The 144,179-nt window shown below is 42.9% G+C and overlaps 5 protein-coding genes across 11 annotated transcripts; 1 reads left to right on the top strand and 4 right to left on the bottom strand.

Moving 5' to 3' along the window:
* Window positions 1-34,591: 34,591 nt before the first annotated feature.
* LOC135511434 (transmembrane protein 275-like) lies at window positions 34,592-35,290 on the bottom strand. The gene has a single exon (XM_064932941.1). The coding sequence runs from the start codon at window positions 35,288-35,290 to the stop codon at window positions 34,592-34,594; it is 699 nt and encodes a 232-aa protein (XP_064789013.1).
* Window positions 35,291-51,335: 16,045 nt separating this feature from the next.
* Window positions 51,336-58,620, bottom strand: LOC135512578 (MOB kinase activator 3C-like). Of its 2 annotated transcripts, XM_064934745.1 has the most exons (4): window positions 58,196-58,611; window positions 54,735-55,311; window positions 53,276-53,478; window positions 51,336-52,256 (listed from the first exon to the last, which is right to left on the bottom strand). In XM_064934745.1, the coding sequence occupies exons 2-4, from the start codon at window positions 55,150-55,152 to the stop codon at window positions 52,227-52,229; spliced, it is 651 nt and encodes a 216-aa protein (XP_064790817.1). In that variant the 5' UTR covers window positions 55,153-55,311; window positions 58,196-58,611; the 3' UTR covers window positions 51,336-52,226. The 2 variants fall into 2 exon arrangements, with proteins under 2 accessions (XP_064790817.1, XP_064790818.1); XM_064934746.1 differs by lacking the exon at window positions 51,336-52,256 and having other exon boundaries at window positions 53,334-53,478; window positions 54,739-55,311; window positions 58,196-58,620.
* A 1,553-nt stretch (window positions 58,621-60,173) lies between these two features.
* Window positions 60,174-87,664, top strand: LOC135512577 (very long chain fatty acid elongase 1-like). Of its 3 annotated transcripts, none has more exons than XM_064934742.1 (10): window positions 60,196-60,268; window positions 68,549-68,606; window positions 71,778-71,888; window positions 84,590-84,686; window positions 84,822-85,012; window positions 85,400-85,480; window positions 85,675-85,731; window positions 85,831-85,936; window positions 86,384-86,520; window positions 86,803-87,664. In XM_064934742.1, the coding sequence occupies exons 4-10, from the start codon at window positions 84,626-84,628 to the stop codon at window positions 87,127-87,129; spliced, it is 960 nt and encodes a 319-aa protein (XP_064790814.1). In that variant the 5' UTR covers window positions 60,196-60,268; window positions 68,549-68,606; window positions 71,778-71,888; window positions 84,590-84,625; the 3' UTR covers window positions 87,130-87,664. The 3 variants fall into 3 exon arrangements, with proteins under 3 accessions (XP_064790813.1, XP_064790814.1, XP_064790815.1); XM_064934743.1 differs by lacking the exon at window positions 60,196-60,268 and adding an exon at window positions 68,250-68,320; XM_064934741.1 differs by lacking the exon at window positions 68,549-68,606 and having other exon boundaries at window positions 60,174-60,268.
* Window positions 87,665-97,008: 9,344 nt separating this feature from the next.
* On the bottom strand, window positions 97,009-108,963 carry LOC135512576 (zinc finger FYVE domain-containing protein 9-like). 2 transcript variants are annotated; one of them, XM_064934739.1, is made up of 16 exons: window positions 108,825-108,963; window positions 106,590-107,455; window positions 106,360-106,459; window positions 104,091-104,302; window positions 103,503-103,635; window positions 103,077-103,199; window positions 102,739-102,894; window positions 102,339-102,563; window positions 101,996-102,078; window positions 101,713-101,817; window positions 101,104-101,254; window positions 100,560-100,640; window positions 100,033-100,195; window positions 98,470-98,575; window positions 98,158-98,337; window positions 97,009-97,878 (listed from the first exon to the last, which is right to left on the bottom strand). In XM_064934739.1, the coding sequence occupies exons 1-16, from the start codon at window positions 108,886-108,888 to the stop codon at window positions 97,717-97,719; spliced, it is 2,910 nt and encodes a 969-aa protein (XP_064790811.1). In that variant the 5' UTR covers window positions 108,889-108,963; the 3' UTR covers window positions 97,009-97,716. The 2 variants fall into 2 exon arrangements, with proteins under 2 accessions (XP_064790811.1, XP_064790812.1); XM_064934740.1 differs by lacking the exons at window positions 97,009-97,878; window positions 98,158-98,337; window positions 98,470-98,575 and having other exon boundaries at window positions 100,184-100,382.
* A 502-nt stretch (window positions 108,964-109,465) lies between these two features.
* Window positions 109,466-115,191, bottom strand: LOC135512575 (transcription factor BTF3 homolog 4-like). 3 transcript variants are annotated; one of them, XM_064934736.1, is made up of 6 exons: window positions 115,034-115,191; window positions 114,054-114,115; window positions 112,928-113,041; window positions 111,177-111,378; window positions 109,946-110,005; window positions 109,466-109,841 (listed from the first exon to the last, which is right to left on the bottom strand). In XM_064934736.1, exons 1-6 carry the CDS (start codon window positions 115,065-115,067, stop codon window positions 109,795-109,797), a joined length of 519 nt encoding a protein of 172 aa, XP_064790808.1. In that variant the 5' UTR covers window positions 115,068-115,191; the 3' UTR covers window positions 109,466-109,794. The 3 variants fall into 3 exon arrangements, with proteins under 3 accessions (XP_064790808.1, XP_064790809.1, XP_064790810.1); XM_064934737.1 differs by lacking the exon at window positions 115,034-115,191 and adding an exon at window positions 114,799-114,974; XM_064934738.1 differs by lacking the exon at window positions 115,034-115,191 and adding an exon at window positions 114,756-114,774.
* Between the last annotated feature and the right edge of the window lie 28,988 nt (window positions 115,192-144,179).

Raw genomic sequence — 144,179 nt, 5'->3', positions numbered from 1 at the left:
GCCCTCCCACTCCTATGTGAGGGCAGCTCCCGCACAGCCCAGTTCAAGCTCTTCTCTGTTCTGGCACCACAATGGTGGAACCAGCTTCCCCCTGAAGCTAGGACAGCAGAGTCCCTGCCCATCTTCCGAAAACATCTGAAACTCTACCTCTTCATAGAGTATCTTACATAATCCTCCTCCTCACCTCGACCCCCCCCCACATTTAAAAAAAATAGATCGATTTTTTTTTAAAGACACTTAACTAGCTCTGACTCTACTGATACCTAAATTATTGAGGAAAAATGTATTTTCTATGTCTGTGATATGTGGTTGTCCCATCTATCTTAAGATGAATGCACTAGCTGTATGTCACTCTGGATAAGAGCATCTGCTAAATGACTAAACGTCCCTGTGGAGCGTTCCAAATCTTTTTAATCTCTTATTCATTATACACTGAGTGTACAAAACATTAGGAACACCTTCATTATATTGAGTTGCACCCCCTTTTGCCCTCAGAACAGCCTCAATTCTTTGGGGCATGGACTCTACAAGGTGTTGAAAGTGTTCCACAGGGATGCTGACCCATGTTGACTCCAATGTTTCCCACTGTTGTGTCAAGTTGGCTGGCTGTCCTTTGGGTGTTGGACATTCTTGATACTCACAGGAAACTGTTGAGTGTGAAAAACCCAGCAGCGCTGCAGTTCTTGACACAAACCGGTGCAATCTGGCACCTACTACCGTACCCCATTCAAAGGCACTTCATTCTCTTGTCTTGCCCATTCACCCTCGAATGGCACACATACATTTACATTTTACATTTACATTTAAGTCATTTATCTATGTCTCAATTGTCTCAAGGCTTAAATCCTTCTTTGACCTGTTTCCTCCCCTCCATCTATACTGATTGAATTGGATTTAATAACAAGTGCTTTCACCCGGATTCACCTGGTCAGTTTATGTTGATACAATGACGTTGATTCAAACATACCATTTTACTATCAACATAACAAGGCCAAATAAAATCGAATCAAATAAAAAATACAATTTAAACCAGGATGAAAAATATTTTTTACATTTCTGTGGAGTTTAACCTCTTGAACCTCTGGGGGCAGTATTTCATTTTTGGATGAAAAACGTTCCCGTTTTAAACAAGATATTTTGTCACGAAAAGATGCTCGACTATGCATATAATTGCTACTGTTTGAAAGAAAACACTCTGACATGTCCAGAAATACAAAGATCTTCTCTGTGCGTGCCCTTTAACGTGAGCTTCAGGCAAAACCAAGATGAGATGGCATCCAGGAAATGACAAGGATTTTTGAGGCTCTGTTTGTCATGATCTCCTTATATGGCTGTGAACGCAAGAGGAATGAGTCTGCCCTTTCTGTCGTTTCCCCAAGGTGTCTGCAGCATTGTGACGTATTTGTAGGCAGATCATTGGAAGATTGACCATAAGAGACCACATTTACCACGTGTCCGCCCGGTGTCCTGCGCCGAAATTGGTGCGCAAAAGTCACCTGCCAGTATTTTTCCAAACAATACAGAGTAAAGCAAGCTTCCACGAACTGCATGTCAATGAAGAGATATGTGAAAAAACACCTTGAGGACTGATTCCAAACAACGTTTGCCATGTTTCGGTCGATATTATGTAGTTAATCCGGAAAAAGTTTTACATTGTAGGTGACTGCATTTTCGGTTCGTTTCAGTAGCCAGGCGCAATGTAGAAAACGGAACGATTTCTCCTACACACAGACGCTTTCAGGAAACACTGCGCATTTGGCATGTGACTGAGAGTCTCCTCATTGAAAACATCAGAAGCTCTTCAAAGGTAAATGATTTTATTTATTTGGTTATCTGGCTTTTGTGAAAATGTTGCGTGCTACATGCTACACAAAATGCTATGCTAGCTTTGCATACTCTTACACAAATTAGTCAATTTCTATGGTTCAAAAGCATATTTTGAAAATCTGAGATGACAGTGTTGTTAAGAAAAGGCTAAGCTTGAGAGCAAACGCATTATTTTAATTTTATTTGCGATTTTCAGAAATCGTTAACGTTGCGTTATGCTAATGAGCCCGAGGCTTTAGTCACGATCCCGGATCCGGGATGGGGAGTTTCAAGAGCAATTTCAATGTGTACATTGTTCTGATGATTATATTAAGTACATGTTTTACCCTAATTTCTATTTTACGCTGGTTGAAATAAGATGAGAACAGTACTGGTTGTTTAAAAAAAATATACACTGCTCAAAAAAATAAAGGGAACACTTAAACAACACAATGTAACTCCAAGTCAATCACACTTCTGTGAAATCAAACTGTCCACTTAGGAAGCAACACTGACAATACATTTCACATGCTTTTGTGCAAATGGAATAGACAACAGGTGGAAATTCTAGGCAATTAGCAAGACACCCCCAATAAAGGAGTGGTTCTGCAGGTGGTGACCACAGACCACTTCTCAGTTCCTATGCTTCCTGGCTGATGTTTTGGTCACTTTTGAATGCTGGCGGTGCTTTCACTCTAGAGGTAGCATGAGATGGAGTCTACAACCCACACAAGTGGCTCAGGTAGTGCAGCTCATCCAGGATGGCACATCAATGCGAGCTGTGGCAAGAAGGTTTGCTGTGTCTGTCAGCATAGTGTCCAGAGCATGGAGGCGCTACCAGGAGACAGGCCAGTACATCAGGAGACGTGGAGGAGGCCGTAGGAATGCAACAACCCAGCAGCAGGACCGCTACCTCCGCCTTTGTGCAAGGAGGAGCAGGAGGAGCACTGCCAGAGCCTTGCAAAATGACCTCCAGCAGGCCACAAATGTGCATTTGTCTGCTCAAACGGTCAGAAACAGACTCCATGAGGGTGGTATGAGGGCCCGACGTCCACAGGTGGGGGTTGTACTTACAGCCCAACACCGTGCAGGACGTTTGGCATTTGCCAGAGAACACCAAGATTGGCAAATTCGCCACTGGCGCCCTGTGCTCTTCACAGATGAAAGCAGGTTCACACTGAACACATGTGACAGACATGACAGAGTCTGGAGACGCAGTGGAGAACGTTCTGCTGCCTGCAACATCCTCCAGCATGACCGGTTTGGCGGTGGGTCAGTCATGGTGTGGGGTGGCATTTCTTTAGGGGGCCGCACAGCCCTCCATGTGCTCGCCAGAGGTAGCCTAACTGCCATTAGGTAACGAGATAAGTTCCTCAGACCCCTTGTGAGACCATATGCTGGTGCGGTTGGCCCTGGGTTCCTCCTAATGCAAAACAATGCTAGACCTCATGTGGCTGGAGTGTGTCAGCAGTTCCTACAAGAGGAAGGCATTGATGCTATGGACTGGCCCGCCCATTCCCCAGACCTGAATCCAATTGAGCACATCTGGGACATCATGTCTCGCTCCATCCACCAACGCCACGTTGCACCACAGACTATCCAGGAGTTGGCAGATGCTTTAGTCCAGGTCTGGGACGAGATCCCTCAGGAGACCATCCGCCACCTCATCAGGAGCATGCCCAGGCGTTGTAGGGAGGTCATACAGGCACGTGGAGGCCACACACACTACTAAGCCTCATTTTGACTTGTTTTAAGTCCATTACATCAAAGTTGGATCAGCCTGTAGTGTGGTTTTCCACTTTAATTTTGAGTGTGACTCCAAATCCAGACCTCCATAGGTTGATAAATTTGATTTCCATTGATCATTTTTGTGAGCTTTTGTTGTCAGCACATTCAACTATGTAAAGAAAAAAGTATTTAATAAGAATATTTCATTCATTCAGATCTAGGATGTTATTTTAGTGTTCCCTTTATTTTTTTGAGCAGTGTATATTCCACGTCACAATACATTGAAAATGACATTAAAACAACATTGACTCAACCAGTGTGTGTCCAGTCGGTATTTTGCCACTTAGAGCCATCTTACTGTTCCATAAATGAAACAATAGTCATTCTAATATACGTTAGTGCTTCAACGTAATCACCCAGATGAACAGAATGTGGCACCCCATTTGAAAGATTATACTTATTAAAAAGAAGAAAAAACTCCAGAAAAAAATAAAAAAATCTTGATGAAAATGAAGAATGTGGTACTCAAACAAAGGTCATGCCTCCATATATTCCACCTGGTCTCTATACAACTCCCCCGAAACTGTTCGCAGCACAAGCAGACAAAACAGCCAGAGAATCCGCTGCATGCGCAGAGCCACTTTACTGCGTTCAGCTGCACTTTACTGCAGCTTGTTTCACCGACTCTGCAGCCTCTCAACAGATTGTCACCCAAAAAAGCCTTTTCTTTTACCATCTTTTTCTCTCTCTCTCTCTGACTCTCCCTTGTTCTTTTTCCTCCTTTCTGGATCAAGCCTCTGGGAGAAGAATAAGACACAATTGGAACCCAGAGAAAGAAGAGAGGGGAAAGAAGGATGAGTTGAGCGTGCTAAAGAGGCAGCCTAAACCCATTACCTAAGTGTCTTTTATCTTCCCATGTGCTTTTGTTGTTTAATCAGCTTTGTATCTCTTCAAATCCTGGATTGAGATAACAAACAAACGGATGAGCCCAGCAACGTGCCGAGGGAAAAAGCCTATTCCCTGGCACACAGAGGGAGAGAGAGAACGAGAGAGGCACAGCGCTGCATAGTGGTCAGAGTGGAAAATACTACTGGACTGGTTCTTCGGCCTGGTTGACCCTCTCTGGACCGGTCCAAACCACTACTTCCGCCTACCTCACTTCCTATTTCCTTTATTTTACTTCCTTTTGATTACAACAGGAAAGTGAGGGACTGGTGTATCTAGTGGGGGGGGGGTGTAAAGCCACAGCTCACAGATTTGCACTCTCTCTTCATCCATGATTCCCTTGGCTTTTTCTCCGTGCAAAAAGGAGGATTGTAGATTACGACTGGCATTCCAAGCCCAGTGAGAGCTGAGGACTGGGAATCACTGACAATAGAATGTTCTAACAATAGTGGTCAGCCTTATCTGATTCATTATTGAGACTCTGGATGAGGTTTGTGTCTTTGATGCTAAGGGCCCAAAAATAGAAATCTTAGACCAGGATTCAAGGCCCCTATTCAAATGACCTTCAGTATAGGCATTTAATGACTCGCATGGAAAAGTTGTATATTCAAGATTTTATATGGGATGTCACATGCTGTGTTCTTTGACCCGGGATGGGACTTTGTTTTAAGGCCTTACTATGAATGGCTTATGAGTGACCTCTCATGAGTCACACACACACACACCTCTTCCCCACACACCGTCTGGGAATGTTTTTGGGGGGTAATAGCCCTCATTTGTTATTGCCCCACTCCCCCTCGTCTCGTTCCCGTCTCGGTTCAGCAGGTGCACAGCCAAAGCGCCCCCCCCCCCTCCTTCCCCGACAATGTCACACAATTACCTCTTAACTGCTCAAACAAATAGAGCGACCCACAGAGTGACATCAAATCAAAACTGTCACAGGTGATTGAGTCTAGTCATCAAGGCGACCCCGCACCCGGCGCTGTCCGCTATACCTGTCAGGCGAATGAAGAGGGGAGGAGGAGGGGAGACGACATCGTTTCATAATAGACTCCTAATAATGTAGAAAACACCCTCCTTTTTTTCTTCACTCGACTCATTTTAAAGTTGGGCACGGTAAGAGATGCAACGCCCTTCTTTCTAGTCTCTCTCTCTCTCTCTCGCTCTCTCACTCGCTCTCTGGGCTTGGGATGGAGAGAGGAGGAAATGGTCTTGTTTAGAGTAATGATAGGGAAAATGATAGAGGGCAGATTGAAATTTCCGTCCCCTCTGAACCATGCCGGCTCTGCTCCTGAAAAGACATTGGATACTAATGGGGTTAGATCAGATAGGGTGGAGGTTCCAGGCCCGCATCCCAAATGGCACCCTATTCCCTATTTAGTGCACTTTTGTTTTTACCCGGGACCGTAGAGCTCTGATCAAAAGTACTGCACTATATAGGGAATAGGGTGCTATTTGGGACGCAGATCTAGTAAAATCGGCCAATGCTCTGCCATATACACACAGCTAATGGACAGTACAGACAACTTTTATGGGGGAAAAGCAATGATACAATCCGAGGGTGACTCCCTTATGATTAGGTGAGGTTGCGTTTGGTGTAATGTGAATGTGAAAGGAATACATAGACAATAAGGTGGTGTTCACCCATGGTTCATTTGAATGCAATGACTGCCATTGTTTGCATTAACCTAAGAAAAGGAACCTGAACCAGATCTCCACATGTTCTCTCTCTCACAGAACTACAGCAGTTAGCCTTACACTGGGAGAGCACATCACAGAACACAGGTACTGAGAGAGATAGAGGGAAGGAGAGAGTGAGATGGCAGGAGAGGGAGAGGACAGGAGCGAGAGAGGGAGGGAGGGAGGTGGAGAGAGGCAGAGAGAGAGCGCAGGAGAGAGAGAGAGAGAGGGAGAGAGAGGGAGAAGGCAGGAGAGAGAGGGAGGGAGGTGGAGAGAGGCAGAGGGAGAGCGCAGGAGAGAGAGAGGGTGGGAGAGAGAGAGAGTGAGCACGAGAGAGAGAGATATGGAACAGGAGTAAATGAAAGAGAGACAGAGTATGTGATAGAGAAAAGAGAGAGAAAAGCAAAGAGACATTAGCGACAAGATGATGTCAGCGTCTGATGTAAATTGGAGAGTGACATAGTCAACAGACACGGCTGACTGGTCACCATGGCAGCGCAATGCGGTGACACTGACAAATGGAATATTTTCAGAGGACTTAATCAGAGGAAATGGGCTTTGGTCTGCAGGTGACACCGGTCCCGCTCCAACGCTCACACAAAGAAAACTGATTGCCTGCCTCCAAAACCCCCACCATCCCTCCATTTCCCCATCTCTCTTTCATTCTTTCCCTCTCTCTTTCCCTTTCTCTCTTTCTTACTCTTTCCCCCTCTCTCCCCACCTTTCTCTCTCTTTTTCTCTCTCTCTAATCTCTTTCTCTAATCTCTCTCTCTAATCTCTCTCTCTCCATCACCACTTTCTCTCCTACTCCCCGTACATCCCACTCTGGGGTGGAGAAGTTCACTAGGGGGAAGTACCCCGATTCAAGAAGAGGACGTCAGTGAAAGTCTAATGCAACAAAAGCGATAAAGACAGGTATAGTGAATGCTGAATATCTCTGAATAAAAATAGACATATTCACTCAGAAGCAAAAGACACTAAACTCTGCTACAGAGCAGACATGAAGTAGAGACCCATGTTCCTTGTCTAATAGTCGTGAGTGAGGCTTTAGGCCTTTCAAGGTCCACTTGTCCCAATTATCACAAAGCAGAGAAAGGCTAGTCTGATCTCCTCTCCAGGCCTCCTCTCCACCTCCTCACCCACAGTGGCCTGTCTGTACCTCCATCAAGGACTCCCCATCTCTCTCTCTCTCTCTCTCTCTCTCTCTCTCTCTCTCTCTCTCTCTCTCCCCAACGATTGTCTGCCTGCCCCTCCACCTATTCCGACCCAGGACTCCACATCTCTCTCTCTATCTAGCTCTCCAACTCGCATGTGACATCACACACTGTGTGGTCACCTGCAGCTGAGTGAGTAAAAAGTGACCTGGCCCTCGCATGTGACATCACACACTGTGTGGTCACCTGCAGCTGAGTGAGTGGAGAGTGACCTGGGCCTCGCATGTGACATCTGGTGGGGATTAATCAGAATAGTTGGGTAACATAGATAAGATGTTTTATTTTTATTGCATGCTTATGTGAGATATGTCATTAGAATATCTATTTTTGGATAATACTGTTGGCCGGTTGCAGTTATCTGTTCTCTGTCAGGGTTCAGTTACTTGGGCCACAGAGAGGGGAGAGGTCAAGCTTATCTTCATATGTAAACATATCTTTTAAACCATGTTAAGGGATGATTGAGGGGGAAGCAATTATCTCTTGGCTCCACAATGTATGTGTGCTAGTCACTGTGTCTCTGTGATCTTGTCCAGGAGGGGTGTATTTGATATATGCCTGTTGATGAGGTTTTGTTTTATGGTCCTGAGAGCGAGATAAGAACATAGTTTAGGAGACAAAGCTGAACGATAATTTATAGCCAATGCTGTCTGGCTATGTGTGTCTTTGCTATAAAGGATCTCAGTTGCAATGTGTAAGGACTCTCAGAGAATTCATTTATAGACACTGAATTGATCTGAGAGTCACAGGGTTGTGATGGAGCTCATATAATTAAAGATGGACTTTATGATAACTCTGACTTGTGTGTGGTTTGCTCTCATGATTTGGTAAATACAGGACATTTCCACGACATTTGGCGACGAGGATGGGATGTGAATCTTCACTCGGTGACCGTACCTGACGATCTAGGTAAATAAATTGTGCACGAGGGATCTCCCAAACTTCTTAGGGAAACCACACTTCGGGAACGAAGCAGATGGACCAACCTTTGATCTGAGAGGAGGCGAGCCGAGTGGATACCACATCTCGAACTGAGTTTTTTTTAAAGAAAAAGGTGAGCGAACCAAACACAGATTTGAAGTCGAGTTTTTTTTAAATATGCCTGTCACGTATACTCTGAGCGTGAATTCCTTTGTAAGGAAGGCACATTGGCGGCGTAAGCAGGGCCGAGTCAGGGGAGAGTAATCTGAAAGTTTGTGGACTCAAAAGATACTCTGCCACTGTCCGGTTGCGAGTGGCCAAGAGCTGTCCTGACACTGAATTGATCACAGTGTGGATTGGTGTGGTCTGTAGGGGTGAGGGGCCAGGGGACTGTGTATTCTAGGTGAAACATGGAACTTGGTGAAGCCCCTATTGGAAGAAGGACCTCATTCTGTGCATCTGTGTGATTGTCTAAGTGACCCTCAGAGGTGGTGAATTCCAATTATTTTAAATGTGCTAGCCAGGTATGCCCTGGGTTACTCTGTGTGAGTATTTTGTTATGGGATCACTAGGTGATAGTTGTCGGACCGTTCTGTGTGAGCGGGATAGGTTGACTCTGTGTGGGTAACCTTTTTATGTTCTGATGTTCTGTGTGGATGTCTGACCAGTTCTGTGTGAACATCTGACCAATCCTGTGTGGGTGATCCTTAAAGTTCTGTGTGAGTACCTAAGATTTCTTAAATTTTATATGGATTTTATGAATTATTTGAAATTATGATAAATTGTATGTGTGTATAATCAATTACTAGAGATTTGATAAAGTAATGCTGAGAATAATTAGATACAATTTAAACCACCCATTCATAGACGTACGTAGGTTTTGAGTTGGTATCTCTTTAATGGATAATTTGATAAAGATGAGGTTTTAATCACTATTAAACTAGTCTACAAAATCTGGGAAATTGAGCTCTAGAAATGGATTAGTGTGTCCACTTTTGGTTATCTTACCCTAACGATGTAACTATAAAACGCATATTGGATTATCTCCGTCTGGGTGAAACATTTTAAATTAAATTAAGGTCTGAACATGTTATAAATAGTTTTTCCAGTATGAGAGAAGTTGCAGGATTTATTGAATAAAATGTTTTCCATAAAGTTAGAGAGAATTAAGAGGGAATCTCAATGTAATTTATAAGGTCGTACAAAGTTCAAGGTTTTCCATCAAACTAATTATCATTGCATGATTAATGTGATGTAGTAAAGTAATTGAAATACGTTGCATAAGTAACCATAATCTACTTTTATTAAAAGGCGCAATATCTGTTTCCTAGTCATTAAATGTCGATTTTATTCTTTGATTGCTAATCTATTCATTTGGCATTTGAGAATCATAGCTGGAGTAACGTTTGTACTATTAAACTTGGGCTATTATTCTTCTGGGAATTTCCGATAGTGACGTGTCTTGATTTTACTTGTAAAGTGGGTTTATTTGCGGAGAATCTTAGTTGTTTACATAGCATTGGTGGTTCCATGGTAGAATTCTCACCTGCCATGCGGGAGGCCCGGGTTCCGTTCCCAGTCAATGCGCTAACTGAATTCTGAGTTTTTGATTGTAAATAATCTATTTGTATGTTTTGCCTGGAAAGTTATGGTCGCTAGTGTTTGTATAAAATATAAACTGAACGTTTTAATAGCTTGTTTGGTTCAAATTGATAGAAGGGATAAATTGAACGTTTTCAATAGATTGTTTAGGTTAAATTGATAGACTAATTCAACTTAAAATAATAACAAAGCGAATTTTGATGCAAGACGATGTCTGTTCACTTAATTATCTGCTTGAATAATGTATTGAGAATTGAGTCGTATTCAAATTACTGTATCAATAGAGAAGACAGTTACCTAGTTAAAGAAATCCTGAATAATAGCGGAGAGATGATGGCGATAGAAAGTGATTACCGAAATGATTTTCATTCTTATAGATTGACTGAAGCATGTTATAATTTTGGAGCTGTGTGTGTTATTTTTAAAGAAATAGGATACATTTCATAAGTGTGAAGAGCAAAGAGAAGAGGAAGTTATAAAGTTTGGTTTTAAAGCTTACAATAGAGGTAAGGAAAAACGTTCAAATGGGAGGGGTTATATTTTTGCCCACTGGGAGAAAAGATATAGGATGTTAAGTTGTGAGTGAGTAAAACATTGTGAGATTGAATTCTGATGGTTATTGATTACATTACATTTTACATTTAAGTCATTTGGCAGACGCTCTTATCCAGAGCGACTTACAAATTGGTGAATTCACCTTATGACATCCAGTGGAACAGCCACTTTACAATAGTGCATCTAAATCATTTAAGGGGGGGGTGAGAAGGATTACTTTATCCTATCCTAGGTATTCCTTAAAGAGGTGGGGTTTCAGGTGTCTCCGGAAGGTGGTGATTGACTCCGCTGTCCTGGCGTCGTGAGGGAGTTTGTTCCACCATTGGGGGGCCAGAGCAGCGAACAGTTTTGACTGGGCTGAGCGGGAACTGTACTTCCTCAGTGGTAGGGAGGCGAGCAGGCCAGAGGTGGATGAACGCAGTGCCCTTGTTTGGGTGTAGGGCCTGATCAGAGCCTGGAGGTACTGCGGTGCCGTTCCCCTCACAGCTCCGTAGGCAAGCACCATGGTCTTGTAGCGGATGCGAGCTTCAACTGGAAGCCAGTGGAGAGAGCGGAGGAGCGGGGTGACGTGAGAGAACTTGGGAAGGTTGAACACCAGACGGGCTGCGGCGTTCTGGATGAGTTGTAGGGGTTTAATGGCACAGGCAGGGAGCCCAGCCAACAGCGAGTTGCAGTAATCCAGACGGGAGATGACAAGTGCCTGGATTAGGACCTGCGCCGCCTCCTGTGTGAGGCAGGGTCGTACTCTGCGGATGTTGTAGAGCATGAACCTACAGGAACGGGCCACCGCCTTGATGTTAGTTGAGAACGACAGGGTGTTGTCCAGGATCACGCCAAGGTTCTTAGCGCTCTGGGAGGAGGACACAATGGAGTTGTCAACCATGATGGCGAGATCATGGAATGGGCAGTCCTTCCCCGGGAGGAAGAGCAGCTCCGTCTTGCCGAGGTTCAGCTTGAGGTGGTGATCCGTCATCCACACTGATATGTCTGCCAGACATGCAGAGATGCGATTCGCCACCTGGTCATCAGAAGGGGAAAGGAGAAGATTAATTGTGTGTCGTCTGCATAGCAATGATAGGAGAGACCATGTGAGGTTATGACAGAGCCAAGTGACTTGGTGTATAGCGAGAATAGGAGAGGGCCTAGAACAGAGCCCTGGGGGACACCAGTGGTGAGAGCGCGTGGCGAGGAGACAGATTCTCGCCACGCCACCTGGTAGGAGCGACCTGTCAGGTAGGACGCAATCCAAGCGTGGGCCGCGCCGGAGATGCCCAACTCGGAGAGGGTGGAGAGGAGGATCTGATGGTTCACAGTATCGAAGGCAGCCGATAGGTCTAGAAGGATGAGAGCAGAGGAGAGAGAGTTAGCTTTAGCAGTGCGGAGCGCCTCCGTGATACAGAGAAGAGCAGTCTCAGTTGAATGACTAGTCTTGAAACCTGACTGATTTGGATCAAGAAGGTCATTCTGAGAGAGATAGCGGGAGAGCTGGCCAAGGACGGCACGTTCAAGAGTTTTGGAGAGAAAAGAAAGAAGGGATACTGGTCTGTAGTTGTTGACATCGGAGGGATCGAGTGTAGGTTTTTTCAGAAGGGGTGCAACTGTCGCTCTCTTGAAGACGGAAGGGACGTAGCCAGCGGTCAGGGATGAGTTGATGAGCGAGGTGAGGTAAGGGAGAAGGTCTCCGGAAATGGTCTGGAGAAGAGAGGAGGGGATAGGGTCAAGCGGGCAGGTTGTTGGGCGGCCGGCCGTCACAAGAAGCGAGATTTCATCTGGAGAGAGAGGGGAGAAAGAGGTCAGAGCACAGGGTAGGGCAGTGTGAACAGAACCAGCGGTGTCGTTTGACTTAGCAAACGAGGATCGGATGTCGTCGACCTTCTTTTCAAAATGGTTGACGAAGTCATCTGCAGAGAGGGAGGAGGGGGGGGAGGAGGATTCAGGAGGGAGGAGAAGGTGACAAAGAGCTTCCTAGGGTTAGAGGCAGATGCTTGGAATTTAGAGTGGTAGAAAGTGGCTTTAGCAGCAGAGACAGAGGAGGAAAATGTAGAGAGGAGGGAGTGAAAGGATGCCCGGTCCGCAGGGAGGCGAGTTTTCCTCCATTTCCGCTCGGCTGCCCGGAGCCCTGATTCTTGGTTTGATTGTTTAGGTAACACCAGTTAACTTGAGCAGGAAAGTTCATGTAGTCTAACATTATAGTATGTTTCCATTATTTGGAACAATGTCAGGTCATTAAAGTTGATTGCTGGTGGAGTAGTTTTAGAGCCTGTTGGCAGAAGACTGAATGGGTATTGAATGTTGAAAATCAAGCTTGGGCCAAACTAGCATGTTAAGTGGGGGAGTATCATAGATTTTAATTATAGTGTTGTTACCGCAATAGTCAAAACAATTTCATATGTTTTGGGAAATTAGCTAGGTTGAATTTGGTTATTTGAGTTCCTTTTTTATTTGCTTTTTAAAAGAGAGGTTGGAATCAAGTATGATGCCTTGGTACTTAAAATCAGATACCACCGTGAGCTTTTCCCCCTGATACATAGACATCTGTCTCAGGGGCATCAGTAGTTGTTTTTTGAGGAACATGCAGACTGTGCTTTATTTTATTGAGTGGTAAACATGAGTCTCTGAGCAATTTTGTCATCTGAACCATTATAGTAGTGAGTTCTTGTGTAGTTTGTTATTTGCATGAATCTTTCACTGTATCATCTGCATACATTGGAATTTCAGACCCTGTACAGACTAAAGGAAGATCATTAATGGATGTACTGAACAGTATTGACCTTTGGGGAATGAAAACTTTGTGGATATGAGTGGGAAAAAGTTTGTTTAGATTTTTACGCTGATGAGACAGCGCCAACTTTTGAAAGATTTTAGATTTGTTTAAAAAATCAGGATCGTTTTTACTAAATTTATATCAACAGGTTGAAATTATTAGATTGCTGATTAAAGGGGTTTGTTTATTTGTTTATGGTTTGTTTTAGGAGTTTATTTAACCTAATTAAACTTTGTATTCTGATGTGTTTGAGTAGAATTCTTTCTTCCGGGATGGATGGAAATGATCTACATATGTAAGTTGAAGGAGCCATGGGAGAACATGTCTACATTTTTATTAAATGCCTGGGATTAAATTACTGATTTCTTACGCTGAGAAATGTACTACGTTTGCGACAGAGGAAAAAGTATTTAGATAGTAAGGATCATTGTATCTAAGGGTAACATGTTCAATTAAGCATACATATACATTGATGTTGATTAAAATGTATGATTAATGATTTGAGGTACAGTGGAATTATCATTAGGTTTGGTTTATAGTTCACGTTTGAGTTTCTGAATCGATGTAGTGTAATGAATACTAACTAAGTGTTTTGTGTTTTCTCTGGGAAAATGGGTATTTCATTGTCTCTCTTTGGAATGTTTCCAGGGACTATACTCTTGGGGAGAGTGAGTGAGATTGAGGCCATAAACTACCACATTGAAAAGGGCCTGGAAGTTTTTGTTTTAGTGCAAAGGTATCTTAAAGGGGCACTCACCACATGGGATTTTAATTAGCTTTTATTTTCTGAGTTTTAATTACACACGTTAATTATTTTGATAAAGGAATGTTCTGGGAACCAGGGATACAACATGTAGGACCTATTTGACTGTTGTTTGCAATTAGTTTAATATAGTGAAAAACACTGCTTTGAAGGGTTTTGTATGTCCTATGACCTTCTGATGACCTTCCGTTGTGGCTTGATCACCCGCATTGGAAAGCCATTTGGATAATGAATTTATGGTCATTTGTAATACTGCTTTCAAGATAATTTGTGTAATTGGTAAATATGTTTGAGTTTATAGTTCAGCCATATTCTTTGGGTATTTCGTGGGTGATTGTTTCCTGTCTCTGTGTTTTGCACCAGTTCGGTTTTTCACGCTTCTTGTTTTGTATATTGTTCTATTTTCATCTTTCATCAAGGATGTATGAAGATAACCACACTGCATTTTGGTCCTCTTCTCTTTCACCAGAAGAAAACCGTAACAATAGGGGTTAAATCCTTTTTCTTTGGAGTTTTTTTTTCAGTTTAGTGATTTTAATTTGATTAGGTTAGTTGAAATTTTGTTTTATATATTTTTTTAAGTTGTTTTACATTACTCTCATACGGAGAGATATGTGTAAAACATGGGGGAGGATTCTGTTTTTTGAGGGTTTGAATTGATATGTGAAGGAGTGTATTGTTGTGTTGTTCTATTCCCGAGGGGTATAGGTCTAACTTCTTGATCCTTGGCTCTACGATGGAGTTGACAGTGAGATGGGGAGTATAATCCAATTTGAAAGAATAGTTTCAATAGAATGTGTTGATATTCTCTGTGAAATATGTGTATTAAGAATAATTGGTAAAAGTAATAGTTTATCATGTAGTTAATGAACTGAACTAAACTGTTCTGATCTGTTCTTTCGAGGTTATCATGAAAAGTGACATCAGACGGTATCTTAATGCATGGAAGAGATAATTGGACAGAATAGTGTGTGTACCTCAAAACCCCCTCTAACTGGCTGAAGAAGGTTGATAAAGGCGTTGAAGAAGGCCTTCCGAACCACTTCTACCGAGAGGAAAGAACCAAGCCAGAAATTGGTGTACAGTATCAGATCTAAGCTGTCGACTGCTTTTGTTTCATGTTTATGGACAAGTCATGAGTGGTAAAGATGAGGAATGCCATTCTACATTTTGGTTGGATAAATAGTTGGGTTGTTAATAATGATTTGGAATATGAATGATTTCCCTGACCTATTCTCTATTCCTGAGTATATTTCGGAGCATGAGGATTTAGAGAGATGTCTGTCCTATATGTTGTTGTTTTTCTTGTAGAATAAAGGTTGTAAACTTAGTTTCAAAAGGGAGAAAGCTTAGGTATATTACATTGAGGGGATTTGTTTTTTTAAATTGTATTTTAAATATTGAGTAAGGTGCCATGTTACTATTCTGATTCTTCAGAAGGGACTGAGTCCCTTGAGAGGGGCATGTTGGGGATTAATCAGAATAGTTGGGTAACATATAAGATGTTTTATTTTTATTGCATGCTTATGTGAGATATGTCATTAGAATGTCTATTTTTGGATAATACTGTTGGCCGGTTGCAGTTCTCTGTCAGGGTTCAGTTACTTGGGCCGCAGAGAGGTCAAGCTTGTCTTCATATGTAAACATATATTTTAAACCATGTTAAGGGATGATTGAGGTGTGCTAGTCACTGTGTCTCTGTGATCTTGTCCAGGAGGGGTGTATTTGATATATGACTGTTGATGAGGTTTTGTTTTATGGTCCTGAGAGCGAGATAAGAACATAGTTTAGGAGACAAAGCTGAATGATAATTTATAGCCAATGCTGTCTGGCTATGTGTGCTATGTGGATCTCAGTTGCAATGTGTAAGGACTCTCAGAGAATTCATTTATAGACACTGAATTGATCTGAGAGTCACAGGGTTGTGATGGAGCTCATATTTATTTATTTTATTTATTTCACCTTTATTTAACCAGGTAGGCAAGTTTTTTTTTTTTTTTTTTTTTTTAACCTTTATTTAACCAGGCAAGTCAGTTAAGAACATATTCTTATTTTCAATGACGGCCTAGGCACAGTGGGTTAACTGCCTGTTCAGGGGCAAAACGACAGATTTGTACCTTGTCAGCTCGGGGGCTTGAACTCACAACCTTCCGGTTAATAGTCCAACGCTCTAACCACTAGGCTACCCTGCCGCCCCAGTTGAGAACAAGTTCTCATTTACAATTGCGACCTGGCCAAGATAAAGCAAAGCAGTTTGACACATACAACGACACAGAGTTACACATGGAGCAAAACAAACATACAGTCAATAATACAGTATAAACAAGTCTATATACGATGTGAGCAAATGAGGTGAGATAAGGGAGGTAAAGGCAAAAAAAGGCCATGGTGGCAAAGTAAATACAATATAGCAAGTAAAACACTGGAATGGTAGATTTGCAATGGAAGAATGTGCAAAGTAGAAATAAAAATAATGGGGTGCAAAGGAGCAAAATAAATAAATTAAATACAGTAGGGAAAGAGGTAGTTAGTTGTTTGGGCTAAAATATAGGTGGGCTATGTACAGGTGCAGTAATCTGTGAGCTGCTCTGACATATAATTAAAGATGGACTTTATGATAACTCTGACTTGTGTGTGTGGTTTGCTCTCATGATCTGGTAAATACAGGAAATTTCCACTACACATCACACACTGTGTGGTCACCTGCTGCTGAGTGAGAGGAGAGTGACCTGGGCCTCGCATGTGACATCACACACTGTGTGGTCACCTGCAGCTGAGTTAGAGGAGAGTGACCTGGGCCTCGCATGTGACATCACACACTGTGTGGTCACCTGCAGCTGAGTAAGAGGAGAGTGACCTGGGCCTCGCATGTGACATCACACACTGTGTGAGCACTACATGTAGTTTTATTAAAATAAATGATTTGATGTCTGTTCTTGTTCACGTGCATAGAATACCATAAAAGTCCAATATGTGAGTGAGATATTGAGTAATACCAAACATTTGTATCATAATGATATACTCTTGTCTTGCAGAGTTCATTTGTTACATGCAGTAGAGCTTGTGATCAGATCTAGCACGGAAATGGTAAGTACACTCCCTACACCCACCTTCCCGTTCCCTCCCTTTAGTATCCACAGGGCTAATCCATGCCATAGCAGGGCCCACAAAGGCTGATAGACTATGGGAGAATGGTGGCTTGGGTGTCTGGGCAGTGGCTGTCCCCATGTACAGCAGTAGCTCCATGCTGAGTATGAATCACACAGCAAGGCCCCTACCCTGGCCCCTGTCACAGCAGCTCCAGATCAATGATAATTACCGCCTTGACATGAGTACGCTTATTACAGTACAGGTTCAGGGACAGGGAACCGCAGGGGCCCCGAGACGCCTGTGGCCCAGGGGCCCGATCGATCCTCCTCTGAATAATGGCTATCCGGGGCCCCAGATTGGGCTTCAGCCACTAAACAAGCCATTAAGGCCAGGGCGCGTGACAGCTTAGGTCTGGATATGTGGGGTATGAACTCTCCTTCTCTTGGAGCCTCCTCTCTCAGAGCTCTGTATGGTGGTTCCCCCATACCTCAGCACTCAATCTTCCCCCAGCCAGGGTGGACGGTGGTGGGGGTGGTGAGTGGACACGCCCCTGGCTCTGAGATGCTGTAACCGTAAGAGTGATGAGGGAGAGAGAGCTGAAGCACATTGTGCGCTTGGATACACTGAGAAAGGGGGTCCTTCGTAACATGACCTATAGATTGCTAGTGAGCATGCAGATCAAATGCAGGTGCACATGTAAGCAGACAGACAGACAGACAGACAAGCTCACTCTCACTCTTGCCCCCTTCTACACACATACACACACACACACACACATGACAGACAGACAGACAAACATTCCCACTGATCCGTATGGTGGCAGCCCTCATCATCTCTTCTCTTTGATTTCTCAACACTCCTCCTCCAGATCCCTTGTTTTTTTCCCCTCCTTTTTTTAATCCGGTCACACCTGTAATCGGGCTCTGCGACAGGAAACTTCAGAGAATCAATTAGTCCTCCCCTCATCCGGAAGCCAAGACGATTCCCGGAGACTTGAGCCGCAAACTCCTTCTATCAGGAGTCATTCTGCCTTCCTAACACCCAGCCTCCTCTCTCCTGAGCCTGGATAGGTTTGACTGTAAGCCTCTAAAACGTTGACAACCCAAAGCGCCTTTCTCTCTCTCCTCTCTTTCCTCGAGCCCCTACCACCCGCCTGCCTCACCCCGGCCCTTTTCTCTTCTCCTCTCTTCTTCTCCTCTTTCCATCCGTCACTGCTAAATAAAGCTAGGATTTGTTTTCCCTTTCGCAGCTTGTGATAATGGCTGCCACGTTATACAGCATTTCATCCGCAATTAAATAAACAGTCCTTTTGAAGATCTCTGAATTCCACCTCTCTCTCGCTCTCTCTCTCTCTCGCTCTCTCTCTCTCTTCCAACGTAGCCTGCTCAGGCTCCTGCCTCCATTCCTCCCTTTCCCAAGGCCTGGTGACTAAGAACTCTGGGGGCAAAGCCAAGGACTCAAGCCTTTCTTTTGTCCTCCCGGGTGAAATTAGCGACTGAAGAGGCTTTATTGTGGGCGCCGTTGTTTTTAAATGCCGCCGCGTCGCACAAAGGGAAACGTAAACCTAGGGGGCCTCGCCCTCCTCTCCGTGCTCTCCAAACCGAGCCCTCCACTCGGAAACAAACAGCACATTGAGGGGTCAACTTTAATCCCCCTCCGCCCCTGCCTTTTGTATTCAGATTAGAGTCTAAGGAGGATTTGCAGGAGCCCGAAGCCTCTTGTTAAAAGGCTGTGTTCCCCACTTAACCTGCAATTTACCTGTCACTTAAAAGCCCGCTGCAGCAATCATACACACATTGTTGTGTTACTCCCTCTCACTCCTCAGCCACGGGTCTGAATGGACGCTTTGTGATGACTGGATGCGTCCCAAATGGCACCTGGGTCCCAACATAGTGCACTACTTGTGACCAGAGCCCTATGTGCCCTGGCCAAACGTAGTGCACTGTATAGGGAGTATGGTTTCATTTGGGACGGACCCTATGTGTAGTAGTGGGCAGATGGATAAGTTAACTAGTAAGATCTGTGTTTCTATAAACTCAGTTGAACATCTGACATGGAGGTAGTACTGTCAGGAAATGCAATTCTGATGAAAAGATACTGAGCAAGGAACACAAAGGAAGGGTTTAAGAAACCATGTCAACCTGGACTCAGGGGTATACATGAAATAGTAACCTTTACTATGTTACGTCTAGTTTATGAGACCAGGCTGACCATGTACACCCGACACAAGGAGTATGGGTTAAACACTCACAATCAGGCAGGTACACATACACATATGAAATGTTTGCGAACTAGGTTCAGTACGTACTGTAGTGGTGTGTATTCTCTGAAGTGACGGGTGGTCGGGGCCTGGCGGGTGAGAGAGCCACGGCACAGACTGCAGCTCAATGACTTGCATTGTTATCAGCCGTTCTCATCTCCAACTAGTAGGATCCCTGCAGAGGAAATTGCCCACTGGGCACAAATGAGTTGAATCAACGTTGTGTCAATGTAATTGATCATATTGGGATGTGGAATCTGGGCGGGAAATACATTGGATTTGAAAAAAGTAATAAACTGCTGTTTTGAGGGTGACATTTCTTTCTTTTTTTAACCCCTTTTTTCTCCCCAATTTCGTGGTGTCCAATTGTTGTAGTAGCTACTATCTTGTGTCATCGCTACAACTCCCGTACTGGCTCGGCAGAGACGAAGGTTGAAAGTTATGCGTCCTCCGATACACAACCCAACCTAGCCACACTGCTTCTTAACACAGCACGCATTCAACCCGGAAGCCAGTCGCACCAATGTGTCGGAGGAAACACCTTGCACCTGGCAACCTTGGTTAGCGCACACTGTGCCTGGCCCGCCACAGAAGTCGCTGGTGCACAATGTGACAAGGACATCCCTACCAAACAAGCCCTCCCTAACCCGGACGATGCTCCTACTGGAAAATGTATCTCCAGCTACCCCTTGGTCTCCCAGCTATGATATTTACTGTATCATTGACTATTACCAATGTGCTTTTTTAAAAATTTTACCTTTATTTTACTAGGCAAGTCAGTTAAGAACAAATTCTTATTTTCAATGACTGCCTAGGAACAGTGGGTTAACTGCCTGTTCAGGGGCAGAACGACAGATTTGTACCTTGTCAGCTCGGGGATTTGAACTTGCAACCTTTCAGTTACTAGTCCAACACTCTAACCACTAGGCTACCCTGAGAATGATTATTGAGATATCACCACTTTAAAAATGAAATACACTAAACAAAACATACACGCAACAAGCAACAAGGGCGTGGATCAGAAAACCAGTCGGTATCTGGTGTGAACACCATTTGCGTCTCGCGGTGGGACAAATCTCCTTCGCATTGAGTTGATCATGCTGTTGATTGTGGTTTGTGGAATGTTGTCCCACTCCTCTTCAATGGTTGTGCGAAGTTGCTGGATATTGGCAGTCTGACATCTGCCTAGTACAGTTGAAACCTGTACTCATCCGTGAAAATCACACTCCTCCAGCATGCTAGTGGCCATCAAAGGTAAGCATTTGTCCACTGAAGTTGGTTACAACACTGAACTGCTGTCAGATCAAAACCCTGGTGAGAACGACGAGCACGCAGATGAGCTTCCCTGAGACGGTTTCTGACAGTTTGTGCAGAAAATCTTTGGATTGCCGGGTGGCTGTTCCCAGACACCCCCGCAGGTGAAGAAGCCAGATGTGAAGGTCCCGGGCTGGCGTGGTTACACGTGGTCCGCGGTTGTGAGGCCGGTTGGCCGTACTGACAAAATGGCTTATGGTAGAGAAATGAACATTCAATTCTCTGGCAACAGCTCTGGTGGGCATTCCTGCAGTCAGCATGCCAGTTGCATGCTCCCTCAAATCTTGAGACATCTGTGGCATTATGCACATTTTAGAGTGGTCTTTTCTTGTCCCCGGCACAAGGTACACCTGTGTAATGATCCTGCTATCTAATCCGTTTCTTGATATGCCACGCCAGGTGGATGGAGGAATCTTCACTAACAAATTTGTACACAAAATGAGAGAAATAAGCTTTTTGTGCATATGGAACATTTCAGGGATCTTTTATATCAGCTCATGAAACATGGGACCAACACTTTACATGTTGCGTTTATATTTTTTGTTCAGTGTAGATTCACTATTACTATCTGATTCAGTCCAAAAAGTAGGTTTAACAGAGCTTCTGAAATGTGATCCTACTTTATTAATGATGTTATTAGCCCTAGCATTTGGCAAAGTCATCAACAGACAATAGACAATACAATTGTCAGGCCGAGGGTTTCAAGCTCTTTAAAATGTAATGATATTTCGTGATATTAAGTTGCCTTGGGTTGTCAGCGCAACCAAGTATCAACATTAGACGGAGATGTATCTTCTGCTTGGATAGTTTCATCTGTGCCACTGACTGACAGTAGTCCAGTTTGTCTACAAATTGGATTCAAATCTCCATCTCAACCAACCGTCTAAGTTAAATAACATGACTAAATCAAATCCATGTTATTTAAAGTGCATTGAAAGTTTTATTTGATTTCGTCCTACTCTATAACTTCCATTTTTTGGTTGACATGGAGACGTTAATCCAACATGTCAATTACTTTTTGACAAACTGGAATTAAAGCTAGAATAAGTCAGTGTCACGGGTGGAACTATCCAAGCAATAAATACATCTCCTTTAAATGCTGATAATTGGTTGTGTTGTCCACCAAACACAATGAAATATTAATTTTGCAATACAGTAAATAGCCTAAATGTAAGGCTCTCTTACAAACTAATGTAACGTTCAACCTTAAAATGAATAGCACACCCATGGCCACAGTTTGAGGCTACTGCAAGTCTACATGTCTTCCTATGTGATCATATAAAGCGTGAAGGTCTGTGGAGATCTTCATAATAATTGCCGTTATCATCTTTGCAGAATCTCGAACGGCATTGACCACTCGCACCGTGTACTTTTACTATAATCTCAACTGCCATCCAGGTCATTTGGTTCTGCTGTTCGATGAAGCACAGTGACACGGTATGATTCATGTGGCCAAATCAGAAACAGCCTGAGAAAGCAACCACCATTATTCACCTTTGAAACAGCATCCATCTCCTCCCTCTTGTGAGTTCTTCTACCCAACACCACCACTAGGGGCTCTCCAGGTCCACGATGGCTGTGAAGAGGCCCATTCATTCTCAATGGCAGAGCCAAAGGGAGAAAGAAGCGCGGGTTTGGTAGTAGACAGAGTGGGTGTGTGTCCCCAATTTGCACCCTATTCCCTATATAGTGCACTACTTTTGACCAGAGCCCATCCATAGGCCTCTGGTCAAAAGCAGTGCTTTATATAGGGAATAGGGTGCCATTTGGGATGCACACTCAGTCAGTCACTCAATGCTGGCTGGCAAAGCTCTCCTCCAAGCCCCTCCTTTTAAAAGCATAAAGCATCAGGCATGAGTCGATGCCAAGCACCAAACAACCGCTCCGTTTCTGACGGAGTTTTACTTGAGGCTTTGATTCGCTCTCCCTAATCTCTCCTTAAACTATCCCTCTGTAACACCCCGTACACATTAGCCTATGTCTTATAACTTAAAAGTTTATCGTTTATATGGGAAGATTTTTTTTTGTAACTCTTGATTTTAAAACTCTGGGCAGCTTAGATTCAATGTGCACTGTGCCGGATGATAAATCTTTACAATACAACAACACAAAAGGACGGGGATATTGTCCATTGTTTTAAAATTAGTTCCCTACTGCCATTGAGCCATCTCAGATTAAAACGATTTAAAACACCACTTCACCTCTTAGGAAATACAATCATCTGGAAGGTGGAGACAATTTTCCATCCCTTGTGATTTCCTTAAGACCCCTACTACAATTTACAAATGATTCCAAAGCAAAAGAAGGCAAAAAATGTTTTTATAAACGGGCCTTCTCTACCAGATGAAAGTGAAGAGCAGAAGTACGGTGTCCATATTAGTGCAGCTTGACCTTGAAACAAGTCCTGTTATGGACACCACACAGGAGTATGGAGGATCTAAAACCAGGTCAGTCATCCAGTAAAAAACACTTTATTTTCTCCTTGTGTTGAACAGGATCAGTCGCTGGGCTGTTTTATTTTTAGAGCCTCTCTCCTCCTCTTTCCTCCCCTCTTCCCCTCCTCCCTTCACCCTTCCCTCAGAACCCAAGAGAGTTTCTCCCTTTCTTGTGGAGGAACCCACCTGTCTGGTTGCACATAATGCCTGCTGTCCCCGGTGGCGCTCCGCTTAGATTCCAGCATTAAAAACCCATTACGGAGCTATCAGCCATCTATCAGCCCACTCATAGGGTTGCGTCCCAAATGGCACCCTATTCCCTACATATAGCCACTGGTCAAAAGTAGTGCGCTGCAAAGTGAACAGGGTGCCATTTGGGACGTACAATAATGCTGTCTAACGACCTAATTGTCAGCCCTGTCAGTCACGGGAGGCTCCGCCGGCCCAGGCTGCCACCACGTGCCGCCGCCGTCTGAGGCATCGGCATCCGCCACCCGCCGGCGCCGAGTGGCTCGTCCTCATCAAAAACAGGATCGAAACGCTCAATCTGTGGACATGTGAGAGAGTGAGGGAGAGAAGGAGAGAGGGAGAAAGATAGAGGGGGAAAAACTGTTATTCCATTTGCCGTATCCACTCTATTAGTCAGAGCAGTACAGTCAATCAGGGCCACATTTTGATTTGAGGAAAGGCAGAGGGGAAAGGAGGAAAACTGGGACATGATGGCAAAATGGCTGCCGGTCACGGCGTGGCTATTCCAGCTCAGCCGAATCAGTCAGAAGGAGTAAGTGTGTATAAAAATGGATTATTACTGAAGTGATCAGAACTCCTCTCCAGTTCCTGTCGTGTGTGTGTGTGCATGCATAGAAGGGGGCAAAGAGTGAGAGTAAGCTTGAGGAAATGAAAGAGTGTGTGAGCGGGTTTGTTCATGAGCACTGGTGCTCCATCTTCTCTCCCTCCTACACTACTCCCTAGGTCCCTCTGCACACTTTCCTGTGAAATGATTGGGTGAATACGGTAAGGGCCCCTTAGGCCACACAGGCCTGGACTCTCTCTAGGAGGGGATCATTGACTCCTTTTCCCTTTCCTCCTCCTTGATAATTCATTGCTTGCATATGCCAGCTAATACATCAGATGGGCTGCCCCTCCCCTGACACACACACACACACACACACCACCCAGAGGAAATGGTGGAAAGCGTCAGTCGGCAGAAAAACGGGGATGACAAACGAGAGCACTTCTATATCTATGAATGAATTATGTCTCCTAAATACCTTGAGCAGAGGCAACTGTCAGCCTGCCTCTATGCTAATCTGGGGACAAAATATGACCAGTTTGGCATTAAAAGGAGGGGGCAGGGCTGCTAGAGAATGAGGCAAGAAATTAATATATATGAATAGAGCAATCAGGCCATTAGAATACGATGTCGGATTCAGCTTTGGTGGACATTTATGCATTTATCATGAGATGAATAATAATAGTAATATCCTCCATTCGGCTTTAATGCCGTTCCTCCTCCCTGTTGAAATAGATGTGGATTATTGTGACAAGAAGACAGACATATCATTTGTTTTACAATAGCCGAGTCAGCACTCAGCAGCACCTATACTACAGCAGTCATCAGGAATAGAAGAGCCCACTGCAGCGAGAAGACAAGTGCACCACGCAGCTCATTTTGTAATCGGGCTGGTGATTTACATAGGAAATCAAAGACACCACAAGGCTCGAGACAATAGCTACATGAATTAGTTAATAGCCTTACGCTTTTTCTAAAGAGAAGGCCCTCCTTCTTTAATGTAAAATTGATCTTTTTTTTGTAATGAAAAATGTCAATTAAACATTGTTTGTATGTTTTATTTTATATTGTTATGACAGGAAGGAAGGACACGTGCAATATAACTGGAAACTGGATGCTTCGGAAAAGGTGGAGTATTTTAAGAGAATCAAAATCATGTTTGACATTTTGACTTTGACTGAAAGTGGTCCATTTTGAAGTCATAATGTTTATCCTTATAAATGCGCTATTATAATATATAGTGAGGTCATTACAAACGCTCATGTTCCTGGTCATTCACCTGCAGCTGATCGTTTTGTGCAAAGAGCGTCAGAAGACAGTTCACCTTGCTATTGTTCTACCAGAATCATCTCACACCTGGGTTTATTTCCCATGGGAGAAGTGTGTTTAGCATCTCAAGTCAGTAGGCGAGAGCGGTTCAGGGCCACTGGAGGATTCTTTCTCTCTGAACAAAAAGTTGTTGAAGAAATTGGTGCCCAAGGACAGTGACAAAATCTGGCATTAATATTCCTATCCAGGGTTGCCAAATTCAAACCAGGATTTCTGGAAAACCTGGGAATTTTTGGAAAATGTACAATCATTTCTCCACCATATTATTACATGACTATATGTCAATAAATTATATTCTGACTCCAGAGTCCTTGGATGTACAACATTGAAGAAAGCAATATGTTACATTACATTTACATTTAAGTCATTTAGCAGACGCTCTTATCCAGAGCGACTTACAAACATGTTATGTCCAATGTAATGAATCCTAAGATACCATTACAGACATGATCGTTTTGATTAGATTGATCTGATTGTTAGACCTTACAAAGACACTATGATCAAAGCAACTCTCACAAGTATTGAAGATTATGAATAAATTATCTAGTGATTCATTTGGTCAGAAAATTGAATACAATACAGAGCATATATTTTATTACCTGTTCTTTACCAGGTAAGTTGACTGAGAAAAAAATATAATTCACAGTAACGGCCTGGGGAATTAGTTACAAGGGAGATGAATTAGCCAATTGGAAGCTGGGGATGATTAGGTAGCCATGTTGTTGTTAGGGCCAGATTGGGACAATTTTCCCAATCACTGCCCTGGGGGATTTATGTTTTACCAGAGGATAGTGTACCTCCTACTGGACATCCAACATCACTTCAAGCAGCATCTGGTCTCCCATCCAGGGACCAAACCTGCTTAGCTTCATTGGTAAGCCAGCAGTGGGATGCAGGTGGTATGCTGATGGCTATTAACATCATTTAGCAGGTGTAAAAATAACATCTAGATATAACTAACGTCTTTTGTGCCAAGCCTTGCACAGTCTCACACTTTCTCTTCCTTCTATTGTGAATGGTTAGATCTCCCTCTAGTGACAGAATTGTACAGTATCCTACGTACAAATTGACCGTTGGTGTCTTTTCCACCTTTATTCACTAGATGGAGACAGGGGTTCAAATAACTTTATCTGACTGTCAAATAGAATGCTTGTCTGAGTAATAATTGCATGTCTTCAACAAATCATTCCATTTTTTTTATGACAATAATTCAAATGTAATTTGAACCAGAATTCACCATTTATCAAATCTTCATATGAGGTTATTTGTATTTCCTATACCCCACTTTATTTGTCAGAGTTTTGAACGCATTCTTCATTCAAAGCATCACATTTGCATGACAAGGCTTGCATGGTAAGTGTGTAATGGCCCTGAGCACAGGCTAATGAGAAATGCAATGCTTTACTGAATCATATAGGCAATAACCTTGTGCTCTGGCCCTGACATGACCAAGCAATTAGGCCTTTAGTCCCAATGCCAGCGTTATTAAATACACAAAGCACTGCCCCACAATGAGAGAAGAGTAAGGGACATGAGCTCCCAAATCACATTAGAATTTTGCCTCCGTAAGCAATTATTGTCGCCAGTGATTGCAATTCAGATCCTATCTAATGAATATTCCCATGAAGATATACAAATGAATCTACGGCCCCTGTGACTGGTTCATCGTAACACATCCAGGCGGTGTCCCAAATGGCACCCTATTCCTTATAAAGTGCACCACTTTTGACCAGGACCAAGGGATCAAAAGTAGTGCACTACACAGGGAATAGGGTGCCATTTGGGATGAATCCCCATCTTCTCTGGATGCATCCAGCCAAATTAGATCACTGCAAACATAAATCAACCGAACTTCGTGTGCGCTGTCCCTACTCCATCTCAAGTGGCACCAATGCCAGTCGCCAGATTGACAGGGCCTTCGGAACGTATTCACACCCCTTGACTTTTTCCACATTTTGTTGTGTTACAGGCTGAATTTAAAATGTACTAAAATTCATTGTTTTTTTGTTGTTGTCATTGGCCTCCACACAACACCCCATCATTTCAAACTCGAATGATGATTTTCTAATCTTTTACAAATCCATAACAAATGAGAAGCTGAAATGTCTTGAGTAAAAATGTGACTAAACAAGTCACATAATGAGTTGCATGGACGAGCTCTGTGTGCAATAATAGTGTTTACACCACTCACACACATACCAACCAAAAAGACCAGGGAGGTTTTCCAATGCCTCGCACCTATCGGTAGACGGGTCAAAATACTAAATAAAGCAGTCACTGAATATCCCTTTGAGCATGGTGAAGTTATCAACTACACTTTGGATGGTGATGTTACTGTACAAGGGGTACCTGTACCGAGTCAATGTGCAGGGGTACGGATTAGTCAAGGCAATTTAGGTAATATGTACACTACAAATTCAAAAGTTTGGGGTCACTAAGAAATGTCCTTGTTTTTGAAAGGAAAGTGCATTTTTTGTCCATTAAAACAACATCAAATTGATCAGAAATACAGGTGTAGACATTGTTTATGCTGTAAATGACAATTTGTAGCTGGAAACGGCAGATGTTCAATGGAATATCTACATAGGCGTACAGAGGCCCATTATCAGCAACCATCACTCCTGTGTTCCGATGGCACGTTGTGTTAGCTAATCCAAGTTTAGCATTTTAAAATACTAATTGATCAATAGACAACCCTTTTACAATTATGCTAGTACAGCTGAAAACTGTGGTGCGGATTTAAAGAAGCAACAAAATTGACCTTCTTTAGACTAGTTGAGTATCTAAAGCATCAGCATTTCTGGGTTCAATTAATGGCCAGAAGCAAAGACCTTCCTTCTGAAACTTGTCAGTCTATTCTTGTTCTGAGAAATTAAGGCTAATACATGCGAGAAATTTCCAAGAAACTGAAGATCTTGTACAACGCTGTGTACTACCCCTTTCACAGAACAGCGCAAACTTGCTCTAACCAAGAGGAGTGGGAGGGCCCGGAGCAAAAGGACAAGCACAATTAGAGTGTCTAGTTTGAGAAACAGATGCCTCACAAGTCCTCAACTGGCAGCTTCCATAAAAAATCTGCCATTTCCAGCTACAATAGTCATTTACAACATTAACAATGTCTACACTGTATTTCTGATCAATTTTATGTTTGTTCAATGGATAAAAAAATGTGGTTTTCTTTCAAAAACAAGGACATTACTTAGTGACCCCAAACTTTTGAACGGTAGTATACATGTGGGTAGGGGTAAAGTGACTATGCATGTATAATAAACAGAGAGTAGCAGAGTGTGAAGGTGTGTGTGTGTGTGTGTGTGTGTGTGTGTGTGTGTGTGTGTGTGTGTGTGTGTGTGTGTGTGTGTGTGTGTGTGTGTGTGTGCGTGCGTGCGTGCGTGCGTGCGTGCGTGTGCGTGCGCGTTGGACTATAAGTGTAGTGTGTGGTTAGAGTCCAGTGAGTGTACATCGAGCCTGTGCAAGTGAGTCAGTGCAAAAAAAGCATAATGAATAAACAGTACTAAAATAAGGTTGTCAATAGTCCTGGTAGACATTTGATTAACTGTTCAGCAGTCTAATGGCTTGGGGGTAGAAGCTGTTAAGGAGCCTTTTGGCCCGTGACTTGGCACTTTAGTACCGCATGCCATGCAGTAGCAGAAAGAAAAGTCTATGATTTGGGTGGCTGGAGACTAACAATTTTTAGGGCGTTCCTCTGACACGTCGTGGTATAGAGGTTCTGAATTGCAGGAAGCTCAGCCCCAGTGATGTGCTGGGCCATATGCACTGCCTTCTGTAGAGCCTTGTGGTCGGATGGCGAGCAGTTGCCATACCAAGCAGTGATGCAACCAGTCAGGATGCTCTCGATGGTGCAGCTGTAGAACTTTCTGAGGATCTGAGGACCCATGCCAAATATTTCCAGCCTACTGAGGGGGAGTAGGCATTGCCGTGCCCTCTTATCGACTGTCTCGGTGTGTTTGGACCATGATAGGTCCTTAGTGATGTGGAAAGCTCTCTACCAGCTCCACTACAACCCTGTCGATGTGAATGTTGATAGTGGTGGCTGCATCATGTTATGGGTTCGGGTATGCTTGTAATTGTTAAGGAGTTTTTCAGGATACAAAATAAACAGAATGGAGCTAAGCACAGGCAAAATCGTTGAGGAAAACTTCAGTCTGCTTTCCACCAGACACTGGGAGATGAATTCACCTTTCAGCAGGATAATAACCTACAACACAAGGCCAAATCAAAACTGCAGTTGCTTACCAAGAAGATGTGATTGTTCCTGAGTGGCCAAGTTACAGTTTTGATATATTTGAAAATCTATGACAAGACCTGAAAATGGTTGTCTAGCAATGATCAACAACCAATTTAACAGAGCTTGAAGGATTTAGAAAATAATAATGGGCAAATGTTGCACAGCCAGGTGTGGAAAGATGTATCCAGAAAGACTCACATCTGTAATCGCTGCCAAAGGTGATTCTACAAGGTATTGACTCAGGGGTGTGAGCACTTATGTAAATGAGATATTTCTGTATTTTATTTTCAAATTGCTAAAATTTTAAAAAACATGCTTTCACTTTCTCATTCTGTGGTGTTATGTGTTTTTGTATTTGGTATTTTATTAGGATCCCCATTTGTTGTTGCAAAAGCAGCAGCTACTCTTCCTGGGGTCCACACAAAACATGATACATAATGCAGAATGACAGAATACAGAACATCAATAGACATGAACAGCTCAAGGACAGAACTGCATACATTTTATTTGAAGGCATACGTTGCCTACATATCAATGCATACACACAAACTGTCTAGGTCAAATTGTGGAGAGGCGTTGTGCCGTGAGTTGTTGCTTTATCTGTTTTTTATTAGAACCAGGTTTGCTGTTTATTTGAGCAATATGAGATGGAAGGAAGTTCCATGCAATAAGGGCTCTATATAATACTGTACTCTTTCTTGAATTTGTTCTGGATTTGGGGACTGTGAAAAGACCCCTGGTCAATGTGTCGATGGGTGAGAAAACACATCTATTTAATCCATTTTGAATTCAGGCTTTAACACAGGAGTGTCAAACTCATTCCATGAAGGTCCTGCTGGGTTTTCCTTTCAGTTAAGACCTCGACAACCAGGTGAGGAGAGTTCCTTACTAATCAGTGACCTTAATTCGTCAGCCATGTACAAGGGAGGAGCAAAAACCCACAGACACTCGGTCCTCCGTGGAAGGAGTTTGACACGTGCTGTAACACAACAAAATGTGCAGTAAGTCAAGGGGTATGAATACTTTCTGAAGACATTGTATTAATGTGTTATTGAAATACCAGACGGCCATTTTGTGTCAACTCGGAGCATCTGCTTCCTCTGCACTGGTCTTGTCTGCTGTGAACTCTGCTCGTTGTAATGTATGGCTGTGTGGCTAGCTGTGTTTGCGGACAGCAGATGTGTAACGATGAGTAAACAGACAGTCTCGCCTTGCCACGGCCTGTTGGGTGAAATGCCAAGTGATGGTGGTGGGCAAAACGCTGTGGAAAGAGCTGAAGGAGCTGTTCTGTATTCACTGCACAGGATCCTTGCTGATAAGACAGAATTATCCCCACATCCTGCCTGGTCTAGTTTACACTGAGTGTACAAAACATCAGCAACATCTGCTCTTTCCATGACAGACTGACCAGGTGACTCCAGGTCCTTTATTGATGTTACTTGTTAAATCCACTTCAATCAGTGCAGATGAAGCGGAGAAGACAGGTTAAAGAAGGTTCTTTAAGCCTTGAGACAATTGAGACATTGATGGTGTTATGTGTTTGTTCGGTGTGCAATTCAGAGGGTTAACGGGCAAGACAAAAGATTTATGTGCCTTTGAACGAGGTATAGTAGTAGGTGTCAGGCACACCGTTTTGAGTGTGTCAAGAACTGCAATGCTGCTGAGTTTTTCACGCTCAACAGTTTCCTGTGTATATAAAGAATGGTCCACCAACCAAAAGACATCCAGCCAACTTGACAAAACTGTGGGAAGCATTGGAGTCAACGTGGGCCAGCATCCCTGTGGAACGCTTTGACACCTTGTAGAGTCCATTCCACAATGAATTGAGGCTGTTCGGAGCAGGGGGGGGGGAGAGTTGTGCCCCTGGTTCTGAGGGCAAAAAGGGGTGCAACTTAATGTTAGGAACGTGTTCCTATTGTTTTGTACACTCGGTGTATACTGTCTTGTCTGAAACTTGTCTACTGTCTGGTGTCAGCTACATGTTAATCTCATCTCCAGGCTACAAGGAGGAGATCTGGTTGAGGAGGCTTGCTACATTTAGACTCCCAGAATGTTTGTCCTGCAGTACATCTGAAATGTAAGCATACTGTATATCGGAGTCAGTTTTAGGTTGCAAACAGTATTTTCTTTATGTTTTCCAAACAAACCCATCACATTTATCGTACAACAGTTACATCGAATAACATCTCCCTCATCCTAGCATACAGTATAAGAAAAAAATGCAAAAGACATATGTATTTTAATGCTCTACTTTAGTACTACAAGGCAATACCTGCAGGTGACACAGAGAGAAAATGACAGGAATCACAGTTTCTGCTAGCCAATGATTCACCAGCTTTCATGACTCAGGGAGCCTTACTTTGCTGTAAATACTAAGTTGTCCCTTTGTACTGTACATACGGTGTCCAAGGTAACAGGATTTACCAATAGGCCAAGAAAAGAAAGAAGAAGATCTCAAAATAGTAGGACAGGGTCTGTGCAGGGTCTATGCTGGTACTGGCCATGATGTTTTTACAGTCTTAAAGGCATAGTTCACCCAAATTACTACATTACATATTGGCTTCCTTACCGGATATGCAGTCAGGTGGCCAGGTACACAAAACCAAAGCACAGATTGCTGTTTTACGTTGTCCTAAGATTGCTTACTGGATTTGTCTAATTTGGGTGAACTGTCCCTTTAAATTCTTTAACTGTACTTCATATAAGCTCCTCGCCAAAGGGGGTTTGGCTGTAAATGTAGCCATCATCCTCCCCACAGTCCCCAGATCTTAGTACAACATCCAACAAGATTAACATTATTTTTTTCTCATACTGAGGACTAGATTTAGCCAGACAGGGAGACCGACACAATCTACAACGAATCAGAGGCTTAGTTCTCCACTTCTTCATTTTTTCCCCTCCTCATATTTTACGTTTCCCAAATGGCACCTATTTCCATTATAGTGCACTCCTTTAAACCAGAGGCCTAAAGGAAAATATGGTGCCATTTGGGACGCAGACATTAACTGACGCTGAGACTGACTGGCAGAGCTTGCTCTTATAACATCTGAGATAATCTAGTCAACACCTCTTTCCACGTCTGAATTAACCTCATCCTTCAGCCGGCTTTCTGTCATAGCAATTGAGTCTGGGGACAAGGTTAAGTTTAAATACATAATGTAACAGTCCTTTACAAAATATGCACAGTAGAACATATTGATTTGTTTTTCGTTTTTCGAACATGCACTTCATCCCATTTTACAATTGGGTTCATGACCACAGCCCACCGTAGATCATGGCCATTAATGAGTTCAAATGATCCCCAAAAAATATCCAGGATGAAACTTCTTGACCAGAGACTCCAGGACCCACAGTTTACAGTGCATTCGGGAAGTGTTCCGACCCTTTCCCCTTTTCCCCATTTTGTTACGTTATAGCCTTATTCTAAAAAATCCTCATCAATCTACACACAATGCCCCATAATGGCAAAGCAAATACAGGTTTTAGAAATGTGTTAGAAATGTTAGAAATGAAAAAATCTATATATAAAAAAACAGAAATACCTTATTTACATAAGTATTCAGACCCTTTGCTATGAGACTCAAAATTGAGCTCAGGTGCATTCTGTTTCCATTGATCATCCTTGAGATGTTTCTACAACTTGATTGGAGTCCACTTGTGGTAAATTCAATTGATTAGACGTGACTTGGAAAGGCACACACCTGTCTATATAAAGTACCACAGTTGACAGTGCATGTCAGAGCAAAAACCAAGCCATGAGGTCGAAGGAATTCTCCGTAGAGCTCCGATTGTGTCGAGGCACAGATCTGGGGAAGGGTACAAAAACATTTCTGCAGCATTGAAGGTCCCCAAGAACACAGTGGCCTCCATCATTCTTAATGGAAGAAGTTCAGAACCACCAAGACTCTTCCTAGAGCTCGCCGCCCGGCCAAACTGAGCAATCAGGGAGGTGACCAAGAACCCGATGGTCACTATGACAGAGCTCCAGTGTTCCTCTGTGGAGATGGGAGAACCTCCCAGAAGGACAACCATCTCTGCAGCACTCTACTAATCAGGCCTTTATGGTAGAGTGGCCAGATGGAAGCCACTCCTCAGTAAAAGGCACATGACAGCCTGCTTGGAGTTTGCCAAAAGGCACCTAAAGAACTCTCACCATGAGAAACAAGATTCTCTGGTCTGATGAAACCAAGATTAAACTCTTTGGCCTGAATGTCAAGTGTCACATCTGGAGGAAACATCGCACCATCCCTACGGTGAAGCATGGAGGTGGCAGCATCATGCTGTGGGGATGTTTTTCAGTGGCAGGGACTGGGAGACTAGTCAGGATCGAGGGAAAGATGAAAGGAGCAAAGAACAGAGAGATCCTTGATGAAAACCTGCTCCAGAGTGCTCAGGACCTCAGACTGGGGTGAAGGTTCACCTTCCAACAGGACAGCGACCCTAAGCACACAGCCAAGACAACCCAGCAGTGACTTCGGGACAAGTCTCTGAGTATCCTTGAGTGGCCAAGCCAGAGCCCGGACTTGAACCCAATCAAACATCTCTGGAGAGACCTGAATATAGCTGTGCTGTGACACTCCCCATCCAACCTGACAGAGCTTGAGAGGATCTGCAGAGAAGAATGGGAGAAACTCCCCAAATACAGGTGTGTCAAGCTTGTAGCGTCATACCCAAGAAGACTCGAAGGCTGTAATTGCTGCCAAAGGTGCTTCAACAAAGTACTGAGTAAAGGGTCTGAATACTTAAGTAAATGTTACATTGCCATTTAAATAAATAAATAAAAATATTTATATATATTAAAAAAATGTTTTTGCTTTGTCGTTATGGGGTATTGTGTGTAGATTGAAAAATGATTTAATACATTTTAGAATAAGGCTGTAACGTAACAAATTGAGGAAAAAGTGAAAGGGTCTGAATACTTTCCAAATGCACTGTATATAGCACCAGAGGAGTATACAGCACCAGTTTATGTAATAGCCAGGAGCCAGCCTTGCTACGTTAGGTAAGGCTTGTGTATAGCCTTCAACTGGATGCTCTCCTTATAATCAACATCAGAGGTCAATGCCTGGTCCTCAGAGGACAATGCCTGGTCCTCAGAGGACAATGCCTGGTCCTCAGAGGTCAATGCCTGGTACTCAGAGGTCAATGTCTAGTCCTCAGAGGTCATTGCCTGGTCCTCAGAGGTCAATGCCTGGTCCTCAGAGGTCAATGCCTGGTCCTCAGAGGTCAACGCCTGGTCCTCAGAGGTCAACGCCTGGTTGTCAGTGGTCAATGCCTGGTCCTCAGTGGTCAATGCCTGGTCATCAGGTGTTACATCTATATTATAGGTCTCTGAGGTGGTGAGCTCACAGGCCCTGGAGGCAGGGTCATCCTCACAGGCCCGCAGTGCAGGGGTGTCCCTATGGGTGGAGTTACTAGACTTGTGGGAGGAGGTCAGGGAGTTGGTGGGACTGAGCTGCACGGCGGTGGTGTCCTGCAGTGTGTGTTCGCTCGTCTCCATCTCAAACGTTGCGCCGGCCCCCATCCGCATCAGCCCCCAGCTCTCGCCCCCTTTGGCCTTGCGGGTATCGCGGGCCGGGGCCCGTCGGCTACACATGCAGCATGCCCCAAAAAAGGACAGAGCCACTATTAGGAGCAGTGGCCCAATGACGATGGATGGGTTGCTGGCGGGGATGAAGGACTTGAAAGTGAAAGCCCCCACCAAGGTGATGTTGATGCCCGCCAGCATGATCCCCAGGCCACAGGCGCAGCACAGGGCCGGGGAGGGGAAACTCTGGGGCCATAGGCCCCATTTTCTGCATTCTTTCTTAGGCCTCGAGGCCCTGGAGCTCTTCTCGGAAAGGACCATCTCTCTAGGCTTGATGATGGGTACTGTGTTACTCAGATCTTTTTATGATTGCATATTACTTAATTGTCTTATGGATTCAGATACAATGTAATAGGCTTGATTAATGACAAGATAGTCCAGCCCAGAAACAGGTCAGGTCATGGTTTTCTCTGCCCTACAAGAGATAGACAGAAGAGTCAGATTATGTGTTCCTTCCATAGAAATAGGTTTTCTGGAAATAGGTCATTGTCACACAGGTCTAAAGGTAATTGAACTGACATTGAGGGAGAAAATCTGATGCATTATGCATCCATGTGTAAGAAATTCTACAAAGACTAGATAAATCAAGGGTATTATTATCCTTAGCTCTGCAACACACTGGTGCCCCGCTTTTCCACAGAGAATCACACATTCAGGACTCATTGTTATTGTTCATAGGTAAAGAAAGAACAATTACAATCACACTTTGTTCTGCAAGTCAAATAAATAATTGCTTCTATAGTCCTATTTGCAAAGCTACACGCAGACATTCATAGACAACATTGTGGTAGTGATCTTATCTTATTAAAAGTGTATTCTAGACTACATAAATGTGCAATATCAGTTTAAGACTGACAAAGCCAATAAACTAAACTGTCTAAACTGTTTACACATTTGGCTACCCTAAAAATGAAAAATGTTAGTACCATTATAGTTCTCTCATTTAACTCGTTCTTTAATGAGCAACATACAGTATCTTCTAAAATCACTGATTGTCATTTAACAATTCCTTTGGAATAGAATAGATAAATAACTCCTCTCTTGGCAATCAAAACATCAAAGAGTCTACAACGCCTTTGAGAGCCCTTGATCTTACTTACATTTGATCAGTTCCATCATTTAGGCAATGTTGTTTGAAATTCCCCGTCGTTTGCCTCACATTTCGATACGAATCGTCGACTTTAGGTGACACTCCTCTGGTGCGCTCACACAGCCAACAAGGTGAAGTACCATAGAGGGAAAGAGAAGAGCGCTCGTCAGTTTCATGCATGGTTAACGCTAAACCACTGGGGGCACCATTTCAACGCCATTCACCGATGAACACTCGCTGTTCAATTACAGTACCACGAAACTGTTAAACCACATAGACTAACGGTTAAACAAACCAACAGACAGGATAGTTTTTCAAATAACTCTTTCATTCTATTCCATATATCTGTGGCATATGCAGGAAAATTATATTTTTTGGCAGAAATTGAAAAAGCTCAATATGTAGCCTACGAGGGGGGTAATTCTTGTTAATTAAATTATTGCGATAGCAATGTGAAAAGCTTGTTTTGGAAAGCTGCTTTGTAGACCTATAGCCCAGACAAATGTATCGACACCTGATTCAGAACTATCCACCAACACAGTGCAACCAATAAAGCATTATTTGTGAAACACCTTCCTCTCCAGCACGGCCGGCGATATGGGCCAAAATCTGTCCAGTGTAAGCCCAATGCGTTTCTATGGGAATAAGATGCAGACCTAAACTTGCCCTAAAGTGAATTGATGTTTCGTCAAAATTATATAATTACTCCTGTCTAAATAAAATAATTTCAAAATACTTCACCCTTCACCAGGGAGCATGACTTAGCCACAGATGATCAATCGCTTCTTAAATGTTTTTGTTGTGGATTTTTTCTAATCACAAGTGTGTTTGGAAATATGGCAATTTGTATAGTGCGCGTGGCAATAGGTTGAGCTGAGTAAATTGCGGCAGTCAGTGAACAGCGTCTAAAATATGTGTGAAGATAATGTGTTTTGAGTATACTTTTAAATGTTGGATCAAGTACAAGGGGGGGGGGGGGGGGGCGAAGATATGGTGCGTCTCTCTCCAGAATGCATGCAAATGTAGGAAGGTGCCCATTTTGTCAACGTCTTATTACTTAACCGAGGTAAAGACAGTTAAATTGGATATTCGATGGATATTCACGCTATCAAACCTCAATAGCTTTCAAACCACTTGAGCTACAGGCTACAAATGAGTGTCATGATGTTGGGAAAAATGCGCACAACATTGCACAGGTCTTATTTTCATGATTTGGACATTAATTCGCTTTCCAGAGCTAATAAACATGTGGAAATGTGAGCAGCATTCCCTATTCCAAGTTGAATTAGTTAGGGAGCTTAAACAAAGTGCAAACTTTTTTTACATTTGAATTTCAATTGCTCCTTGGTCATGTGACCTACGGGACTCAAACAAGGTTCAGAATGTCCACTTTACTACCCTTCTTATTGCACACCCTTTAGTTTGTTCATTTTTATCTGACACGTTTTTACATGCATTTTTCAAAATGTACAATTTCAATAGCTCCTTGGTCATGTGACCTACTCACGTCAAACAAGGTTCAGAATGTACAGTCAGTGGGCCTACACATTGCACACTCTTTAGTTTGTCCATTTTCATCTCACACAATTTTACATACATTTTTGAACAGCCTCTGGCATGTTAGGACAATGTAGGTAAGGGAAGTTGGCAAAAAAAGATCTGTAACTTTGTGATATGTATTGGCTCTAAGGCCTGGGTCGGTCGGGCTGGGATGCGAAGCGAGGCTGGGCTCTAGCTGCGGCTGGGGGAGCAGTCTCTCCATCGCCCTCCATTCGCCACCATTGGAAGTTTGTTGTGCGGCCCATCTCGCTGTCCCTCGTCCGTGCTCTCGCAAGGGGCTGTGTGCGGGGTTCATCGGGGTGGTGTCCGTCAGCGGGCCGAAGGGGGGTTGGGTCTGACGGTTGGCGGCGGAAACTCTGGAAGTGCGCCGGGCCCTTTTCACGGACGTCCCCAGCTACGGCGCTCGCCAGCCCCACACATTGGAGGTGGGGAGGTCTCCTCTATGCTCACTAGACTTAAGGCAGAAACTAAACCCATTGGCCCCACAGTGATAGGGCGTTGCATGGATCTGGCTCATGGCCTACGAAGTGGGGTGTATCACCAGCTTCTCTGGGGAGGGAGGTCTACATCTGATGTGGGTATTACCATCCACGGCCATTGATTTGCTGCGGAACCATAAAATGGGACGGAAGAAGCCTAGGTTCCCACTGGGCACGGATCACTGAATGTCAACTTGATGAAATTCAAAGGAGTGTACCCACCTGTCGCGGTCGCACTCAAATTCCCTGTGGGGTGACTGTGACCCCCTCATGTCAAAGTGAGGAATATTGATGAAGCGCTGGTAAAGGTGGTTCCTATGGCTCTGTCCCAGAGAGCTGACTGGGCAAGCAAATGATTGAAAGGGGATGATTATTTTCTGTTGCTTCTTCCGACACCCGGTCGATGGTGCCGGTAGATACTGCGAGGGGTATTTGGTTCTCAAGCCTATAAGTATTGCGCTGGCACTTGATGTCGATTGGGTGTAAAAACCCCGTTAAAGTCCGCTGAAGGTTAGTAGCGGCAACTGATGTCCAGTTTGTAAGACAGAAAAGCCTCTGATGATACCGTCGGGCATGACTAGAATGGATGTCAATTTGATGATATCTGACTGTAGCATGCTTTCCTTCGTGGTTGCACTCAAACCACCTTCGGGGTTGCTTTGACCCCCTCATGTCAAAGTGAGGAAATTCGATGAAGCAGGGGTAAACCTCGGGACATAATTAAGAGTTTCTTGAGGTAGCCAAATGCCTCATCATCTAATAATTGATGGTGAATGAGATGGTGAACGAGATTCCCACTGTCGCTACCTACTATCTAGCAAAAACACGGCCAAGGGAATGGACTTGACGGAATCAACCTCGGCCGCCGGGATAGTCTCTTTTGGCAGGTGAGGCGGGGGCGAGGGGCACTCAGAGTCCGAGCAGGGGCGGCCGGACTCATGGACAGGGGGCAGCACTCAGGCTTTGGAGGTTGGGTTGGAGACTTCGTCTCTGAGCGAATAAAAGCGGGCGGGTCACCAGGTGCACAGAGCTTGTTTCAGGTTACCAGGTGCACACGCCTCTCTCACGGCGGGGGGTACACCAAGTCCAAGCAGGGGCGTCCGGGGGCAGCACAAAGGCCATGGAGGTTTTTACATTTTTAATTTAGAAAAATTAATGTAAAATCGTGTGAGATGAAAACGGGCAAACTAAAAGGTGTGCAATGTGTAGGCCCACTGATTGCACATTCTGAACACAGTTTGAGTCCGGTAGGTAACATGACCAAGGCGCTATTGAAATTAGAAAGTTTGAAAAATGTATGTAAAACATGTGAGATGAAAAGGGACAAACTAAAGGGTGTGCAATATAGAAGGATCGTTAGTGGACATTCTGCACCTTGTTTCAGGTCAGCAGGTCACATGACCAAAGAGCTATTGAATTTAGAAACATTGAAAAACATAGAAAATGAATGTAAAATTGTGTGAGATGAAAATGGACAAACTAAAGGGTGTGCAATGTGTAGGCTGTACATTCTGAACCTTGTTTGAAGTCAGTAGGTCACATGACCAAGGAGCTATTGAAAAATGGAAAAATTAAAAGTTATATTTTTTTTGTGTGATATGAAAATGGACAAACTAAAGGGTGTGCAATATAGAAGGGTAGTCGGTGGACATTCTGAACCTTGTTTGAGTCCAGTAGGTCACATGACCAAGGAGCTATTGAAATTAGAAAGTAAAAAAAATATATTAAAACGTGTGAGATGTATTTTGACAAACTAAAGGGTGTGCAATGTCTATGCCTGCTGAGTGTACATTCTGAACCTTGTTTGAAGTCAGTCGGTCACATGACCAAGGCACAATTGAAATTTGATCATTTGAAAAATTCATGTAAAAACATGTTAGATGAAAATGGACAAACTAAAGGGTGTGCAATGTGTAGGGCCACTGAGTGTACATTCTGAATGCTGTTTGAAGTCAGTAGGTCACATGACCAAAGAGCTATTGAAATTCAAATATTTTATTAAATAATTTAAAATAGTGTGAGATGTAAATCGACAAAAAAAAGTGTGTGCAATATGTGTCTATGCCATTGGGTTACCTAGAACCAGTTTTGAACGTTTTAGGAACAATGGTTAAAGAGCTATTACAATTTTAAAACGTGATTTGTCACTATGTTGACGGTCCCTAACTGCTGTTGGTGGACGTAAGGAAAACTACAGGCGAATATGCGTCGAATATCCAACCTGAATCTGGCTTTACTTCGGTTATCGCTGATTGACCAACTCACCACGTACACCACTCATTTTTTATTCGCCTCACAGCAGTCAACAAAGTATTTTTTAACATAGTTCCTCGATAATCACCAAGCCTCATAATGATCACCAAGCAAAACATAATGATCTGATGATTCCATATATCCAGTGGAAACGTAAAAAAAGAAGCTTTTTATCAGGAGCTCACTGTCGTAAAACAGGCTAGTTGGTACAATGTTGCAAGTTCGTTAGGACAGTTCTGGCTGTACGGTGTGATGATTTCATAGAATGTTGAACTTCACTAGCAATAGCTCAAGTCAAGACATAGAAAGCGAGGCAGACCGGCGGAGAAGAGAAATGAATATTATTTAATTTTCATCAGGGTACTTTCTACTGTTTTTATCTGTCGGCTTTAGGCCTATGCATTTTACTTAGTTGACGATCGAAGTTATAGGGCTAATGCTGCATTGGCCTATAGACTATAGTATATTTGAGTTACATGCTCTCATTTACGCCCCCCCCGTATCAATGTTAGCATATGGCAGAGGCTAGTGATCTCGCCAATAGTAAATGTTTTATAATTGTACTTCAGATTTTTAAGATTAACCACGTGGCAATGATTTTGAAAAAAATAACGCGTAAACGCTATTAGGCTATTGCAACGAAAATGTTGCACCAAATTGTGCATAATTGGCACGCAGGTCAGTAGTAATTGTAGGATACGTACTATAAACTTCCCCAAACTTGAAACTCACGAGCTGCCTGGTCATTACTATTACACGCATTGTGCACCGTTTAGGAAGTCCCGTGAAAACAATGCGCCCTCATATTGAAATCAAATGCCCGTCCAACTAATTCGTCATGAGTGTCTGCTTGCTCATGCATCTTCGCCGCTACCTTCTCCGTTAAGGAGCTCTTTTAGGAGTGTGGACAGGTGAATCGCGATCACTCCATCCATGTCCTCTATCCAATGTCCTTGCTCCATTCGCAACTCACTCACCATTCACACTCTATGAGCAATTGGTGAGTGATGGCCCCGAAATAACCAATTCACTCCGTTTTTCTAACTGTAGACCACTATCTCTCGCTCTCTCCATCTGTCTATCTACTCATGCTGGACGTTGATCAAATTGTTATGTCACGTCTGAGTTCTGCCAATGATGGTGAGACAAAACGACAACAACATTGAATAATTTAAAAATAAATAAACGGGTTTTATTGGGAAAACAGCATACCGCATGGGGCTATTGATGTGCAACATAATAACATGCATATTTAGGAACTCATACACGTGGGTTTAAACAACAAACAGTGGACATCGTATTTCGCTGATAGTTTATGCCAATTAGTGTGTCTCATCCCATCTAATTTGAGGTTAGGCTGATTCGTCCTAAATGGCTCTCTATTGCGTGTATTGTAGATTACTTGACCAGGGCCAATAGAGATTAGGGGCAGAGTGAGCGGGCTTTACGATAGCCACTGACTGATCCCTAATGTGTTGCACTTTCTCTGACAGCAACCCTTTGTTGAGTCATGCCCGTGTATGAATGCCCTTTAGTTGCTATAGCGATGGAGTATCCATGGCAACCGGGTGAGATCCGGGTAGTGGGTACATGCCATTTGACATTAGCCGGGTAATACATTAAGTTAATAGGGTGAGGGGAATAAGTGCTAGACTTCCATCAGTGTCACCGGTTAATAACAGGACAAGCTCTTACAGGGGTGAAAAAGTCAACTGGTAGAGATCAATCAATTCGGTAAAAATAAGTAATCTTAAAATAAAAGCCTGAGTATTTCAGTAACCAAAGAGCATTTCAGTAACTTGGTGGATTTGAACAAATATATTGTACAGGCTGAAATGGCCATCTGACCAATTTCATTCTTAAAAACACGAAACTAATTTACTGTGACAGGGTAGCCTTCAGTCTTCACATGGTAAGTTATTTATATCTCCATGATTTCTTTGGCACATTCATTCAGATCCATTTACAGACAAGCCATCTAAATGTTTGTGCAAACAACAAAACATTTAATAAAAATACTGAAATATATCAAATAAAACTCTCTTTCCTCCAGAGAAAGGTATCTCTACACCATCCCGTCTAGAATATAAACTACACACATATTAAACACTTCCCTTGTAGTTTATTCCCTGCTGGTTCCAGAAATCATCCAACTAGATTTTCGGAGAAGAACAACCCCCCCCCCGGACATTTTAGGAACGTTTTGATATTTGTGCAGCCCTACTCATAGTTTATATTGGCTAATAAAACCAATGCAAAAAGCAGCATTCCCAAGTGTCTGAAAAGTAATGCTCTACTTTTGCAGTATTAAGTAACTCTATAAATGATACCATATTCCTCTCAGTACAGAAATCTTTTCACAGCTTGACCAACACAACATAAATTACAACTGTTTTATATTACAGGATCTTAACAGTAAGCCTGCCGAGCTACATATACTGTATGAATTAAAGGCCCCATACTGAGATGATCAAGGATCCATTCCTTAATTGAAATAGCCGTGCAATTAAGTATAGCTGGCATAAACCCACCAGCACTAGCAGTCTTAATCATACAAATAGAATCCCTTCATCGGACATTCTAGTGATTCGGTTTCTGTGGTCTTAACATGGGATTGCGGTCCGTGTAGTTTGAGGTTATTATCAAATGCAAGAAACGAACCTTAACCCAAACCAGTCACTGAAATCAGACCCGGCAACTGATACAAAGCTGTGACTAAGCATGTGTTAGTTTAGTAGAAGATAAAAGTTCTTCCCTTTGTGCTCCTGTGTCTCTGTTTCTAGCTGATAAGAAGACGACTGGCCATGACGAGGGCTTGCACAATGGGGCTACCAACCAGTGAAGCTACACAGGATTCTGCTGACAATGGCAGTTATCGTCCATTCTCAGATAGTGTGCGTTGACTCCGTCCTGGAGGGGACCCATGGCAAACACCACATAGAGAGGAAGAGACGGGGAAGGGAGACTAGCACCAGGATGGAGGGGAATTGAGGAGGAAAAAGAGGGGAACTGGGTAGAGAAAAAGGGTGAATTTGACCTGTAAGGATCTTAGAACCACACCACGATATTAGAAGGATAAACCAGGTGGGAATGGAGCTAAGAAGAAAACTCCACCTAATAGCCTGCAGTAGCAGCCATAGAAATAGAATGAATAGAACAGGAATCCCCATTCTAGTCAATGATGGCATAATCGGTGGACCTATGGACAGACACTTCAATCTCTGCTGTGGAGCTTTGCAGCTCCTTCAGGGTCATCTTTGGTCTCTTTGTTGCCTCTCTGATTAATGCCCTCCTTGTCTGGTCCATGAGTTTTTGTGGGCGATCCTCTCATGGCAAGTTTGTTGTGGTGCCGTATTCTTTCCATTTTTTGATAATGGATTTAATGGTGCTCTGTGCGATGTTCAAAGTATTTATATAACCCAACCCTGATCTGTACTTCTCCACAACTTTTTGAGATTTGTTTTTGCCGTTATGTACTATACATTCTGTCCAATGAGAGCTGAGTGGATTACCTTTGGAGGAAGTGTGGAGTTGGGAGACCTCTCTCTGGTGCATTCTTGGGGGAAATAAATAACAAGTTTAAATACAACAGTGTCAATTTCTTTTAAATGTATCCTTTCCTTCATCAATGATGTACAGTTTGGAGGAAATGGACTGGTGAAAACAAGCCCTCTGGTTTCTTATAGGTGGTTTTCACCCATTCATTCTTCTCAGATCAGTGTAGAATAGATGATGCAGAGGGGACTAGGCAAGGAAGCCAGTTAACACGATTGAGACCTACCCAATCAATATATCCAGTATGTTATGGCCATACACCCATACAATACTCAGAGGACCAGTTAAGTTTTGGCCTTGGCACTCACCCCCTGAGCCCAGGGGTGCTGCAGGACCTGGGCAGCACTGAGGCGTGTGGCGTCCCGTACCAGTAGCCTGGAGATTAGGTCCTTGGCAGAGATATGGGCCCAGTCTCTCTCTGGGAACTCATACTGCCCCTCCTGGATGTTCTCAAACAGGTTATTCTGCAGGGGTCGGACACAACATCGACAACATAGACATAGACTTCACCATAATAACATGACTCATTCATTATAAATGAGAAAAAAATGCTTAATACAAATAGTGCTGTAGTAGTACTGTGTAAGGTGAACTGGGGATGTTGTGTGTGGGGGTATGTACACTATGTGTGTGTACCTGGCAGATGTGGCAGGTCTCTCCTCGGTCCCAGCCACAGTCAGTCACCCAGTGGTCGGGGGAAGGTGGAGCTTCCGCTCAACAGAATATAAAGTATGACCCCAGGATCCAGAGGTCACAGGGCTTGACGTGGAACGAAGCCTCTTCTGTGAAGATCTCCACCACCTCTGGGGCCATGTACTCTGCCGAGCCACACTGACGTGGAGAACACAAATTCCTCACACAGTTAGGGCATGAGTCAAATCAACATTTTATTTATAGTGCATTTAAAATAACACTCTTTACAGTAAAAGTGAAACATTTGCATACCCGCAGACCTGTGGGCCCCAACAGAGATTATTGTGGCGCGGTTGGCATTTTTCATGCTAGACAACTTTGGGAAGAAAATACATTTTTCTCCCGCAGATCAGGCTATTTGGAAACAGATATTTGACACAGCCGTCTGATTAATCCTTATCACTGTCGAAGTTTCCAGTAAAACTGTCTGTTGCTCTTGACCTCCTGTTCTTCGTTCGTTTGGCTGAGTCTGAAATGCTCACTGGCTGGCTTGCCTCCACCTCTGTATAAACAAGTCAACTGTTAATTCAGGTCAACCGCTGGGGTTAGCTGCTCAACGGAAAGACGGATTCCTTATGTTTCGAATGATTGCTTGAATCGTAGCTCATTGATAGATCCTTTAATGGACTAAGTGAGGGCGACGTACTGACTAACTATGTACTATTAGCCAATTAGATAATACATTATTGCTTCAATCTCAGAATGTGCGTTGTGTATACTGACTAACATGTTAGACTACTATGTACCAATTTGACAATAAAGCAATTATTGCTTAAATTGCACAGTGTGGGCAATGTGCATGCTGACTAATTATGCACTATGTGCCAATGTGATAACCCAGCAGACAGTGAGTTGGTTGTGAAGCTGGGCCCCGTATTCATAATGATATGGTAGGGAGAGCAAGAAAGTGCAAGCAGAGCCAGAGAGATCAGGTGGTGGAGAGGGAGAGAAAGAACAAGAAGGAGCACAGTTGAACGCTGACAAACAGTTGAGAAAAACCTTATGGATATTCCCAAACATACTTTTACATCCAGTGATAGTGTAGGCCTGTTTGTATTACTCATGGAAAATGATGCTACATTTCTGCTTTAACATCAAGATAAGTGAAATAACTGGCGGTCTGGTACTACTCGACTCTGCTGTTATTATCTCTGAGGCAACAGGAACGTTTAAAGAAAATAATATTTAACTGGGCATGTCAGTTGAGAACAAATTCTTATTTACAATGACGGTCTACCCCGACCAAACCCTAATGACGCTGAGCCAATTGTGCGATGCCCTATGGGTCTCCCAATCACGTCCGGTCGTGATACAGCCTGGAATTGAACCAGGGTTTGTAGTGACACCTCTAGCACTGAGATGCAGTGCCTTAATCCACTTGGGATTTTGGCCTATTTGGACACAGATTCCAGGTTAGAATTGTGTTTATATCATAAGTAATTCATAACTTCATTAGCTAGCTAACGTTGGCTAGCATGACGTCTTAGCTGACTCAACTAGCGCAAATGTCTGGTTAAGGTTGCTTTGGCTTGCCATGAAATTAATTTCATATAGCTGATAACTTTATATGGTTAGCTAGATTGTTAGCTAATAAGGTTGAAAATCTGTAATAGCTAGTTCACACTATGTTTATTGCCTCCAGTCTGGCACAAACAAGTCGTGACTGCTTTCACCAGCAAGAAGTCGAGCTGAGTTTGCTTGAATTACATGGTAACTTACCCAATGAATGACCCAGATATGTCTGACACATAGCCTACCGCAGGTAAACTGTACAAACAGCTCTGAATATTTGCAAAAACAGTAAGAAAAAGTCCAACCAGTTCTGTAGAATGTGTGTTCAAGTCAGAGCATGCCATATCATTATTTTGGGAAAGCCAGCTCTATGCTATCGGATCTTCTCTTGTTACATTTTCTGTCTTGTTTTCCCCCCACTCATATACTGATGTACTACTCCAGTAGATAGCTAACCTGACATGTTTCATTATTTTTTCAGTTGGTAAATAGGGTGAGGCAGAGCACGATGGCAGAGCTGCAAGCCTTCCAGAACTCTCTCCAGGTAACTTCAATTGCTGTCAGAAATAGCTAATATCCAGCTTACTAACTTGTCAAAACACACTTGTGACTTCCCTTAACCTCCACGCCGCCATTGTAAATAATAATTTGTTCTTAACTGGCTTGCCAGATTAAATAAAGGTTAAATAAAAAAAACATTTGTTTTAAATGCTCTATCAGATCCTCTGACATCCTCTGGATGTTGTGATGGGTGGACAACATGGGCTTGTTAGTTTTTAATGGCCCGGTGCCCCGTTTGAGCATGGTTTGCACATTAAACCATTCCATTGGTCCTTAGGAAATCTCCACTCAACCTGGGCATGGGGCCATGCAAAATGACTTCCACATTTAAATACAGTTATTGACATAGCTCCTGCCTTTTCCCGCCCCCTCCCATGTCTATAGTTCAGTCATTAGACAAAAAGAAGAAGCCACTGCTAGTGGGGCAGCTTAGCAAAACAATCGTGCATACGGTGATGAAAGTAGATTGATGTGAATTTTGGTTCCCCCGTTTTTTTCATGAAACATTGAATTTTGCCATACTTCTATTAGCCCATTGAAATGCATTGAATAACAGATTCATACATGGAAAACAGAGTCTCAACCTTTCCATAGAGTGGTCATATTAGTGTGTAGGCCAAACTGTTCCTGGCGCTTCAGACGAGTCCATTGACGCTTGTCATAGAGGGTCATAGAGCAAAACGGAGAACACCATCTTGTTCACGAGAGTCTCATCTTTCCATGCCATTCGGACGCTGCAGACATTTTTGTGAGAAGACAGATATTCGGGATGTCTCATGGTCTGACAAACACCGCTCCAGCTCGGCCACCTCCACCACAGCTACGGAAGGCCGCCACTGGCAGATACAGTGGATGCAGCCCATGCAAAAAAACAGACATCTCTATCTTAATCAGACAGATTTTGATGAAAAGTATTTTATTATACTAATTTGATTTCCATAGGGGCACGGACATCGACTCTAGGGGTTTAGCCGGCGATAGCCGACAACCACATAGTGACGGTGTAACTGTGTCGGAGCTGTCAAATCATTGAATAGCCACTCTTCTGATCATTGTCATTAAGCCACTTGCATCAGAGGTTCAGGATGAGAAAGTGTAGGCTACATAAAAATGAAGACGCTCAAATTGAAAACCACTAAACAAAAGAATGAGGTTTTCGATCAGCCTAATCGAGGTGTAGATTAGGGCTGTGGCGGTCCCAAATGTTCGTCAGCCGGTGATTGTCAAGCAAATAACTGTTGGTCTCAGAGTAATTGACGTTAATTAACATAAACACATTTAGCATCTCCTGGCTTCCACACATAGCCTACAAGCCACTGATGCAGACCTTTGGAATGTCTACATTTAAACAAAAGTCTAATAAATCCATATAATATAGCCTACACTTTTACAATAAATCCATTATCTATGTTAAACAGGTCTAAAGAAGCATGACATGAAGAAGATCTAGTCTATTTCAGAAGAATAGAATAGCATATCTGAGATGTCCTTATGTTAGGTTCTGATCTGGTTATGCCAAAATGGCTGTGGACTACACTAGCTCGTTTAGCCGACACGATTTGCTTAAAGTTCCATGGCATTATTTTATAGTATGAAGAACATAATTGAACAAAGCTGAATAGAACATTAAGGATATTTTCTCCAAACGATTTCAGGGAGTGCGTACATGCAGCTATTTTGTGTTGACCGGTTAACTTTAGTGACTTTAGTTGTTCTACAAATGTTGGGCTATATGTTTTGATTTGTAATATAATGTAAGGCGGCATGAAGCGACTCTAATGATGGCATGCACTCTGCTTAGATTTTTTTTGTGCAGGCTGTACACACTTTATCAGTCTCTCATTCACAATTTGACAAGCACTTCACAATGCCTCAAATTTCATCGCGACATTCCCTTTGTGTGGCCGTAATGCACCCTAAAAAAATCCATGCCTTTTGCAGCCAGTGGCCATTATGCCCTTGGCCTTGGAGTGCTGCTTTGTGCCTTTCTCAATGACTTCTGCACGCTCCGAAGCACCTCTCACTCACATGGCTATCCATCACCTGGTCAGGTCTTTCTCACAGGCTACAAGTGAAGATCGACACATTGGGGATGCAACTGCTCGTCCTTATCCAATTCCGAGGTGCATATTGAAGATATTGGAAGAACTGTCCACATTTACTTTTCGTCAGCCAACAAGATGAGTAGGCCTAACACACAGCAAAAGCACTAGCCTATGCCAATCCACTATCGCCCATAATTCAAAAGGTGTGGGATGCGATAGATCCCAAATTAATGCAATCATTGCCTTTTTGATGCAATGTGGCTGACGCAACAGATCAGAACATTTAGCTTTAAATGTTGATAAACTATTAGGCTATTTATTCACATTATAAGTGCTGCAATGCGCACATGGTAGTAGGCTATAAGCACGAATGTTCCATTAGCGGGAAAACACCATTATCAAAAGTGAAAACACCATTATCAAAAGTGAATGCAAAATGCATTTAACACTTTTATTATAAAGCTGCATTTTATGGTAAATTTTATCTTCCCCAAATTTGAAACTAACGCTCTGTTTATGTATGCCAATTAGGCTATACACCACTTGTAAAGCGGATTAATGTTTTTCATTTTAAGGAGTTATTTGGCCACTTTAGTTGTGATACAAACCTTATATAGATATTCAACACATATAGATCTATGGGCTAGGCTACATGAGGTGTGTGACTATGATAAGATAAAGGTATTGTTTCTTGTTTTATGCTGGGCGTCATTTACAAGTGATAATATATAATTTCAAAAGTGATAGGTTAATATTGTCACCCATCAGGCTATTCTTGATTTTATCCTGTCTTTACATATACTAAATCATATATGTGTGAAATTTGTTTTGATTTAGAATGGACCATTATCATGCACCTGTCTCGAAACAGGGGCAGTGGGAAAACAATACATGTCATCTATGCACTTAAGTCTGGAGTCGCTCCATATCGAAATCTTTTCAGGGTACATAAATATACCTCTGTGCCAAATTTGGGTTGTTAATCTTAAGACAGGCTTTCTGAACTGTAAATTGTATTACCGTCTGTGGCCATTTCATAAGATGACTTCCAAGGCCCCCAGGGGCCAAATCTGTAGTGGTTCCATACTCAAATCTTGTCAGGGTACATGAATCAACTTCTGTGCCAAATTTGGTGCGTCTATGTCAAAAAAGGCCTTCAGAACTCTAACAGTGTATTACTGACAGTGGCCATTTTGTAAGATGGCCACCACATATATGTGATGACTCCATATCTAAATCTTTTTTGGTTAAATAAAGCTACCTCTGTGCCAAATTTGATGTGTTTATCTCAAAAAAGGCCTTCAGAACTCTAACATTTTATTACTGACAGGGGCCACACACACACACACACACACACACACACACACACACACACACACACACACACACACACACACACACACACACACACACACACACACACACACACACACACACACACACACACAGAGAGAGAGAATCGTAAAGTTGTTTAAAGTAACTGTCCCCAGGGGTCAAATCTGTGGTGGCTCCAGAAATAAATATTTTCAGGCTACATAAATCTATCTTGTAATTGCTGCATATCTGGGCTGTAAATATCTTAATATGTTAAGGGTCCAGAAATCTACCTCTGTGCCAAATTTGGAGCATTTATCTTAAAACAGATTTCCAAAATATTGTTACAATCTGCATGCATTTTGAAAAATGGTTGCCATGCCCCCCAGGGGCCAAATATGGGGTATATCCATATTATTATAGGGCCCCATGCCCTATAATACTCTTGCCCTATAAATAGGACATCCTATTAGTTCTATCCATGAGTCATATTAGTATTTTAATATCAAATAGCTTTCCTCAAAACACACACACACACACACACACATACCTTCACACTATAAATAAAATAAAATAAAATATTCTCCTGGCCAATGAGTGGTCTACTTGCATTAAGATTTTTTTGAACGGTATACGCCCACACCATTCTGTTGTTGGGGTAAGCCCACACCATTCTGTTGTTGGGGTAAGCCCACACCATTCTGTTGTTGGGGTAAGCCCACACCATTCTGTTGTTGGGGTAAGCCCACACCATTCTGTTGTTGGGGTGAGCCCACACCATTCCGTTGTTGAGGTAAGCCCACACCATTCTGTTGTTGGGGTAAGCCCACACCATTCTATTGTTGGGGTAAGCCCACACCATTCTGTTGTTGAGGTAAGCCCACACCATTCTGTTGTTGAGGTAAGCCCACACCATTCTGTTGTTGAGGTAAGCCCACACCATTCTGTTGTTGAGGTAAGCCCACACCATTCTGTTGTTGAGGTAAGCCCACACCATTCTGTTGTTGAGGTAAGCCCACACCATTCTGTTGTTGAGGTAAGCCCACACCATTCTGTTGTTGAGGTAAGCCCACACCATTCTGTTGTTGAGGTAAGCCCACACCATTCTGTTGTTGAGGTAAGCCCACACCATTCTGTTGTTGGGGTAAGCCAACACCATTCTGTTGTTGGGGTAAGCCCACACCACTGCAACACAGAAAAGCTGCTTTATAAACATACTGAATTACCATTTTTTTGGAAGGAAAAATATTTCACTCATATTGTAATTCATTTCATAGGAATCTGGAAACACTGGACAGTTACTTTAAGGTTTTACAAAAGCAATGAGGCAGGTTTGAATTGGTCACCGTCTGAATGAAAATATCCTATGTCTGATATTTAGTTTGATCACAGCTAAAACATTTCCTTAATAATAAAATGCAAATTAACAGGGCATGCAACAAAAACACTAATTGTAGTGGGTGAACTTACTTGTCCTAACACTTGGCAAATGAATCAGTCACACATTTCAATCAGATTAGTCTCCCAGAGTAATCCCAGTTGAACTAGTTTTGGTAAATGAAAATGAAGTCAATATTTCACAAGTATTGCTTCCGGTTGTCACCCTGTACTTACCCAGACACCTCACAAAATGTCTGTTTTTCAAAGTCCTTAACTCTGTTGCCTCTGGCTGGGACACATTGGACACGTACTTGTCACAAAATGCTAAATACTGGAGAGGGGTCTTGTGATGTCGCCTTCAGTCCATCACAAAATGGCTGAAACACCTCGAAACCGCAAGCACATTTTGGAAGTTAATGATGTCAAGAACATGCACAAGAAAAACATATTCATGCTTAGTAAAACAGAGCTAGAACAGTTACTCAAATAAAACACAAAATACTGAAATGCTGCATGTCACAGCACAAAATCTAGGAAGCAGAACAGTCCTTTTTCCTAAAACATATAGCCTATTGGCTGAAAATGTGAATAAATGTTCTAATGCTTGATGGATAACACTTAAGTTCTTCAAATCCACTCAAAATCCATTCGACTGTCCTTTGGTTTGAGTGTTTGGAACGGTATTTAAGCAGTGGGTCTCTTGAAGGGCTCCGTGGAATTTTTTGAAATAATGTACACTCCATTGTCCAAGTGGTTTAGTTACAGATCTTCTCTGTCATTGCTCTCTGGGGGTAAAGAGAAGAGAGGAGAGACAAGCAATTCATATGATGTTGACAAATGACCAGTAAATGGCCCCAGGCTTAATTTATCGTAACCGACAATGCTACACACCTATCATCACGCTGTATGAGGCCACGAATATATTCAAACAGATAGGCTACAATACAGTCATCATCTGATGAGAAGTCTCTCGGCTGTTCCCATCTTACCTCTAGTCATCCAAAAGCTTATTTCCCCCCAGATTATGTTGTTGATATAGTCTCATTACTTTTTCACCAGGAGGGGAAGTAAAAGTCTGTCCTTTATAATGATGATAACAGAGGCATTTTATTGTACCTCGGAGCGCCTACCTCCATCTGTTCAGATGTAACGAAGCTCTCTGCACTAGAGAAAACAACTTGAACGTGACATGATTCTCAGTTATGGCTGGCTAGACTGCAATTTCACTTATGATGGTTATATAAAGCAAACCAGATTTCTTACAAAGTTTAACAAGTTTTTTTTTATGATGCAAACTGGGGAAATAAGTGGTGCATCATTAATTCCAATGACTGTGCCAAAGGGAAAATGAAAGACACACTGCTATCGTATAATTATTTTATACTGGGCTGTGATTTAGTAATATGCTCTATGCCCAGAGTTGATTCTGTATAATCACCCAGTTTATGTGGTTTGCGCAGACACTCAAAACAACATGTTCTGTTGTGGTGTGAAATAACTCAGACAATACACTGCCTTCGTTTTATGGAGGAAAATGTAAGCTCCTCCCTTATTGGGCCACGGCAAAACTAGTCAGTCTGAATGATAGTAATGTGAGGGATACGCCCTCAAACATTCATATCCAGACACCCTTCTACACCCTTCTACCCCTTCTATATTTACCCTAAATATGAACTTACAGGACATAGAAATGGAACCTTCCACCCAAGCTCTATCTAAGGATACATCCCAAATAGCACCCTATTCCATATTTAGTGCACGACTTTTGACCCCCTCCATTCACCCCCCACACCTCCTTTCTCACCAGGGGCTCCAGTTCAGAGTGCTCGATGAGGCTGAACTCAGAGATGAAATAATAGTAGTGTTTGTAGCAGGTATTGATGTGGGCCTCAGCGCCCATGCTGCAGATGCTGTCAAAGTGGTGGATGTAGACGTGCACAAAGACCCGGAAGAGACGGCTCAGGATCTTCTTACACACCTGCTGGAAGTTCTTAGGGAAAGGAACACCTGGGACCAAAGAGGATAGAACTGTCAGTGAGGAAGACTTGCCACTCCATTCGATTCATTTTTAGAGACTATTTGTAACTATCAGAATGTCATTATGTTCCATAATTGTGTTCTATTATGTTTCATAATTACATCTCACTTAGCATTAAAGCTGTCACATTAAAGCTGTCACACTCCCACCGGACATCAATATCCTATACTGTAGGTAGATCATATACTGTAAAATGTCTCTCGGCAGCCCGCAACGCAATTACATGTTAATTTAATAGATTGTTCATGCACATATTCTCCCTCCTCAAACAGAGCTTGATAACAACCCTTTGACAATGAACAATAGACTCAGAGTACCCCATTCAATTTCTTCCAAATGCCACCCCCCAGAGTGTAAATTATACCGTGACATTCGGGGGAGCCTCACTTGGGATTTTTTTGTTATGGGCCTAACAGTAAAGATGTCATTTAACAGTAAAAAAAAAAGTATTACATTTTAATGTGGCATGAACACAACCAGTCATGATGTTTTCATCTGATTGTCAAATAAATCACTTCAAGAAGTAGGCTAACTGCAGCTGTACACATTTGTCTACTCCAAAAATGATCCCAGCATCCAAACCGTGCACACTTGCTATTTGATGAATGGAAAAAGACATCTGTTACAAACACCATAAATGTAATGACATTTGGCGATTGTCATTAGGTCTAATATAGTGGTGTGCATTCATGGATGCCGAGGGAATCTATGGTTCCCCAAAAAACTATAAACAAATTTTTAAAAATTATGAAATTTATATTTCATCATTTTCCTTCAATTCGCAAGTGTCTGAATCTATCTCACCGGAGAAAGCATCATACTCTTTTTGACCAGACAGCATCAGATACATGGGCGACACATACTGAGACAGAGGGGGGCTGTTTTACTCACTCGGATGCTTTCTCCAGTGAGACTGATGCGTCTTGCGGCCAGGGCATCTTGTTGTCAGCCCGTCTTGGTCAAATTATCAATATTTAGAGACCCCCCCCCAAAGGTTTGACTTTTGTTGCATTTAGAGGAGCTCATTTCTCATTCATGGGAGCTTAGCTCACACTGGCCCCCCATAATTCACACTCTGCCACCCTCATTGTGTAATTAACCTAGCTCGTTAACCTTTCTTTGAACCTTTCTAGATCCATTAAAGATACTGTCAGAGAGAGTGGGCATGAAGCCACATCACAGGTGCATTCACTATCCTAGTTTGGAACCACTGCCTTTAACACACCTACTCTCGTGGGGAAGATGTTCTCGTTGTTGATGTTCGTCTCTATCCAGTCCATCAGAAGGTTCATGTACTTCAAGGCGGGCAGCTTGGTGGGCTTCTTGTAGTCGTCTCCATCCTGCCACCGGTACTCGTAGCGCAGGCCCCCCGACATGATGGGGCAGGTGCGCTCGGTGCAGAACTCGCTGACCGTGCCGTAGATCAGGTTGATCCGGTTGAAGAAGTCCACCACGTGCACGGCGATCCAGTCGTTGATGTTCTCTCCTTCGGGAAGCTGGACCACTTTCCTCAGGTCCAGGCCTGACTTCAGAGAGGCCTGGGCCTTCTTGTACAGCTCAAACCGCTGTGTGCCAGGCTCAAAGCGCTTCCGAGGCCTAAACGTTTTGTCTTTGCTGAAGACTTGTCCGAGACAGAGCGCCATTGTCTTAATGGTGGACTCTATGGTATGGCCTTCCTGAGCATGGATTGGACAGGTTTTACTAACATACGTTTGTTTAGGTTGCAGGTCGCTGAGGAGTTGTTCTATTCAGAGGGCAGTGACCTCTACATTGGGGATGATTGAGAATGGAGGGACCCCTCTCTGAGACATAGAGGAAACAAAATAGGTCATGAGAGGTTAGAGATGCTCAGCTCGTTCACAATGTTATCAGGCAGCATGATAGAAATCAGGAAATGAAAACAGCAATGTAGAAACAATACTGTAAACTTGTTTACAAAGGGCATATCTTGAAGGACTTGATGAGCAAAGCATGTAGGGATTGTGAAACTGCTCGGAACAGAAAATATGACCCCAAATATGAGGTGAGAAGAATCCATTTGCGGAATTCATTTCTGGTGACCTTTTATTTTCTGGTGGCCACTATGCGTTGAATGTCACAAGACCAACAACCATAGTGTCCTTGAAATAGGCCCAGTGTGATCTAATACTGAAATCAGATCAGAGTGGATAGCCAAAGGTAATTGTGTAAATGAAGAGCATGCTGCACTTCGCTAAGAAGAAGCGTGGTGAAAGGGTTCTTTACGTCGTCTGTACGTGAGACATTTTTAACTTTCCACCTAAAAGCCGCCACCCACACGCTCAACATTAACTATGCAGAACACTACCTCTCACTGGTCATACAACTGCATTGGAGAAAATCTACTTGTGCAGCGCAGCTACACTGCCTCAAGTTCAATTGTAGCACCACCATGAGTTGTCTAACACCTTCGCCATTGACCTGATACAATATTGACGGAGGTCTACTCCCCTGTAGGGATGGACAATAGCACAGTAGATAATTACTGTACTGGCGTCATACATCCAGTCATTATTAGCTATTAACCATCTGGCAGACCATGAGGAGATAATTTCGCAGTGTCCTGGACTGGTTAAGGATCAAACAGCCTGAATGGGTTTGACATTTTCCTTTCAGACAGTGAATGTTGCAGAGGGACAAAATCTATTAGACTAAATTGCTTTTTTTTTTTTTTTAATCATAAGGGTTAATAACAAACGGTTGTCCGTATCAGAATATCGTATGAAAAGAGGGGGATGAAGGAGTAAGAGGGAGGGGGGGGTAGTCATTTCGAGGGATGAGTCATCACAACAACCCGTATATCAATCAAGTCAAGCGCACCAGGAAGAAGAGAATAACTCATGGTGGATCAGATCTTACCGAGAACTCCCCAGCAAACTAGTTCAGTACAGGGCAGGTTTAGTAGCCAACTGGCTACTCAGCTCCATGGTTAAGAAGGATCTGAACTTGACTGAGTTTCCATGACTTTCATGTGGAGTGCTCTGAAAAGTCAAGGCAAGCTTTACAGCTGTCAATAAGTCATGCAAGTATTTGTTCCAAATATTATATGCTGAATAAACTAGAGACAGTATGCTGTTCTAAAATGCTTCTGAAGCTTCTTTTAAAATAGCTTCTTCTTTCATTCTATTTGACACATATGTCTCGTGCCCGTATGACTGTACGTGAGTGTATCCACATTTGTGTCCCACGTTCCATTTCACACAGCTGCTCTCAACAGTTCCTGGTTTTGTTATGGTGCAACTTGTGTGGTTTAAGTGGGAAATATTTTTCTTTCTATATAAGTTTAAGCTTATTCATGTGGTCTGAGTCTGAAATCTACAGAGTCATGCAGAATGAGTGCAAGTAGAAATATTGCATTACACTTGGTTTAGTGTAGATTTACTGTCATTTTGCTATTACGTCTCGATTAGACCAATAGCGTCATTGGGTTTTGGTACACCAGAAGTACATTAATTTCCAATGGAAAGCTCAGTTTGCCTTGCAGTATTGTGTGGCAGAGGCAGTTGCAGTGCGTTCTGTGTTCTGGGTCGTGCATACATTGGATTTATACAAGATATGCATAACATTGTATGCATCGAATTGACAGAACTAGTAAGCAAAGGGTGAAAGTTGAACTTCTTTTGAATTCATATCCACTAAAATGTTTGATTACATAATGAAAAAAGTTTGACTGCAGAATTTATTACGCAGTATTGATGCAATGACGTTGTCGGTCTGACAGAGGCGTTAGACTTTAGCAGAACTTTGACAAAGAGCTTCCTCTTTCACTCCTCGTGGCCTGTATTTATAAAGCGTCTCAGAGTCGAAGTGCTGACCTAGGATCCGGTCCCCGCTCTCCATACAATCTTTTTCATTATGAGCCTAAAGGCAGAACTGATTCTCGATCAGCGTTCCTACTCTCGAGACGTGTAGGAATGAGGGGCCCTGGACTGTTCAGGAGGAGAGTGTCATCCATCTTCTTGACAGCTTCCTCCATATACACATGGTGTTTGTACACAGTACGTGTGGTGTGAACAGGATCCTCTTCTTCCTCAGTACTTTACATCTATTAGCTCGACTGGTGAATTTCTATTGGCGATAATACAGTCATTCAACATTGGGAAAGCACTGACTTTGTAGTCCATTGGAGAATGACCAGAAAATATGTGCTGGTCCACAACTGGATAGTTGGCTGATTTAGTGATGGCTACTACCACTCCATTAGTTATGGTATCTAACTTTCAGATGCACAGATGTGAATAACAGTCGTGGACCGTACACCTCAGAGTACTACTGTATTTAACAGTCGCAGTGCACAGAGGATACATTTCTATACACGCCAAGGGATTGGGATACATTCGCTTTGTGGACTTCACTGCTTCTCAGTCTCCACATGCCTCTCCAATTACAGACGGGTGCATGTCTGATCACGTACGGGGGATGGCGGACCAGACCCACTGTGCACACTGCACACTTTACTGAGTTTTCCATGGAATTTCCTTCAGACAGTGGAGAATAACAGCAGCTCTTTCTAGATCCTACACACATATGTGGGAGAGAAAAGAGTCGCTAATGCAATGGACCAAACACAGTTGGATCCAGTTATATGCATCAAAGTGAAAGAGTGAGAAGAGATACAAGGAGATCAACAGAGACATAAAAAAAGGGGAGAAGTTTCCCCCACAATACCTGGCTGGGCTCCCAATGTGGAAGACTTGGGAATGTGGACAACGATCCAGGCAGATGTGTCCCTCTCCGGTTCCTACAGATACTCCCTCCTTCCCAGCTACCAACAGACCTCGAGGCTCCTTCACTGAGAAGCCAGCGACACAGCAGCGCAGACAAAAAAGTACGAGTCAAAAAGTTGTTTGGCTTCTCTTCCTGTGAGTGATGTCACATCCTGACTTTGTCTGAGAGGCCCCTGCTGTCTCTGTGTGTCTATCTATGTGTGTGTGTGTGTGTGTGTGTATTATGTGTGCATGGAAGACCTATAAATCGACAAAGGAGGTTCCCTCTCTGCCACTCCTCATTCTCTCTCTCTGCCTACTTATCCTGTAGGAAGGCAGCCCGTCCCCCTTAGCCAACGAGGCCCAGCCCTCATGTGGGAGCTCTGGGAAAACAAACCCTCTTATTATCCCACAGAGCCAGAGCAGGGGGAGCGGACACACACTGTGCATAAGTGCTGCGGGCCTCTTGGCATGCAGTCTAGTCTCTCGCTCCCTCCTTTGTCATTTCTCAAAAACATATCATTTCACTGTCATTGCCAAATCATAACCAAATCCATCAATTTTGGCCCGCAGAAATGCATCGCGTGGTGCCACACGTACACAAGCAAGTGTTACAAATCTACAAAGGAAACGAATTAAAGAGACAACAGCCGTGAGTAATCAAATTCAGCATGTTTCGCAGAAATGTTCTTGTTCACCAGCTCCCTTCCACAGTAAAAGGGTAAGGCTTGTTTGTTCCCTAATGGTCTAATGATGCTATGGACGCCATCCGGAGGAAGAGTTCTCTGTAGTTTAAAGTTACCTGGTCAGACACTGGCTGCATTCAGTGGACCCTCCTGCAGTGCCGTGATAAAGCAGTGGGCTCCAGGCCTGCAGCATGAGAGAAAGCGAGGGACCGGCAGAGAGAGAGAGCAGGCCTTTCTCTCTGATGTGCATGTCATGTAGGGAAGACACTAACCCGCTTGGTATGTAGCTGTGAATAAACAGTCCAATTGTAATTGGCTGTAACATGTTATGTACTGTGTTTTACACAACGATTATAACAGGTTTGCAACCTATTAAGCAAAAATAGACCTCCACGCAATCAAATAAATGTTGAATATTGATCATCAAAGTGCATATTTCAAAATCATGAATTCTGTATCTCACAGCTGCAGTGAAGAGGTTTTCATGTAATTACGGGTAAAAGTCTCCATGCAGTGACCCACAACATCCACTGGGTGTCAGCGTCTCCATATCTCTTGGTCTTGAGGGCTCAGAAACGAGAAAAGTTTCTCATGAAATTCAGAGTTTACACAGAAGCTTCGGTCAATAAATCATTGCCAATAATCAATTATGAAATGAATGTTAGATTTACAACAATGCTGTGCATTGTCAAGCCTTGCCATGCTATGACAAGCCTTTCCCTTTCACACTAAGTAAAAGCTCTGACAAAGGCCGTGAGGCCGATACGTAAAGCTTATTGAATAGTATTAACGCTATCAAGAGCAGTGTTTCGGGTTTCTTCTTTATTTTTTCTCCTTTCACACTAAGTGAAAAAAAAGAGAAAGATTAGAAATTTACCACACAAATTACAGCAAAGTAATCTGTTAAATGACACCACCGCTGAATAGGACAGTATAAACTAATTAGAGATAATAAAACAGATTATAACAGAACTAAATCAAATAAGTTTAACCAAGAATGTATCGTAAACTACTCATAAAATAAGCCCGTGTGTGTACAGTACAGCTGTGATTGGGAGTCCCATATGGTGACACACAATTGGCCCAGCGTCACCCGGGTTATGGTTTTGGCCGGGGTAGGCCGTCATTGTAAATACGAATTCGTTCTTAACTGACTGACTTGCCTAGTTAAATAAATAAATAAAATGCTCTCACCGGTCTAGTTCTGGTGAGAAACGACTCCACCCTTTCCTGCTCCATCAAAGGGATTAAAAACAGGGAGGAGGGAGGGACAAGCATTTCACTTGAAACACGACACTCTTAACGGTTCCCTCTTCAAGCTTGTCACACGCTCCACCACTTTGTTGCAGGTGGGTAATACTTTCATTTGACAGATCATTACATACTTGCTGTATTCCACTTGAATTTTGAATCAAAAGTACAACTATTGTAGTATAGTATAACTATTGTAGTTGTATTATTGTAAAACAGGTAACCTATAGGTATGTGGCTGCAGGGGATCTAAATTATACTGTTGTCTAGGCTGTCACAATGTCACAACAGTTGCCTATTATACTTGCATGCATACATATGATTAGTCATGGTAGGGGATTTCAAAACCACTTGACTTGATAAACTTGTAAAAGTTTGGAGTAACACGTTTTTTTATGTACATGCTATGTGAATATGCTATTCCTAATTCCTACAAACTACAGTCATATTTGTAATCAAGATCATGCGTGTGCTACTACCGTTACTACATGAACAGGAAGTGTGTGGCCCATCAATTGTGCAATCACAATGCCATTGTGTCATTTTTACATCTGGCCAGTGGCAACCATTTTTTAGGGGGATGGGGGTTGCCCGTTTTGCATGTTATTTTGGCATTACCACGTGCAAACCTATCAGTTTGCAAACAATGTAAAAAAATAAAAAAAATAAAAAAATTGAGTTATTAAAGCTGCGCACAAACTTTGGTCTCTTTTTGGCTTTCTTGAGTAAAGCAGCTCCAAAATGTAGGTGTTTCAGCTGAGCTCAGTGCTTCTTTGGTGGTGGGGAGCCAGAAGAAAATATGGAGCATAGGTGTTGGTAACGTACTCTATTTGTGCCGTGATTGGCTCAGTGTTCTGTCACTCTTGGGGACACAATGTCACCTACTAATCTAAGGGTAGAGCTCAAAATTTCCCCTTGGGTGCTGCCATAGAGTTACAATCGAAGTGCCCATCCAAGAAGGCTAAAGGTCATTGGCCACAGAGAAAATGACGTCAAATCAAGTTATATCTACAGTAGCTTTGATTGGTCAACATCATACTTTCAAAATCTTAGCTAGCAAGCTAGCAGACATCATCATGAATCAAGGCAACAATCTACTGGCAAATCCTTTTTAATCCTTGTCATATGAAGTGAAATAATGAAGAGAAATTATAGTTAAAATGTATCGGTGCTCATCGGACATTGGACGTAAGCATTACACAAGTTGGAAATCTCAAATCGCAAATGAGTGGTTTGGAAAGAAACAGTGGCTAACTGCAAGAGTTACAAAGCAATCACTAGCCTGCTATTCAGTGGAGTGGATGTGTGGTCCAAGTCTGTGTTTAAGGGTCTCTTTTTGAAGCTTAAAAGGATAAACATTCAACATTGGCCATGCTGTCAATTCAGCATGACTTCTGCCGAGCTCAAACAACTGGAAAATAAGGACTGGGAAATCTGACTTCAGTTCAAGACAACTGGGAACTCGGAAAAAACTAATTCCGACTGGGAAAATACATTTTGAAAGGTCATCCAACTCTGTATTGCAAGTCAGGAACTCAAGCCACTTTCTAGAGCTCCGACCTAAAGATCACTGACATCATCATGATTCTACCTTGTTTTTTTCCGAAAGCACCATAAATTGCAAGAGCTTTCATTGTCTGCTTAAATTCCCCCTTTATTTATCCTACGATTCTGACTTGGTGTACAAGGAGAATACTGTAAGAACAGCCCATGTTCCTAATTCTGTCGCTGTACATTTCAAAAGTGCGGAACTATTACATTTGTCCTAGCTCACTCATTAAGGTCTTAATCAAAATTACGGATTGCCTCTTATCCGCTCGTCGTCTCCTTGTGCCATAGTTTGTATGTCTCAATTCTCAGTATAAATCACATTTGTTTAAGCAAGTCAGCCATATCAGTTATGTTTTTTTAAATACAGTTAATGAGGCTGAATGAACTGATCACTGCCAGAAAAGGCTCCGCTGACGGACAGGTGTAGCAGTGGTAAGGTGTTGGGACAGCTTTGTGTAGGCCCTAACAATTTGGGGCACCGTTTGTCACCATATTGTGTAGTGCAGTGGCTTTGCTGGCATGCATAAACAAATATGCAATTATTTGCCCCACCAAGATCTACATGCTAAAATCCCCACTGAATCTGGCCTACTCTGTGCTAGTAGTTGATCCCCCAAACCACAGTTTCGTTACAGAGAAAATTGGTTGTCACATTGTGCCGAGCCATCACTTGCAATTGACAACAATGCATTTTTCCACTGTGCCATAAATCAATGTTTGAGGGATGCTGTTTACAACAACAAAAATATGGATTTATTTGACAGTGGAACATTTGTCCCAAAATTTTGGGCAGAGACATTACATTTAAAAAAAAAAAAAGTTTACTCAAACCTTAACTGGGCCAGATTCAGTGGGCTCGCAGGCCGGAATGAGTGTACTCTCAGGCCGAATGTATCATGTTTCAGGGAAGACCCAGATGCAGACAGTGTCGAAGTAACAAAAGTTTATTACTAGAACTGGAGGCAGGCAAAATGACAGGGCAAGGGCAGGCAGAGGTCAGTAATCCAGATCAGAGTCCAAAAGGCACAGAACGGCAGGCAGTCTCAGGGTCAGGGCAGGCAGAATGGTCAAAACTGGGAAAACAAGAACAAGAAAAGACAGGAGCAAGGGGAAAACCGCTGGTAGGCTTGACAAACAAAACAAACTGACAATAGACAAAGAGAGAACACAGGTATAAATACACAGGGGATAATGAGGGGAGATGGGAGACACCAGATGAGGGGACAAGCACAAAGACAGGTGAAACGGATCAGGGTGTGACAGAACCCCCCCCCCCCCACACACACACACCCCTCTAAGGGCGCCACCTGGCATCCTATCTGAGCGAATACCTGGTTGACCGGGGTGCGGGTTTTGGAAACCAGCGATGAGGCCTGGGACAAGGATGTCACTAGCTGGGACCCAGCACTTCTCCTCCAAGCTATCCTCCTCTCAGTCAACCAGGTACTAGAATCCCCTGCCCAGAAGTCAAACCTTCAGCAAGACGTCTCACCGGCTACGCCGGTTGGCCGTCGATGAGACGGGGAATGGGGTGGGCCTGGAAACAGGAGACAAAGGGCTGAGACATACTGGGGAAACGGGGTCCGGTGGTGGTCCGCTTGTAGTCGATACATGGAGGTGGTCGTAAGGGCCGACTGGGCTCTCTTCCAGGTACGGTGACAGCTGCCGGAGAGGTCCGGGGCAACTTCCGAGTCCACAGGAAGAAATCCCGGGGCAGGCTGCGCTGACTTCAGACAGTGGGCATGGCAGAACGGGCTCCAGCCCATTAAAGGCACCAGCATTCCAGTCTGAGTGGTCTAAGTCACTGCATCTCAGTTCAAGAGGCGTCACTATAGTACCTGGTTCGAATCCAGGTTATATCACATCTGGCCGTGATTGTGAGTCCCATAGGGCTGCGCAAAACTGGCCCAGCATCGTTAGTGTTTGGCCGGGGTAAGCCTTCATTGTAAATAAGAATTTGTTCTCGACTGACTTGCCTAGTTAAATAAAATAAAGGTTAAATAAATAAAAATTCAACAAATAAAAATGATGGGATTGTGTTGCTGGGGCCAAGAGAATCCCAATACCACGGGAACCTGAGGAGACTTAATCAGCATAAATTGGATTGCCTCGCTGTGGTTCCCTGACATTCGTAGGTTGATGGGAGTGGTATTGTGAGTGACTCGGCCTATAGAGCACCCATCCAGCACTCTAACGTCCATGGGAATGGAGAGGGGCTGAGTGGGGATGCCCAGCTCGGACACCAGGGTAGCATCCCAAAAATTCTCATCGGCCCCAGTGTCGATGAGTACCCGGAGAGATTTCGACTGGTTCCCCCACAGCAGGATGGCATGGAAAGGGGTGTGAGTAAGGGGAGAGGAAATGTTCTCCATAAGGCCCACCAGAGCCCCTTCTTGATGAGCCTAGTTTTTTTATGGACAGGTAGCTACGATATGTCCCTTGGCTCCACAATATAGACAGCTCTGAGTGTGGAGTCGGCATAAGCGTTCAGCTGGAGTCAATCTAGACCTGCCCAGGTGCCTGGACTCCGAAGGGGGTGAGTTGACAGCCCACGGTGATTCCCGAGAGAACTTGGGTGATATCGGGGTCACTCGGACATGTGGACTTCGGGGATCTCCAGGATTCTTCGGAGGCAGGAATCGAGGGCGACAGGGCATAGATTCCCTCTCTCTCCCACGTTCTAGATGTTGCCCATCAACCCGGATGGTTAAGGCTATGAGGGAGTCAAGATCCATGGGCAGCACCCGGGCTGCAAGCTCATCTTTGACCACCTCCGATAATCCGTGAAGGAACATGTCGAACAATGCTTCCGGGTTCCAGGCACTCTCAGCCACCAACATATGAAAATTCACAGTGTAGTCTGCCACTATGGGAGTCTTGACATAGCTGGAGCAGCTTACGAGCAGCTTATCTCCCGGACAACGTAGAATTAAACACCTTCCGAACTTCCGCTACGAACTCCACTAGACTGAGTTAGATGGTGGACTGTTGCTCGCACACCGCTGTATCCCAGGCGAGTGCCCTCACGGAAATCAGCATTATGATGTACGCTATCCTCGAGCTGTCCGAGGGGAACGAAGAAGGCTGCAGCTCGAAAACGAGGGAGCACTGGGAGAGAAAAGCCCGGCAGGTTCAAGAATCTCCAGCGTAGCGCTTCAGAGGAGGTAAGCAGGGTTCTCGGGACACTGGGGTAGGCTGGGAGATTACAGATGTGACGCGCTGCCTAGTGATGAATCCGTGGAATTGCTCCAGCAAAGTCTTGAATGCCTGGTTATGACGTTCTGCCAGGGTATGGAGTCCCTCCATAAGACATTGCAGTAACTCCTCGTGTCGTCCATTAACCTCTTGAAACTCCCCATCCCGGATCCGGGATTGTGACTAAGCCTCAGGCTCATTAGCATAACGCAACGTTAACGATTTCTGAAAATCGCAAATAAAATTAAAATAATGCGTTTGCTCTCAAGCTTAGCCTTTTCTTAACAACACTGTCATCTCAGATTTTCAAAATATGCTTTTGAACCATAGAAATTGACTAATTTGTGTAAGAGTATGCAAAGCTAGCATAGCATTTTGTGTAGCATGTAGCACGCAACATTTTCACAAAAGCCAGATAACCAAATAAATAAAATCATTTACCTTTGAAGAGCTTCTGATGTTTTCAATGAGGAGACTCCCAGCCACATACCAAATGCGCAGTGTTTCCTGAAAGCGTCTGTGTGTAGGAGAAATCGTTCCATTTTCTACATTGCGCCTGGCTACCGAAACGAACCGAAAATGCAGTCACCTACAACGTGAAACTTTTTCCGGATTAACTACATAATATCGACCGAAACATGGCAAACGTTGTTTGGAATCAATCCTCAAGGTGTTTTTTCACATATCTCTTCATTGACATGCAGTTCGTGGAAGCTTGCTTCTCTCTCTGTGCCCCATGGAAAAATACTGGCAGGTGACTTTTGCGCACCAATTTCGGCGCAGGACACCGGGCGGACACGTGGTAAATGTGGTCTCTTATGGTCAATCTTCCAACGATCTGCCTACAAATACGTCACAATGCTGCAGACACCTTGGGGAAAGCGACAGAAAGGGCAGACTCATTCCTCTTGCGTTCACAGCCATATAAGGAGATCATGAAAGACAGAGCCTCAAAAATCCTTGTCATTTCCTGGATGCCAAGTCATCTTGGTTTTGCCTGAAGCTCACGTTAAAGGGCACGCACAGAGAAGATATTTGTATTTCTGGACACGTCAGAGTGTTTTCTTTCGAACAGTAGCAATTATATGCATAGTCGAGCATCTTTTTGTGACAAAATATCTTGTTTAAAACGGGAACGTTTTTCTTCCAAAAATGAAATAGCGCCACCATAAGTGTAAGAGGTTAACCTCTTGAAACTCCCCATCCCGGATCCGGGATTGTGACTAAGCCTCAGGCTCATTAGCATAACGCAACGTTAACGATTTCTGAAAATCGCAAATAAAATTAAAATAATGCGTTTGCTCTCAAGCTTAGCCTTTTCTTAACAACACTGTCATCTCAGATTTTCAAAATATGCTTTTGAACCATAGAAATTGACTAATTTGTGTAAGAGTATGCAAAGCTAGCATAGCATTTTGTGTAGCATGTAGCACGCAACATTTTCACAAAAGCCAGATAACCAAATAAATAAAATCATTTACCTTTGAAGAGCTTCTGATGTTTTCAATGAGGAGACTCCCAGCCACATACCAAATGCGCAGTGTTTCCTGAAAGCGTCTGTGTGTAGGAGAAATCGTTCCGTTTTCTACATTGCGCCTGGCTACCGAAACAAACCGAAAATGCAGTCACCTACAACGTGAAACTTTTTCCGGATTAACTACATAATATCGACCGAAACATGGCAAACGTTGTTTGGAATCAATCCTCAAGGTGTTTTTTCACATATCTCTTCATTGACATGCAGTTCGTGGAAGCTTGCTTCTCTCTCTGTGCCCCATGGAAAAATACTGGCAGGTGACTTTTGCGCACCAATTTCGGCGCAGGACACCGGGCGGACACGTGGTAAATGTGGTCTCTTATGGTCAATCTTCCAACGATCTGCCTACAAATACGTCACAATGCTGCAGACACCTTGGGGAAACGACAGAAAGGGCAGACTCATTCCTCTTGCGTTCACAGCCATATAAGGAGATCATGAAAGACAGAGCCTCAAAAATCCTTGTCATTTCCTGGATGCCAAGTCATCTTGGTTTTGTCTGAAGCTCACGTTAAAGGGCACGCACAGAGAAGATATTTGTATTTCTGGACACGTCAGAGTGTTTTCTTTCGAACAGTAGCAATTATATGCATAGTCGAGCATCTTTTTGTGACAAAATATCTTGTTTAAAACGGGAACGTTTTTCTTCCAAAAATGAAATAGCGCCACCATAAGTGTAAGAGGTTAATGGCTCCTTGCAGGGAGACAGCATTGTGGAGCTGGTCTGAGTCTGTTGGGTCGGTCATGGCCAGTTCATACTATCACATTTTAGGGAAGACCAAGATGCAGACAGTGTTGAAGTAACAAACGTTTATTACTAGAACAGGGGGCAGGTAAAATGACAGGTCAAGCAGAGGTTATTAATCCAGATCAGAGTCCAAAATATACAGAATGGCAGGCAGTCTTATGGTCAGGGCAGGCAGAGGTCAATAATCCAGTGTGGTGGGGCAAGGTACAGGATGGCAGGCAGAATGGTCAAAAACTGGAAAACAGGAACTATAGAAAAGACAGGCTCAAAGGGGAAAGATGCTGGTAGGCTTGACGAACAAAACGAACTGGCAACAGACAAGCAGAGAACACAGATATAAATACACAGGGGATAATGAGGGGAGATGGGAGACACCTGGTGGGGGGTGGAGAGAAGCACAAAGACAAGCAAAACAGATCAGGGTGTGACAATATGTTTTCCAGCCCTGGTTTACACAGTTAGTTTGAATGTTTCTATTCCCCAATCAGTGTCAAGTGTCAGTGGCTGCTGCCTAAAGGATAGCCTTGTCTCCAGGCTAATTGCGCAAAGCGATTGTGTCAGATGTGTCAGAACATTTTCAGACAGTTTCCCGGTCACAGATTAAGCCTGAAATAAAAATCTATTTCAACTGAGATTGTCCATTGAGCATGCTTTTTAGTTCAGGACTGGGGTTAATCTACAGTTTGTACAGAGAACTGGTCCTCTACAGCTTCTCAAGGGAAGGAGGACCCAGACTGGACTGAATAAAATGCTTTGGGTCAACATTTTATGCCCCTTGCTCATTGTTTGACTGGCCACTAAGCAATGGGCTGGCTTTCTCCTGGGTCATTTCCCCCCAAGTCATCCAGGAATACAGAGAGGACAATGGCTTAACTTGTTACTCTTAAGAGTTGGCTATGTGCTCTACTTTCCCATTAGATTAAGCAGACATTTGCTTGTGTCCTGAAGAGGAGCCTTGTGAACCACATGATGGCAGAAATGCAATCGCTTAATTTGTCTAAGCACAGTGAGTAGTTAGAAGGTACTAAACAATCATTTCTTTCATAAGACTTTTGCAGACAAACCTTCCCTTTTAATCACCTCAGACGATTGAGAGAACTGCACCTGGATCGAACATGAGTATGTTTCCCCAAGCATATACATCATCCCAGGTTCACCATGAGCGTTGAATGAGTGAACGAATGAATTTAATTTGGACAAATCAGATTGAGCCAGAGCTCAATTTTAGCTTAGGATCTCACTGCTAACTAAAAACAGACTGAACAATGTCTATCAACTGGGCTGACATTTTGAAAGCAACTTATCTTGCATTCTCTCTCTCCCCATTCTCAAAATGCATTCGAGAAGAAAGTCCAAGATGAGGTACCTTGAGGAGAGAGGATGCGAGGATGCGAGGAAAGATCAAGTAACTCCTTTTTTCAAGTTCAAGTAGTTTATTTGCCATTTGCCGGCATTAAAAATAAAATAAAAATGTAAACGTTTTGTTTTTTAAGTAACATTCATGGGAATTTTTGTTGGAGCTCTCTCATAGTAGAGGTCATAGACAAATACAGTAAACATATCACAAATAGAACATAATTAGAACATCAATCCAATTAGAAGTGCTGAGATCCCTTGCTACTGATCAGAAGGGAAGTGCAGATAGATGTCTCAAAACTTGTGTGGCCGGGCATGCAGAAGACCGCCATGGCATGGTACATAAAACACAACCTACACAATTGGGTACATATCTGGTATATCTTAGCTATTTCAAGACTGATAATTTACCAATGTTCTGGAATGATGATGTTAGAATTTCAGTAGCATGACCTTCATTTCAGAAAAGTTTCATTGATTTTTGTGTTTCAGCACAGGGTGGAGCACTTTCACCTCGCATCCCTCTGAAGGGTGGACACCTCTGACTCAAACTATCCACCCTCCCCACCCACACCTTTAGAGGGTAGTAAAATGTCTTACAGCCAGGTTTCATATGCATATGCACTTTCTGTGGAAAGTTCCAGAAACCTGAGTACTCAGTGAGGGAGCAACAAGGAGGGGGGGGTGCAAATGTGTGCAAATGTGTGTAATGTTCATTGTGATTTATTTCTTATATGATTGGAAAACCATTGTTAAAGGGGAAATTCACCCCAAAACACTTCTGGGCCCTCATTCCATTCAGTGGAATGTGAGAATAGCGAAGGCCCTGGTACAGCACAGTCTAGGGTACAGAGAGAAGTCTCGGAGACAAATGCTTACTTGTAATCGTATTAGAACACACACTCTCACACACCAGGTCAGCAGGGCACAGATTCATAATATTGGTCCTATTTCACACATATATGTTTATTTTTGCATATGCTACTCTCTCTGAGACCCTCAGAGAGTGGGGTCATGGCCAGGGTCTGCCATTATCAACAGTGACCCTGTAGCAATTAGGGTTAAGTGCCTTGCTCAATGGTACATTAACAGATTTCTCACCTTGTCGGCTCAGAGATTGAAACTAGTGACCTTTCGGTTTCTGGCCCAACACTAGGATACATGAAGAGATGGGTTAGTGTTGCAGTTTATGCTGGCAGTCATATAGCATTGTGGTAAAAAAAATCTGAGGGCAGCAGGTAGACTGGCAGTTAAGAGCAGGTCCCTGAGCGACTAGGTGAAAAAAATCTGCTGATGTTCCCTCTGAGCAAGGCACTTAACCTTATTTCCTCTGGGTAAGAGCAGGGGTGGGACTGGGAGGGAGGGAGAGAGCTGCCTCTAACCCTCTGTCTCCCTCATCTCTACTCTATCCTGTGGGACAGGGTAACATGGCCTTGGCTGACAGAGAAACTAAGAGGCCATTAAAGTACATCTGCACAATTATTAATAGTTGATGTGAATATGTATGGAGTGCCATTTGTGATGCACACTTGAAGGTCTTAGTCATGGCTAAGTACCTCGTTACAGTAGATTCATTCTTAATTAGTGATGGCTTGTTTGCCAACTGTTTTACATCACACATAATCTAAGAGCTTGCTGAAAGTAGGGGGAAATTAGTAGGCTACTTAATAACCTTTTATTTATACCTTTGGGTTAAATCAAGGTCACACATTCTTGGTAGTCTGAAACAAATCTACTTTGAAACAAAAGTATAGACCTGATGCACATTGTTATTTGTGGCTGTACCATGTCAGATATAGAGTTGAAAGGTATTCCATTTTTAGTTTGCCTCCTAATATTACACTTTATGTACATGACCAAAATCTGAAATAGATATATTTTTTCAATAATCTTTATTTAATTATGAAATGATGAAACATATGAACATATGTACTTACAATGGAATTTGACTCTGCTTTTAGATGGCTGAAAACACAGAGATGACACTTCAGGAATTCGATTTGAGTGGGGTGAATGAAGGCAGGAAAGGGCTACGCTGTCAATTTAAAACTAAATGGTGTCTGACTCCGACTTAACTGTTCTGTGTTGCCCAGGACTGGTATACCAAGACGTGTGTGTGTGTGTGTCTGTGTCGCACATGTTTCTTCTAGCCTCATAGCTATGTCACAACTATGCAGCGTTAAAGATCACCTAAACATCTGTTCCTCCTTTTAAATCTGGGGCGTGGCGGGGAGATCAGACTAAGTGCTTTCACACGAGTGAGAGCAAGCAGCACTTACAACGTACTGTGGTATTAGTCAGTGAGTCACTGTCGTCGTGTAGTAGGAACCATAATGGCTGTGTCTGTGTTATAAGATTCGACCACCAGCCTTGAGTAAACAGGAAAATGACATGTTTTATTGCATCCGCCAACTGGTCTCTTTCTCTTATGTGTTCTGAATGTCACAGTCTCTAGACTAGGGGAATGGCTCCATGTTGTTTGATGAGAAATGCATTTTTTCCAATTACGTTTAGAAATCTCATGACTGTTTTGTAGGTGTCATTGTGGGGTTATGCATGTTTATTTGAGGAAAGACTTCGACTTCCAGTCCAGATGGAGGGTGAAATGGATGTTAGCTTCGCTTTCTTTGTGTTGGCTGGGGGACAGAGACGCTAGCGGCGCAACAATGGCCCCCTTCATGATAACAGAGTCGCCAGTGATTTCTCTGCTGCTGTGCCTGAGAATTATATTATCAGCCCGCCCCCTGGGAGAGAAACCAGCCGCAGGAGGATACCATATTCTGCTGTGTTTACCTCTGCGAGAGGAATGGGGGGAGAGAGGAGGGGGATGGGGCAACTCCAGCAAGACCAGGGCACCTTTTTTTTACTATTTTTCACACCGCTGGGTGAAATAGAAGGCCAGCTCCCTCTTGCTTTTACTTTTTCACTTGTCTGGCGTGCACTCTCACTGACACATATACACGGCTCCCTCCCTCTCTCCCTCCCTTGCGCTCCCTCTCTTTATGCCTTGCTCTCTTTTTCTGAACTAGTTATTCATCCACTGTGTTTATGAGTCAGGGAGGGTGGGGACTTGGAGGGCAGCAGTACCAGTCACACTTTGTCAGTTTGCTCTCTCTCTCTCTCTCTAACTCACTCCCTCTCCCTCCTCTCTTTCTCTTTGTCCCTCCCTCCCTCTCCATATCTCTCCCTCGACTGCTGTCCTGGCCCTTCTCTCCATCAGGACAGGGAGAGCTAGCAAGCTGTCCTCTGCGGTGAACGGAACTTGGCGTCCACACTGGCATCCATTAGCCCACACTGAGGAGAACAGGAAGTTTACCACAGCAACGACGAGGTAAGTCCACCCACTTAGCACAAGATGGAGTACCCAGGAAACTAACCCTAACCCCTTTCTCAAATTTTAGCCCACTTGTTGAGCCAATGGTTTTTACCGGTCGCGTTTGTGTCCCTAAGTTGGTTTTAGGCTTTGCATCACCTCAGGGAATAGCTCTGTTCTGTGTCTTAACAGGCTGGGGTAAACACACAGACATTGTTTGGACGTTATGTGTGTGTGTGTTTGTGTGCGTGTGTGCGTGTGTGTGTGTGTGTGTGTGTGTGTGTGTGTGTGTGTGTGTGTGTGCGCGTGCGTGCGTGTGTGTGTGTGTGTGTATGTGTGTGTGTGTGTGTGTGTGCGCAGAGGTAGAAAACCCGGTGTGTGTGTACAGTAGGTGTAGCAGCCTTGCAGACACTCCTGGTAAACAGATGCTGCACTGTGTGTTTGTTCTAATGGGCTCCTCCTTGACTCCCTCTCCCTGTGGATGTTGTTTTTTTCCCCTCTCCTCTGCCTCTCCTCTGGGTTTTCAATGTCAATCGTGAAGTCACTGAGAATAGCGTCTGGCCAAGGTTTCGAGACGGCTTATCATCACATGACAGGTCGAGGTTGATAGCTTCGTGGAAGTATCTCCTCCATCCATTCTGGAGCAGGCAGTCTCTAAATACCAACAAGGGGTAAATCAATTGGCTACATTTGTCTATTTGTTTACAGTAAGGTTAGCTGGTTAGCTCGGCCTATGTGGTGTTTCCCTCATGGAATTGAGGTAGTGTAGCACATGGACTTTGTGACCCTCTGGTTAAAGTGACCAAATCTGTTGGATGGTCATTTGATTTCCATAGGGGGGTATGTTGTTTTCACTCCGCCTCTTATGTGGATGTATGTACATTTAAAAAAATAAGTGTTCAATAAATTGTATTCGTGGAGTGCATTTGTTACAGCTATGAAACAGAAAGCATTGGTGTTGGAACCCGGTATAAGATTATTTTTAAACTAAATAAAAAAATGAATACCCCAACCACCAAGATGCACGGTCAGCAAGATGAAAACATCAGTAGCCTAAACATCATTACAAGCGCCAAGTGTGCTTGATAATAGTGAAAATCATCACAAAAGCAATAATGTCATTATGAATATAAGTGTAGATAAGACAGCATGTCCATTTCACATAGCCTAAACAACAAAAGCTGTTGAGTGCATTGATGATATTATTTATTGCTTGATATGTAGGGCCTCCTCCCGCAGTGACGACATTATGTGCTGATAGTAGCCCGTTCTCACCGGCGTGTTCTATGCCAAACGGTTCCGTCCCCTCTCCAGTCGCACCGTTTCATTTGGTGGTGGCGTGGGCACCTGCTCAGTGCGCATAATTCTGGCTTTTTTGCGTTTAGCCCTCAGAGGTGTAGGTTCAGGTTGAGGTTCAGAATCAGAAGAATTCTTATCGGAGATGTCGTAATGATTTATTTTTCTTCAACACCGTCGGAGTTGTTTTCCTTCAGATGTTGTAGCAATGCTAACTAGTGCATCCATTAATCTTGGTCTTCTTGCCGTTGTAAATTACATACGCTCTGTTGTGTACTCCAAGGAGGCCGGAGCAGAACGATAGAGGACAGAACATTTTTGAGATTATAATTAGAATAGATCAATACATTAGAATGCCTGTTCTTCATTCAACATTGGTGATCACATAATTATGCATCGCTCGCTTCCCCTCGTTCATCAACTCATCCGTTCTTCCACATCATATTTGAGGCAACTTCATTTATTTAATCTCTTATTATATGTGTGAAATTAGTTTTGGTATAGTTTCGGGTTCACTTTCGAGGCAATTATCGGGGTGATTTTCAACTGAGCACGGCCTCTTCAACTATTGGGAGAAGAGGGGGAGCAGGCCCTACTGTCGAGAGAAGGAGGGGCAACGAGGAAAACCATATAAAAAATGTCTACAACAACAGTTCTGTTTGTCATATTACAATTAGAACAACGACAGTGTGTATTGTAGACTTACATGTATTTAGGAAAAGTCAAAGGACAGAGGGTGGCATGACTTTAAAAAATGGCAGAGTTGTAAAAAAATAAATTAAATTCATGAGCAGTACAAACGACTGCTTTAGCTGTTCTATTGTGGCTTTTATAGTAACGACATGCAATTTAACTGTACATATGTATTAGCCTATCTTTCAATGTGGCATGAACACAACCAGTCATGATGATTTCATCTGATTGTAAAATAAATAAGTAAAAAGTAGATTGCCTTCACACCTTAGTCCAAATTGCATCCAATTGACTGAAACAGCGCCCTTCTGTCTTGCAATATGTAGCCCTGTGTATCTAAAGTGATCTGGCAAAAAAGAGAATGTCATGCCATACTATTTTAGCCCAGACAGCATCATATACATGGGCTACACATACTGAGACAGAGGGTCGCTGTTTCGCTCGCTTGGATGCTTTATCTGACAATGATGGGTCTTTCTGTCAGAGCGTGTCTTGGTCAAAAAGGGATCAATATTTAAATATTTTATTTGGATGGGCAAGGAGGTATGTTTTGGCTGGCCATGCCCTCTAAGGACCGCCCATAACGCCAGCCCTGCCACCTTGGGATCCACCACTGTCTGCTGGGGGGAACGACTATTGCTGACTTCGCAGTCACAGCAAAACAACTATTGCTGATTTAGCAGTCACAACACATTGAGGAAATTCTCCTTGGAAGTCTTTACTTCTTTACAACATTCGGAGAGCTTGTTACATTGTCAGTGGGGAGTCAAGTGGCGTTTCAAAGCTCAAGAGTTTGTCGTGAGCTCATGTGATTGGTACGTCTTGAGGCATTCAGTAGAGATGGCCAGATTGAAGTGATGACGCTGTCAGATTATAACTGAATCTGTTATCCCACAAAATGGTTTTATAATGAATCAAACAAATGTGATCAGCGTCCCAGTTATCTCGCGCTCAACTGCTGCGATACGATTCGATGTGCATAAACTCATCCATTTTCCATTCTAAATTAAAATCTGCTGCTGATGGAGCTCATGAGTTGGGTGTCTCTCTCTGTGTGTGTGTGTGTGTTAGCAAAAACCAAATGCATAGCTGGAGCCCTGAGCTGAATATCATTTATTTGACACATCTTCAATTTCTTATAGTTATACTTAATTTATAGTCAAATCCTGCCGTCTGTACTTCGAAATACCTCGGTATATGGTATAAACGGTATATACCGCCCAAGCTTAACCATCACCCACGAATTAACTTGTAATTTTTGCAGATTAAGGGTTTGAGCTAGAAATGTATCAATATTTATCATTTATAAATTAGCTATGACGTAGCCAATGAATGTATAATCACAATTTTGGATTTCACCCAAATCTCAAAATCAAAGAGTGATTTTCTCTTCTCCTCTTGCTTTGGCCATGCAGTGCTTCTCGCAAAAGTGATTGCTGTTATGAAATTATAAACTTTACCCTGTGTATATAAAAAGGACCATATGCACTGATTGTTTAAAGCTAAACCAAAATTATTGCGGATGGTGAATCTGAACAATCTAAATAAAATTCATTCAGTGCCTTCAGAAAGCGTTCAAACCCCTGAATTTTTCCACATTTAGTTGTGTTACAGCATTAATTTAAAATGGAATATGTGATTTTTTGGGGGTCACTGGTCTACCAGTGATTGCTGACAAGCAACACATTTTGGGCTAGGTCAACACTGAGCAAATTAAACAAATGCCAAAATATCATTTTTGGGGGTGGAATCTTCCTTTAAATGGCCTTATAAATCTATGGCAAGACTTTAAATTGACTGTCTAGCAATGATCAACAACCAATTTACCCAGAAAGGCTCACAGCTGTAATCGATGCAAAAGGTGATTCTGACATGCATTGACTCAGGTGGTTGAATACTTATCTAATCAAGATATATTCAAGTATTTTTTTTCTTTCTTTTTTCATTTTTTTTTTTTTTTTTTACAAATGTTAGGCATTTTCTTCCACTTTGACATTAGAGTTTTTTTGTGTAGATCGCTGACAATTGAATCAATTTGAATCCCGCGGATGTGCAAGATCAGGAACAGGCCCGCCTACCTCGCATTTGTCAGCGCGCGAAGCCGTCCGCTGGGAACACCACATCATTTCAACGTGGAAATCTGGGTAATATTTGGTTGGGACGTTGATCAATGAGATTTCAACCTTTATTCACCCAGTCAAATTGGATTCCTGATGTGTTATCGCTATATTTTCAACCATCTAAAAGCACAGACAAATTCCATTGTAAAAACAATGTCTGATTATTAGTTTAGTGTTCATCTAAATGTGTTATCGCCACTCTTTCAACCATTTAAAAACACAACAAACAACGTTTAAATGGGAATACAATGTCAGATATTTTGTATTTATACAACACCTTAAATGTGATATCACTGTACTTCATCAAATGGCAGAAACAAATGACCTGGATGGCAGCATAGTGCAAGTGATCAATATTAAAGCAATTGTGAAGATCTCCACCGACCTGCGACCTTTGCATGCTATCTTGAACATGCACGGCTTTCTATGATTACATAAGAAGATGTTCATAGATACTGTAGGCTAACCTCAAAATGTGGCCATGGATGTGTTACTCATTTTAAGTTGATTAATTCTGTGACATTACTTTGTAAGATACCCACCCTTACATTTAAGCTATTCACTGTATTACAAAAGTAGTTGTGTTTGGTTGACAATGCAACCAAATATCAACATTTAAAGGAAATCTAATGCTTGGATAGTTTAATCTGAGCCACTGACTTAATCCTACCCTTGGACTTTTATTTTTGGTTTAGTTGGAGACGTGAATCCACCATATCATTTGTTAAAGTTAATAGGCTATTTATTGTATTGCAAAAGGGATATTAAATTGTGTTCGGTTGTCAACGCAACAAAATATCAACATTTGAAAAGGACGTATGTTTTGTGCCACTGACTTAGTCTGGCTTTAATTCCAGTTTGTCTACAAATGAATAATTGATATGTCAACCAAGAATCAAAGTTCAAGAATAGGACTCAAACTTTAAGTGAAAGGTTTGATTTTATTTGAGTCGTATTTTTAAACTTTGACTTGTAGATGAGATGGAGACGTGAATCCAACATATTAATGATTAACTTGAAGATTCCATTTGAAATCATCCAAAGCTTGAAGCCCTATGCCAGTTGAATCCTGGGTTGAATTGAAACAAAAGCTGTATAATCCTAAATAGTATCATTGATGATATACTTACAAAGTATGGTTACATTTCATTTTCTCTGTTAAACCTACCACCTCTTGGAGTGACTCTACTAGCAACAGTGAATCTATTTAGTTATTAAGAGCTCTCTCAATAATAATTCTCATGATAGCATATTGGTAATCTCAAAGCTGGGTTAAATTTAAACCCTGGATGGGAGACCAGATTAATAGCTGTAGATAGATCTCCAGTTGAAATTATCCTGTGGTTGAAGTTCCACCCTTAAAACAGCAGTTTACATTGATGACTTTTTTTTTAAACATTGTATTTTCCACTTCGATTCCACATCACAATACTTTGACAAATTACGTTGAAACAACATTGATTCTATCAGTTTGTGCCCAGTGCGCAATTCGACTAGGCCACTGACATTGCCTGGGGTCGTTCCGGCATGAAGAATTACTCTGTAGATTAATGACTGTCAACACAGTTACACTCAGTTCGACACTGACGGAGAGGATTCATCAGTTGTCACAGAAGACGGGAGGTATTTTCGGAAGGTAGAAAGAATGTAATATGAGCAAAAGAATTGAGCGAACCATCGATTCACTTGTACCTGAAACATTTGATGCGTATCGAAGAATGTTACATCCTTATTAGAAAGCCTCTCAATACGAACTGTTCCTCTTGTGCACCGTCCTCAGATCTTTGGTAGTAAATTCCATTCAGTTATAGACCCAGTTGTTCAGTGAGATTTTTAACAACTCACAAGTCTGTCTGGGGTTTTAAGGACCAATAGATCATTACAATAGATTTCCAACAGTTGTCAGAATGTTCACGTGATTACTTAATATGAAAGTGCTTCTCCTCAGAACAAGACAGACGGCAGATGAGTTAAAGGCACTGTGACGTGTGCCGGCACCACAGATATGTTGCTCATGCCGATGAGCCGCGTTCTCCGCAGCTTTTCATGTAAGAGCTTCCTGAAATGTTTAGTCTCTGATATGAATCGGAATGGAAAGGACAATCACACCGACATGTGCACATTCATTCAACAGCCAGGAAGCTCCGAGGCCTGCCGATGTACTGTAGACCTACATACCGTGAACTTTGCCCTATTTCACCCGTAGGCGTCCATGACGCTCCGCTTTTCTGCCTGAAACTCATAATAAAATGTGATTTGCGTAAATGCTAACCTCTACTTTAGTTGCAGGCATTTCCTTGACTTTCCAGGTGGTGTATCCATAATGTGACATGTGTCATTAACATTTTGAGGCCTACGAGTCAGATATCCACTCACATTGCTCAGGAATGTTGCCATGATCACACACGGAATCAAGACAATGGGAGTTTAACCTGATATCCCCTGCCATGCCGTTTTAATCTGTGTCCTTGATCCAGGTGAACAAAATGTGCAGATGCCATTGGCCACTAGATTGGATCTCGCAAACGGGGCATTCCTTTGCTATGCCTTGTGGCTACAGTTACTGGTACTCCTCACCTTTACCACGGTTCAAGAGATGTACAGTGCAGATAACCTAATGCCAGTTACCTTTGCATACAGGTTTGTTTGCAGTTCAGATGATTACAGTCCATACCTTTTATAGAAAGCTCTGTTGGTCTGAAAATGGCTGGCTGCTGAATTCAAGTTCGTTCCCACTGGACACAGATCAGATCAGTTCAACGTCTAGTTTTGATTTACATTTGGTTGAGTTGTCAACTAACTTGAATTCAACCTGAAATAAACAAATGTCACCATGTCCTTGGATTGAGGTCCAAAGTTGGTTGAAAAAAAAAGACAATTCCCTTACGCCAATGACTTTTTGGAAATCCAATTGTCTTTCCATGTTGATTCAATGTCATCACGTGGATTTTAGTTGAAACGCCGTGTAAACAAACGTTGATTCAACCAGTTTTTGCCCAGTGGGTCACCACTGTCAAAAGGAAAAGAACAAGACACTGTGTTTTCCTCATGATAGACTACAGATGGTGAAACAGATTAAAGGGAATGGCTTGCTAGTCAACACCTTTCAGAATAGTGCATACGTAAGCTAGTTCCCTTAACCTAGTGTTGACAAACTTTTGTTTGTCATAGCTTCAATTGAAGTAGGTCACGGGTGTTCATTTACACCACTTGAATGAATCTGAATCACCTCGGTCAAAGTTTCAAACGGTGTGGAAGTGCATGAACTGGTAACCGTTGACATGTACACGCAAACAAACAAAAAAACCTTAGTGTGTTTGCCACCCTCAACAAAGCACTTGCCTTAAGTTTTCCCCCTTGAAAAGCAGTGTTGTTTGACATTCTTGCTGTATTAAAGACCTCCAGCTTAGTGTTTGGTTTGTTGAAAGAACTTTCCGTGAGCATACCAGCGGATGAGAGCTTCCACTTGGACTATTGTTGTATTGGTGCAGGGTTCCTCTGATTCAACTGTGTACACTTTGACAATGTTTTCTATACTGCTCTCTGTATGCTCAGACATCACTGTTTGATTCATTCCATGACGATTCTGTACTGTGTATATTTGTTGCATGGTAAGACACTTTTCTATACTCTCCGCAATGTTGTCTTTTGTTGGCCCTGATATCCCTCTCATTTGGCCTCAAACTCTCCCGCTGCACATTCTAGTGTATCATTACCTTTAATGGTGTTGTTTTAGGGTGGACGAGACTGTACTCCAAGTGCAGGGAGAGCGCAGTGTAGGCTGCTCTGAACAATGGATCCCTATTGCTCCGTAGTGTAGTGGGATGGGACCGCACCCACACATCCCAGCTGTTGACCAATAACATTGACTGCTCACCCTATATGGAATGGGCCTCGAGAGCTCTTGTCAAGAACAGAAATAGGGTAAACTAGGTTTGGTCTATCCTGTGGGGGGGATAGACCAAACCTTCTTTCATAAATAGTTGTATGATGGGAATATCCATAAACAATTACTTTTATTGAAAGGTGGAAAGGGAGATCTTTATTTCAAGCTTATTTGTGAGTTCCTAGGTCAAGCCATGTGGTAACTAGCATCTTAATTAGCATTGATGTCAGGGTTGCTTGTCACAATCATACCCATTGTAACAATGTACCCAGTAAGCTAAATGACAATGAAAAGTCGTCTATGTGTCACAAGTTTGGACAGCACAGTACAGCACAGTTTAATTCAGTAGAGTACAGTACAGTAGAGCAAAGTAGAGTACAGTATATTAGAGTAAAGTACAGTTTAATTCAGTATAGTAGAGTACAGTACATTAGAGTACTGTACAGTAGAGTTTAATTTAGTATACAATACAGTCAGCATGGGTGGCGCGGGGGTCCCCACCAAAAAATTATTAATATATTTTTAAAGGAATTCAGTCCAGCTTTAAACTGTATTTAAAGTTGTAATAGTAGAATGCACAAGGTGCCATTCCTAAATTGGGTAGTTTTCTTCTTGTCAGTTATTAATAACTTGTCAGAAATATCCAGATCGACTTTCCAATGTTAGCTAATGTTTTTTTATTTCGCCCCCCCCGCCCTTTACCTACCTTTACCAATAGGTAGGTAAAGAAATAAAACAACAGTAAAAAGACAGGCTATATACAGTAGTGAGGATATAAAAGTAGTGAGGCTACATACAGTAGAGAGGCTATATACAGTAGCAAGGCTATAAAAGTAGCGGCGCTACATACAGACACTGGTTAGTCAGGCTGATTGAGGAAGTACATTGTAGATATGGTTAAAGTGACTATGCATATATGATGAACAGAGAGTAGCAGTAGCGTAAAAGGGGGGTTGGTGGGTGGTGGGTGGTAGGACACAATGCAGATAGCCCGGTTAACCAATTTGCGGGAGCACTGGTTGGTCGGCCCAATTGAGGTAGTATGTACATGAATGTATAGTTAAAGTGACTATGCATATATGATAACCAGAGAGTTGCATCAGCGTAAAAAAGAGGGGTTGGGGTGGGGGAACACAATGCAAATAGTCCGGGTAGCCATTTGATTACCTGTTCAGGAGTCTTATGGCTTGGGGGTAAAAACTGCTGAGAAGCCTTTTTGTCCCGCTTGCCATGTGGTAGTAGAGAGAACAGTTTATGACTGGGGTGGCTGGGGTCTTTGAACATTTTTAGGGCCTTCCTCTGACACCGCCTGGTGTAGAGGTCCTGGATGGCAGGCAGCTTAGCCCCAGTGATGTACTGGGCCGTACGCACTACCCTCTGTAGTGCCTTGCGGTCAGAGGCCGAGCAGTTGCCGAACCAGGCAGTGATGCAACCAGTCAGGAGGCTCTCGATGTTGCAGCTGTAGAACCTTTTAAGGATCTCAGGACCCATGCCAAATCTTTTTAGTTTCCTGAGGTTGAATAGGCTTTGTCGTGCCCTCTTCACGACTGTCTTGGTATGTTTGGACCATTCTAGTTTGTTGTTGATGCCACTACAGCCCCGTCGATAAGAATGGGGGCGTGCTCGGTCCACCTTTTCCCGTAGTCCACAATCATCTCCTTAGTCTTGGTTACGTTGAGGGATAGGTTTTTATTCTGGCACCACCCAGCCAGGTCTCTGACATGACAAAATGTAAAGAATTGCAAGAAAATTAGCGTAAAAACTGCTCAAATTTCTTTGCACCACATGACAGAATGTGGACAACGGGATATTCCCCAATGCTGGAAGGGGGGCCCCAAGTGAGACAGTTTGGAAACCCTGCCCTACCCTATTGTGCTCTACTCTACTGCACTGAACCATACTCTACAGTACTGAACTAAAGTCTACTCTACTGTACTGAATACACTCTACTTTTCTTTACTGTTCTGTACTGTACTATACTCAATCTATATTGTGCTGTCCAAACTTGTGAAACATCAATGTCTAAGATTGGTTCAGACCTGTTTGTCAAAATCTGTGAGACAAAGTCAGCAACATTCACACACACACACACGCACGCACATGCACACACGCACAAACCTCTTCACATTTGAAAAGACATTCCTTGATTTCAACAAAATAAATGAACACAAATGTTTACAGTTGTACTTTTTTCCCTTTATCCACATATTTTGTTGTCATCCAAATATCAGATGGTTACTGTTTTGTTTGATTAAAATACTTGTAGTTTGGTAGAGGATAAAAGTTGCAGGTCACTTCGTTCAATTGAATTGTCCTCATAAACCTGAGGTAAAACCATCACACCCTGTTGTTTCCAGAGATAAATGTCTTCAAATAAGCCTGTTTGATCTCCCTTCTTCAGTCAGTGTGGTTATGTCTGCACCTTGATCGCTTGAGACCGGTCTAGAACAAATTTAAACATCAAAGACGGTTGCCTTTGCCTTCTCTCTCTCACGGCCGGGGTCATTTGGGGAGAGCAGAGAGCACAGAGGGAGAGTTTGTGGTTTGCCGTTGTTCTGTGTTTTGGCCTGGTTCCTGTACTTGGCAGTCCCAAACTGAGGCGAGGGCTGCCTCTGTGCTGTGGGATCGAGATGCTCGTCTGTCTCCTGTAGCCCCTCCCCTCTACTGTCAGGCCATGTCTGCCGAGGGGCAGGGACAGGGGCAAGGCATGCTGGGATGTGAGGGGCAGAGTGTGGAATGCTGGGTCATTGACGACAACCCGTTTGGGTCAGTGATACTCGTTCAGAAGCAGAGCACTCTGCCACTAAACAAGGACTATCGACTACTACAGCGCACATATTTCCTTTCTCATGTCATGAAACCAACTAAAATATCAGCTATAAAGTGATGCCATAGTAATGCTATGCTATGATGCTCTATTGTATTTTATGTTTTGGGGAGTAACAAGGATTGATGGTTTTGGGGAAATACAAAATGATTAATTTGACGCAGGCAGCACTGATATGTTTAATTACCATAAATGATGTTTGGGTAATGACACTGTAATGACATTGGAAATTCAGTAAATTAAGGTATTGCAATAGCATAGCATGTACAGTGCATTTGGAAAGTATTCAGACCCCTTGACTTTTTACAGACTTATTCTGAAATGAATGAAATTGTTTTTTTCCCATCTCAACAATGAGCCATAATGACAAAGCAAAAGCAGGTTTTTTGAAAGTTTTGCAAATGTATTTCAAATAAAAAACTGATATCACATTTACAAAAGTATTCAGACCCGTTACTCAGTACTTTGTTGAAGCACCTTTGGCAGCAATTACAGCCTTGAATCTTCTTAGGTGTGACGCTACAAGCTTGGCACACCTGTACTGTATTAGGGGAGTTTCTCCCATTCTTCTCTGCAGATCTCAAGCTCTGTCAGGTTGGATGGAGAATGTTGCTGCACAGCAATTTTCAGTTCTCTCCAGAGATGTTCGATTGCGTTTAAGTCTGGGCTCTGGCTGGGCCACTCAAGGACATTCAGAGACTTGTCCCGAAGCCACTCCTATGTTGTCTTGGCTGTGTGCTTAGGGCCATTGTCCTGTTGGAAGGTGAACCTTTGCCCCAGTCTGAGGTCCTGAGCACTCTGGAGCAGGTTTCATCAAGGATTTCTCTGTACTTTGCTCCATTCATCTTTCCCTCGATCCTGACTGGTCTCCCAGTTCCAGATGCTGAAAAACATCCCCACAGCATGATGCTGCCACCGCCATGATTCACCGTAGGGATGGTGCCAGTTTTCCTCCAGACGTGATGCTTGGCATTCAGGCCAAAGAGTTCAATCTTGGTTTCATCAGACCAGAGAATCTTGTTTCTCATGGTCTGAGAGTACTTTAGGCCTGATTGGTGGAGTGCTGCAGAGATGATTGTGCTTCTGGAACGTTCCCCCATCTCCGCAGAGGAACTCTGGAGCTCTATCAGATTGACCATTGGGTTCTTGGTCACCTCCTTGACCAAGGCCCTTCTCCCCTGATTGCTCAGTTTGGTCAGCTCTAGGAAGAGTATTGGTGGTTCCAAACTTTTTCCATTTAAGAATGATAGAGGCCACTGTGTTCTTGGGGATCTTCAATGCTGTAGAAATGTGTTGGTACCCTTCCCCAGATCTGTGCCTCAATCCTATCTCGGAGTTCTACAGACAATTCCTTCGACCTCATGGCTTAGTTTTTTGCTCGTACATGCACTGTCAACTGTGGGACATTATATAGACAGGTGTGTGCCTTTCTAAATCATGCCCAATCAATAGAATTGACCACAGGTGGTCTCCAATCAAGTTGTAAACACATCTCAAGGATGATCAATGGAAACAGGGTGCACCTGAGTTCAATTTTGAGTCTCATAGCAAAGGGACTGAATACTTATGTAAATAGGTTATTTCAGATTTGTTCTTTTTTTATATATATTTGCAGAAATGTCTAAAAACCTGTTTTTGCTTTGTCATTATGAGGTATTGTGTGTAGATTGATGAGGACATTTTTATTTATTTAATACATTTTAGAATAAGGCTGTAACATAACAAAATGTGGAAAAGGTCAAGGAGTCTGAATACCTCCGGAATGCACTGCAAGCCAATATGTAAGGGTATTGCAGTAGCATATTACACTTACCTTTATATACAGTATAATGTATTTGCTGAGTGTAGTAGCTATTATTAAAATGACATAATGACTCATCCATTTGCTTTTCCACAGGTGATTGGGTGATACCACTGCGGGAAGCTAGTCAAAATGCTTCAGGACATTGGTGCTAGAGCCATGGAGGTCTACGAGTTCCTCTTGAAGGGAACAGGTGAGGTATTTTTCAACATAGTCAATTACCTGACTATACCTCTGCTTTGTGTACTTTGAAAGCGCTAACTGACATATTGCTCATAGACCTGTTTTGTAGTGTGTTTTTACAACTCTGAGAATGTTCTTTTCTCAGACCCGCGATTGTGGGGCTACCCACTCATGCAGAGTCCGGTGAACATGACGGCCATCTTGCTGACCTACATCTTCTTCGTGCTGGTCGCTGGGCCTCGCTTCATGGCCAACCGCAAGCCCTTCCAGCTCAAGGAGGCCATGATCGCCTACAACTTTACCATGGTGGCGATGTCAACCTTTATTGTCTATGAGGTGAGACACTGTGAAGTCTCTCCAAGATCAGGTTCTTGATTGGTTCTTTTGAGAGGCATCTCGACAGCACTTGGAGCTAGTCTTTTCCCTGGCAGTATATTGGGTGTTTGGTATGTGGCTTCTCTATCTAAATGGGTCATTCGCCTCCTTGGCCAGATTGTGTTGGATAATTAGAACACTAGCTAAATTACTATTGCCTAGATAGGCAGGAGGCAAAGAGGTAAATAAGAGTTAAGATGTGCATAAAGACGACCGATATACTTCCATATAGTCAATATACACTTGCTTATGTCAATAACAGTATGGGTTCTTTCCAATCTACCAATCCAGTTTGACTACCGGTAGCTACAGTATGTCTAAACTGATTTTGTCCTCTTGTGTTCTTAGTTCTTGATGTCTGGCTGGGCCACAACATACACATGGAGATGTGACGCAATTGATTACTCAGACAGCCCCCAAGGCCTTAGAGTAAGTGTTGAATCTTCGCTTCACACATGGGTTCCCCGTGATGGTCTTGAGATGCATCTTCTTTGAAAGAAAGTATGCATGACAAGGTCAACATTCTTACAATATTCCTACCGATCCATTGCATCAATACTATCTTTAGACAAGGCTGTTTTGTCCAAATTCTCACCCTTTTCATCTTTTGTTCCCCTCACTAGATGGTTCGAGTGGCCTGGTTATTCTTGTTCTCCAAATTCATTGAGCTCTTGGACACGGTAAGACTTCAGATGATTTCCCTTCAATTTGGAGTCTCTCTCCCTCTGTTCACATGGAGGTAATCATCGCCGTGTTTGACATTCCTCTCGTTGGGTCAGGTGTTCTTCGTTCTGAGGAAGAAACATGGCCAGATCACCTTCCTGCATGTCTTCCACCACTCCTTCATGCCCTGGACCTGGTGGTGGGGCGTCAGCTTCGCTCCCGGTCAGTCCATACTGTCGCCTGGCCTTCTACCAGTCAACTGGACTACTAGTTCAACTTTTGACATTTAAAAAAAAGGAAAACATTTATCGTCATGTTGCCGCCTGGTATTGTAATACCGGATGTGTGAAAGGGTGGGAAGACAATTCCATTTGAAGTAGACAAAGGATTGGAGGAAATTGAGCCTTTTCAATTCAAGTGTAGTAGTCCAAAAGTTCATGCCTTCTAAAAAATGTGTTTGTGTTACCCGTGATTACATGCTTACTCCAGTTGGGATCCCGAAACAACATTTTTGACTGTCATGTATTAGCTGTTAATTCAGACCACAAACTGCTCATCACCCATTCATTCATGAATTTTAAGAAACTCTTGGTAGACAGGTATTTTGTTGGTGGACCCAGTGTAATGTGGGCAGGGTTGCTTTGAAGTGTTCTGTGTGTTTTACCCCAGGGGGAATGGGCTCTTTCCATGCCATGGTGAATTCCATCGTCCACATCATCATGTATTCTTACTACGGCCTGTCTGCGGCTGGACCACAATTCCAAAAGTTCCTCTGGTGGAAGAAGTACATGACCGCCATCCAGCTGGTATGTTTTTGTTAGTTTAAACGGATGTATATGGCTTTGTCATTTCCCGTGTGGATTTGTACTATGAGTAGTTTGCTATTGCCGTTTAGTTTTTAGTTGTTTCTCCAAAAGGTTGTATTTACGAGTTGTTGTTTTCTTTTTGGCGGGGGGGGGGACTGTTGTATATGCAGAATACTAAAGTAGTAAATACCATTGTTCATCCGTGCAAGCACTGTGCCACTTCAGAACATCCATCCCCATATATGCATTGTTCCTCATCATTCCACCAACTCTACCCAACAGGTTCAGTTTGTGATGGTGTCCCTTCACGCCACCCAGTATTACTTCATGAATAGCTGTGACTACCAGGTCCCCCTGTTCATCCACCTCATCTGGATGTATGGCACCTTCTTCTTTGTGCTCTTCTCCAACTTCTGGTACCAGGCTTACGTAAAGGGCAAGAGGTTGCCCAAGCAGGATACCAAGCCCAGCCTCAATGGCAAGGCCAACGGGACCACCTTGGTCGCCAATGGCAAATACCATGAGAACAGTACCAGCAATGGCACCAGTAACAGTTCCAGTCACCACAACAATGGCAGTGCACATGCGGACAAGATGAAGAAGTCCTAGGATCTTCGGAAAAGAACACCCAAGACGCATGAATATGAGATCCCCGCACAAACTTCCATGGATTCCAAAGAATGTTTTGGTTATGTTTATTTTCTGATCGTTAAGTTTTATTCCGCACAACAACCTGGGGATAATGACGTGGTCAATGATTTCCTCAGTTGGGGTCCCACATTAACAGTTTTTAAATTTAAACTGGGAAACTAACTATGGAACACAATATATGAAGAGAAGACATGTTATTATGGCCTAATGTTATCTTCACTGATGTTGCCAATGACGACAGTTCCCATGAAAGGTTACACACTGTATGTACATGTGCGCACAAACACTCCTACACCCACCACTCACCTGTCGCCACCCGATCATGTCCCTCTGACCCCCTGTGGACAGATGACACTGTACAGTTTCTATCATCAAACTTGAACACACCTTTGTAAATAGTTTTACTGTCAAAAACAACTAATGATGGTATGCTTTAGAATTTTGTTACTTTATCTATGTTAAATGAAATACAAATAAATGACATTTTAAGTAACTGGTATTACCTGTGGAAATGTTCATGACAATTTGAGCCTTCGTTGAATACTGTAGCTTTTTAAAAAAGACCCAAAGGTTGACAGCGTTCCAAAAACCTTTTTACACACAAGTTAAGTTGACACATTTCAGTCTGCGTTAAAAACGCATTATGGCTATGAAAGCTGTAAAAGCCTTCCCTGACGATCGGTGACCAACAATGACCAAGTATACTTCGAATAATGAGTTAACCAATGGCCTCGTCTCTGTAGTGGGTCTCTCTTCCCTTCTATCCTCAGAAGAAGTTTAATAGTGCAACGTTTGCCCAGGAATATATTTGTACAACTCATTTGTTTTCTTAAGTATTTTATATTTATATCGTGGATCCCCATTCTTCCTGGGACCCGGCAAAAGTTATACAATTTTAATTTGAGCAAATTTCTGCAGCATTAGTAAAGATGTGATCAATACATGGTGATGATTTCATTCCTGTGCGGTTTGTAAATACCCTGGTTGGTTGACAACCTGAACCAGGTTGCAGGTACTGGTTACAGTTTGACGTCTTTTCTTGAGTGGGCAGCTTGATGACAGCCTGTCAATATTTTTATTTTACCTTTATTTAATTAGGCAAGTCAGTTAAGAACAACTTCTTGTTTTCAATGACGGCCTAGGAACAGTTCAGGGGCAGAAGAACAGATTTGTACCTTATCAGCTTGGGGATTTGAACTAATAACCTTTCGGTTACTAGTCCACCACTCTAACCACTAGGCTACCCTGCCGCCCCCAATATTTAAATCACCCAGAAAATATACTTCTATGTTGATATCACATACATTATCAAGCATTTCACACATAATTTCACCTGTACAGTGTCAGGTCTTATAAAGGTGTCCTGTTAATTAGCAACTGGAGGCTGCTAAGTGATTCAATTCATAAGTTAAACTATTTGGGAAACGCTAATTGACATCTTTGCATTATAGTCCCATACTTATGAGATTGAACCTTGACATACTTTCTCATGAAACTAGCTAATGTTCTGGTCCTGTAGGCACACATGGTTTTACATAACGCTTATTGTCTAAACGGTTAGCTGAATTTCTTTGTGCCTAGGCTCAAAGTGAATAGAAACAGTGTTTTGTTTCAAATGGGTATGAATGCATTTCCAGTAGCATGCCTGCCTTGTAGTGTTATCTCAACCATCTAAACTACGTCAAGCATGTAGGATGTAAACAAGAGGCCCATTCTGCTTTGTTTGATGAGATGCATCGGAAGACCCGGGGAGCAGAGCGCCTTGCCGACCGCTCAGTGTCAGCACCCAGCCCACAGCTTTCTCCGTGTGGGGGAGGGGGCCTGGTTCAGGGTTGGGTTAGGTCAAACACAATATGTATGAGTTTGACTTGGAGCTGGTGACAAGTGCACTGTACACAGGGTTTGGTAGATTACTTTCTATATGTAATCTGTTACAGTTGCTAGTTACCTGTCCGAAATGTTAATCAGTAACATAACTTTTGGATTACCTAAACTCGGTAACTTAATCTGATTACTTTCCTTTTCTTTTGGATTACTTTCCCCTTAACAGGTGTTAGAAGAAGAAGATACAAATAATCCATTGACTGCATTTGGTGTGTCATAGTGGTCTCTGACTCGTTCAGGTGGAACTTAAATTTGCCAGTTTTTTCCAATCTGAATTTAATGTCGTCGAGAAAACAGAAATGTGCATTTGTTGTTTCATAATAGTGGTATACGACATTCTGGTCAGACTCGCTCAAGGTGGAACAAACTTAAACTTAAAGTTTTTTTCCAATCTGAATTTAATGTCATTGAGAAAACAGAAGGGTGTCATAATGTATTTTTCCGCAAAGAGTCTAAAAAGTGAAGGGGGGGGGGGTTATACTAATCTATATGGAATTGTTTTAAGAATGTCATACCAATGCTCCTTTTCTATTTGATTTAGAATATTAAGACCCTTTGTAGTATCAACAATAATATTACAATATTTTTGGCCTTACTGCTATTAGCCCATACAAACAACAGATACCCCCCCCCCCCAAAAAAAAATTCTAAAGGAAGTTTGTTCTGAAGTATCTGTCCTATATCTGAGATATATAAGAAAGATCAGGAAACAGTTTGTTTGCATGCATTTAACCCGTTATTTTTGGAACTGAACAGTCTCTACATACATAAAGTATACTTAAATTCATTTTTTCAACTGGTAACAGGGACCTTCATACGAGTCTTGTGAGGTCTGTGGGCATCCTAGAGCAAAACAATCGACATGTACGTATTTGTGGAGTCTCACCTTTCCACACAGTGGTCACATTAGTGTATAGCCCAAACTGTCCGGATGCTACTGACAGAAGTTGGCAGATTGTCTGTACCGACTTCAGACAAGTCCCAAGATGCTTGTGAGGGTCGTAGAGATCGAACACCATCGTGTTCGTGAGAGTCTCATCTTTCCATAGAGGGGTCATAATAGTTTGTAGGCCAAACTGCTCGGAAGCTACCGCCAACGCAAAAAAATAGCTCTAGCTTAAACTGTTTGTTATGGGGATTTTTTAAATATGCTAACTATATTTACACAGAGACGCGGACATCAACCTTAGGGGGGATTTAAAGTCATCCAAAAAGTATTCATCTAGTTTTTTAAAAAGTATCTGTAATCTGGTGCCAAGACAACAACCTTTATCTCAATGTCAGTGAGACGAGGAGCTGATCTTGAAACTATAGGAGAAAGAGGGGAGGAAACGCCACAATCCACATCAACGGGGCTGTTGTGGAGTGTGTCGAGAGCTTTCCTTGGCGTCCACCTCACAAAGGACTTAACATGGTTCACACACACCTGCACAATCCCCCTCGGGAGGCTGACAAGATTTGGCATGGGATCCTCAAAAAGTTATACAGCTGCACCATCAAGAGTATCTTGACTGGCTGCCTCACCGCTTGGTATGGCAAATGCACAGCCTTTGACCTCACTACAGAGGGTAGTGTGGACAGCCCAGTACATCACTGGAGCCGAGTTCTCTGCCATCCAGGACCTCTATATCAGGCGGTGTTAGAGGAAGGCCAAAAAAATTGCCAAAGACTCCAGCCACCCAAGCCATGGACTGTTCAATCTGCTATGGTCTGGCAAACGGTACCGGAGCATCGGCTCTCAGACCAACAGGCTCAGAGTCAGCTTCTACTCCCAAACCACAAGACTGCTAAATAGGCAGGCTGCTAAATAGTAAATTATTGGTACTGAACAATCTGCACTAACTCTATCTTACACTGACCATATGCACACTCACTAGACTATATACAGTATACACACTGTATACAAACTCACTACATTGACACACCTACACACATTAACATACACTACAAACGCACACACACGCATACCGACACAACACAAACACACACATACACATTACACACACCTTTACACTAATTTGCTACAGCTACTCTGTTCTTTATTTTACTCTTATTATTATATATCCTGATGCCTAGTCACTTTACCCTGCCTTCATGTACATACAGTATTTACCTGAAATACCTCTGCACATTGATCTGGTACTGGTACTTCCTGTATATAGCTCCATTCTTGTGTATTTTATTTTATTCCTCTTGTGTTACTATTTTTATTTGTATTATTCTTTTGTATTTATTCTTTTTAAGAAGGGCTCATAAGCAAGCATTTCACAGTAAAGTCTAAACCAATTGCATTCGGCGCGAGCCAGTTACCACGAGGGGGCTAAAGAAGGCATAGCCCCCTCAGTTCAAACCTTAGCCACATCAGTTTGAGTTTTAGTTTTATGTCCCGATATAAAAATAGCCAAAAAGTTAAAAGATTGAATGACAGGTTGGCACCAAAAAATCTGTACCTCTGCTGCAGTGTCAGCACAATGGACAGGGCGCACTGCTGCAGTGTGTGTAGGTAGCCTGGTCCGATTGACTAGACGTAACATAGTAAATGTAAATCCGGAACAATGTAAATCCGGGATACTCAAATTAGTATGCTATGTTACATTTGGTATGGTTTCATAAGACATAAGGTCAGTTAAAGGTGCAATATGTGACTCTTGTCAGGAAAGTAGGCATATATGTCACGCGTCACTACTTTACAGGACAGACATTTGAATGTGCATTTTTAGTTTGATAAAAAATGCTTTCTGGAACATATTAACTTTAATGTGCCTTAAAAACAAACTTGTATGCCATCTGTAAATACGAATACAATTGTTAAATTATGAACCCAGTTGGTTTAGCCATGGAAGAAGTAAGGAACCTTCCCCTAGCCATGATTGGCTTATAATGGAGGGGCTGGTAATGCTGAAAGATGAGTTCAGATCGATCTGCCATGTAGCACGCTTCTGTCTATAACATGAGACGCTTAGTATGCTTTCTAATGTGGCTTTTTCAAAATATGTCAAAAAAGAACTGCACAAGTGTTGCTAAGGCTCTCCACTTTCTGGAGGACTGAGTTTTGAAATCAGTGGAATGCCCGGTGGAAGCAGAGTATGATAGTGAAGGAGAAGGGATCGGTGCTCCAAGAGGTTTTAAGCTATTTTGGACCCCCAGGCTTCTGATGTCATGCATGCTGTCGTTTTGTGTTCATACGTTTTCATAACGACAATGACAAGTTTGATGTCGGACTACAATAGAATGTTCATGTCACTGGGACAACAACAGTATATAGACATGTCAATGGAAGTAGTTTAAACCAGCCTTTAGTCTTGACATTTTTGGTTGTACACTACCGTACTCACTGTTTAGCACATGGCCTCACATGAATCCTTAAAGAGATGGGTGGGGCTAAGGATGAAGAGGGTGTGAACGATGCTGAATATCTGTAGACAAAGAAGAGCTCTCCAGTAAGTGTCACAAAAAATTCAAGGGCCATTTTCTCAAAAGTGGGGTTATAAGTTTATCAACTTTCAAAGCATAATTACTTTCCCCATTTGTTCCTCAACTACAGTGTATGATATATCATTATCGAGCTCTGAGTCTCAACTTTTACACAATTTCTAATTTCGCTACATAAGACCAAATCGAGGCGGTCGTCACAAATGCAGAAATTGTGCCGCCATTTCCTGGTTGCTAAAATGTTTATAGTTTGCATAATTTCAGTTTATGTGACAAAACAAGCAGTCATTGTGTAGAGAATCATTGTACCATCTAAACCACTGTGAAATATATTTTTCATAACCAAAAATATTGTATTTTCAACTGGTGTACAAAAACCAAATTTAGGAAGGGGAACATAGAAATAGTGCACATAGAACATATCTACTGCTTCTTAGACTTGCTTTCAATGAGAATGACAAATCTACAACTCAACTTTCCTATTTAATTTGGTTGGGTCGCCCAAAATGTTATATATTGCAGTATTAAGGTAATATGCTTTGAAAATTTGTAACATAATGTACGTTTAGCAAATTCGTAACATATCATATGAAAATGGATGATGGACATTCTCAAATGAATATATCATACTAAATGGAGTATCTCAGATTTCCGTACACAATAATACGAAATGCTCTGAGACCAGCGGAAGCAGCATCAAACCACCGAGGCCGCTGCCAAGACCAGCAGCAATGATGCTCCTGAGCTCCAGCTAGCGCCGTGTACAGAGCCTACCCAACTACCCACCCTTCCACAAGCGCCGCCATAAAGGCTCCACAGCCGCCTCCACCTTTGACTGTTCCTGATGATCTTGGAACAGAGGAGCCAGCCTAGGTTAGCCTAGAAATCATATCCTAGACAACAGGTTTTCTGTAAAAAAAACATGAATTTAATAGCAACTGTTTCATAGGAAGAGAGTGGCTGGAATACACGGCAACTGCAGCTGCTGCATTTTGTTTCCCATGTCCAAAGATCTGTGTTGGGTCCAATGCAAACGCAGACAAGGCCTTCACCTAAGCTGGGTATTCTAACTGGAAGAAGGCTATTGATCGTACCAAAGGATTTGCTAGGCACACATCAAGCAAAGAGCATTTGTAATGCACTGCACTGTGGAAAGAAAAACTAGTTCGATGTGTTATTGGGGAACATCAGTGTCACTGTGAACACTTCTTATTGATGAAGAGCTGGCAAGAAATCACATGTGTTTGTTGGCGATTGTGGACTTCATTGAGTTCCTTATTTCAAACCAGTAATCACTGAGGGGGACATTGGATGCGATTGAGTCAAGAGACAGGGGGCAGTGGTGCAACCTCTGTTAGATCTAAACAAAAACAGATTTGGTGGAATATGAGTTAAGTGTCACTCTTGCTCCAATGAGGACAAATTGACCACACTTGATATTTATCTTGCAACGATTCTCTAGGGCTCTCTCCGCTATGCCGACCATGCTAACTGCAAGGAAACATGGACTGACTCTTGTTGCGGCCACAGCTACATGCGAGAACTAATTTTCCACTTTGACAAACGTGTTCAGTCAGCACAGAGGAAGCATGCTACACCTAAGGAAAGCTCATCTAATCCAACTGCCATTTGAGGGGGATCTTACAAGAAGATTTTGGGGAGAATGGAATGATCGGTTATTCAGGAAGTTCCACAGAGCATCAAGGAAGCTGCAACCTTTTTGAAAAGGTAAGATTGAAACAATGTTGCTGGTTGTTTTTTTGTCAGAATCTTGCTTTAGAGTGTAGGGTGCTGTCCATGGTGCTGATAGAAAGCCGCGACATTTTGTGCCATTGAACCGGTCTTCTTGGTCAAAAGCATTTTTTAAACTTTTGTTTGTGGTATACCATGATAAGCAGACTTTTATATACAGTGCATTCGGAAAGTATTCAGACCCCTTCATTTTCCCCACATTTTGTTACGTTAAAGCCTTATTCTAAAATGAATTAAATTGTTTCCTCATCAATCTACACACAATACCCCATAACGACAAAGCAAAAACTGTTTTTTAGAAATGATTGCAAATAAAAAATATGTAAATCTGATATTTTTTATATGTATTCAAGCTCTTTACTCAGTACTTTGTTGAAGTACCTTTTGCTGCAATTAACAGCCTCGAGTCTTCTTGGGTACGACGCTACAAACTTGCACACCTGTATTTGGGGAGGTTCTATCATCTCTCTATATAAGGTTGACAATGCCTGTCAGAGCAAAAACCAAGCCATGATGTTGAAGGAATTGCCCGTAGAGCTCAGAGACAGGATTGTGTTGAGGCACTGAGCTGAGGAAGGGTACCAAAGAAATCCTGCCTCCATCATTCTAAAATTAGAAGAAGTTTGGAATCATCAAGACTCTTCCTAGAGCTGGTTGACAGTAGGCCACTTCTCAGTAAAAGGCACATGACAGCCCTCTTGGAGTTTGTCAAACGGCACCTGAAGAACTCTCAGACCATGAGAAACAAGATTCTCTGGTCTGGTGAAACAAAGACTGAACTCTGGCCTGAATGCCAATCATCAAGTCTGGAGGAAACCTGGCACCATCCCTATGGTGAAACATGGTGGTGGCAGCATCAGGCTGTGGGGATGTTTTTCAGAGGCAGAGACTGAGAGACTAGTCAGGATCAAGGGAAAGATCCTTGATGAAAACCTGCTCTAGAGCGCTCAGGACCTCAGATTGGGGTGAAGGTTCACCTTCCAACAGGTCAACAACCGTAAGCACACAGTTAAGACAACACAGAAGTGGCTTCGGGAAAAGTCTCTGAATGTCCTTGAGTGGCCCAGCCAGGACCCGGACTTGAACCTGATCAAACATCTCTAGAGACCTGAAATTAGCTGTGTAGCAACGCTCCCCGTTCAACCTGACAGAGTTCAGAGGATCTGCAGAGAGGAATGGAAGAAACTCCCCAAATACAGATGTGCCAAGCTTATAGCGTCATACCCAAGAAGACTCAATGCTGTAATTGCTGCCAAAGGTGCTTCAACAAATTACAGAGTAAAGGGTCTGAATGTGATATTTCAGTTATTATTTTTGTATTTTGTTTTTGCAAAAAAAAAACTGAAAACCTGTTTTTGCTTTGTCATTATGGGGTATTGTGTGTAGACTGATGAAGGAAAATAAAAGTTTTAATCAATTTTAGAATAAGGCTGTAATGTAACAAAAGGTCAAGGGGTCTGAATACTTCCCGAATGTACTGTGAAAATGCTGTTCATCGACTACAGCTCAGCCTTCAACACCATAGTGCCCACCAAGCTCATTTACTAAGCTTGGAGTGCTGGGTCTGAATCCCGCCCTGTGCAACTGGGTCCTGGACCCCCAGGTGGTGAAGGTAAGCAGCAACTCCTCCTCTACATTGACCTTCAACACAAGGGTGTGTGCTCAGCCCCCTCCTGTACTCCCTGTTCACCCATGACAGCATGGCCACGGACGTCTCCAACTCAATCATCAAGTTTGCGGACGATACAACAATGGTAGGCCTGATTACCAAAAACGATGAGACAGTCTACAGGCAGGAGGTGAGGGCCCTGGCTGAGTGGTGCTAGGAAAATAATCTTTCCCTCGACAAAACTAAGGAGCTGATTGTGGAACTCAGGAGGCAGCAGAGAAAGCACAACGCAATCCAAATCGACAGGGACCAGTGAAGAGGGTTCCTCGGCGTGCACCTCACTGGGCAGATGTAGACATTCGGCTTGGCCCCTAAGATCCTCACAAACTTCTACAGATGCACCATTGAGAGCATCCTGTCGGGCTGTATCACTGCCTGGTACGGCAATTGCACAGTCCGCAACCGCAGGGCTCTCCAGAGGGTGTTGTGGTTTGCCCAACGCATCATCGGGTGAACACTGCCTGCCCTCCAGGACGTCTACAGCACCCTGTGTCAAAGGGAGGCCAAGAAGATCATCAACGACCTCCGACCACCCGAGCCAAGCCCTGTTCTTCCCGCTACTACCTAGAAGGCGAGGGCAGTGCAAGTGCATCAAAGCTGGGACCGAGAGACTGAAAAACAGCTTCTCCAGACCATCAGACTGTTAAATAGTCCCCACTAGCCGGCCTCTGCCCAGTACCCTGCAGTGAACTTAGTCACTGTTACTAGCCGACTACCACCCGTTGCTCTACCCTGCACCGTAGAGACTGATGCCCGATGTACATGGTCATTGAACACTGGTCACTTTAATTATGTTGACATACTGTTTTAACCCATTTCATATTTATACTGTATTCTAGTCAAGGCTCATCTTATTTAACTACTGCTGTACACACTAATTATATTCATATACTGTCTAAACACACCATCATATACATATATATTTATATTCCGGACTGACATTGCCTGTTCTGATATTGTTTTGTATTGTTCTGGATTACAGCACTGTCGAAGCATAAGAGAGACATAAGCATTTCTCTGCACCTGAGATACCATCGGAAGAATAGGTGTATGCAACCAATAAAGATCTGATTTGGTTCAAAAATCAAAACCTTGTATGATTTCCTTGTGTTAATATCATGTTTAATTCATCCTAGGTTGACAGTAATGCATTTCAGGGGCAATCAAGAGGAATTCAAATACATTCAAATATGAAAACATTCTTAAACATTCATTCATTCAGTATGCATCAAACGGCTAGCTACAGATCTACTGATATATTTCTTTTGAAGTCATTCTCTTTTTCCCATTGCTTTTTAAGGTCAGGGGCTGAATCCAGTCCCCAGTTTAAAGGCATTCTCAAAATATGGGCATTTCTATTGAAAATATACAGACGTACTGGTCTCAAGCCACGAAATGAAGCAGATTACTATACCCTGATCTCATGGCCACTTTCGGGTTTCAGGTGTGTGTTTTGATGTTATTCCACAGTAACACTGGTGACACTGGTACAAAGCCTGACAGTGGGAAAAACAACATGAGGGTGGCATTTCTTTCTGCTGCTGAGTTAGAGGCCAAGGCAGAGTGACCTATGGAACAGCTTTGTTGAGTCAGACCACTTACCACCCAGCCACCTCTTGCCACAGGCTGGCTGAGACATATAGAGCCTGGAGGTAAGCTTTTATGTCCATTACATGAGCGTACTCCTTCAACCAACGCTGTTTTGAAGCTCGTTCGAACTCACAGCAGCACAAATGGAGAGCCAGGAGAGAGGATGGTGAGTGGACGGCGCGATGTGGAGATGAGCGTGTGCACTTTGACCCCCTCCCCTAAGAGATGTTTTCCAGGATGTAGAAGATGAGCTCTATGACTACGGGTCCCTCGCTCCTCTTGCGCCCCCTGCTGTGGATGATGGGCGTCAGCACAGTGTCCAAAATGCTGAGGTACGGGGCTGGGAGTGGTAGGCCATTGCTGCCGGCCACAAACCCCACCTGGAACATGAAACAGCGATGTTAACCCGCCACACATCGATAGCTTTCACTGCCAGCTTTGGCAACATCACGAAGGCTTACATCCCGCCACTGTTTACATGACTAATAACTTCCTGTTTAAAAAAGGTGGTCCCCAACTCACATCTTAGGCATTCAAGAGTTACTACAACTACTAAAGTCAGATGACGCGCAATTTGAAAGATTCCGCTCCCAGAAAGTTGTATTTCTTAACATCTAAATGGTCCAAGTCCAGTATGTTCATTCAATGGGCACCCTCACCTGTTGGGAGTCCAGTGTGACACGCAGCCCCAGCTTGGCCATGCCATCTTCCTTCAGCAGCTTGAGGTGTGGGCACAGTGCCAGGCAGAATGCCCGGGCCAGTCGCTCTGTCAGCCGGCTGTGTTCTGTATGGTGGTCACCCTGGCTCTTAGGACGATCCCCTCTCTGTACAAAGAACACCTGGGAAACACACAAGAGACTCACAAAGACATAGGCATGCACTTAGGGGAATACAGTACAGAGACAAATGGCTTTGAGTAAGAGTACCGCGAGAAACCAAGAGTAGCGGTGAAAAAGTTGGGACGTGCGTACCTCTGTCCAGCGGATGACCTTTCCATTGGACTTGTATTCTGACTTTTGGAACATCTTCACACTATTGACGGACTCCATGGACTTCCCATCAATGGGGCTGATAACACTGCAAGATACACATGCACGCACGCACACAGCCATACAGAGAAGGCAAGCGACGATAAAGGGTATTCTACAGCGATGGACAAGAGGGTCCGATAGTCTGGGGAAGACTTGAAAGGTGGATGAAGCGACAAGGGGGTGGGGTTAGTGAGAGAGGTTGAAGGAAGATATAAAACGCCAACGTTCTTTACGTTACCTTGGAAATAATTGACGACGCAGCGTTGGGACACTCGTTGAGACTTAAGTGATCATGTCCGAAAGCCGGTGTCTGGAGGATATATTGGCACGTCGAGGGCGGGAAAACCGTGCCAGTACAGTGCATTCGGAAAATATTCAGACCCCTTGACTTTTTCCACATTTTGTTACATTACCGCCTTATTCTAAAATGAATTTAATCGTTTTTTTCCCAGTCATCAATCTACACATAATACCTCATAAAGAAAAAGCAAAAACAGGTTTTTCAAATTTTTTGCAAATGTATTAAAAATAAAAAACTGAAATATTACATTTATGTAAGTATTCAGACTCTTTATTTAATACTTTGTTTAAGCACCTTTGGCAGAGATTACAGCGTCGAGTCTTCTTGTGTATGACGCTGCAAGCTTGGCACACCTGTATTTGAGGAGTTTCTCCCATTCTTCTCTGCAGATCCTCTCAAGCTCTGTCAAGTTGGATGGTGAGTGTCGTTGCACAGCTATTTTCAGGTCTCTCCAGAGATGTTCGATCGGGTTCTATTCTGGGCTCTGGCTAGACCAGTCAAGGACATTCAGAGACTTGTCCCGAAGCCACTCCTGCATGGTCTTAGCTATGTGCTTAGGGTCGTTGTCCTGTTTGAAGGTGAACCTTCGCATCAGACTGAGGTCCTGAACGCTCTGGAGCAGGTTTTCATCAAGGAGTTCAATCTTGGTTCCATCAGACCAGAGAATTTTATTTTTCATGGTCTGAGAGTCCTTCAGGTGCCTTTTGGCAAACTCCAAGTGGGCCGTCATGTGATTTTTATTGAGGAGTGGCTTCCGTCTGGCCACTCTACCATAAAGGGCTGATTGGTGGAGTGCTGCAGAGATGGCTGTCCTTCTGAAAGGTTCTCCCATCCCCACAGAGGAACTCTGGAGCTCTGTCAGAGTGACCATCAGTTTCTCGTTGGACCTGCATTTACAATGTATCCATGTTCAGTTTGTGTGGTGGCTGGTTTAGTGTTCTGTAACTTTGTAGCAAGTACGGTCTGCATGTGTAGGTGCTTATTGAGTCATGATCCCACGGAGTTCTGATATCTATTCCAACGTCCCGATGTCTTTTCCCACCGGCCCGTCATCTGGTTTTAATGTCTATTCTAGAATGCCCTTCTAGCCAATCAGAAACAAGCACCCAACAACGCTGTAGAATAAATGTAGGATAACGATAGGCAAAAAACAAAAACAAATCATGGGACACTGATCAGAAGTTTAATGACCTAACACTCACCCCTTATTCAAAGTGCATTCCTTATCCAGCCATTGGACCTGGACATGCTCCTGGCTGTCTGACTGGTCAATCGACCCACAGGTGATGGTGTAGTCTTTCATCTCCCGTAGCGACCGGCGAAGCTCCACCATGGTTTCCACGGTGATCTGCACCATCAGCCCATCTGGAGAGGGGGACAGCAAAAGCAAAAAAAAACACACACGCGCGCACACACACGCACACGCACGCACACGCACGCACACGCACACACACGCACACACACTCACACAGACACACAGAGAGAGAGAGAGAGAGACACCAACAAGGACACACACACACTCACATGCACATACATACAGCCACACACACAACTTTGAGTGCACATGGACACACACATACAGACAAACATTGACAGACTAAATAAGGAAATCTTATTTAGGATAAGTTAGTAGTAAAGCAATCACAATATGACTTTCTGTGTTTTAGTTAAATTCGACTAGTAAGGAAACTTTCCAGTTTTAAGCGAAGATACACAAGTGTGATCCTACCTTCCACGATGCTGGATTTGGCAAGATATCCCGATGCTGCTTTCAGAGCTCCACTGAACACAAAAAAGCAGGAACCGGTGACTGAAACAAAACACAGCCCCATATATAACCACCTGACTTGTAGATAGAAACATCTAAATATTACAGTTGGACTAACCAAAACTAATGACAGAGGTAAGCTTTCTACAGCAAGTAACTTTCTCATGATGGTTCACCCTTTCACGTGACGCGACACTGCCCTCCAGTGGTGAAAAAAAGTGACAGCAAAGGCACGGTTATTGCAAGTGAGCATATAAAGACATGACAAATCACGCATACGATTTCCCCCTAGGCTGCCAAAAGCCAGATTACGTGGCAGTAAATATTACCTCTCTGTACTGTAATCTCTCTCCCTCCCTCTCCCTCTTCCTGATGGTAGGTGACGTGCTGCTGGCCCTTTGTGTAGCATTCCCCCTCTACTGGTATTTCTCTTTGTTTACAGGACAGGCAGTCTGCAGTATCCCATAGTCCCCATCACCGTCTGTTGATTCCTGGGGCTTCTCACCTTTGCGAGGCTGATTGTGGATGCTGATGGCCTGAGTCTGGTACTGGCCATCGTCCCCCTGAACACAGATGAGGTGGGAGTCTGCCGCCACGTTGAAGCATGCCCCCATGGCCAGCACATGCTCATTGGACTTATTCAAAGCCCTCATCAGCTGAGAGAGAGAGAGAGAGAGAGAGGAGAGAGGAGAGAGAAGAGAGGAGAGAAGAGAGTGAGAGAGAGAGAAGAGAGAGAGAGAGAGAGAGAGAGAAGGAGAGGAGAGAGAGAGACAGAAGAGAGAGAGAGAGAAAGAGAGAGAGAGAGAGAGAGAGAAGAGAGAGAGAGAGAAGAGAGAGAGAGAGAGAGAGAGAGGAGAGAGGAGAGAAAGAGAGAAAGAGAGAGAGAAGAGAGGAGAGGAGAGAGAGAGAGAAGAGAGAGAGAGAGAGAGAGAGGAGAGAGGAGAGAAAGAGAGAAAGAGAGAGAGAGAGAGAATGTATTGATGTCACCCCTTGATCTATTGATGAAAGAGTTGTTTATAAAGGAGTGTTTTTATCATTTACAATGTATTTATAAGCATTTATAGCAGCTTCTTGGTCACAGTTAACCAAGTGTTGTTTCATGGTTTAGCTGTACCTCCTCATAGCCATTGGTGGGGATTTTAATGCAGGTCCTCTGAGCCTCCAGATCTACAGTGAGTCCAGGCACCACTGGCAGAGTGTACCGGTAATTCCTGAAGTCCTGGGAAGCAATGAGGGAAAAAATGTATGATTCATTAGGCACCAAATGGAAACAACTGACTGAAACAGGCAGGGACTATCTGAATTTGTCCAGTAAGAATCGTTTTGGTATGGTGTGCCCCAATGAATACAACCTTGGTGTTGATTACTGTTATTGTCATGAGAGGCAAGCTACTTACTACTAGCAGCCTCATGATGGTGTGGCCAGTTTCCCCAAAAAGAGCCTTTCTGAAGCGCACACTGTACAGAGGACAGGGGTAAACTGGAAAGGAAGGGAGAGGAATGCCTTAATGGGGATGACACTGGGTGGATGTGGCAGTGAAACGCATACAAAGAAGAGAAAAGCCGCGTCGCCATAGCAACACATGGAACAGATACCACAAACCGACAGCTATCCTGCCTTCATGTGGGTATTGCTTGCATGCACATGCACGCGCACACTCTCTCTCTCTCTCTCTCTCTCTCTCTCTCTCTCTCTCTACCCAGCTACATCTCTCTCCCGCTTCCAGAGCCCTGACTCACATCTGTACTCAGCCCCCAGTCTGAGCATGAGGCGCAGGGGGAAGGCCTTGGCCCAGGGTACTTCAGCCCGGTGGACGAGTAGGCCAAAGAGGAAGGGCTGGTTGGGTATAGGCAGGCCCTGCAGGGACTGGAGAGTGGAGCGTACCCAGAGGAACCCTGCATGCTCCTCACTGCTCAGGAAACTACTGGAGAACTGGGAGAGACCCAGGTGGCTTAGCACCTTGCCTGGTGGACGGAAGGAGAGAGAATGAGATGGGGGGGGGGATAATGAGAGATATAGAGAGAGGGACTAGCACACCATTAAACAGACTTGGAAGTCTTTTCAAGACCTGCTTCAGAGCTTTGTCCAGTGCTGGTCAACGGTAGCTAAGTTGCCAGACCACGTCAGCGCCAGTCTCACCTGTGAGGGCGTCCCTGTAGAGCTGTATGAAGTGGCTGAAGATGTCCTTGGGGAAGCTCTTCTCCTCAGGCAGACACTGCAGAAGCACCACCACCTCCACCTGGCCTACCGCATGCATGCCCTTGGACGTCACACACCAGCACTTCCTGTTTACATCTGGGGAGAGCCAATGAGAGGCAGTGCTTCAATGTGAGGTCACTGCTGGAGACACGGTCTGACACTCTTCTAAAATATACATGTGACTTGAGTCAATGGTGAGCTAGGAATACATGTAAACAGTGTATACACACTGTCAGTGACTGAAAAAAGGTTGAAGGTTGAGAGGAACGGTCACATACAGTTGACCAGCTTGACCATGGCCAGTAGGTTGGCGTTGAGGACAAAGACCAGGGAGTTGGGCCTGCCGCTCTCCAGCTCCTGGATGAGAACCATCTCAGAGGGCCTCTCCTCGACTGTGTAGTCTGGGCGAGACAGAGGAAACTGTGAGCTCGACACCCGTAGACGCAAATACCGCCTTTAAAAACAGTCAGCCATAGTTTAACCTCTGTGTCTAAATAAGATGTGTAAGCTGGCCACTAGTGTTTACATCCTATTAAATTGCCCAACACGAAGACATAACGCCTGATAACGAACCAGAGTAACACCTCTAATGCTGTCTACCTAACTGTACGACAGTCCCAGTACAGTAAGCCAGGGGTTTCCCCAAACATGGCTTTGCAGTAATCAAGCCGTTAACATCTCCAGTGATAGTAGCCTGGTCGTACCTCCTTTGACTCCGGTGGAGGTGAGGATGGGAGGGAGGCCCTCCAGTGGGATAAGATTGGCAGAGCTGCTGATGTGGCTGCTGACCAAGGCTGCTGTACCCCAGCCACAGGGCCCACATGCCTCCTGCAGAGGCTATACGGAGAAGGGAGAAGAAGGATGAGGAGAACACTTGATTAAGGCAGAAATTGGTCCGCTCTGACACACACACGGCGCCGGGTGAGCAGTTTAGGGGTTAAGTGCCTTGCTCAAGGGCCTAACGGCAGGTGATAGCATCGAGGACAGTCCCAGACAGATTTTCCCACCAGACATAGGATTCCAACCAGCAACCTTCCGGTTGCTGACCTGCTTCTCTAGCCTCTCAGCTACCTACTGCCCCTAGGTGGAGGGAGGAGGGGAAGCAGGACTAGGAGGGAGATAGTGAGGCAGAAAGATAGTCAAAAAGAGAGAGCTTGTGGAATACTGTGGGGTTATGGATATCAAAGATACCAACAGAAATCATGTTACCACATCCTTAGAACTTTTATTTTATTTGAATTGCATAAATTGCAGCAAATCAGTCCGGTCTGATACGTTTTGTTTTTACATACATTGAGCAGGGGCATCTCCTGTGCTATTGGGGCCCTCCTGCTGGTCTGTGGTGAGCCAGTGGCGCTTCTGATTGTAGCAGCTATACTTCTCCTCAATAACAGCGGTGAAAAGGTGGGGCCTCTGATTGGGGTACAAGGTGCAGAGTCTGATTTCTCATTGGATAGGATCTCATCAGCAAACCACACCTTCCTCCTCCCCCTTGGAGGGGTTCCTGAAGAACAACATACATGAGAGAAAGTCAATAATATAGACGGGAAGAAATGTCTACATATTGCACCAATTAACTTTATATGACATTCATTGCCTCAATCACTTTTTGACAGCATCCCTTTTGATTTAAACAAAACGTTCCATTACATGTTCGCCCATGGAAGAAGTGGTCAGAAAGTGACTTTTTGGACAATGAATGCAAAAACATTCAGGAGATAACGGTGCTCAAGGTTGATCCGTCTTGCATACCCCACCATGAGACATCCATGTCTTCATCACTGGAAAAGATTAACGATTGAGTTTGATCAATTTAAAAGCTTACAAACAGTGTTATCAAACAAAGTTTTTTTGAATTCTCATCATTTTTTAAACCTTTAACATCAATTATAGACACAACATGAGACACAACATGCTCTTGAAGACAGGGTGGGTGTCATTTCAATCATAGAAATATAACTCATAGAATGGACCTATCCCTTCAGAAGACTGTAATTTAGCTGGTACACCACAAAAATTGGTGTACCATTTATCATCTTTGAGACGTTTCTACAACTTGATTGGAGTCCACCTGTGGTAAATTCAATTGATTGGACATGATTTGGAAAGGAACACACCTGTCTATATAAAGTCCCACAGTTGACAGTGCATGTCAGAGCAAAACCCAAGCCATGGGGTTGAAGGAATTGTCCATAGAGATCCGAAACCAGTCCTCAATAAAAAGGCACATAACAGCCTGCTTAGAGTTAGCCAAAAGGCAACTAAAGGACTCAAACCATGAGAAACAAGATTCTCTGGTCTGATGAAACAAAGTTTGAACTCATTGGCCTGAATGCCAAGCGTCACGTCTGGAGGAAACCTGACACCATCCCTACGATGAAGCCGGTGGTGGCAGCATTGTGCCGTGGGGATGTTTTTCAGAGGCAGGGACTGGGAGACTAGTCAGGATCGAGGGAAAGATGAATGGAGCAAAGTACAGAGATCCTTGATGAAAACCTGCTCCAGAGCTCTCAGGACCTCAGACTTGGGTGAAGGTTCACCTTCCAACAGGACAGCGACCCTAAGCACACAGCCAAGACAACGCAGGAGTGGCTTCTGGAGTCTCTGAATGTCCTTGAGTGGCTCAGCCAGATCCCGGACTTGAACCCGATCGAACACCTCTGGAGAGACCTGAGAATAGGTTTGAATCGACACTCCCTATCCAACCTGACAGAGCTTTAGAGGATCGGCAGAGAACAATGGGAGAAACTCAGCCAAATACAGGTGTGTCAAGCGTATAGCATCACACCGAAGAAGACTCAAGGCTGTAATCGCTGCCAAAGTTGTTTCAACAAGTACAAGTTGTTTCAACAAGTACCGCATAAAGGGTCTGAATACTAATGTAAATGTGATATTTCTGTTTTTTCTAAAATGTCTAAAAACTATTTTTGCTTTGTCATTCTGGGGAAATATGTGTCGATTGAAGAAGGAAAAAAAAACAATTTAATCAATTTTAGAATAAGGCTGTAATGTAACAAAATGTGGAAAAAGTCAAGAGGTCTGAATACTTCCAAATGCACTGTAATTTCAAACAACAGATATTCCCATTCAAGTCAACATTCTCTGGGGTTTGTGGGACCATTTGAAAGTAGAAATCTGTATTTTATTCCCATTTTAGTGCATTTATCAGCCAAAACATGATATCTACCCTTTATTCAGGAACATGTTGTGTCTCAACCGATAGCGGGAACAAGACAAAAACTTCAGACAATGTAAAATAGGGTATAAGCAACAACATATGCAAATATGAAAAAAATCTGAGTTTAGTTTTTTTTTATTAAGTCATTTACATTAAAGGTTAAAAGGGGACATATTATTATTTCTTTTTTATTCACATAAATTATTAAATAGTTTGACAACCCTGTTTGTAAGCTTTTAAATTATAGAAATCTCATGTTTTGGCAGTCGACTCCAAATCACTTTATGAGCACTTCTACAAAAGGGTTCCTGTCAAAAAGTGATTGAATTTAAATGGATTTACCCGGTAGTGTCATGGTAACAGTGTTGTCATGTGATACTCACGTTTCACTAGAGTTGAGTGACAGGAGACACAGACACGCCCCTCCTTCCCATCCAGGTGTGTTAGTCGAAACTTCAGACCGGAGCACACTGAACAGAATACCTGTAGCACAGACACACGCTCACAAATGGTCAGCCTAATTTCTCAGGGATAACATCCAATCCCTTCTTACTTTAAATACAACCTACACACACACACACACACACACAAAATAGTGGTGCAAGACCCTCACCTTGCCACAGGCGCGACAGTGGTGCCTTCTCTTGGTGAAGGTGAACCTGACTTCACACATCATACAGACCAGCGCCTGGGCGTCAGGGACCCACACGGGGGCTACCTCCCCGAGGATAGTGCCTCGCTCCCTGGACAGAATGCCCGCGGGGCCGGCCTGTAGCTCATTGTCTGGATCCACCAATGGAGACATAGGGGAAGGTGTGCAGTCCCCCATAGCTCCCTCTTCACTATCTGCTTGAACTCCGTTGGCGTTGGTCTCATCATTAGCTAGTCCGTTGGCTTTGGTCTGGCTTTGAAGCCCCAGTCTAGGCCCTTGGATATGGGCATCATGGCCGCCTCCATAGGGCTCCTCCACAGGGGGACCAGACGGGTCGTCAATGTAAGGGCCTAGGGCATCTGAGCCACTGGGGGGGTCCTGCAGCTCAAGTCCACTCTCCTCCAGCTCCTTTTCCTCAACCACAGAGTCCTCCTTGGAGGAGGATGGCTGGGGCTTGTTCTTCACTTCCTCTTCCACCTCCACCTCCACCTCTGGCCCAGCAGCTTTGGAGGGGCTGAGCATTAGGGGGGTAGAAGCCTCCCCAAAATTCCTCTCTCCCCATGTTGAAAGAGTGGTCACAGTGCAGTTTCCCTCCTCCAGCTGTCTCATCAGTCTCTGAGCGGGGGTCTCCAGTTGGGAAACAGGAGCCACCCCTGGGCTCAGGACCCCCTCTGAATGGACTTTGGGTTTTGCAGGGGAATCTGATCCGATGTGTCCACAGCCCAGCTGTCCTGGCTTTGTGACATCCCCATCTTTGAGCATCAGCAGACAGGGTCTGTGGAGCCAGTGGTGCTTAGCATCCATCAGAGACGGAGCATCCGATTCATCTGTTCATACAAAGACACGGGAACAGATCAAAACTATGTAAAGGTATATGTGACATGAACCTGACACAGACATTTTACTTCACTAAGAGAACAAACAGGCATATACGAAGAACGTGACATTTAATCCACAAGAGCACCTAAGCACTCACTCACGCCCATGATCCCAGATGGGACAGTCTGTGTTCCTAGGTGGTAATGGGTCCAATAAATGGGAGGCCATTTATCTCATTGCTTTAGATAAGTTAAATCGTCCACTGAGGCCAACATATGTGCACTGTCATCCTTGAGAGAGCTAGGATACGTCCCAAATGGTAGCCTTTTCCCTATGAAGTGCACTACTTTTGGCAGCCTATTCCCTATGTAGTGTACTACAGGCCCATAGTGGTCTGGTCAAAAGTAATGCTCTATATAGAAAATAGGGTGCCATTTCAGAGGGAGACAGGTCCAGAGAGCCAGGTAAAGCTGACTCATTCTCTGGGGAATAGGGCTGTAGTGAAACACCAGCATTAACAAAATACAGGCTTCAGTGGCAAAACTGGATGTTAGATTATGTACATTACTATTATTATTATAAAAGTTACATTATTAATAAAGGTGCATACAGTTAGTTTGGAATTTTCGAGAATTGAGGGATAATGTCAATAACACAAATAAAGATATTTAGACATTTAATTCTATATATTTTTTTCAATATTATACTCCGCTATCGACTGAAATAAGACAAAATGTTAAGACTGTGAGGAAGAAAAATTCATAATTCAGATTTGGGGTTGCATTATGCTGTGATTGAGCCTTGGTTGGTTATTGCCTATTGCACAATTTCAGATAGGCCTACCCTTTAGCGTTGGTGAATTCTTGTCGGGGTAAAACTGCATTGCAGCTTTACCCCCCCCCCTTCCCCGCGTTTTTGCACCCCAACCATTCATGCTGACGATCACAGATTACTTGTAAATATATCATCTTTATTACGGCGCATATAAACTACAATAGGGCTCAACCAGTACAGCTGACTGAGCGTTTGCTTCGCGGGACGGTGACGCATCCAGCACACGTGCAACAGTTTAAATCCCCTCAACCAGTGAACACGGCAATGCGACATTTGCTCCCCATCCCGATTCATTAATCGTTGCAGGTTAATATCGCAGCATTATTCCCTTTATCGCGTTAATTTCCATATAAATCAAGTCTTATTTCCCATTAATTCATATAGGCTGAAGGAATATTCTCGTGTGCTTCTACCTTTCTATGAATGTGTCGCACGCGGCAAGACGCATGATTGCACAGATCAGCTACAATTTCCCCTACGATAGCGCCAGATGATGTAGTTCTATCTGTAGGATTTTATTTTGGAATAGAATTACAAACGTACCTTCTGTCAATGAACCCAATAGGCTTTCATTCTCATCGTCCCGGGCACTGAAGAACTTCAACATATTGCAACATTAGTGGCGAAGAAGACAAGAAAAGCAGTCCTGCTCACTAGCAGAGGGACGATTTCCCTCCCACTATTCCCCTCTCTCCTTCTGCGTCCCCCGCCCCCTCTCTCTCTCTCACTGCAGGTCTTAAATAAACTCAAGGATGTCCTTAAATGTCATTTTCTAAAGCAGTGTACACTATATTAGAATATATGTTTACTTAATGAGATCATTCCATTACAGAAAATGTGCTCTTATTTCTAGCCAAAATGTGTTTACTGCACATATGACATATTACATTTTCATGTCTTTATGTGGTTTAAGTGATATGACTTGGGTATTATGACCTATGTACATGAAACCACAGAAAACATATGGATCTAAAAAATACCACAAAAGTCCTTATGACCATCTTTGATATCATCCATGTCAGTGTAATATCACATTGGATGTCATCATCGCTGCAAGGCAGCTTGAAATTAAATAGAGACTAAATAGTTATGCATCTTGACACAATGATGGCCAGGGTGGCAGCTGTTGTCTTCAAAAACAAAATCCCCTTTCAACAGCCAGAAAGACCACAGCACCATGTAGAAAATGTTAATCACCTTTATTTTGTTTCGTAAAAACAAAATGATTATTAAGACTAGCTTTAATTAAAATGACCACCGCAATCCTGTTCGAGACTAACAATGTGGTGAAAAGTACTGAACCGTTGACCAATGTGTTGGGAGTTTAAGTGAGCAAGCAAGTCTGATTAGGACTGCATCCTTGGGACATTTCAAAATACACAAGTCTCTGGTTGACGGGATAGTGTTTGAAATGATAGGTCTTCGTAGCTAGAAGTTAAAACATCAGAGAAGTCGCCTTAGTTTCTTATAATTGCAGTTCCAATCCTTGTATGGGGCTCAAGGGGAAGATCAATCAGTTTGCCTCGTTCTTTGATGCCTCGTCAAAATTCTCCACCAGGTCTGAAGAGAAGAGGAAAACAAAGGATGGTTTTACAGGTTGAAATTATGTAATGTTCTTTCTGAAGTGTCTGAAATACTTCCCTTGCAAATGGAATCATCCTTACCTGGGACATCGTCATCTTCTTCTTCAATATCTTCTGCTTTAGGGGTTTTGCTGTCAAGCACTGCAATATAAAAATACACAGTTGAAGTCAGAAGTTTACATACACCTTAGCCAAATACATTTAAACTATTTTTCACAATTCCTGATATTTAATCTTAGTAAACATTCCCTGTCTTAGGTTAGCAAGGATCACTTTATTTTAAGAATGTGAAATGTCAGAATAATAGTAGAGAACGATTTATTTCAGTTTTTATTTATTTTATCACATTCCCAGTGGGTCAGAAGTTCACATATACTCAATTACTATTTGGTAGCATTGTCCTTTAAATTGTTTATCTTGGGTCAAACGTTTCATGTAGCCTTCCACAAGCTTCCCACAATACGTTGGGTGAATATTGGCCCATTACTCCTGACAGAGCTGGTGTAACTGAGTCAGGTTTGTAGGCCTCCTTGCTCACACATGCATTTTCAGTTACATTTACATTTCTGCTCACAAATTCTCTATAGGATTGAGGTCAGGACTTTGCGATTGCCACTCCAAAACCTTGACTTTGTTGTCCTTAAGCCATTTTGCCACAACTTTGGAAGTATGCTTGGGGTCATTGTCCATTTGGAAGACCCATTTCCGACCAAGCTTTAACTTCCTGACTGATATCTTGAGTTGTTGCTTCAATATATCCACATAAATTTCATTCCTCATGATGCCATCTATTTTGTGAAGTGCACCAGTCCCTCCTGCAGCAAAGCACCCCCACAACATGCTGCCACCCCCATGCTTCACGGTTGGGATGGTGTTCTTCGGCATGCAAGCCTCCCCCTTTTTCCTCCAAACATAATGGTCATTTTTGTTTCACCAGACCAGAGGACATTTCTCCAAAGATTACACTCTTGGTCCCCATGTGCAGTTGCAAACCGTAGTCTGGCTTTTTAATGGCCGGTTTAGACCACTGTCTAGTGGTTGAAAAGTGAGATTTAATGACTCCAACCTAAGTGTATGTAAACTTCCAACTTCAATTGTATATATAGTAAGCATCAAGACGTTCCTCAGGTCTAAAAATAATCTCCAGTGCACACCGCAACAGAATTTCCCTTTGCAACGGAAAAGGTTTTGCAACAAATCGAGAGCTTCTATTTGACACATTTTGCTTGGTCCCTCCCCGTTTTGTCCCAGTTGGTTCCTTGTGAATATACCCCAGCCCTAACATAATGATTTTACATGAGGACCAACCCACCTTGTCGAGGGAACTGCTCTGCTAGTTTGCGCAGGCTGGTGAGGCTGTCGGCGCCCAGCTGGCTGAGGATGCCCGGCAGCATCTCCGTGAGCTGCTTGGTCTCGGCATGGCCGGTGATAGCGAAAGTGTTGGCCGACAGAGATGCCTGCACTTTGGGGTTGTTGAAGTGGATCACTGAGCCGTCATCCTTGATCATGTTTACCTGGTGACAGTAAGGGGGGGGGGGGGGGGGTTTGCTCACTTCAAAATTCTACTCCAAGTTTAGTCCCCAAAGCTAGGCTGCAGTCCAAACAAGAGACTTCAACATCTACAGTGCCTTCAAAAAGTATTCACACCACTTGACCTTCTCCAGATGTTGGGGTGTTATAGTTTGAATTCAAAATGGATTCAATTGAGACTGCGTCACTGGTCTACACACTATACTGCATAATGTCAAAGTGGAACTGTGTTTTTAGAAAAAGTTTACAACTCCATTAAAAATGAAAAGCTGAAATGTCTTGAGTCAATAAGTATTCAACCTCCGTTATAGCAAGCCTAAATAAGTTAAGGAGTAACGATTTGCTTAACAAATCACGTAAGTTGCATGGACTCACTGTGTGCAATAAAAAGGTTAAACATGATTTCTGAATGACTCATCTCTGTACCCCACACATACAATTATCTGTAAGGTGCCTCAGTCGAGCAGTGAGTTTCAAACAGAATCAACCACAAAGACATTGACTATCCCTTTGAGCATGGTGAAGTTCTTTGTATTAATACACCCAGTCACTACAAAGATACAGGCGTCCTTCCTAACTCAGTTGACGGTAAGGAAGAAAAGCGTTCAGGATTTCAGTTACAGAGTTTAGTGGCTGTGATAGGGGAGAACTGAGGATGGATAAAACATTGTAGTCACTCTACAGTACTAACCTAATTGACAGAGTGAAAAGAAAGCCTGTACAGATTTTTTAAATGTTATATTCCAAAACATGCACCCTGTTTGCAACAAGGCACTAAAGTAATACTAACAAGAATATGGCAAAGCAAGGCACTTTTTATCCTGAATATAAACTATTCCAATACATTACTGAGTACCACTCTCCATATAGTGGTGGCTGCATCATGTGATGGTATGATCGTTCAGGACGAAAAACCCCACAAAAAAACAATAGAGTTAAGCACAGGCAAAATCCTAGTGGAAAACCTGGTTCAGTCTGCTTTCCACCAGACACCTTTCAACAGGACAATAACCTAAACCACAAGGCCAAATCTACACTGTAGTTGATTAGCAAGAAGACAGTGAATGTTCATGAGTGGCCAAGTTACAGTTGATTTAACTCTACATGAAAATATATGGTAAGACCTGAAAATGGTTGTCTAGCAATGATCAACAACCAATCTGCCAGAGCTTGAAGAATTTTGAAAATAGTAGTACACAAATGTTACTCAATCCAGGAGTGGAAAGCTCCTAGACTTACTGCAAAAGGTGCTTCTACAAAGTACTGACTCCTATGTATAGGAAATATATTTTCTTTAATTTTCAATATATTTCCAAAAGCATGGTTTTCACTTCGTCGTTATGGGCCATTTTGTGTAGATGGGTGAGAAAACCTAATTGAATCCATATTGAATTCAGGTTGTAACAAAATAAATGTGGAATAAGGGGTATGAATACTTTCTTTAGGCACTGTATAAGGGAGGCATGAAACTAACAAAATACAACATTTAAGAACTTAAGATGACACAAAATGTATAATGGTAGCTGTGTTTACCTCCTCAATACCAGCAATGTTGTTGACAGCTAATTTCTTTAACGAACTCTGAAGTTTTTTGTCGTCGGCTGTTGCCGTCCTGTGTACGACCTTCTTCTTCCTACGTGCGGAGCCCTGAAAACAACACAGGGAGATGTAAGAATGTACATCAATAGAGGTTAAATAAAGCAGTGGTGTGCCCAGTGCTCTACCAACCTATCAGGAGTATCGGAAACCATACGGCTGATGATTAAAAATAAAAACATTTGCAAATATATAAACAGAAGTAGTAAGCATATATTTCATTTTAAACATGTGTCACCTTAAATGACAAAAATAATGTGCCATTTTAAACAACTTTTAGTCTATATTGTCATTTGATAAAAATGTATTATATAGATCTAACTCATCAAGATTGACTTGATTTAATACACATTTCAGAGGCACGTTCAACAGGACACAATGTTTTTGGAATGTTCAGATAGACATGTCTCCAACATGTAGAAAAGGGATGTGCAACTTTGATGGGGGTGGGGGTCGGGACAAAAAAAACACCCCATGAGGGGCCAGAGTGGCTCACGTGTCTGTGTACCCACATCCATACCCACACATGCAGGCAGAGCTGGCCCTAGCCTTTTGGGGGCCCTACGCTAAATTGAGTGGCTGCCTTGGGCTAATTGAGTGACTGACAAGAGAAAGACTGCTGATGCATAACCAAACTTCGAATTTGAACCCAAGAGTAGTTGAGACCATGACAGAGTTGTGCAGCACACCCCATAATCACAACATTTTTCAACTTTTCATACAAAACAGTAGTTTCTATTGAAATAGTCAGCAAAATGACGTTGCACAAGCAGCACCACAGATATTGCGATGAGCATGGTGCAAGACTTCACTCTCAAACAGTATCTGCACATGTGCACGGGCTCTCTTCAAACTTCTATAGGTAGGCATGGGACAAACAGTGGATAAGTTTAACCTTGCGCTCCAATGCACTTAGTTGTTGCGGAAATTGACCCACTATGCTGTTTACTTAGCGCATTTAGGTCATATCACTGACTACCTTTAAACATTGCACACCATTCTGTCCTGCTGAACGCACCCTATGTACTTCCTGTTGAATCTCTAAATAGGGAAATTAGCTTACCTTTCCTCCTATCCGGACCTGGGCTTGAAGTTTTGCTAATTTTTCTTGGTTCATGTTTCTACCTGGAAAAATGACAGATGAGTAGAAGTTAAACTAAAACATGTAAACTAGCAACTGAACTGTTTTCATGTGGAGGCATATGTGTTGTTATCTTGTCAATTATCTACACTAGTATCAGAACAATTTGCTCCAGATGACCAGTTTTATCCATAATTTGACTGGAAGTATTATGGATTGCGTCAACATACATTTGCTGCCAAGCCAACTAGCCGAGAAACGCTCAGAGAATGGAGTTCGGCATTCCTCACTTAACTAGCTGCTAGCTATGATAGCCAGCTAACTGTACACGCTAGAGAACCTCAATATGCGAGCTAGTTAACCACATTTGTCAAGAGGGCGTTGTTACTAGCTATCGAACTTTAACTACCCACGGAGAACAGTGAAACAAAGAACATAGCTACAATTTCAATAACGAGCCTAATCCACATGCGACATCTTTCACAAAAGGGATGCTGTCTGTTGAAGACGCAAACAAATAGCCAGATATAGCCAGGCTAACCAGACAGACTAGCACGCTAACTCGAGCCAGTTAACAAAATGAAAACAGTGGATTTGCTGGGTATCCTATGAAGTGTCATTGCCTCTTTTCATCTAAGGTACATCAATCCCAGTCAAATATCAAACACACACGTAATTGTTTACCATAAAACCACTCTAAAATGGACGTAAAAACAATATACCAGACCTGATCCACAAATATCAGAGGAAACATGCGGCAACGAAAGATAGGAGGATATGACGAAGATCTTCTTCTATGGTATATTGGCGATCGCACAATGTAATGTGCATTCCGCCACCTACTGTGCAGGATCGAAACAGGGTTCCCAAAAATGTAACAAAATACAAAAATAAACGACCAAACTAAAACAAATAACTAACCTGAACTAAATCACAAAACTTTTCAGCTAAAAACAACCTACACAGGTTCCAGTTTTCGATACGAGTGTTGTCCATTTATAACATTCATCTTCACAAACTTTGCCCGACGCGCTGCTTGATTCGAACTCATCATCCAATCCGCGGTCTTCGACTGACCCATTTCTTCTTCTTCGAGTGGTTTTCCAGCCGCCTGGGCGCTTTGTTGCGTATTGCCATTGAGTTTCTACACCCAGAAGCGCAACATTCGAAGACTTCCCGGAAATAGACCAAATATCCAAGCCGATGTTTGAGGGGTACAACCTAGATTCGAGCAAACGGCCTAAGTAGTTGAACATGTTATTACTCCAACCTTGTTAAAAGTGACAAACTGACACGTTTTCATTTTCCTCAAAAATAACTTTATATTGAAGGAGTGCTTGCACATTCGCAGTTCGGTGCGAGACGACCGTTAGAGCCGATGACGTGTGGCCACGCAATAGCTTATCTAGCCAATGGCTGCATTCCAAACACTGAAAAGACACACCTTCTCCCCTCAAATTAAGTGGACACTTCCAGTGCTGCAAATTTAGCAATTTTGTTGCTGGATTCAGCAACTTTTCAGACTACCCTAGCAACTTTTTTTTCAAACAGCACCTAGCAACAAATTGAGCTACTTTTAAAAAGTTTTTGGAAATTTTAGCAACTTTTGAAAAGTGACTCAAACGCTAAAATGCACGCATTTTCCCTCTAAATTACAAAAAAACGATTTTGTCTGTCACACACTCAGTCACAACACACGTGCCTGGCTGCAAAAGTGCATTGTGAGTGACCAGCAGCAGGCGCTCAGCTCGTGCACAGGCAGCAGCAGGCCAGCAGCAATTTCAGTCAATTGCAAATCATTGTTGGTCGACTGAAGCAGCAGTAGTATGGGTTCGACGAGCCAACCCCAATGAATATAGTTGGTCATGAATGTTTGATCTTGAACTGAACTTACAACATCAATCAACATGTCTCAATCACAATTGTACAACCAGAAGTACAGAAAAGAGTGGGAGTCTGTACCTGAACAAATGTCAAATCATATTTTTTGCCGAGATGGCCAGTCAATTTGAGTAGAGTTATTGTGTATTCTACGTAATGACACAGTTTTTATGTTATCACACAATGACATCACAACGTCATTCAGCAACAAATCAACCTGCCTCTAGCAACATATCCTGAAAAGTAGTTGGCAACACTGGACACTTCTGATGATTTGTCTTGAGGTCTGAGGAGTTTACGCTTGCAGGGCAGAAATTCCTTCATCCCGCGACGATTGTGTTATCAGCCATCGGAAGATTTATATGCGCTACAGTCAATTATGATTGCATGTCTACTTATATTAACTATATAATAATTAATTTACGCCTACTGTATGAAAGCTAGCAAATTAACTAACGTTAGCCTGCCTAGCTGGAACTTCTGAAGAAAGAAAATGTTTTATTTCTACAATTTCCAAAAGATAACCAAACAAAAACATCAACACTTTTATGAGATGTGTTTGTGCATTAGTAGCACAGTTTCTAACTTATTTACATTCCTTTGAACTTACACTTGTATGTTGACTCCATATTGACATTGAGGTTTAAAGTTTTGGCAGACTTTCCTTTCAGGCCCCGAAGTGAACGTAATTGTACACTCGCAAACTCCATTAAAAACGAGGGCTGAGGGCTTACGTTGCAAACTTCCCTTGCTTGGCTAATCATTTGAACCCACGGCTGCGGGGATTCACCCAAGGGCTGAGGGGTTAGGGCCAAGGGCTGTCAACTTTGAGTTTGGAATGCAGCCAATGTCTCCAAGACATTGCCTACGAGTGTAATCGGGGATTTCTATTGGAAAAGCAGTTTTAGCCTATATTTATACATTTTTGGGGGTATTGCTGTCTTTCACAGTTTGAAAAGTGCATTTCACATATGTTCACAAAAAAGGGGAAAAGAGAAATGGGGAAGCTCATTAACCCTCCTACGGTATGGGAGTGATATACAGGGGAACCTGTCAGAAAACATTTTTTTTTTGAAAAGCTTGGTGTGTTAAAACACAATCAAACAGAACTATTCTAACAAGTCTCTATAAATCACTTCCTCATAACGGCAAATTAATTTGAACTTAATAAAAATTACCTGTCAACATAGTCTAGGCCTACTTCCAAAACACTTCAAATTCACAGTTTGAACATAAAAGGCCATTTGTAGAAAAATGTATATAATTTAGTTTATACTAAAGGGATCATTGAACTTGTAGCCTATATTGTTTTTGAAGTAGGAAAGAGCAGATATAGCAATACAAACTTTCAACAATACAATGAATGTGTTTTAATTTCCATATGTTTTTCACCAATGCTGATCTTTGGCATGCATATTGTTGGCATGATGGTTAACACAAACACAACATCTGCACATTTTATTTTTTACTCAAGAACACATAATTCATTTGTTAATCACATATCTCAAACCACTTGAGCCTTGGGATCGGAAAACGCTTCCAGGCCATGTTTCAACACAGATGAGGCATTTACAGACAAGTTGTACTGCAGTGACTTGATATATGTTACACTGCACCGATGTGACTTTCATTGGATACCTTTGCACATTCTGTTTCAGCTGTATACATAGTCCATAAATATACGTAATGTGATGTCAACACGGTTTAAGTAAACACTGTTATGTTAAAGTAAATCCTTTTAAAACCACTGAAAGGATAGAGGTGATCTACTCATCATCAGATGAGCTAAAGTGACTGCGCTGTAAGTGGTAAGCTGGCTGAGCACTCATGGTGAGAGAATCCCTTCTAAAAATGTCTTAATACAGAACATTTGTTGTACAAAAAGTACAGCACTTTATAAAAAAATATATATACCTTTTAGTCAATTAGCAGACTGTCATGTCTTGTTATGTCTGTTCCTGTCCTTTCTCTTCACTCTGTCTCTCTCTGCTGGTCTTTTTAGGTTACCTTCTCTGTCTCTCATTCTTCAGCTGTTCTACATCTCCCCTAACTAGCTCATTCACTCTTTCACACCTGTTCTCTCTTCCCCCTCTGATTAGGTCTCTATTTCTCTCTCTGTTCCTGCTACTTTCAGTGTCTGATTCTTGTTTGTGTTTTTCATGCCAGAAGCAAGCTGTCGTCCCGTTTGCTTCCACCTTGTCCTATCCTGTCGGAGTCTGCCTGGCAGGTGCATCCTGCATTATACTAACGTTCTTTTGTTCCATTGACAACGTTGGAAGAGGATTTATGCCATTCCTGTTTTTCATTAAAGAACTCTGTTTTCTGTTAAAACCGCTTTTGGGTCTTCACTCAAGTACATAACAGAAGAATCAGACCAAGAATGGACCCAGCGGCTCCGGACCCTTTTCACTCCGCCGTCGAGATCCAGGGAGCGATGCTAGGCAGACACGAGGAGGAATTGTCTGCTGCTCGACATGCCGTTGAGACCCTGGTCGTCCAAGTCTCCGACCTCACAAGACAGGTTCACCAACTCCACCTCGATCCACCGCCCACTTCCAGGGTTTCCGAGTCTCCGGAGCCCAGGATCAACAACCCGCCCTGTTACTCAGGGAGCCCACTGAGTGCCGCTCATTCCTCACTCAGTGTGATGTGGTGTTCTCTCTCCAGCCCAACACTTACTCCAGGAGCGCAGCCCGCATCGCCTACGTCATTTCTCTCCTCACCGGACGGGCGCGTGAGTGGGGCACGGCAATCTGGGAGGCGAGGGCTGAGTGTATTAACCAGTTTCAGGACTTTAAGGAGGAGATGATACGGGTTTTTGACCGTTCTGTTTTTGGGGAGGAGGCTTCCAGGGCCCTGTCTTCCCTATGTCAGGGGAATCGATCCATAACGGATTATTCTATTGAGTTTCGCACTCTCGCTGCCTCTAGTGACTGGAACGAGCCGGCTTTGCTCGCTCGTTTTCTGGAGGGTCTCCTCGTCGAGGTTAAGGATGAGATCCTCTCCAGGGAGGTTCCTTCCAGTCTGGACTCCTTAATAGCTCTCGCTATTCGCATAGAGCGACGGTTTGATCTTCGTCGCCGAGCACGTGGAAAGGAGTTCGCGTTCTCCGTTGCTCCCCTCTCCACATCACTGCCACCTGCCGCATCACTGCCACCCTCCCCCGCCGGCTCGGATGCTGAGCCTATGCAGCTGGGGGTATCCGCATCTCGGCCAAGGAGAAGGAACGGAGAATCACCAATCGCCTCTGTCTCTACTGCGGCTCCGCTGGTCATTTTGTCACCTCATGTCCAGTAAAAGCCAGAGCTCATCAGTAAGAGGAGGGCTACTGGTGAGCGCAACTACTCAGGCCTCTCCTTCTGGATCACGCACTACCTTTCCGGTCCATCTCCGCTGGCCCGGTTCATCTGCTTCCTGCAGTGCCTTGATAGACTCTGGGGCGGAGGGCTGTTTTATGGACGAGACCTGGGCTCGGGAACATGACATTCCTCTCAGACAGTTAGGGGAGCCAACGGCCTTGTTCGCTTTAGATGGTAGTTCTCTCCCCAAGATTCAGCGTGAGACGCTGCCTTTAACCCTCACTGTCTCTGGTAATCATAGCGAAACCATTTCTTTTTTAATTTTTCGTTCACCTTTTACACCTGTTGTTTTGGGTCATCCCTGGCTAGTGCGCCATAACCCTTCTATTAATTGGTCTAGTAATACTATCCTATCCTGGAATGTTTCTTGTCATGTGACCTGTTTAATGTCTGCTATCCCTCCTGTTTCCTCTGTCTCTTCTTCACAGGAGGAGCCTGGCGATTTGACAGGGGTGCCGGAGGAGTATCACGATCTGCGCACGGTGTTCAGTCGTTCCAAGGCCACTTCTCTCCCTCCACACCGGTCGTATGACTGTAGTATTGATCTCCTTCCGGGAACTACTCCCCCGGGGTAGATTATACTCTCTGTCGGCTCCCGAACGTAAGGCTCTCGAGGATTATTTGTCGGTTTCGCTCGACGCCGGTACCATAGTCTCCTCCTCCTCTCCCGCCGGAGCGGGGTTTTTTTTTGTTCAGAAGAAGGACGGGTCCCTGCGCCCATGCGTGGATTATCGAGGGCTGAATGACATAACAGTTAAGAATCGTTATCCGCTTCCTCTTATGTCTTCAGCCTTCGAGATCCTGCAGGGAGCCAGGTTTTTCACCAAATTGGACCTTCGTAACGCCTACCATCTCGTGCGCATCAGGGAGGGGGACGAGTGGAAGACGGCGTTTAACACTCCGTTAGGGCACTTTGAATACCGGGTTCTTCCTTTCGGCCTCGTTAACGCTCCAGCTGTCTTTCAGGCACTAGTTAACGACGTCCTGAGAGACATGCTGAACATTTTTGTTTTCGTTTACATGGACGATATCCTGATTTTTTCACCATCTCTCTCGATTCATGTTCAGCACGTGCGACGCGTCCTCCAGCGCCTTTTGGAGAACTGTCTTTATGTGAAGGCTGAGAAGTGCACTTTTCATGCCGCTCTGTCCCTTTTCTCGGTTCCGTTATTTCCGCTGAGGGCATTAAGATGGATCCCGCTAAGGTCCAGGCTGTCATTGATTGGCCCGTTCCTAAGTCACGCGTCGAGCTGCAGCGCTTTCTGGGCTTCGCTAATTTCTATCGTCGTTTCATCCGTAATTTCGGGGTCAGGTGGCAGCTCCCCTCACAGCCCTTACTTCTGTTAAGACGTGCTTTAAGTGGTCCGTTTCCGCCCAGGGAGCTTTTGATCTTCTTAAGAATCGTTTTACATCCGCACCTATTCTTGTTACACCTGACATCTCTAGTCAGTTTGTTGTTGAGGTTGACGCGTCAGAGGTGGGCGTGGGAGCCATTCTTTCTCAGCGCTCTCTCTCTGACGGCAAGGTCCATCCTTGCGCGTTTTTCTCTCATCGCTTATCGCCGTCAGAACGTAACTATGATGTTGGTAATCGCGAACTGCTCGCCATCCGCTTAGCCCTAGGCGAATGGCGACAGTGGTTGGAGGGGGCGACCGTTCCTTTTGTCGTTTGGACTGACCATAGGAACCTTGAGTACATCCGTTCAGCCAAACGACTTAATGCGCGTCAGGCTCGTTGGGCTCTGTTTTTCGCTCGTTTCGAGTTTGTTATTTCTTATCGTCCGGGCTCAAAGAACACCAAGCCTGATGCTTTATCTCGTCTCTTCAGTTCTTCTGAGGTCTCCACCGACCCCGAGGGGATTCTCCCTGAAGGGCGTGTTGTCGGGTTGACTGTCTGGGGAATTGAGAGGCAGGTAAAGCAAGCACTCGCTCACACTCCGTCGCCGCGAGCTTGTCCTAGGAACCTTCTGTTCGTTCCCGTTCCTACTCGTCCGGCCGTTCTTCAGTGGGCCCACTCTGCCAAGTTAGCCGGCCACCCCGGCGTTCGGGGTACGCTCGCTTCCATTCGCCAGCGTTTCTGGTGGCCCACTCGGGAACGTGACGCGCGTCGATTTGTCGCCGCTTGTTCGGTCTGCGCGCAGACTAAATCTGGGAACTCTCCTCCTGCCGGCCGTCTCAGACCGCTTCCCATTCCCTCTCGACCGTGGTCTCACATCGCTTTAGATTTCATCACCGGACTGCCTTCATCAGCGGGGAAGACAGTTATTCTTACGGTTGTCGATAGATTCTCTAAGGCGGCTCATTTCATTCCTCTCGCTAAGCTCCCTTCTGCTAAGGAGACGGCTCAGATCATTATCGAGAATGTTTTCCGAATTCATGGCCTTCCGTCTGACGTCGTTTCCGACAGAGGCCCGCAGTTCACGTCTCAATTTTGGAGGGAGTTTTGCCGTTTGATTGGGGCTTCCGTCAGTCTCTCGTCCGGCTTTCATCCCCAGTCTAACGGTCAAGCCGAACGGGCCAATCAGACTGTTGGTCGCATTTTACGCAGTCTTTCTTTCGTAACCCTGCGTCTTGGTCAGAACAGCTCCCTGGGCAGAGTACGCCCACAACTCGCTTCCCTCGTCTGCTACCGGTCTATCTCCTTTTCAGAGTAGCCTCGGGTACCAGCCTCCGCTGTTCTCATCTCAGCTCGCCGAGTCCTGCGTCCCCTCCGCTCAGGCTTTTGTCCAGCGTTGCGAGCGCACCTGGAAGGGGGTCAGGTCGGCACTTTGCCGTAATAGGGCGCAGACTGTGAGGGCCGCTAATAAGCGTAGGACCAAGAGTCCTAGATATTGTTGCGGTCAGAGAGTATGGCTCTCCACTCAGAACCTTCCCCTTAAGACAGCTTCGCAAGTTGGCCCCGCGGTTCATTGGTCCGTTCCGTATTTCCCAGGTCATTAATCCTGTCGCAGTGCGACTTCTTCTCCCGCGCTATCTTCGTCGCGTTCACCCGGTCTTCCATGTCTCCTGTGTTAAGCCCGTTCTTCGCGCCCCCGCTCGTCCCTCCCCCCATCCTTGTCGAGGGCGCACCCATCTACAGGGTTCGTAAGATTTTGGACATGCGCCCTCGGGGCCGTGGTCATCAGTACCTAGTGGATTGGGAGGGGTACGGTCCTGAGGAGAGGAGTTGGGTTCCCTCTCGGGACGTGCTGGACCGTTCGCTGATCGATGATTTCCTCCGTTGCCGCCAGGTTTCCTCCTCGAGTGCGCCAGGAGGCGCTCGGTGAGTGGGGGGGGGTACTGTCATGTCTTGTTATGTCTGTTCCTGTCCTTTCTCTTCACTCTGTCTCTCTCTGCTGGTCTTTTTAGGTTACCTTCTCTGTCTCTCATTCTTCAGCTGTTCTACATCTCCCCTAACTAGCTCATTCACTCTTTCACACCTGTTCTCTCTTCCCCCTCTGATTAGGTCTCTATTTCTCTCTCTGTTTCTGCTACTTTCAGTGTCTGATTCTTGTTTGTGTTTTTCATGCCAGAAGCAAGCTGTCGTCCCGTTTGCTTCCACCTTGTCCTATCCTGTCGGAGTCTGCCTGGCAGGTGCATCCTGCATTATACTAACGTTCTTTTTGTTCCATTGACAACGTTGGAAGAGGATTTATGCCATTCCTGTTTTTCATTAAAGAACTCTGTTTTCTGTTAAAACCGCTTTTGGGTCTTCACTCAAGTACATAACACAGACGCTCTTGTTCAGGCGACTTACAGTTAGTGAATTCGTCTTAAGATAGCTAGGTGGGACATCCACATAACACAGGCATAGAAGGATTATTGAAGATACTGTTTGACGTGGTAGGGTTTCAGATGCTTTCAAAAGATGGGCAGGGACTCCTGTCCTAGCTTCAGGAAGAAGCTGGTTCCACCATTGGGTTGCCAGGACAGAGGAAGTGTTGGACTGGGCTGAGAGGGAGCTGCCCTCCCGTAGGGGTGGGTAGGGCCAAGAGATCTGAGGTAGTAGAACAGAGTACTCTCAGTTAGAACAGACAGACATGAATTTCAAATGTGTCAAAAACAATTTTTTCTTCAGTCAACAGTACCACAGCAGGTCAAAGAGATAGGCCAACAATCTGCAAGACACAACAGCAACCTCAACGGCTGGGCCAGCTAGAAAAGTCTCTTAAGAATTCAAAACCCATATTTTCATGTGGTAACAATGAGCTGCCATATTGGGATTCCAGAAGACTGTGAAACTGAACTATTAGCTTCAATGGAGGAACACCCGCTGAGTTGATGTTTCAGATTGCCTGGCACTCTCTCACTGACTGATAGCGAGCTTGAAACAATCAATTGGCCATGTCATTCTGCACAGGCTCTAAGGGCTCTGAGGACCTCAAGAGTAGCAGATGTCTTTAGTTCTGAGCACCTGCATCTATGATAATACTGCTGAAAATCACAGTGAAGACTCAAGAAAACAACATTGACAGCTAGTGCGGGTTTCAGAGTTCATCCTTTCAAGGTCAGGTGGTGCTGTACAGTAATAGGTTAGCTAGAAACAGTCAATGAGGCTAACTCAGGGGTCCATATTAGTCCAGGCATTAATTGTGTGTCAATGATAAGCAACATGCCTGTTGCCAGGTTCTGTGTGCCTCATGAATGCGCAAAACACTGTGTGCACAATTATTAGGCAAATTGAATCCCTCAGTATTCATTTTATTGTTGAACAAACACATCGCTCTTAGTCAATCCAAAATGTTATTGAACCTCTAACCTGAATGTTTAACAAAGGAAATCTGAGTTTTGTTTTTCTCATGGGAATATATAGGTGGGCACAATTATTAGGTAACTATTAGTGTGCAGAATTATTAGGAAACTAAATAACAAAAATAATTTCTCCCAACTCACTTGCTTATTCTCAATTTTTAGAGTAAGTCTAACAAATAATTAACAAAAAAATGACAAATAACATTTTTGGCCTTTTAGAAATCTGACTCGCTGGGTAGATGAACAAGGTGTTTATCTTTCATTTAAGCTATTGGACTTGTTAATGTGTGGAGGTTAAATATTTCTAAGAATATTTTTGCATTCTGTGCGCCATCTTTTGAGTTGAGCTCAAAAGTGCCCCTAGAGACCCATTCCGGATGCTGTTGAAGCTGGTGCCCCTCCTGGCCACAATAGGAGCAGGGCCCAAATTGTCTCCAATAGCCTCACTCAGCTGCGTGGAGGTGTGGCCCCTACCTCCATGGGTTCAGGCTCTGACGGTCAACAAAGGAGGGAGAGAGGCGATGGGGGTGCCAACGGTCCCGAAGAAGGTTATCCAGACAGAATAGTGTGCAGAGCACCGGCTCATTCCATCCGTTGGATGCTGCCACTGTCCGAAAGGTGAGGGCATACTCCGTCGTTGTCTGGCCAAAGAAGACCCCCTGAACAAAGCCATGAACCCCTCACAGGAACTCAGCTCCTCCTCCTCTCTCCCAGATGGCCGTAGCCCACTCCAATGCAGGGAAATAACCGTGGCAACCTTGGACATCTCGGTGGTGGGGGCTCACATCTGGTGAGTGAAATATAGGGAGCACTGGAGTAGGAAGCAACATCATTTGTATGGAGACCCGTCATATTTGTCTGGGAGTGACAAACGGGCATCACTGACCTTGGCGGACTGTTGGATGGTCTGGGGTGCTGGCTCGCTGGGCTGGTCGACATGTGATAGAGAATCCTCCACCTGTTGGAGGTGATGCCACTCCGGAAATGTCAAAACCTTGAAGAATGCGGAGGAACTCATCCATAGCTGTTCCCAGTTTTGCCAGCTGGTTCTGGTGATGGCGAAGGACAAGGAAACAAAACCAATACTGCCCGAAGAGTGATGCTCGGGAGTGCTAGATAAAGGGGGAGTAATTAGGATAGCGATGGAGTCCAGGTGTACCTCATAAAGTGGTGCAGGTTTGCGTAATAAGGGTTTCCAGGTGTGCATAATGATGGGTTTCCAGCACCGGAGAGGGGGAGCGGGTGTAGATGTGACAGTTAGGTTAAATGGTTAAGGTTAGGGTTATGTTAGGGGAAGGGTTAGCTAAAAGGTTTAAAGTTAGGGTTAGGGGGACTCCCGAGTGGCGCAGTGGTCTAAGGCATTGCATCTGGCCTTGATTGGCCTTGATTTGGCCTTTATTTCAAAGTCCACAGAGGTCTGGTCCAGACATAGACCTCTATAATTGGTTAAGATTTGGTCCAGTCTGATCCGGAACCAACCGCTGCCTAAGTCTGGTTCCCAATCAAAGACAACGATAGACAGTTGTCCCTGATTGAGAACCATACCCGGCCAAAACAAAGAAATACAAAACATAGAAAATGGAACATAGAATGCACACCCTGAAATAAAACGGCTCTCTAAGGTCAGGGCGTGACATTCTGACCCACTGGGAATGTGATGAATCTGAAAAAGCTTAAATTTATAATTCTCTCTGCTAATTCTCTGACATTTCACATTCTTAAAATAAAGTGGTGATCCTAACTGACCTAAAACAGGGAATGTTTACTTGGATTAAATGTCAGGAATTGTGAAAAATTGAGTTTAAATGTGTTTAGCTAAGGTGTATGTAAACCTCAGACTTTAATTGTAACTTCAATGTCTGGAAAAGCGTCTTATAAAAGTAATTTTGTCTAGTGGATTCATATTTTTGGCAGCACACATTGATCCGTCAGCGCTAATATGGATTAAAATGACATGGAGAAAATTGCATTTGCAGAGGAGAGAGTTCTGAATTAATGCATCATAAGGTAAAGGCTTTTTTCTGCATGCTCTAACAGCGACATGTCTGTCTCGTATGTTGATCTAGCTAATTAGCATGTGTACACTCACTGCAATGCACAGCTGATGCACTACTTGCATGTGCATTGGCCAGCTTTAGATTCAACATGGCTAACTGTTTCTTAGCAAGACAGTTTGTTGTATCAGCTCCAGTTTGTGTTGTGAGAGGCTGGTTTTGGTAGAGGAAATGTAGGCTAGCTAGCAGTGGTTGCGTTGAAACTTGACATCTGGCTGTACATCTGGCTGTAGATAAGTGTCATGGAAATTATACACAGGGACAGTCAAAGTCAATCTTAAATGAATCATTATTATCAGCGCGCTGGAGAGGTTCCAGCCAACTCAATGCACCAAGTACACATGTCGATCAGGAGCTCTACCCGGGGCAAGTTATATTTTTGCATGATTTAGCTTATTCATCATTCATAATTAATTAATCATTAACGTTTTCTTCATTCATGTGACCAACCTATACTGGGTCATGCATGTGACAGACCAATACCTCATGAGGCGTCTTCTCTTTAAGCTGAGACCTTGAATCTGAGATATCCCTTTCTCAAAACAAGGCTCTTCTAAATGCCTACAGACAGCTGTCAGCGGGGCTTTCCATGGTATCATTGCATCCTCGCTCTCGTTTTCTCACAAGACAAGTGAATAGTCTTCTCTCTATAAGACTATGGGTACCTTTTTACGCGCTACTCGCCTTAATTTGAATGGTTTTATATATTTTCTTTACATTTCATTTATAAAATTCAATTGTTTGCAGATGATTTGTCTCCTTCTGGGCAGCTCACAGTAAGGGTCTAGTTTGGGCAGGTCTCGTAGTCTTATGGTCAGACAGAAATTTCCCACATGCTTTATAAAATCCGTATTACGCAGCACCGGCAGTCACGAGTCATGACCGCAGTCAAATTCCACATGACCGTTGATTCACGGTAACTAGGTTACTCTATGCACTAGCCAACAGCCATCAAGTCACTAATGGCCTCGCACTCAGCACTCTATTGTCCTTCTCATCACTCTGACGTCAATGCAAATGCAAGCGATAATCAAACTTCATGATTGAATTTTAATAATTTGCAGAGATCGCAATAGCAAAAACAATGAAAAACCTTGATTTAACCACAACTTCCCAAATGTACAGAAAAGAGCAGAAGATCTGAGTGGTAACATCAGGTCCAGTTTGTCAATAACAGGTGGAAACTGATTCTAAAACACGGTCATGCAACTGCAGCCATTTGAGCACATTTTGGATTCTAGCCAAATGCGAGAGGTTGACAATATATGTCAGAGCAAAAATCAAGCCACTAGATCGAAGGAAATGTCTGTAGAGCTCAGAGACAGGATTGTGTCAAGGCACAGATCTGGGGAAGGGTACCAAAACATTTCTGTAGCATTGAAGATCACCACGAACACAGTGGCCTCCATCATTCTTAAATAGAAGACGTTTGGAACCACTAAGACTCTTCCTAGAGCTGGCCGCCCTGCCAAACTGAGCAATCGGAGGAGTCGGGCCTTGGTCAGGGAGTTGACCAAGAACCCGATGGTCACTCTGACAGAGCTCCAGAGTTCCTCTGTGGAGATGGGAGAACATTCCAGAAGGACAACCATCTCTGCAGCACTCCATCAATCAGGCCTTCATGGTTGAGTGGCTGATGGAAGCTACTCCTCAGTAAAAGGCACATGACAGCCCGCTTGGAGTTTGCCAAAAGGTACCTAAAGGACTCTCAGACCATGAGGAACAAGATTCTCTGGACTGATGAAACCAAGATTGAATTCTTTGGCCTGAATACCAAGCGTCACGTCTGGAGGAAAGCCGGCACCTTCCCTACGGTGAAGCATGGTGTTGGCAGCATCATGCTGTGGGGATATTTTTCAGTGGCAGGGACTTGGAGATGAGACAGGATCGAGGGAAAGATGAACGGAGCAAAGTACAGAGAGATCCTTGATGAAAACCTGCTCCAGAGCGCTCAGGACCTTAGACTGGGGTGAAGGTTCCCCTTCCAACAGGACACCAACCCTAAGCACACAGCCAAGACAACACAGGAGTGACTTCGGTCTCTGAATGTCCTTGAGTGGCCCAGCCAGAGACCGGACTTGAAACCGATCGAACATCTCTGGAGAGAACTGAAAATAGCTGTGCAGCGACGCTCCTCATCCAACCTGACAGAGTTTGGGAGGATCTGCAGAGAAGAACGGGAGAAACTCCCCAAATACAGGTGTGCCAAGCTTGTAGCGTCATACCCAAGAAGATTCAAGGCTGTAATCGCTGCCAATGGTTCTTCAACAAAGTACTGAGGAAAGGGTTTGAATACTTATGTAAATGTGATATTTCAGTTTTTTATTTTTAATGATTTAGCAAACATTTTTAAAGACCTGTTTTTGCAATGTCATTATGGGGTATTGTGTGTAGATTGATGAGGGGGAAAAAAACTATTTAATGAATTTTAGAATAAGACTGTAACGTAACAAAATGTGGAAAAAGTCAAGGGGTCCGAATACTTTCCGAATGCACTGTATGTGTGCTCTTTTGCCACCCCTGGTGTGTGTGTGTGTGTGTGTGTGTGTGTGTGTGTGTGTGTGTGTGTGTGTTTGTGCGTGTGTGTGTGTGTGTGTGTTCGCTCAGCACCTTACTCCTCAGTGTAGACTCCCAGTTCTGCTTAAAACAGAAATTTATGTTAACAATATGACCACCTGACTTTAAATGAATGAGTTTAACATTCTGAATTATATGTTTTCGCACATAACAATTAGCATTTCATGTATGCAATTTGCATAAATTAGTTGTTTCAAATTGTTACAAACTCTGTTTTGATTAAAACATTAAGATTTGATAATAATATGACCACCCTGACTTCAATTATTGGTCTTAAATGACTGTAATTATGTATTCCATACTGCCTAGTTTGCATATTAATTGAGTAAATTGTACTTTTATTTGAATCATCTCTGTGTTCTACATCAGCCTGAAAATGGCATAACAATTTGACCACCCTATCTTTTGATACTGGACAAAAAGTGTTGAATTTAAAATTCTAGACAGGTGATTTTGGTGCCTTTTTGACTATGGATTATTTTTGACCTGATTTGGTGCCTTTTAGATTTATGGATTATCTTTGACCTTTTCTGATCACTTGAAAATCAGATCTCAGCAATGGTGAGTCCTCTCCTCGTGAAGTAAGGTGTTATATGTTCCTGAGAAGCAGCTCTATAACATGGAATACAAAGTAGAACATCAGAACCTAAGTTTCATTTTGACCCTTAACACTGTACTCATAGTGCACTGACCTCTGCTCCACTGATGTCTGTTGTTGGAAGGGAAGTAATACACTTTTAATTTTGGGGTTGTGTGGCAATAGGTGGTGGCTATCTCATTCTGGCGTCTGGCAATAGGGGGTAGCTATCTCATTCTGGTGTCTGGCAATAGGGGGTAGCTATCTCATTCTGGTGTCTGGCAATAGGGGGTAGCTATCTCATTCTGGTGTCTGGCAATAGGGGGTAGCTATCTAATAAGAGCAATCTATTTTCTGTGGTAATAGGCTACAATTTGAACATGACTGATGCTTTGAGAGATGTAGAAACGCTGAAATCAGCAGAGCAACATGGTCTCTACTTTGGAGTTATTTTCCCCCAGTGATCACAGCATCCAGTAAGACATAACTGTGAGGGAAAATGTTATTGTCTGAAGAGATACCTTGAATTGTACACAGCATCTCCTCTCACTCTATCTTGGTTCGTGCAGGTGACTGTGACCTCCTCCTCAGACCAATTGGCAGTACACCCAGGACATTGAGAGAGGAGAAATTTTGATTGAGTTTGAGTCCTTAGTGGTGAATTTCCACAACATAACCATGACCTCTTTGGGCTGGGTCTCATTTAGGCCGACAACACAACCAACAGAACACCTCAGTAGACTGGAAACAAATGCAATTATTAATCATGATCAATATATTTGCACTGATCAATTACTGCTTTAGAACTTCCACCCATATTTCCCATTACAACTGTAAAATAAATTATTAGCTCAGTGTAATGACTGCAATTTGATTCAGCACAGTGTAAATCAGTGGAGGCTCCTCAGAGGATGAAGGGGATAATCTTTCTCCTCAGTGAATTTTAGAAAAAAAAAGTAAAACATTGAAAAAGTTATCCTTTTTAGATAAAATTTTACTAAATATATTCACTTCACCAAATAATTGATTAAAAACACACTGTTTTGCAGTGAAGGTCTACAGCAGCCTCAATATCACTCTGTAGGGTAGCTCCATGGTGTAGCCGGAGGACAGATAGCTTCCGTGATCCTCTTGGTACATTGACTTCAATACAAAACCTAGAAGGCTCTTGGTTCTCACCCCCTTCCATAGACTTATACAGTAATTATGACGACTTCCGGAGGACCTTCTCCAACCTATCAGAGCTCTTGCAGCATGAACTGTCATGTTGTCCATCCAATCAAATGATTAGAGAATGAATCTAGTACTGAAAGCATAAGCTACAGCTAGCTAGCACTGCAGTGCATAAAATGTGGTGAGTAGTTGACTCAAAGAGAGAGAAAGACAATAGTTGAACAGTTTTCAACAAATTAATTTACTCAAAAAAGAAAGAGAAGCGAGAGAAAGAGATTGTCTTTTTTTCAGTTTCACTTACTTAGCTAGAAAATGCAGCTTGCTAGTTTAATTACTCAAACACCAGGCACAAACAGAGGGATGCTATGTTAGTTAGCTGGCTATGACTATCCAACACAACACTGGAACTCTTCCAAGTCAAGGTAAGCTTTTGGATGTATTAATTTATAGCCACCGGGGCCCGCCAGTGTAACTGCATGATTGTAGTGGGTTTACTAACGCATTAGTTATATTAGCTATGTTGACTATGACGTTACTTTAGCTAATATGGGGATTACGGTGTAGGCTGTGTGTAGTGGTTATGACATGGTTTGGCTAGGAACGTTTCTTTTACCTGGTCACATACAGCTGATGTGTTGTTGATTGAAGTCCACAAAGGAAAGGGTGAGAGGAGGAGAGTGCATAGAGGCAAGAATGAATACAACGTGACTGCTATGAAAGTGAATTGTGAAACAAGGATAAAAATACCAGAATTGTTCCCATATAAACTCTCGTTTGCAACTGTTGGACTAATGATTGCACCCTAGATAAGCCAGATGCAGGCAAGAGTGTGCCATGCAGCATTGAATGTGTCACTCTGTCATCTCACATTTTTATCTCGACCTGTGTGCACCTACGTTGTAAACTTTAATTCATAGGCTAGGTTGTAGGCTAGGGAAAATTTGAGTATCATGTAGTAGCCTAAACCTATCAATATTACATTGAACTGGCTGAATGGAATATGAATGACAGTCATCCAACATGCTGTAATAGAAATAAGGCCATGCTCATTAAAAAATGTTTTATCCTCCTTTATCAGAAACGGCACTGATCGCCACTGGTGTAAATTGCGATAACAGCTTGTCTTTTACGAAGTTCATGTTCAAGTTTGTACATTCACTCACATGTCAGAGAAGGAGTCTTGTGATTTACATTACAAAATAGAGTAAACAAGTTTCAATTCAAAATGCAAGATTAAAGTTGAAAGTGAACAGACAAGGTTCAACATTCACTTGCTATGAAAGTAACTCAAGTGCTCTGATCAGGGTATGGGAAACGGAGCTGGGAAGAGGCACATAAATTCAAATTTAGACAAAGCCTATGCTCGAAGCAACTGTTCACCTGAAACAAGGTGCAAGAGACACAATATAAGATTATACAAAGGGTTCATACGACTCCCATTATATGTAGTAAAATGAAAGCATAATTCTCAGATACCTGTTGTAAGTGTAAGAAGGAAAAAGGCACTCATGGCCATCTATTTTGGACTTGCCCATTAAGTACAGTCTTCTTGGAGAATGTCAAAACGGAGCTGGAGGGAACGTTGATATGTCTAATAAGAATGGACCCATGGCTATTTGTATTGGGTGTTGTCGGGAATAGGACCTTATTTACCTTAGCACAGCTCAATCTACATCGTAGTATTGTTGTATGTGTCACACCCTGATCTGTTTCACCTGTCTTTGTGCTTGTCTCCACCCCCCTCCAGGTGTCACCCACCTTCCCCATTATCCCCTGTGCATTTATACCTGTGTTCTCTGTTTGTCTGTTGCCAGTTCGTCTTGTCTTGTCAAGCCTACCAGCGTGTTTTTCGTACTCCTGTTTCTTTGAGCACCTGTTTTCTAGTTATCCTGGTTTGGATCATTCTGCCTGCCCGGACCCTGAAACTGCCTGCCGTTCTGTACCTTTTGCCACTGCCCTGGATTACTGACCTCTGCCTGCCACAGACCCTAAGCCTGCCTGCCGGTCTGTACCTTACGGACTCTGCCCTGGACTACCGACCCCTGCCTGCCCTTGACCTGTCCTGTGTCTGCCCCCTGTTTATATAATAAATGTCCGTTATTCAAACTGTCTGCATCTGGGTCTGTTTTCTGAGCCGTGATACTGTGGTGGTGTTATACATTTTGTATTGTATATATGTAGTGGTGTAATAATGTTGTAATGTATGATGTATTGTTTTATCTTCTGTTTTATATGTGATGTAAGTGCCTTAATGTGGTTGAACCCCAAGAAGAGTAGCTGCTGCCTTGGCAGCAGGCAATGGTAATCTCTAATAAATGCAAATACAAATCTTCTGAAAAAATTCTTAACCACATTGTTGGTTAAGGGCTTGTAAGTAAGCATTTCAATGTAAGGTCTACTACACCGGTTGTATTCGTTGCATGTGACAAAGAACATTGGATTTGAATTAGATAAAAGACTAGCCACCAACTATAAATCAGTGGTATTGTGAGATGTTTAAGTCTTACCACTGGAGAAAATAATAGCAAGAAAGGAGATTTCTATAAAATATAAAATATCTCTTCCCCCTCTAATCTGGCAGATAATCTAAGAAGTGTCCATGTAAGAATTCAATGAATCTATGGGTCAGCTGGACCCTGTTCGCTTTCTTGTACAAAATAATAATTTTGTCATACAGAGCTCTATACTCTGTTAAATGTATTTTACACACTACAGCCACACATTTTGCGACAGTCAAATTAATAAAGGCATGTATGAAAAATAAAAATAATAATGTGAATGAAATTGAGAAAAAAAAAATATTAAAGTTCTGAAAAATGAAGAGCAGAGAACTGAAAGGGAATGTATAGTTCGTATTGTTTTTGTTTTGGTGTTTGTTGGTTATGCTGTTTTATGTTACCTTGTGGAATTCAAATAGATGTACATACTGTATGTACAATTTGCTTATGATGTTGACCTTGAAACAAGGAAAATGCTATAATAATAATAAAAAATGATATCTAAAAAACGTTCACGTTAAAAAACAAGCCTTTATCGAAGGTGTTGTGTTGGAAAAGAAGGCCTCGCTCAGGGAGGCTTTAGAAGGTGAGTCACGTAAGGTAAATGACAGAATATTAAATCTCATCTCCTCATCATTTTCTGACAGATCATTAAAGTAATCATATTCACGATTGATGTGATCTCCCATGTTAGCAAAATCACGATAGACTCTGATATCAACATATTCAAGATTGATTGGATCCATGACACCCGTGTAATCGTGGCCCTTCTATAGATTTATGGGCTGCGTCCCAAATGGGAGCCTATTCCCTATACATATGTAGTATCGTAATTTGAAATGGGAGCCTATTCCCTATACATATGTAGTATCGTAATTTGATCATAGTGTGGCAGGAGAACATTCCTGCAATGCAGGACTTTTTTATTTTTATTTTTTTGCTTGTGGTGTATTTGAGGTTTAAAAAGGCTTCTGAAGTTCGCCATTTCCACTTTGAAATTTCAGACTTGATTTCCCCTTATGAAAAATGTATCAACCCCAACAAAAATGTCCATTCATTATAATTAAGAACCTAGACCTGTATAGTGTATAATGATAATGAAATGGTTTGGTGCCTTTACTATTTCTTGAACTTCTTCATCATAACAAGATCAGTTGCTGTGAGCGTCACTAAATGACCTCATAATCCCTTTCATGTGGTAGGGCCAAAGTTCATGATAGTATAGCCACCAAGCCTTTTCATTACACATTTTTGACGACAAATTGCTTAAAGGTACATTTACGGACAGAAATAATACACTATTACATTGTTCCTGTTTTGTTATGACATATTCCAGCAAAGTTTGCTGCACTATATCTAAATAATCTCTATAATCTGTTTTATCATTAGCAATTGAGGCATTGACATCCTTACACAAACGTACAGATAATATGTACCCAATAGCTATGATTAATTTACATTTTTTTTTAAATGTATCCTTTATTTAACTGGGCAAGTCAGTTAAGAACATATTCATATTTACAATGACGGCCTACCAAAAGGCAGAAGACCTCCTGTGTGGACAGGGGCTGGGATAAAAAATGTATAAAATATAGGACAAAACACACATCACAACAAGGGAGACACCATAACACTACATAAAGAGAGACCTATAAGACAACAACATAGCATGGCAGCAACACATGAAAACACAGCAACGGTAGCAACACAACATGACAACAACATGGTAGAAACACAACACGGCAGCAGCACAACACAGTAGCAGCACAAAATATGGTACACACTTTATTGGACATACACAACAGCACAAAGGGAAAGAAGGCAGAGACAACAATACATCCCGCGAAGCAGCCACAACGGTCAGTGAGAGTGTCCATGATTGAGTCTTTGAATGAAGCATCACCTGCCTGAAGTAGTTTCTGAAAGCAAGACTGTTCAAATCAAACAAAACTTAATTTATAGTGCTCATGTCTTACAGGGGATGCATTTCAAAGTGTTTGACAGATAAAATAATAAAAAGGTGAGAGAATGAGACAAGTTGAAATAGTAAAACAATAATAAAATAACAATGGACACGAGAGACTAATGTATTAAATAAATACCAAATGAATAAGACATATAGGATGGGATAAAATACATGAAATACATAGTATGACTAAAAGCACCATATGTAAAAGCTTGGCTAAAAAGATGTCTTAAGATGTTTCATAAACATTTCCACAGTTTCTGAGGCCCTCAGATCCTCCAGCAGGCTGTTCCAAAGACCAGGACCATAGTGGCTGACCAAACATTTTGGATCTGACCTTTGGGACAACTAATAGGCCAGTGCCAAAGGATCTGAAGGGACCAACCAGGCACATATCCTAAAAGCATATCAGACATGTATTCGGTTGCAAGGCCACGGAGTGCTTTAAAAATCAATAAAGCAATTATAAAATCAATTGTAAAACCATCAGGCAACCATTGCAGGGACTTTAACAATAGGGGTAATGTGTGCTCTCCTTCTGGTCTTCGTTAGCACACGTGCTGCCGCATTCGGAATTATTTGGAGTTGGCTAATGTTGTTTTGGGAAAAGACCAGACAGGAGAGCATTGCAATAATCAAGCCTACTAGTAATAAAAGCATGCATGTGTTGGTGTCAGTGTTGGCCTGGCAGAGAAATGGACACTCTTTGGCAATATTTCTTAGGTGATAAAAAGCCAATTTAGTCATTTGGTTTGGAGAGGTCTCTCCTCTCTATCTGCAATCATCCCTCCATCCCCACCTCCAACACACTCTGTTTTGAACTATGTGTTCTCTCACCATGCTCTCACAGACACTCAGGCCACCTGTTGGCTAGCAGAGGCTGCCGCTGTCCCACAGGGAACTCCGAATTCCCCACCTGTTCTCCCATACTATTGCTACATGGACTCTCTTCATGGACCCTTCTATTTAATAAGAAATGTTGCACTGACTCTATCCACACTCACACTGACACTCCAACACACCCTCACACACACATAGCACACAGATTCACACTGACTCTACACACACGCACACACACTCAATCATCATATACACTGCCGCTGCTCTGTTAATCACATGTCCTGATGCCTAGTCTCCTGACCCCTGTACACATATAACATTCCCACTCTAGTATCCCTGCACATTGTAAATATGGTATTGGCACTGACCCTGTATATAGCTTGCTTACTTTTTTTTATTTCTAAAAAGTTATAGTACAACTGATATTGATCAGTGCATTGTTGGGAAAGAAAGGCATTTCACTGTACTTGTGCACGTGACAATAAAAACGTAACATTTTTAACTTGAAAATACTACCACTACTCTGAAAGAGGCAATCTGCAGGCAGAGAGAGGCAAATATTAAACATCACAGGCTGCACTGAGCTAGGTCAATGAGACTAGCAGATGGGATGGTGCTATGTCAACCCATCACAGTGCATTATCAGACTGAGAAAGAGCAGGCGAAGGACTGTTTGGTAAATGAGATATGAGATTGGTGTATTCATTTACATATTTATACAGAGAATAAATATAGAGTGAAAAGTAGTCAAAAAGTTGCTTGAAATACACTATGTCTGTTTCGACAGTAACTATTCCAATCTGACTACTCAAACCTTTGGTGAAAGTTCCAGTTCTACATTTAAAGTACACTCGCAATGAAGAGATCCCAGAAGAAAACGCTATGGCTGCTAATAAAAACATTGAAGAAAGCACTCAAGTACACAATGGTTCCACCTCTGTGTGAAGAGGGTGCATGTTAACCTGTCAGGACGGTCAGGCATTTCTAAAATGTTAACAAGGAACAGACTGAACCTTACAGATAAGCAAACACGCTGATCTGAACCTTCTGCTCAGGGGACACGGCTGTAATTAACGAGAACAGGAAGGCCAAGAAGATCATCAAAAGACCTCAGCCACCCGAGCCACTGGCCTGTTCACCCCGCTACCATCTAGAAGGCGGAGACAGTACAGGTGCATCTAAGCGGGGACCGAGAGACTGATAAACAGCTTCTATCTCCAGGCCATCAGACTATTAAAACGTTGACAGGATCGGTGTCCCTAAATGTTCTTTAGAACCCAATTCATACAGTCCCATTTTTACCACATTCTTGCCTGGATAAGACTGTTACATCTCCTTTGCAACTGCCGGCGAGTTTAAGAGGACCTCGACCGAGGTGGGTGGATATGTACAGTATTTGAATAAATCCATTGAATATACACCATCACAAAGAAATCCATTATTACTTTGTTTTAGGCAGGTCCTAAGAAACACTAATGAAATGTATTTTCAAAAAGAGTAGAATGGCATATTTTGATTTGAATTATGTTATGGGTCTGTGTAGCCATGGCTACACAATCCAAATCAAATCAATCATTATTTTGTTAATTAAACAGACAAGACACACCTCGCAGGCAACACCCATATATTTTATAGTAAGAAAATAATGGAAAAGAACAAAATAAAGAACAAAAAGCAATTATCCACTCAACTTGCGTCACAAAAAATAAAAAGGGATATTTTAAAACAGAGCAAAAATAATCAACTTGTTAAACTAGGCCTATCCTACATAACATACAGGCAAAATGTTCTAAAACAGAGCAAAATAATCAACTTGTTAAACAAGGCCTATCCTACATAACATACAGGCAAAATGTTCTAAAACAGAGCAAAATAATCAACTTGTTAAACAAGGCCTATCCTACATAACATACAGACAAAATGTTCTAAAACAGAACAAAATAATCAACTTGTTAAACTAGGCCTATCCTACATAACATACAGACAAAATGTTCTAAAACAGAACAAAATAATCAACTTGTTAAACTAGGCCTATCCTACATAACATACAGACAAAATGTTCTAAAACAGAGCAAAATAATCAACTTGTTAAACTAGGCCTATCCTACATAACATACAGACAAAATGTTCTAAAACAGAGCAAAATAATCAACTTGTTAAACTAGGCCTAGCCTATATAACATACAGGCACATGTTGTAATAAATGAGCCAACTGGAAAAGATGACCATGAGCAGCACTCATCTCAACTTAAAATATTAACTAACATTTCCACACCCTAATTGTACCCTAACTGATATCTAAACGCAGATTCAGTGAAAATACAAATTTGACATTGATTGATTGATCAAGTCCCCAAATTAACTTCCTTGAGACCAGCCACCTTGGCAGCTGTGAAACTGTGGGTTTGCACAACCAAATAATTTCTGGACAAGCTGTCAGAAACTGGTTCAGGGAAGCTCATTTGTAGTTCGTCGTCCTCACCAGGGTCTTGACCGAATTACAGTTCAGCGTTGTAACCTACTTCAGTGGGCAAATGCTCACCTTCGATGGCCTCTGGCACGATGGAGAAGTATCAACTGTACCGAGCAGATGGCTTCGTGTGAGCGAGCGGTTTGCTGATGTCAACGTTGTGAACAGAGTGCCCCATGCTGGCAGTGGGGTTATGGCATGAGCAAGCATAAGCTACGGACAATGAACACAATTGGATTTTACCGATGGCAATTTGAATGCACAGAGATACCGTGACGAGATCCTGAGGCCCATTGTCGTGACGTTCATCCGCTGCCATCACCTCATGTTTCAGCATGATAATGCATGGATCAATGTCGCAAGGATCGGAAACAAAATTCCTGGAAGCTGAAAACGTCCTAGTTCTTCCATGGCCTACGTACTCACCAGACATATCACCCATTTTGAGCCTGTTTGGGAGGCTCTGGATCGACATATACGACAGCATGTTCCAGTTCCCGACAATGTCCAGCAACTTCGCACAGCCGTTGAAGAGGAGTGGTACAACCTTCCACAGGCCGCAATCAACAACCAGACCAACTCAATGCGCATGAGATGTGTCGGGCTGCATGAGTTAAAAGGTGGTCACACCAGATACTGACTGGTTTTCTGATCCACACCCCATTTTTTAAAGGTATCTGTGACCAACAGATGCATATCAGTATTCCCAGTCATGTGAAATACATAGATTAGGGCCTAATTCATTTATTTCAATTGACTGATTTCCTTGTATGAATTGTAACTTAGTAAAATCTTAGAAATTGTTGCATGTTGTGTTTATATTTTTTTCAGTGTGTGTATTTTATGTCATTTATGTAATTCAGGGCTGATCTGTAAAATAAATCTGGGTCTCAGTATGACTCCCTGATCAAATAAAGGGTAAATAAATAAATAAATATACGGTCCATACACACCATTATACATTATATACACCTTCCTAACATTGATTTCCACCCCCCGATTGCTGATACACAAGGGAAACTGTTGAGCGTGAAAAACCCAGCAGCATTGCAGAGGGTGAATGGGGTACACAGACATATTACGGACTCTTAAATTGCTCGTTCTGTTATTTCTTTGTTACTTTTTGGATTATGTGTGCATTGTTTTGTATTGCTAGGTATTACTGCACCGTGTGAGCTAGAAAAACAGCATTTTGCTGCACCTGCGATGACATCTGCAAATCTGTGCACACAACCAATAAACTTTTATTTGATGTAGGAACATTAACAGGGACATTCGAGAAATATTACAGGGACATTGTATTAACATTACAGGGACTTTGCATTAACATTACAGGGACTTTGCATTAACATTACAGGGACTTTGCATCAACATTACAGGGACTTTGCATTAACATTATAGGGACTTTGCATTAACATTACAGGGACTTTGCATTAACATTACAGGGACTTTGCATTAACATTACAGTCATATTACAGGGACATTGCAGAAACATTACAGGATCATTGCAGAAACATTACATGGCCATTGCAGAAATGTTGCAAATGGGACATAGGCTACACTGCTCTGTCGGAGATGGGAGAGGGCACTCACTCACACAGGGATGATGAGCTACATTTGATATGACACATCTGTGTGCAGTTATTATACGATTAACTGAAATGATGTGTTCATTAAAATAATGGTCAACGCAGGATCAGGACCTAGGGTCCATTTTCCTGAAATAACTCTGCAAAGCTTGTTCTGTAGCTTGATCCTGGTGTGGTAAGCCAAAGGATTTGCTCTGTCCTCTCTGAGGATTCCTTTCCGTGTGGTTAAACCCAATAATTACCACAAAAAAAGGGAGGAAAAACAGGTCGGTGTGTAAATTCAAGGGTGGAGGCTTCCAGCATTCAAAATGTATTTGGATGGAAGTTTTTCCCAAGGGTGGGACTGTATTTCCATCTGCTGGTTTAAAAGCACACTTCAACCACTGTTATTTCCTTAAGAATCGTATCAATCTCCACTCCAGTTGTTTGGCCACACATAAACTATGCATATCCTTCTAAAATGTAAATGTAAAGACATTGTCCCACATGAGAAAAATGTATTAATTTAAATGTTATTCAGTTCCATATGATGCCATTTCTAAACGGAGACACATCACTCAGTAGCTGAATTACAAAGACAGGGTGAAAATATGTATTTTTTTTGTTGAAGAACACAACATCACAGTTCAACGGCAGGAATAGCATATTTTAGCACGCCACCAACAATTTAGTCTATAACTGCGAAAAACAAATACAATCTACTACTAGCACAAGTGACTTATGCCTGTGAGGCACTGCTCCCTCAGGCTTATGTTTACACACTGCTGCCTCACAGGCTGATGTTTAAGCAACTCCGCCAATTCAAATTCAAATTGTTAAAGGGGGAGAGCGAGAATAACCATTTTGAAATCTTTAATCTAGCTGACTGATCCAAAAACACTGAAATGGCTGGACTGTTTTCAAATTATACTGGCTAACATATAAAACACTGAAATAGCAAGACTACTTAGACATTATACAGGCTGATATATATATATATAATCTAAGCTATTTAGCTTGTTAGTTATCTTTTTAAAGGAGCTTGCATCTTAGTTTACTATTTTGCTGAAGTTTTTCATCTGACAATGATGCAGCAATTAGAGCTACCAATGCCAGTGGTGGAAAAAGTACCCAATTTTCACGCTTCAGCAAAAGTAAAGATGCATTAATAGAAAATGACTCAAGTGAAAGTGAAAATCAGCCAGTAAAATACTACTTGAGTAAAAGTCTAAAAGTATTTGATTTTAGATATACTTAAGTATCAAAAGTAAACGTATAAATCATTTCAAATTCCCTATATTAAGCAAACCAGACTACACCATTTTTTAAATAATTTTTTTAAATTTACGGATAGCTGGTGGCACACCTCAACATATTTGTGTTTATGGAGTCCGCCAGATCAGGTAGTAGGGATGGCCAGGGACGTTTTCTTGATAAGTGTGTGAATTGGACCATTTTCCTGTCCTGCCTAAGCATTCAAAATGTATCAAGTACTTTTGGGTGTCAGGGAAAATGTATCGAGTAAAAAGTACATTATTTTCTTTAGGAATGTAGTGAAGTAAAAGTAAAAGTGGTCAAAAATAAAAATAATAAAGTAAAGTACAAATACAAAAAAAAGACTTAAGTAGTACTTTAAAGTATTTTTACATAAGTACTACACCACTGCTAACTTCTTAGCTAGCTATTTTCTCTTGAGCAATGAGCTAATATAGCAAGCTGTATCTTAGCTGGCTGGTTAAATAGAGCTATCTATTCATACAACTAATAAAATACAGGCTCCTCTGAGGCTGATCTGAGTAAATAGGGGCCTTACAGGCTAATCAATAATAAAGTTTCCTCTCAGGCGGGTCAGAGTAAATATGGGCCTAACATGCTGGTCTAATGGTCTATAATAAAGGCTCCTCGGAGGCTGATCAGAGCAAATAGGGGTATTACAGGCTGGTCTATCATGGTAAATGTTCATTTCAGGCTTGCCAGTTTAAATAAGGGCCTCGCAGATGAATCTATAATAAAGGTTCCTCACTGTAAGGCCCATATTTAGAATATTTTGTCAACAATGAACTATCCACTAAAGACAAAGTGTGGGCCTATATTCTACTGGTGAAAAACACATAAAGGTGGAAAACGTGGCAATTGCAATTTTCCTCGGGTGACTGGAACAATTGTTGTTCATATAGACCACCCACACACTGCAAAGTCCCCCCGCTATGCCCACAATCAACATTAAAACAGTAATAGACGACAAGACATTCATTCTCCCGCACCCACAGACCACTCCATACAGATGGAGGACACAAATAGCCACTAGATGTCAGGGCAAACATTAGTAATATCTCCTGAAACGCCTCATAACCTTCACATTTCAAATTTGCCAAGAATTTCCACTAGCTTTTGACACTTAGAGAAATGACCGTCTGTTTTAAGCCTACCTTCTGGTCATCTAAAAGTTATTAACGGCCGATGAAAAAGACAAGTTATAATACCTCATAAATCACCAGACTCTGTACACTGACTTCTGTTTTTACCTTTTGCTGATCATGTCATTTGATCTCCAGCACCTGCTCCGTATTGGATGTGCGGAGGCTATGCAATCTTTTCCTATACTTATCTTATACTTCATCTCAACTATGTGCAGGAAACAGTTTGGTCCCACTGGATAATGATGCCACTTTTGACTGATAAAACCATTCAAGAATCACCACCAAAACATCCCAAAACCATCTCCCCCACTACCAGGGGCTATCAAACATTTGTAATTTCAGCAATTTAGCACCAGTGCTTATCTATGTCAGGAATGGGGATATGTGTCATGATGGAAATTGCTGCTCAGAAGATGAAATGATCCGACCATGATATGGAACGTTGAATGTTCATCCTCCGGCTCAATGAGGTGTCAAATCCTGACACATACTGTAATGTACTCTAAGCCTTGCATCCGCAAACTGTATGCACCCAAACGGTATGATGTCAATGGTGATAAAGTTGAACACTGTTGAAAGAGGAAGGGGGGATAGCTCATGATTCGTTTTAACCTTTGTTAACGCCCGTTTTGTCAGGTTGGTTTTGGAAACAGGATTCCTCACCCAAATGAAGTCAGGACAAGACTGCTTATTATTTGTGTATACCAAGTATACCACCTGTAAAATCCCGGGACTAACCTTTTCCAAAAATACAAATAAAGAGGCTTGGAGGCGAATAGTTTGTCAGCACGAAAACCTAATTGTAAATTTACACCGCATTTCCAAACCTTTGTTTTCATCTTTATTTTACCAGGTAAGGTCAAACGTTATTACCATGTCGCCCCGAGAGTGTGATTATAGGGACTGGACTAATTAAAAAACAAGCTTGTTTTAAACCCTGCTTGTCCTTTGAAGCCCTTAAATCCAACCAGGTCCACCTCCGGGATGCTCATCATGATCCAGGTCTCAGGTGGACGCTGTGTAGATGACATCCCATCATTCCGAAGTGTTGCCACTGTGGCCCCATCCTGTTTGGGAGGGTAGCTACTGGCATTAGGATTCCAAAGTAACACGTTAAAGTACTCAGATAACTTTTTTTGTGGTGACAACGAACCTACCGCATTAGTTTTCAATTGAAGTAATCTGTTACTTAGTTACTTTTTTTGGGGGGGGGGCAAGGTGATCTAGGTGATCAAGTCAGGCTCAGATGATAAGAATGTATATTTTTCCAGCTCTGTTTTCTCCATAAACATAAAGGAAAGGGCATTAAGATGACACAATGCGATCATGTAGTTTTACATAGAATCTCTCTTCCCAGTTTGTATCAGTGTGGAAAAACAGATTGGTAGCCAGTTGTCCTTGTATTTTGACCTCTCCTTTTATTGTTCCCAGTTGGTTTTATATAGGCCCTATGTAGTTACTGACAGAATGTGTAAATAATTCAACAAAATCATTTATTTTAAGTATTGTGAAGGAGATATTGTATCTGTCATTATTATTTGAGTTGGTATATCCCAGAGATAAATTAGCCCAATTGCCGAAATAGGTAAATCAAATCAATAATGACAGAAAAGTCTGATTAAATGATAATTGACACAGACATGGTGGCGTAGTATGAAGATCTGAATTCCACAAACCAAGAGGTTGTGAGTTCAAATCCCAGGTGAGGACATGTTGAATAACAATTAATCTATAAATTAAAAATCAAAATTTAATCATGTGTGTTAAAAGCACTGTTTGTGTGTGTAACCAGTTGCACAGCCTTTTAGTTAAGATGCCCAAATAATATTTTATAGTAGAATGAACACAAGTTGAGCAAACACATCAAGTTTTCTCAAGTTGGAGCTAAGCTTGTGCCAACTATTTTGAGGAACAGCTTCCCACTTCTGCTTCTCCAGCAACTACAGCTTGCGGGTCATTCCACAAAAAGAGTGCCTTTTGAGTCCCTTTGATATT

The sequence above is a fragment of the Oncorhynchus masou genome, chromosome 24 (genome assembly GCF_036934945.1).
Source record: "Oncorhynchus masou masou isolate Uvic2021 chromosome 24, UVic_Omas_1.1, whole genome shotgun sequence".
NCBI classification, from domain to species: domain Eukaryota; kingdom Metazoa; phylum Chordata; class Actinopteri; order Salmoniformes; family Salmonidae; genus Oncorhynchus; species Oncorhynchus masou.
The sequence above is the reverse complement of the archived record's forward strand: the minus strand, read 5'-3'. Positions and strand labels throughout refer to the sequence as shown.

Coding starts and splice junctions, on each gene's coding strand:
- LOC135511434 (XM_064932941.1), bottom strand. CDS start 35,290: ATGGTCCTTTCCGAGAAGAGCTCCAGGGCCTCGAGGCCTAAGAAAGAA.
- LOC135512578 (XM_064934745.1), bottom strand. CDS start 55,152: ATGGCGCTCTGTCTCGGACAAGTCTTCAGCAAAGACAAAACGTTTAGG. Junction 53,479..54,734: donor CATCTTCCCCACGAGAGTAG/GTGTGTTAAAGG, acceptor CTTTGGTCCCAG/GTGTTCCTTTCCCTAAGAAC. Junction 52,257..53,275: donor ACTCTGAACTGGAGCCCCTG/GTGAGAAAGGAG, acceptor CTTTACCCCCAG/AGAGCAATGACAGAGAAGAT.
- LOC135512577 (XM_064934741.1), top strand. CDS start 84,626: ATGCTTCAGGACATTGGTGCTAGAGCCATGGAGGTCTACGAGTTCCTC. Junction 85,481..85,674: donor ACAGCCCCCAAGGCCTTAGA/GTAAGTGTTGAA, acceptor TCCCCTCACTAG/ATGGTTCGAGTGGCCTGGTT. Junction 85,937..86,383: donor GGGCGTCAGCTTCGCTCCCG/GTCAGTCCATAC, acceptor GTTTTACCCCAG/GGGGAATGGGCTCTTTCCAT.
- LOC135512576 (XM_064934739.1), bottom strand. CDS start 108,888: ATGTTGAAGTTCTTCAGTGCCCGGGACGATGAGAATGAAAGCCTATTG. Junction 98,576..100,032: donor GAATGCACTTTGAATAAGGG/GTGAGTGTTAGG, acceptor TGTATCTTGCAG/TGTTATCAGCCCCATTGATG. Junction 98,338..98,469: donor AGGTCATCCGCTGGACAGAG/GTACGCACGTCC, acceptor TGTGTTTCCCAG/GTGTTCTTTGTACAGAGAGG.
- LOC135512575 (XM_064934736.1), bottom strand. CDS start 115,067: ATGGACAACACTCGTATCGAAAACTGGAACCTGT. Junction 114,116..115,033: donor TATCGAAAACTGGAACCTGT/GTAGGTTGTTTT, acceptor TCATTTTTCCAG/GTAGAAACATGAACCAAGAA. Junction 110,006..111,176: donor AGAGCAGTTCCCTCGACAAG/GTGGGTTGGTCC, acceptor TTTATATTGCAG/TGCTTGACAGCAAAACCCCT.